At 28.1% G+C, this 107,500-nt stretch overlaps 6 protein-coding genes and 1 non-coding gene across 7 annotated transcripts in view; 6 read left to right on the top strand and 1 right to left on the bottom strand.

Annotated features, from left to right (window-relative positions):
* LOC100208601 (EF-hand domain-containing family member C2) overlaps positions 1–4,860 on the top strand; it is a 31,975-nt gene extending 27,115 nt beyond the window's left edge. Inside the window, exons 10-11 of the mRNA XM_065788164.1 lie at positions 2,339–2,621; positions 4,476–4,860. Coding sequence (XP_065644236.1) covers positions 2,339–2,621; positions 4,476–4,597 — 405 coding nt within the window. The 3' untranslated portion in view covers positions 4,598–4,860. The remainder of the gene's footprint in view (positions 1–2,338; positions 2,622–4,475) is intronic.
* Positions 4,861–16,530: 11,670 nt separating this feature from the next.
* Positions 16,531–35,648, top strand: LOC100213320 (uncharacterized). Its single transcript, XM_065788163.1, has 6 exons — positions 16,531–16,672; positions 19,297–19,339; positions 19,418–19,491; positions 24,153–24,251; positions 29,766–29,967; positions 34,715–35,648. The coding sequence occupies exons 2-6, from the start codon at positions 19,309–19,311 to the stop codon at positions 35,512–35,514; spliced, it is 1,206 nt and encodes a 401-aa protein (XP_065644235.1). The 5' UTR covers positions 16,531–16,672; positions 19,297–19,308; the 3' UTR covers positions 35,515–35,648.
* Positions 35,649–43,112: 7,464 nt separating this feature from the next.
* Positions 43,113–43,589, top strand: LOC136074409 (uncharacterized). Its single transcript, XM_065786724.1, has one exon. It carries the CDS (start codon positions 43,113–43,115, stop codon positions 43,587–43,589), a length of 477 nt encoding a protein of 158 aa, XP_065642796.1.
* A 1,889-nt stretch (positions 43,590–45,478) lies between these two features.
* Positions 45,479–47,128, top strand: LOC136074408 (uncharacterized). Its single transcript, XM_065786723.1, has one exon. It carries the CDS (start codon positions 45,479–45,481, stop codon positions 47,126–47,128), a length of 1,650 nt encoding a protein of 549 aa, XP_065642795.1.
* A 6,866-nt stretch (positions 47,129–53,994) lies between these two features.
* On the top strand, positions 53,995–70,990 carry LOC100212113 (26S proteasome regulatory subunit 6B). The gene is made up of 8 exons (XM_065788162.1): positions 53,995–54,151; positions 56,672–56,865; positions 58,835–59,017; positions 61,354–61,689; positions 65,402–65,478; positions 65,659–65,827; positions 66,874–66,929; positions 70,833–70,990. The coding sequence occupies exons 1-8, from the start codon at positions 54,027–54,029 to the stop codon at positions 70,944–70,946; spliced, it is 1,254 nt and encodes a 417-aa protein (XP_065644234.1). The 5' UTR covers positions 53,995–54,026; the 3' UTR covers positions 70,947–70,990.
* A 9,085-nt stretch (positions 70,991–80,075) lies between these two features.
* Positions 80,076–80,148, bottom strand: trnaf-gaa (transfer RNA phenylalanine (anticodon GAA)). The gene has a single exon. It is a non-coding gene; the product is annotated as a tRNA-Phe (tRNA).
* A 14,429-nt stretch (positions 80,149–94,577) lies between these two features.
* On the top strand, positions 94,578–95,000 carry LOC136074407 (tigger transposable element-derived protein 6-like). The gene has a single exon (XM_065786721.1). The coding sequence runs from the start codon at positions 94,578–94,580 to the stop codon at positions 94,998–95,000; it is 423 nt and encodes a 140-aa protein (XP_065642793.1).
* The last annotated feature ends 12,500 nt before the right edge of the window (positions 95,001–107,500 follow it).

The raw sequence follows: 107,500 nt of genomic DNA, 5'->3' as shown, positions 1-107,500 counted from the left end.
TAAGATCAGTAATTTAATTATTTTTTCCCAATAAAACAAATAAATATTTGCAGTTATGGCAGCAAAAGTTAAACACAGACTGCTTTTCATTTCTTAATGCTGGTAAAACAACATTTATTTTGAGAATCCAGAAACATGTACTGAATCTTATCAAAAAAATTTGAATGCTAAAAATCATGGTGGATTGTGGGAAATATTAATACATGGTTATTTTTATTACAATAAATCACATAAAAGAATACTTGACATAGTAACTTAATCAACTATTTGTTATAAAAAAGAATAATTTTAAAAAAATGTTGTTATTTGTTTATGTTAATAAGAGCTAGGTAAGAACCCTTTCTTACCTAAATGAAAACAATATTGTTATGATTATAATCTAAAATTAACACATGGTAGTTTTATAATTATAATAATCATCAAAATATATATCTATTTAGATATCTATTTCTTACTTTTGTTTTTAATAAAAGAAGAATAAAGAAGCCCACACCTTGCAAGCCAGTGTGGGGTTTCGCATCTTAATTAGTATTAATAACTTCTTCAAATGTAGCAACTTAATTATACATTGTTTGACTTATTCCATAATTATAGATGTAAAAAAATTATATAGAACTTAAAGTTAGAGATTTACTGTGAGAAAACTATTATCTACAACAAAAAGTTTACTGTGAGAAAACTACAATCTACAACAAAAAAATTCATAAAGTTCTAAATTTAGCAACTTAAAATAAAAAGTGTTGTATCCTTAAATTTTGATATTTTTACATTTTTTGGCTTTTTGGAAATCTGAAAATAAAATATATAAACTGACTAATTGTTAGATACTATTCATTATTTGTTAACGATGTTTACCAAGTTATTGTGAAAGGTTTTTTTCTCACTTTGGTTGATCTGATGGTCTTCAAAAAAAGTTTAAATTCAAAAAAGTAAAAGCATAGGTGCAAGTAGTATTAGGTTGATGCATAGTTATTGCATGTTTTTCCAAGTCGGTTTTTATTTATTATTTATATATTTTTTGTTATATATTGTTATATTATTTATTATATAATTGTTATATATTTTATATTTTTATATATTTCAATATTTCAATATTTATTAAAGTCAGTATTTATTATTTAGTATTAATATATAATAATGGCACTAATAAATGTGCAAAAATTAAACAATCTAATAAATATAAAAGTAGTTCCAGGCAGTTATTTTGGTACCTTATTATTTTTAAAGACATGTGGTATAGTAAAATTCCAACATAACTTTTAAAATGGGTATTCCTACTGTCCAAATCTCCAAATTGCTAATGCAGTTTAAGAGCTCTTCAAATGAATTATATATAGACTTTAAGGTAATAACACTATTTGTGTGCATTAAAGCATCTCTTTTAGCAATGATGGCTCATACAGATTCACTTTGTATAGGAATTGATGACATGAAACTATTTTTTTGGTAAACACAGAGTTATCAAGTTGCCAGACTATTTCTTCTGACTATGGTATAAGCGTAAGTGTAAACATCAGTAAGTTTTTTTTTTGCTTAAACTGTTTTGTGTTGTATTTATAATAGTGACAAGATTGAAAATACGCAAAAAAATATCTTCAAAAAAATTAAAATATATTTACTTGTGAGTTTTTTTTCTCTACTATTTTTAATGAAAATCAAATGGTATTCAATCAAAAAGTTTGATATTTATATTTAAAAATATGACTTTTTACTGGTGATTTTTTTAATTTTTAACTTTTTTTTATGTGTTTTTTAAAAAAAAAAAAAAAGCTGAAATGAAATATTCTTTATACCTTTTACTAAGCTATTTAAATATTGTTAAAATGTTGTAATTCAAATTGTTATAATACTTGCATTAGTACTTTTAATAGTTTTTACATTGTTTTAGTTTATATAGTTATATACATTGAATAATTTAACAATTAAATTTTTACCTAAACCCATCATCATTATTTACAAAATGAATTTCACATATATGTTTTTTTGTTAAGAATTTATTTTTTTATTCTATAGATATGTTGCTTATTTTCATTGTTATGTATGACATACCTTGACATGACCTTTACAGGTCCTATTTTGCTAGCTAAGTTACTGATCATTTAATCAATTAACTAATAATTTAATTGTTTTATTAGTCTACGATAAGTTAAATCTTACTGTTCATTTAAATAAAAATACTGATCATTTAAATCTCACCCAAATAAAATGCTTTTAAAAAACTGGGCTGTATAAAGTATTTTTTTTAGTTTGTTTTAGCAAATAAATGGTATCTATATATATTTAAAAAATATGGTATATAATAATTTGATAAGTATTTTTCATTTAAATATTTTCTTAGCCTGAGGAAGAAGCTAGCGATGAGCTAGTTGCATTATTGCAAGAACAACTACGCAAAGTTAATTATGAAAGCTTTTCATTGATGCTAGATGCTTGTTCTTTTCAAGATACCAACAATACAGGCTTTATTTCATCATTTGACCTTCACAATATATGCAAATCATTCAAACTTCCACTAAAAGATGATTTGTTGCAGTGTTTATTACAGAAAGTTGTTTCTCCAGATGATGGAAAAGCTGATTATTGCAAGTTTATTGAATTCTTGAATTGGAAAAACTTACCTGGTATATAATTGTTATTTTTTTTTTTTTTTTTTTTTTTTTTTGTTTTACACCAACTATAGCTTATATAGATGCCATGCTACTCACAAAGAACAGCTAGCAAGTTTTCATGGTTTTCATTAATGCATAGCTATAGTAGTAATTCATACTCTAACTGTGATTTTATTGTAAATAAAAAACTACAAAATATAAGAAACGATGTCTGGTATCTGCCAGATATCGTTCTTATTTCATGAGTTTTCTGTTAGTGCCCATTTTATTTATCAATCTTGGTTAATGCTAAATAAACTGTAATGAATTTATCCACTATCATCAGCTGACAGTGAAAGGCAAAATTAAATATATCTTATATAATATTATATTATGCAGAAATACTTATAATTTTAAAATGAATAATTTTAAATTGAATCATGTCTTTGGGTTTAAATCTCAGAATTTGAACTATTGTATTAATGGCAAAGTTCGAGAGTGCAGTTAAGGCTATGAGATGTCTGAAGGGGGAAAATGCTGAAATACTCAATAAAATATTCAAGAACAATAACTACAATGTTTAACCGTTATCTTGAGACAATCAGTTAAAAATTGAGATCAAAGTGGGTGACCACGAAAAAGCGATGAAAATACACAAAATCAGATATAAGTGATTTTTTAGTCGACTAGCCAAAGACAACAGTAACTGAGCTTTCTGCTAAATTTAATTTATCCAGAGGGACCATTCATAATATTTTACATTCACATATACTTTTTAGGTCGTGTATAATTCAAGTACGCCAGAAATTAGATGAGGAAGACTGAACTTTTTTCTCACGAAAGTCATGAAAAGCTAAATACTGTGGAAGAATACAATCAGCCAGTCCAAAAGTTAACATTTAAATTGTGTCATAGGACCATACTTTTTTGATGAACCATCAACAGCCAAAACTACCTCGATACTATACTTAAAGATTTTTTTTTATCCAGTTTGGTTTAAAAGCGCATTATCTGACGAATCTATTTCCAATTAAAGGGAGCTTCTGCATGCTACACTACTGATGATAGAGCTTGGTTAAATGAGAAGTTCCTAGTAGTAAACGACCAGGGCTATGGCCGGGGCCAGGTTTGATAACACATAGCGGCGACCGGGGATGAGTTTATGATCAGTGCTGCATTAATATTGATAGATCCTATAAAAATGTAATTTTTAATTGAAATTTATGATATGAGTTTTAATTAAAAATAATACTTTTATAGGATCTATCAATATAAATGCAACCCCGGTCATAAATCCGGCCGGGGCTGCATTAAAATTGATAGATCCTATAAAATATTGTTTTTAAATAAAATTTATATCATAAATTTTAATTAAAGATAACATTTTTATAGGATCTATCAATATTTATGCAGCCCTGATCATAAACCTGGCCCTGGTCATGGCTATGTGTTGTCAAACCTAGCCCCGGTCGTTTACTAGTTCCTAGAAAGATGGATTGTCTGACGAGGTCAAATTGAATGGCTTGCTCGATCCCCAGTTATGAAACCAAATTATTATTTATTTTTAAAATAATGATTTTAAATTGATGAAAGTTAATTTTGAATTAAAGTTCAGTCTTAACAAAAATGCTAGAAAAGTTATAGAAACTTGGTTTTTATTTGAAAAACTATTTGACCACTTATTTGCTTGAATCAATATAATCATTTAAAAAAATTATAATAATGTTGCTATGATTAAATTAAAAAGTGCTCAGAAAGATTTTCTGAGCACTTTTTAACCCAATCAACACAACGCGTCGGGCCAATGTTGCAGCTGCGTTGGTCTGACGAGTGTGCTGCTCGGGTAGATTCGATTATTTTTTAATTTTTTTTTTTTTTTTTTTTTAGCTCATATGCAAAATAGCCCTGCCAGCCTCGGATACAGTTTTCCAGCAACAAACCGACGACGTCAGCTTGAAACATTGATTAATGTTCCATATAATCTTATTATGAAAGCTATGAATTCTTAAAAACTAAAAAGTATTGATGGTGTTATAAATTTATAAATTCTTATCTTTTATATTTTTTTATAATTTATTTTTTAAATAATTTTTAGTATTAAATATTTTACAAATTTAAAATGTATAAATCATGAATGAAATTATGAATATTAGTAATTCAACGTTTTTATGTTAGAAAAACCTGATCTGGTTATTTATGCAAAAAACTCATGAAACTCTTAGCTCATGGCTATATATGTGAATTATTAAAAAGAGATTAAATTAAATGAAAAGAGATGTCTGTTGTTTCATTTCAGATTTACATTAGTCTTCAGTCTTAAAAAGCTCGGATATTCATCAGTAACATGTTGGTTTAACCTTTTTTTGATTTGGCTAACCATTTTTGGTTGCAACACATGTTTTAGTTTTCTATTTTTTTCAATAAAACTATTTTTAAAATAAAGCTTGGTTTAAATTTCAACTGAAAATTTTTGCTACGAGCAGAGGGTCACCACTGGTCTCAAGGTCTAATAAAACCAATCTTTATAAAGTTTTATTATAAATCAATGAATTATTATTATTATTAATTAATCAATATTATTAGCTCATATTTTTTCTTAAGAATATTAACTTTACAGGCATATCATTTTAAATCTCTAAATGACGTTTTAAAAATAATAGTCTTTAAAAGCAATTAAAAATATATAGATAATAAAAAGTCTTATTATCTGTTTAAAAGAAAAAAGTACTTTTCGAAACTATTATAACGATGATTTTTTTCAAACTTAAAACAAAAGTTAATTTACTTGTGATAAAGAACGCAGGGTTAAAAAGAATTTTTTTATCTTTTCTTCTACGTATTTATGTGAAGTGCGTAAAGTTGTACAACCTTTGATTAACAAATCTAATTAATCAAGAAAAGCAAATTTTAATTTTTAACTCTTCCACTAAAAATAAAACACCAGTCGTCATCAGCTAAGAAAAAGTTCTATTAAGATTGTCTGACCGAGTATCTCAAAACTTAAAAAAATAGGAAAATATATGGCTTAACACAAAATGTGATATTGGTACAAATAGGATGCATACAAAATTTCGGATTCCCCTTGCGGTTGTCCAGGTTTTTTCCGTAGGAAAACGCTACAAAAATTTTAATTAGTTTAGTTCTGTGCTTTCCTACGCAAAAATGTTGGTCGGAAAGAGGTTGTTCGTATGCTAACTCAATAATATCTTCGTATATAAAAGCATCATATAGCAAGTTATGGCATGATATTAATATAAATTGAAAAAATTATAGTTGTAGCGGTAAAGTATTTGACCACTCGTATACTTTTTATTTTTAATTTATTTTTGTTCCATAATATACATTTTCGTGATTACTTAATAAAGATTCGTTAAGATTGAATATACATATAAATATAAAAAATTTCATGAATAATAAACAAACTTCTGTATAACGAACTGTAAGAAGAACGCGGGAAACTTGCAGAAGACCAGAAGGTCTTATCATCAAGAACCGCTTTACATTGTCATACATGTATATATATACATAAAGAAAAAGAAAAATATTTACAAAATTTTTACGTTAAATTGTTACATTATAATTGTATTAAAATTTAAGATAACAATTATGCAAACATATATCGTTTTTTTTCTCTTAATATTACCACGTTTATTGCTAACGCAATGTTTGAAAAATATATTTAAGTATATTAAAAAATAAGAGTTTATATAAGAAGCTAGCAGTGAACAAATTTAGAAAAAATCAGTAAGTAAATTTTTATAATTTAAAATACTCTTTTTAATAGTTTTTTTAAAGCCATTTAAGCTTTCAAAGTCAATAATATTTTGATTAAGTAATAATAACTTATTCCAGATATGAGGTGCACGATAAGTAATTTTAAATTGCTCAAGCTTAGTTTTGTATGAAGGCTCTAAAAGAGTACTATTTGTGCGCAACAGGTATTTATACTCTGGCTTTTGTTTATAAAGGCTATAGAAAATTGAAGTAGTTTTTTGCATTTTGCTATTATACATAAGACTTAGAACGTTGTATATATTTAGTTCAAACAATGTTAGTAAGATATCTGTTCAAAAAGAAGCTTTGTGTGTTCCTTTTTATTTTTAAAATTAATTACTCGTATAGCATGCTTCTGTTTACGATAAAGAGGCTTTAGTTTGCTTTTATAGTACTACCCCATGCTGTATTACCATAATTTAAATAACTTTGAACAAAGCTATAGTAGATTTGTTTGAGTAGCGGCTTTTTCAATAAACGGCGTGATCGGTATATTATTTCGATACTTTTAGATATTTTACTACTTAAATAGGCGATGTGTTTATTCCAATTTAGATTTTCGTCAATAAAAACACCTAAAAATTTAGTAACATTATCCCTTCTTATTTCTCTATTCTCAATAAATAATTTTGGAAGAGAAGATTCGAGTTCTTTTTTTTTATAAGAAGGATAAAATAAAGAAAACTTTGTTTTACTTGAGTTAATAGAAAGTTTATTTGCCCTAAACCATCCAGAAATTTTTTCTAATTCTTGATTCATTTCTACGCACAGTTCGTTTATAATTTTTCAACTATAATGTTTGCTGATGATAAAAAAGTTGCTATCATCAGCAAACATTATAGTTGAAATTCTTTTTGATGCCCGATAGAGATCGTTAACATAGATTAAAAAAAGAAAAGGCCCAAGTATTGAACCCTGGGGAACACCACGCTTTAATATAGAAGGATTAGAGAGTATATTATCTCCATCGTACCATATCGTCCCCTCAGTATTATCTTGTTCTATGTCGCTAAACTATGGTTTCGAAAAAAAGGCATTTGAATTTTCAAGAGCCCTAAAAATGTTTAAAATAAACTTTGCACCAAATTTTGTTATTATAAAATTGTCAAGGTCAATATATAGTACCCTTATAAACCATTTTTAGAAAATTATTGTGTATTTAGTGTTTAAAAAAATGATTTTTGACTTTTGAGATAGAACAAATTACTGACAAACTTTACAAAATACAAAAATTGTATAATGTTCTATGTCAATTTCTTTGGGTTTTTTTAATTATAGTTTGTCTAAACATGCACAAATGTCTTATTTGATGAATGTTTTGAATATATTTCTTACCAAGGACGGATACAAAGATGGGAGTATCCCCCTCCCCCCCTCCCCCATCTTAAGAATTATCAATCTTCAAAATATTATTGATAGAAATTAAAAAAAAAATAAAAATACAAAATATTATTTTGCAACATTTGAATTTTTGGCAAAAAAAAAGTTAGTTATATACACATTTAATATATTTATTAGTAAACTAATTTATAAGCATTTTTTACGCTCTTCGCGTGCATCTTATTTTGTTCAATATGACTTAGATGCTGAGCCCGTTCACAATCATTTAAAGTACCTTTTGATTTTAAAAAATTTACACTAATTACACCTATCTTTTTTTCTTTGCCGGAAAGAATTATTGAACTTAGTTAGAAAAATGATCAAATGAAACAGTGGTTTTAGCTGAAAAAATCATTTTTTTTTTGTCATATAACCCCCTCCCCCCTAGGACAATGACCTGGATCCACCCCTGTTTTAGACATTATTTGGTTGTGTTCAAGTAAAACATTTTTTTTTTTCATGAAACAATTATATTAAGACATAAAAATAATTAAGAAAAGTACATGGGAGATGCACATGAATTACTAAACACAAAGAGTTGCCATATAATTTCTATCAATCTCAGGCATGTAGGGCATCATTTTTTTAATATCTTCATTCTTTTCTTTTGAAAGCAAGTGGCTTTTTTTGGTCTGAATTGACAGTTTTTGTGCAGTTATGGGATATGCTGTAGATTTCTTTTTTCTTAATGATTGGGCACCTGCAAAAACTGAGGTGAAGCCGTCTGCATGTTTTGTTTTAAATGAAACAGTAAAAGGATGATTGGAATAGTATTTTAATTGCTTTACTTGAACATCTTTCATCTGCAGGATATTGAAAGGTTTCTGTCGCCTAACAGACTTTAGTATTCTGATCAGACCCAGTGGATTGTATATCTCAGTTTTTTTTAATTTTTGGTCAATGCTGCTATGAACCGCATCAACCTCTTGAACACAGCCATGTCCGCTTGCAGAAAACTTTTGAGTGATAGACTCAACATCAGGATGAGCATTTAAAAAATGCTTTATTGCCGTGCTCATAATACTGTTTCTATTTTGCGGAACGCAAGAATCTGACCATAAAATGATGTTCTTAAGTTGTAGATGGGTGGTAAGCACAGATTCTAAAATTCGTAGGATTGCAGATGCCTAATCATTTCCGGCTCTGCCAGATTGGCTTTCAGACCAGATACAACAATAAACATCTTTATCTAAAGAAAGATGTCCTGTCATGTTATAAACAGACAGCTTCCTAAGATAAAAGAAGTTGGATATCTCAGCCTTGGGAACTGTTAAAACATTTTGTAAATCAAAACAGAGAACAGGATGTCCTGACTGTCTGTCTTTTTTGCACTCTTCGCGTGCATCTTCTTTTTGTTCAATATGACTTAGATGCTGAGCCCGTTCACAATCACTTAAAATACCTTCAGCACTTTTGATTTTAAAAATTTCACACTTATCACACCTATCTTTTTTTCTTTGCAATAGTGCGAGTCTATAACCGGAATACTATATATGTGTTTCCTAACGCCATCTCTGACCGCGTCAGGAATTTTTTCGTTTTTGTATGTTTACCTTGTTTTCTTGGGGTAGGCGTGTTTGTATCTGTTTGGAAATGTTTATAAAAATATGAAATTCTTTGTTGGCTTATGTCAAGAGTGTTTAAAAAGAAAGGTTTGCAAACTCTGATGGGAATCCCTGCCAGGTGAAAAAAGTAGGCAAATGAGTATTGCCGCATCGATGAAATTGCAAGTGTTCGTTTAGTTTTTTTCACAATACGTGTTGTATTTTCACTATAAAAGTGTGCTTTGAGGTCATCATTGAGTCCCCAAAATTTGTTAAATAGTAACTCCCGTTGCTCTTGCGGAAAATAAATGTGGCATTTAAATTTACAGTTAGTACAGTCCTTCTCATTATTGATCTCTCTCTTTCTTCTTATCACTTTATTCCTGCTTTTATACTCATGGCCAGCTTGACGCCTTTTTTTATTGACATTGCATTTCCAGCTATCTGGATTTCTGGTTCTTTTACGTCCAACTTTTTTTTTTGTCGAGAGTTGCTCTATTGGCACAACTATTTCTAAATCCATATGTAGTAGCTTATTGTGGAAACTTGAATCGACACTGTAGAAATATAAAGTATAAACTTTAGCTACATTTAAAAACAACATAATATTAAAAAAAAATCAAAAATTAATGACAATTGGAATTTCATAAGCATTGTAATTAGCAGGGTAATATAAGTTATTCTTTTACAGTTAGGAAATAAATAATATAAAGAATTTAGTCTTACTTAAAGACTTTGCACAATATATATATAGTTATTTAAAGGCACAATATATATAGTTATACATATAGTTATATATATATAGTTATACATATAGATTTATAGTTAGTTAACTACTAGTAATGCGTATGAGAGCTAGTCTTAAGTTATTTTAACCCTTTAATGCACGATATTTATATAATAGTTGATAATGCACGATATAATAGTTGACTATTTTATCGTTAAAAGAACATATAATGGAATCCAATTATCGGAAAAATAAAATTTTCCTTTTTATTTTCAAATTTTAAAATTACCATAGTAATAGAAACTACTTACGAGTCGGTATTAAGTAATTCAAAGTCAACTGTTTCTTTTGTAACTAAACCAATAAACATACTTGACGACATTTTGAAAATATCAAAATAAAAAGTCACGTGACTTGCGCTACAACATTGATTTGCAGATTTGGGCATTAGAACATTATAATACTAAAATGTTTTAAAAAAGTGAAATAGAATAAGATAAAACTAACAAAATACGTAAAATTGTAATTAGAACAAAGTCAAATTGAATAAATCTTGACGAAACAGAGAAGGTAACAATTTATTGATAAGTGGAAATAATACATTATACTTTTTTAAACAATAAAAATTGGTTTTTGCAAAAAAAAAAAATTTGTAGATAGAACAAGATAATACTGAGGGGACGATATATTAAGACAGAACCTTGAAGAATACCACCAAGAACATCAGCTTAATCAGAGCTGGTGTTGTTGAATGTAACGCGTTGTTCTCTGTCTACCAAAAAGGACTTAAACCGTTGTAGTAGTTTTCCGAATTTTTATTCCGAATGATTTTAATTTTTGCCTCTTGAGAGGTACAGAATCAAAATATATTACATTAATAGACTCGCGTGATGCTAGGGAAGACAAAATAATATTGAAAGTGTCTATTAGATTGGTAACACGTGATTTATGGTGAAGAAAGTCATGCCGATTTTTAATCGTTAACGCGACTAATGATTTTCTTCTTTACGAGTTTTCTAAAGGTTTTGCGCACAACTATGGGCCAAAGAGAGCGCCAGGTTTATGTCATTTTAATCAAATGAAACCTTTTTTATTTAAGATTATTAATCTTGTTATGAGTATTTATCTTATAACAGTATAAATTAAAATACTGTATAGTAACAATTAGTGCTGTAGTTTGTTTCTTGATTATGTGAATTTTTTCAAGGGATGCCACAAATATTCGGCAACTATTAGGTATTTGGTATCTTCAGCACCAAATTTTACTATTCAGTATTAGACATTCGGTCCTTAATATTCGGCCGAATACCGAATACCAATCATGATTAAAATATTGCTCAATAAATAAAATTAATCACTTAATCTAGTATAATATGTATACTGATACAATCTGTTATCATATAAGATAAATTTTGATTAAAAAAGATAAATTGTGATTAAAGAAAACAAATTGTTCAGCATTTGTTATTAGCAAACGGTTGCACTTTTCCTTGTAAATTATGTTTGCCACCGATAATAGCCTCTCACCACAGACACTGCTACCGGAAGATAATAAATAAGTCTTAGCAAGTTCTGCTTGGTTCTTAAACGGCTTGAATTTGCTGACCATCACTTGTAAGGGTGGTCAGCAAATATAAAACAGTATCCATTTTGATTCGCAGTTGAAATTTTCTGTTTGACATCTTCATTTGTGTATATAATTTCTGTAGCGACTTTCATAAAATATTTCAAAAAACTATTATGTATATCAATGCTTTTATCATTTTCATGGTCACTTCTTTTCTTCCAAAGCTGAGATGATTGATTGCTGGTATTTATGTATGTTAATAATCATCTATATATGATAATCATCTATATTTATCTTTCTCAGAACTTCTAAAAAAAAGTTTTGTTTTTATCTTTGCGTTGTACTTATTTTTAAGAAACTAGTTTTGAAATGTTAAAAAAAGTGGCAACTAGATGTTTGTCGTTTTTATTAAAATTGAATTGCGCTTAAAATTCAGTTTAAAGAGAAAATCTCGTTTTTAACAAACTAGTTGTCTCTATTCCTTTCCTAGAGAGTTTAACAAAATGACACCATGTGAAATTATCTCAGAAATGCAGAAAATATCCGAGCTGGTTAATTTTGTAATCTCCTCAGATGGTTTATGGAGTTTGATACACTATTCTATAAACTCCGATTAAGCAGATGTTAAATGTTTAAAAGAATTATAATTAGTTATGTAGAAAGGGCTTTTATTTTAGTAATCTATGAAATAGTATGTTAAATTCTAGAGTATGTTAACGTCAAGAATTGCTTGGTAATCTGAAAATTTATGTTCTTTACAAACGCTTTTCAGCTTTTCTTGTGCCATACCATTGTGGTTAAAAAAGATAAAGGTTCGTACTGCAGTAGCTATCATGTGTGTTATTTCTGATTGCAACTTTAGCAATGCTTTGAAACGCAAATAAAACAAGTATATCTGCGGCTTAGTTACGGTACGCACTTCATTGGTACAGACGGAAGCTGTTTACTACAAAATATACTTAGTGTCACCGAATATTCTGTATTTGGCAAAATCACTGTTCGTGGCATTTCTAATTTTTGCTCTTGTATTTTGATTTCGGTGGTAAAGGAGTAAGAAGGCATGTTTATGTGGTAGCTTACTGATTATAAAGTTTGACAACTCCGCTGCTTTATATACCATATTTAAAGGGCGAAATTTTTAAACTTAATTCATTACGCTTCATCTTTAATTGGTAGTTTAAATATCTTTTCAGTTTCAGTCAGACTCGGGTTTATAAAAATATTCTACTAATTATCTATTCTAGTTAGTTGGTTTTGTTTCAGATGTGATGTTCTTAACTGTTTTATCGACTTGCTTATCTGAATCTGATAAATCAGCAAGTTCTTTAATCCCAAAAAAAATCGTTTCTTTTTCTTGATTAATTTTAAGTTGTTGTTAAATGGCTAAAACGTTGATAAATGTTAATTTTTTAGCTGATAACTGTTAATTGTTGAGGAAGTTTTTTTTTATATTTTTGGTTGCAACTGTAATCAAGCTAGATTTAATTTTGCTGCTAGTTGAATTAGTTGTTCATAAGATATTTAGATGAGCTTATCTATTATCAGCTTATTTGTCCGTGAAATATATTTAATAAATTGCTGAAATATATATACTAAATGTAATATAGTATGCAATAGTATAGTATAGTATAAGTATAGTATAATGAATAGAATTAGTCCGTATATATATACCAAAGCGTTACTGATCTATTAATGATTAATACAGACCAATAAGCGACTGAATGCTCAGAAAATGATTTCTTTAACTAAATAAAAAGTACAACTAATCATCTTTATTTTCGTCAAATCTTACTATTTTAAAACGTAATGGAGTGAAATATTAAAAGTCTGTTTGTTCCCAAGAATGCTAATCCACTGTTTTGTCTTTTATACTCAGATATTTTAAAGCTTATATATGTTTGCTTTAATAATTTCATAAATCTGGCGCCATTTTGGTTTTCTTTTACGTTTGAACTCTTTTACCAAACGAAAAATCTGTAATTGCGCTCAAAATTTTTTATTTGCACAAAATTTTAAAAAATGCGGAAAACATATAATACGGTCTGACTCATACTAAACACATTACTGAACAATAATATATATATATATATATATATATATATATATATATATATATATATATATATATATATATATATATATATATATATATATATATATATATATATATATATATATACATATATATATGTATATCCTAATTTAAATTTTATTATTTTTAATTTTATTAAATTTTATTAAATTTTTTATTAAATTTTATTCTTTTTAATTTAGTGCTTGTCAAACCAAATGGGTTGGTTGTGGCTACTCATTTTAGATGTTGAAATTCTGTTTTTATTAAGGGTTAATGAGTGTCACAAGAAAAAAAATACACTAATTTGTTTGACTTAACTATCTGTCAATACACGACTTTATTGAAGAACAGGATTTGGAGTTTCAAAGCGAAAAGTTTGAAACGGTAATTTCGTTTATTTATGTTGATTATGGTAAGAGATGGATTCAAAGTAAATTAACCGGTGCAAAGTTTATTAGAAAGAATTCAACTTAGCTTGAAAAGGATGTTAATACCACATTTATGAAGGATAGTAACACTAAACAACTCGGAAGACCTACATCAAAAACAAAGAAAAGTTGCAACTTTGTTAGTTTCAAATTCTTGTGAGTTATTGTTTGCTAAGCTTATACTACTTGTGGCATGCGTTGTCAAAGATTTTTTGTGATTGTAAATGCATGGGAACAATATAACCATACAAATTTTAAAAATTCTGTTGACGCTTGTAAAATCTGCTAATTAGAAAAACTAATTAAGCTAGAATATAATTTTTTTCTTCAGGAAAACAAGTTTATCTAGCTACGTGTAATAACACTAGTTAATCATATTAAACTTAAATAAGTTTTGCTTTTCACGAGCAACGATCTCATAATAAAACACGTGCTAAATAGTGTACATAGCACAAATAAAACATGTGCAACTAATAAAAGTTGGTTGCTGCTAAGCAAGTTTAGGTATCCATAGCAACTAAAATTAAAAATATATTCGCTTTTTTAAAAAGCGCGACATTGTTAGTATTTATGTAAAATTTGGTAAACATAGCACTCGTAAAAATATATGCAAATACCATAATTAGATTTTTGCTATCCGAAATTTAGTATCCATAGCAACAAATTAAAAAATTAACACCTTTATAAGAAGCGCAGACATATTATTACTCATCCTAATTTCAGTCAATATAGCCCTAATATTTAATTAGTTATGAATTTTATTCAGTAAAAGTGAATTCTGGCCCACTGTACATGCTTTGATTATAAACTTACGTTAATTAGGACGAATGCACCATTTTGGTGCCATGGTTACAAATAGCATATTTACTTTTATACATAATGTTTTTTTACATAATATGTTTTATAATATAATAAAACTTAAAAAAAAATTATTTGTTTTATATATTATATAATACAAATAATTTTAAAAAATATTTCGTAGAAATTTTGGTCAAGAGTAATTAGTTAAATGCACTTGAAATTATTCTTATATTACTTCTATTGAACTTTAATTATTTAAATATACTATATATTAGCTTTAATTTTTTAAATTATTTTCGTACACTATTGATACTGTAATGCATTTTTGTGCTTAGTTTAAATTGTCCTGTATTTTTATAGGTTGTTTATTTTATAATGTAAATTTGTACGCTGTTTGCATTGTTTGTTTGTTTGATGTGTTTGTTGTTGTTGTTGTTGTTGTTTTTTGTTTTTGCATTCTTGTGTATTGTTCATTGTGCATTGTAGTAAATAGTTCATATTGTTATATGTTTTAGTGCGTTGTTTGGATTGTTATGTATTTTTTATTTTGTTTAATGTTGCCAACTTAGTTAGCTATTGTGTTTATAAAAACAAGTGACTTATTATTTTTATTATTATTGTTTTTTATTACTATTATTATTGTTTTTATTGTTTAATTATTATTGTAGTTTTTATGTCTATTTCTATAAATACTATTTTTACTATTATCATTACTATTTTATAATCATTATTAATTATATGTATAAAGACCTGTATTTTTGGTGTTTACTTAAAATTAGTAAAATTGCTATTTATAAATATCCATGAAAATATTTTTCAGAATATATGATTGATTGTTTTATATATTTAATTAATTAATAATATAATTAATTATTAGTATATATAACATAATATAACAATAATAGTTCTACTTGTTAAAGCTGACACTTAAAGGAGACCTCGTGAATTTTTGATTATCATAAAAAGTCAGTTAAAAACTGAAGTTAGCTTTAAGTTAATAGAATTTTTAATTGTACTTTATAAAAAACCTTAGAAGTATTTATGTTTTTATATCAATGTTGCAAAAAAGCATCAATAGTTACATATTTTGATGTTAATGTAGAAAACACGTAGATGGTTATGTTTTAAATAACATTATTGTATTAAAATAATAGATTTTATTAAATAATAACGACAGCAAACAAAAAGAAAAATAATTAGCAAAAAAGCACAAACGCAAACAAAAGATAAAACACAAAAACTGCAAAATGAAAGCAAGAACTTCAAAGCAAAAATCCAAACAAAAACTTCCAAAATAAAAAAAATAAAAACAATTTTTTGTTATTTTAGGCAAAAAAAGAAAGGTGTAGAAAAATTGGTAAAATAGAAAAACACAATATATATTATATATATATATATATATATATATATATATATATATATATATATATATATATATTGTGTTTATATATATATATATATATATATATATATATATATATATATATATATATGTATGTATATATATATATATATATATATATATATATATATTTATGTGTGTGTACATATATATATATATATATATATATATATATATATATATATATATATATATATATATATATATATATATATATATTGTGTTTTTCTATTTTACCAATTTTTCATACAGAGGCGATTTTACAGGGGTTGTGTTACAGCCCCCTGAAGAAGATGATTTTCAAGTTATAGTTGGTTTTTTTACGAATTTAGTCTGTTTTCTGGAGAATTGTTTTGCTGATAGATATGGAAGATAATACATAACAATGTAAATATATTATTAGCAAATGTTATTTAATTACGTTTTTTTGGATAATTTTTTAAACCAGTGGTCTCCAACTGTTTGTAGGTATTCTAATGCTGTTGTCATGGTTAAGAAGTATAGGAGCATGTTTTATTTCCTGGTATGTTGAGGCATAGTTAATTTTGAGTGATTATCTCTTTTTGTGTTCATCATACTCTGAATTTTTTGCAAGAGTTTTGGGATGTTACTAATTAAACATGCCATTATGCTCTCTACCATGTTCGGTTGCCCCAGATGCATCCCACTTATCTTTAAAAAAATTTTTTTTGCTTTGCCAATGTATATACCGCCACAAGAGCGTGTGAATTTGTAGACACCGGCATTATTGGGAATCAATTTTGAATTGTTGTTGCATAAGATATTTTTTAACTTAGGTGGTTTAGTAAAAATTATTCTGACATTGTTAGTTTTAAGTTATTCTTAAAAATCAAAAAACAAAAAAACTGAGGCAACTTTGGTTGATTTTGTTATATAAAGATCTAAATCAACTCCCAATTTATTTCTAAATTTATTCTCAATAAAAAAAAAGAGAATAACAATAGATATGATGATTGTAAAGCTAGATAAAATAGAAAACTAAAAAAATTATTACAATATTAAGATGTTTGTGACTAATTCAAAGAAAAGGCTTGAAGAAGAAATTTTGTATACAAATAAAAAGGCACCAAAGTAATAAAAGAAATTTTTCATAGAATAAAAAGTTCTCATTTAATGTCATACCATTAAATAAAAGAACTTTAGATCTAAGTCTAGAAAAATTATTAAAAAATATGAAAAAATATAGGATAAGGTGAAAAACTGAGTTTACTATAAAAGAGTGTTGCCCGGTAAGGGCAAGTTTTAATGCAATTAAAGAATTGAAAAATAATTTAAATAATTATTTATTAAGTATTTTATGGATGACACAACTATGGTTTTGTATTTAAAATCTCTTCTATCTGATGAATTTTTTATGGTAGATATTGTTGTTAGCAGTCAGTATATTTATTTTGACGTTTGTTTTTTGGTTCAAAGTTAAAAGTTTTTTTGGTATTAGTTGGCATAATAATTTTTTTCTTTTATAATAGTTTTCTGTATTATTATTTTGGTTTTTTTTTTTAACTGCATAAAAGGTAGGAATACCATTCTTGACTGCAAAAGTAGGAATACCATTCTTGAAAAAAAAGAGAAGAAATACCATTCTTGACTGCTAAAGTAGGAATACCATTCTTAAAAAAGAAGAAGAAATACCATTCCTGACTGCAAAATTTTTTTATCTGATCCCTCAAGTTATTGTCTGATCAGTCTTCTCTCTATTATTAGTAAGGTTTTTGAGTTTTTGATCAACACATTTCTGATTTTTGCTGACAAATCAACTTTATAATCCTGTCTTGACAAAAAGTCTTCTCTTTTTAATGGCGTAGAACAGGCAGCTGATCTTGAATTTAATCTTACTATAACAGCTTGGAGCTTGCAGTGGCTCTTGAACACTAAAATTGAGTTATTTACTGTAAACAACTATTGTAATACTGTCGACATTTCTATATTAATGAATGGGAACCCTCTCACTTAGTCCTCTTCTTTATTTCTTCTTGGATTATTATTCACTACTGACATCTCATGGAAATCTTATTATTATAAAGTTATTATTATATATGCTAAAGTTGCTTCTCTTTATTGTGCTCATCATTATCTTACTCCTGATTCGTTCTTCTCTACAAATCTCTGCTCCTGTATGGAATACTGTTGTCATATTTGGGGTCGTTTTTCTAATGGTGCTTTTTCTCTTTTAGATAAGGTCCAAAAATGCATTGTAAATATAGTTGGATCTGGTCTATCTGCCAAGCTTGAACCACTATTGCATCATCGTTAGGTTAGATTTCTTTCTCCTTTCTACAACTACTATCATAGAGATAGATAATAGCTATCATCTCTAGCTCAAAGGAGCTATCATCTCCATCAACCAAAACTCATTCTTCCTTGATTCATCAGTCAGCAAAATCACATACTTTTACTGTACCTGTCCCTGCATGCTCTAAAAACTTTTTCTCCTCTAGTTTTTTTTGCCTGCACTTTAAACCTTTATAACTCTTTCCCATCTTCATGTTTTTCTGACTCATACAACCTACAACTTTTTAAGTCTTCTGTCAACTGTCTCTTTAACTCTGTTCTTTGTTTGTAAATTTTATTTAAAAAAACAACATTTTACTGCAAAAAATGAGAAATATTGTTTTTGACTGTAAAAAAGAAGAAAATTTAAACTTCTAATATTAACTATTATTTATCACATGAAAAAATATTTTTCTTATAAAGTTTTTACACAAAATTTGTATATTAATTAAGTCATGTAATATATAAATTTGGCTATAATTATTTTTTTGTTGTTTTTAAGTTATTTTTAATTATTTTAAATTATTATTTTTTTAGTGTGAAATATTTTGAAATTCAGCTGTTGAATCAAAAAATATTTTTTACACTGTTTAGAATGCCATTTTTATTTTGTTCAAAACATTTTATGTTTAAAAAAAGATGTACAGCACCCAAAATTTAAAACTGTAGATAACAAGTCACAGTTTTTCTGTTGTTTTTATGTCTTTAGTTTCTTTTAGAATTTAACTACAATGATCCAATTTCTTACTGATAAACCCTTAGGTATGTTGAATTTTAAAAAATGTTTTTGTATAATGATCTACATCACAAAAAGTCATCCATATTTAATTTTTTTTTTAGAGTACTACAAAAAATCATCCATGATAAATTCAAATGGTTTTTGTGAACAATGTAAATCGAAGCCAAAAAAAGTGGTAGAGTTTTATTTCTTTACAGTTTTTATTCAATGAATTTAATAAGATCTTGGATAGCATGATTATGTTTCCATTTATTTAGTTGTTTATTTAAAATTATTGTTTTACAAATTATTGTATTTAATTTTATTAATTTCAACATTTTAAATCTTAATCATATTACATCTTAAAATAGTTTTGTTTTTTAATAACTCAGTGTAACTAATAATTTTAGTATTACACTTTATTTTGAAACTCTATTAGTTACTTTGAACAGTTGTTTTTGTTTCAAACATTGGCATTGCTATAAATAGAAGAAATATGGTGTTATCAAATAGTTAAAAATGTTAATTAGTTATACTAATGAGTTCTGTGGTTGATAATGAAAAAATAATAGTCCTAATGATTTAATGGTGTTATTAAAAAAATGTTTAAAAATTATGAATACAATCAGAAGTGCTTACATTAGAGGATGAGGATTAATTTATTTGTTTTTATATATTTTTTTAATAAATTTGTTTTAACTGCTCTGTCAAACTTTTTAAAATTTTCAGACTTTTTGTTGAAATTCCGCATTTTGCGTTGCCCAACTTAGATTGTACAAATTTTTTTTCGAATGCTACAATAACTTACAAGAACTTAAAAATAATCAGTAGTAACAATCATGAAATTAATCAGCAGTAACAATCATGAAAATAATCAGAAGTAACAATTATGTAAATAATCAGCAGTAACAATCATATTAATAATCAGCAGTAACAATCATGTAAATAATCAGCAGTAACAATCATGTAAATAATCAGCAGTAACTATCATGTAAATAATCAAGTAACAATTATGTAAATAATAATCAGTAACAATCATGTAAATAATCAGCAGTAACAAGCATGTAAATAATCAGCAGTAACATTCATGTAAATAATCAGCAGTAACAATCATGTAAATAATCAGCAGTAAAAATCATGTAAATAATCAGAAGTAACAATCATGTAAATAATCAGTAATAGACACAACTAGACACAATGTAAATAATCAGCAGTAACAATCATGTAAATAATCAGCAGTAACAATCATATTAATAATCCGCAGTAACAATCATGTAAATAATCAGCAGTAACCATCATGAAAATAATCAGTAATAGACACAACTAGACACAATAGACACAAGAATTTGTTCAAAGGAGCATTTTTATATAATAGTTCAATATTTATCAATATTTAATTATTTGGAAATTATTAGATGTTTATATGTTATGTGGTTGATTTAAATTTTTTTTGTTTTTAATAAAATATTCATGTTAAAAATAAATAAGAACAATGTTGTTTTGAAGAACAAAATCTGTTAAGGGTTAATTAATGACCACACAAGTAGAAATTATAGTGGTTATCCATACAGGTAGAAATTTTAGTGATTGGAATAGAAGATAGAATTTAACTTTGTATAAATATTGAACAATATGATAGAATTCCAAGGTTAGTTGGTCAATACTAATACAAAATATTATTAAAAACTTCCATCCGGATATGAAAACGATATATATATATTTTTTAACATCTTCGCTTTCAACAAGGCTGCAAGCAACCACTATTAGAGTTGGAAATTACTGGAAGAGAAAAGATGAAGATTGTAGAGCAAAATAATGATTGACAGACGACTTTAAAGATTGCAAATGATATGAATTAGGGAAGCAAGATGAAGGAAGCGAATTCCAAAGAACTGATGTTGAGGAAAAAATCTAAAATAATAAGAGTTTATGGAGCATTTAGGAACAGCCACAGAAAAAGGATGAGACTTAATTGAATGAGGAGTAACACGAGAATGAATTTTAGTAGATGGCATAAGAGGCGCTAGCTCTTTAAAGCAGTGCCCATTATAGTATTTGTAGAAAAGAGAAAGAGAAGCAACATTATGACGATGTGATAATGGTTGGAGGCTGGCTGCAAGAGCAGGTCCAACTATGTTTACAATGTGTTTTTGCACTTTGTCTAAAAGAGAAAGGGCATCATTAGAAGATCTGCCCCAGATGTAGCAAAAGTATTCCATACAAGGCCAGATTTGAGATTTATAGAGATAGAGAATAGAATCCAGAGTAAGAAAGTGTTGAACTCAATAAAGAGATGCAACCTTAGCAGATGCTAATTTTGTAATGAATTTGACATATGGTTTCCAAGAAAGATGGGAATTAAGAGCTAATCCTAGAAGATGAAAGGTAGATGTACTGATTGAGTACATTATCGTTAACGGTAATGTACTCATTGAGTGCATTACCATTCATAAATATAGGAAGATCTAAATTATTGTGATAACGATTGACTGAAAAAAATTGAGTTTTATCTGAAATAAAGTTCACCAGCCACTGTGAGCCAGAAGTGAGATCCTTTTCAAGCTCAAATGCTCCCTCCAAGCAGTCAGAGAGTGTTGGCTTCTTATCATGACAAGAATAAATGGTAGTATCATCAGCGAACAATGCCACCTTAGTTGTGAGAATATTTGGAAGATCGTTAATGTAAACTAAAAAGAGTATAGGGCCAAGTATTGAACCTTGAAGAACCCCTGAAGTTACAGAATACGAAGTGTTTTCCATTGAGGACAACTTTTATACTATGATTGGAAAGGAAAGATTCAATAATTTTAAATATGTTACCAGATACACCGTGAGAAGAAAGTTTATGGAGAACACCAGCATGCCAAACTTTATCAAAAGCTTTAGAAATGTCAAAAGTAATGGCCTTAACCTCTCCACCTTTATATAATGCTAAATAAAACCTATTGGTTATTACTATTAGCAAATCAGCTGTAGAGCGAGAAGATCAAAATCCATATTGATAATCAGAAAATAAGTTATTAGATTCAAGATGAGAAATTAAGTGTTTGTTAATTAAAGATTCAAAAACCTTGCTTATGATAGGTAAAAGACTAATAGGACAGTAGTTAGACAAATCAGAATGCTCTCCATAATTTTTGAAGATAGAGACAACAGATGCCGCTTTCCAGCAGGTTGAAAAACAAGACTCTGATAAGCACTTGTTAAATAGTTTTAAAAGTACAATGGCAGCTCTGGAGAACACTTCTGCAAGACTGTAACAGGTATGTTGTCTGGACCACAGGCCGTAGAGACCACAGGTCTGTAGAAGAGTCTAAGCAAGAAATCACTTTAGATACAGAAGCTGGAGTGATGCGAATGTCAAGCAATGGATCAACCTGTTTGACAGCTAAATCAGGTAGAATGCAACTAGTGGAATCAAGAGATGATTGATGATAAGTTCTTAGCAAACAATTCAGCTTTGTCTTTAGGTGAAGTGACAAAGACATGAGAGCCTAATTTTTGTGATGAAATACGAGATGGAAAACCATGGAGAAGAATGAGGCTTGACCTGGAATGTTCAAGATGGAATTAAAGATTCCATGCCAGCCTGAATCCACTCAGTTATGTAAGAAGCACATTTGTCAGCAGGAAGACGAAAGGTTTCTACCCAAAGGCCATCACGAAGAAAATCACAGAAAGAGTCCCAGTCAGGTTTAAGGTAGTTGAAAGAGGTACGATGATAGGGGGATTCAGATGATGAAGAAAAATGAGATAATAGTTTTAGAAAGATCAAACCGTGATCAGAAGCACCTAAGGGTGAATGTGGAGAGACTGAGCACTGACTAGGATCAGAAACAAGACATATGCCGAGTAGAGAAGGTAAATGATTCGGATTGTCTAGAAAGCGAGTTGGAAAGTTGACTATTTGAGTTAAGGATTGAGAAAGGCAAAAGTTGTGGACTTTAATGTCACTGACACTAGAGCAAAGCCATTCAGTGTGATGAGCATTAAAGTCACCAACGACAACAATATTGGCTGATGGATAAAGAGAGAGGGCTTGGTCAATTTGATCAGAAGTAACATCAAAAGAGTAGATAGCATAAAAGAACAGATAGAAGATAAAAATATTTAAGATATTATAAAAAGAAATAATAGCTATTAAGAATGATAAACTCTAAACAGTGACAGGTCACTATGTAAACAGTGACAAGTCACTATGTAAACAGTGACAGGTCACTATGTAAACAGTAACAGGTCACTATGTAAACAGTGACAGGTCACTATATATGTAATTTAAGTTCACTTTAATTTTAATATAAGGTTGTTGTTTTTATTTTAAGCAAAAATAAAAAGATGTTGCGTTTATTGATATATGGATACCAAGATTTATACAAAATGATTCAAATAACTGAGTTCTATTGTTTTCAAAAATTTAGTACTGAAAGTATTAAATTTCCAAAAACAGTTACAAAATAGATTTCATATTGAGTTAACAACATTAATTGTTTTATAAGCAATATAAAATGATAATGCTCTTTTAAACATTATTATTACAAAGTTATGACAGTGTGTCTATTTGTAGAGTTACAAAGTTATGACAGCGTGTCTATTTGTAGAGTTACAAAGTTATGACGGTGAGTCTAACAATTTGTAGAGAATGATTAAGATAGATATTTTAGGTAAAAGGTGTCAACATTTAGAATCTAACAATGTTAGTGTAGTCTTTAAATATTTACAATCACATGACGTAACATTATTATACAAAGTAGACAGACATATTTATTTTGTAACTCTATTATCATATAACTTTTTTTTGCTGAATTTTTTTTTTATATTTGTTATAAAAAGGTTTTAAATAAAATATTCTTGTTAAAGAACTGTTATGAATGCAAAAAAGACTATTGTTCAACATGCTTCAAAAGCAAGCACAGTAAAGGGACTTTGAGAAAACACAATTGGAATGCTTTTGATGAGGTAATTATAACTATAAAAATATTTATATTGTATTTTATAAATATTTATATTTCATTATATGCATGTGTGCTGCAAATGTGCTTCAAAAAAAAAAAAGCCTTAAATGATTTAATTCAAAGTTTGTAAAAGGTTTTGGTATTTAATATTGCTAAGATTATAAATTCATATGTTAATTTAGCAGCTTATTTTTAGTACGAATGTAAAGTATAAGAAAGATTAACATGTTAAAAGTTAAAAAAGTTTTAAAAAGCTTAACATGTTAAAGTTTTAAAAAGGTTAAAAAAGGTTTACATGTATATATAGGTTTAAAAAAGTTAACATGTTCAAAGAATAAAAAAGTAAAATAGGGTTAACATTTTAAATCTTAAAAAAGTTTAAAAAAGTAAAATAGGGTTAACATTTTATATGTTAAAAAAGTAAAATAGGGTTAACTTTTTAAATGTTAAAAAAATTTAAAAAAGTAAAATAGGGTTAACATTTTAAATGTTAAAAAAGTAAAATAGGGTTAACATTTTAAATTTTAAAAAAGTTTAAAAAAGTAAAATAGGGTTAACATTTTATATGTTAAAAAAGTAAAATAGGGTTAACATTTTAAATGTTAAAAAAGTAAAATAGGGTTAACATTTTAAATTTTAAAAAAGTTTAAAAAAGTAAAATAGGGTTAACATTTTATATGTTAAAAAAGTAAAATAGGGTTAACATTTTAAATGGTGAAAAAGTTTTAAAAAGTAAAATAGGGTTAACATTTTAAATGTTAAAAAAGTAAAATAGGGTTAACATTTTAAATGTTAAAAAAGTTTAAAAAAGTAAAATAGGGTTAACATTTTAAATGTTAAAAAAGTAAAATAGGGTTAACATTTTAAATGTTAAAAAAGTTTAAAAAAGTAAAATAGCGTTAACATTTTAAATGTTAAAAAACTTTAAAAAAGTAAAATAGGGTTAACATTTTAAATGTTAAAAAAGGTTAACATGTTAAAAGTTAAAAAAGGTTTAAAAGTTAAACATTTTAAAAGTTGAAAATGATTTAAAAAGGTTAACATTTTGCAAGTTAAAAAAGGTTAAAAAAGATTAACTTGTTAAAAGTTTAAAAAGTGAAAAAAATTTAACAAGTTAAAGGTTAAAAAAGGTTAATGTTTAAAAAATTTTAACACGTTAAAGGTTTAAAAAGGTTATCATGTTAAAAGTTTAAAAAGTTTTAAAAGTTAAACCTTTTTAAGGTTGAAAATGATTTAAAACGGTTAACATTTTGCAAGTTAAAAAAGGTTATCATGTTCAAAGTTTAAAAAGCTAAAAAAGGTTATCATGTTAAAGGTTAAAAATGCTATTGTATATATTACAAAACCACAAATTAGTAATTTTTTAACATATACAATAGCATATATTGCAATAGATTTAATAGTGTATGTTGAAATATATACAATAACATATATTATTTAATACTTTTTTTAACAATTTTTTTGCAGAGTAGTTGATTATCCTGATAGGCTTGTTGAATGATAGGATGGTAGTTAATTATTTTGATAGATTGGAAAGATGGTAGTTAACTATTCTGATAGACTGGTAGGATGGTAGTTAATTATTATGATAGCCTGGTAGGATGGTAGTTAATTATTCTAATAGACTGGTAGGATGGTAGTTAATTATTCTAATAGGCTGCTATGATAATAGTAAACTATTCTGCTAGGATGGTAGGATGGTAGTTAATTTTTTAGGTTGGTGAATCCTAAAAGTATAAAACTATTTATGATATCATTTTTATTTAGAAATTTCTAGATTCTTTTGAATAATTCTAGCAGTTCAATAATATTCTAAAAAACTATTGAAATTTATTGTGAACCAATAGTTTACTTCAAAACAGACAAATTTCAAAATATCATAATCCTGATCACAGAAGCCAAGTCATAATGAAACTACAGCTATTTTCAATTTGTTTTTATGAAACTAAAGCTATTTTCTATTTGTTTTAGTCATAATTTAAGTCTGCTGCTTTTCTATGTTGGACATTATTGTGTATTTTTATGTGGTTTAAATTTATTGGTTTAGTAAATTATACAATAAGTTATAACTGCATATATATGTAGTTACAATTTATTGTATAGTATTATAGTAATGACTTCCATTTTTTAGTTACAAGTTTATAATTTTAACTGGTTATGATTTCAGAATATCAATATGGTAGCATATAAATTATAACCCTTTATTTTTAACTCTATTCAAAATAAAAATATTGTAAAGTTAATAGTTTTTGTTTTAAAAACCTTTTTAATTTTAAATGTTTATTTATTTTCAGAAAGCCATGCAAACAAACATGAAACAACTTTATATTGTAAATTGAATTAAATAACATCATGTTACAACATTTTTGTTTATATTAATTTTTTAATGCTTCTTACATAATTTTGGGATGCTGAATTCAATGGTACCATTGATTTTGCTCTATCATCAAGATTTCTTGAGAAAAAGCACAAAGTTTATTTCAAAGTTTTTGTATATAAAAACTTCAAAAGATACTTTATGCTTTTTCTCAAAAATACTTGATATAGAGCAAAACCAATGGTTTTGCAAAAAACACATATATGTGTAGCAAAAAACACATGTATGTGAAAGGCATTTATGATATTATATATATGCTGATTTTAATTATATTTATGACTTTATTTTCAGTTAAATTATTTATGTAATAATTTAACTGAAAATAAAGTCTAGTGTGTCTAGTAGATCCTGCAAGCTTTGTCCTGACTCATTCTGTTATGTTTATGGTTACTTTATAAGTCCAACAGAAACTAAACATAAAATTGCCAGTGGTACAAAGTTATTTACTGCATATCCTGCCTATTTTGGTATGGCTATGGGAGATCAGGACAAATATTGGGCACCATGCTACAGTTGTGGCAGCTGCAAATCAAATCTGGAAGGATGGTTTTGTGGAATCTGAAAGTCAATGCTCTTTGTAATTCCAAGAATATGGAGAGAACCAATGAATTATCATTAGGACTGTTATTTCTGCATGGTTGATATTTCAAAGTATAAAATTCCGCAGGATAGGCTGGCTCTAGTTTATCCAACTACATTATCTTCTATTAAACCAGTTCCACACAGTGACGAATTGCCTGTTCCTACTCCAACTCAATCCAAAGTAGCAGCTGCATATCATCCTGAAGAAAATACACCAGATGAAATCAGTGATGACTGTGATTTCAGGGAACTGAAAAAAAACTGAACGATTTGCCTCATTTTCTTGATGACAGTTCGAGATTTAAGTCTCACTAAATCAGATGTCAAACTTCTGACATTAGGTTTTAAAGAATGGAATTTATTAAATCCAAGCTGCAAAACATCAAAATACCAAAAGAGACATGAAACAATTGTATGCTTTTATGTAGTATCAGAATCACTGTGTTATTGTCATGATGCTCGTGAACTTTTTGATGAAATTGGTGATGTTCACAATCCTAAAAAGTGGAGATTATTCATTGACAGCTCAAAAAGAAGTCTAAAGGCAGTTTTGCTCCATAACGGGAATCAATTTCCTTTAATTCCAGTAGCTAATTCTGTTCATCTAAAGGAAGACTATAAGATTATGAAATTGTTGCTTGAAAAAATAAACTGCAAAAGTTATAAGTGGGATGTATGTGAAGACTTTTAGAGGCTAGCATTTATTCTTAGTCTACAAGAAGGGTACTCGAAGTATTCTCGTTTTCTTTGTTTATAGGATAGTAGGGCTGTGGATCAGCACTTTATAAGATGGAAGTGGTCAGTAAGGGAACATTTACAGCCTGGTTCAAATAATGTTATAAATCAATCCCTGATACCTCTTGAGAAGATCTTACCTAGGTTCTGTCAAACAATGTGTCAAAGTATTAAACTCAGCTAGTGCAGCATTCCAGCATATTTGGCAGATGTTTCCAAAGGTGTCAGATGCAAATATTTCAGCAGATGTATTTGTTGGTCCACAGAATAAAGTTATGTTGCCTTATAAGGAGATGGAGGATAAAATGTCTGCAGTTGAAAAAGAAGCGTGGATTACATTTAGACATGTTGTTAATAGTTTTTAGGCAACAATTAGAGTGATAACTGAAAAAAGCTTGTGGAAAACTTAGTTGTAAAATACACAGATATAAAATGCAGAACGTCAATAAAAATGCATTACACTTGGAATTTTTCAGACCAAATTTGGGTGAGTGAAGAGCATGGATATTTCATCAGAATATTCTTAAAATGGAGAAAATATACCAGGGCAGATGGGATGCAGATATAATGGGTGACTACATTTGGTGTTTGGTATGCAATGACAACAAACTTCATAAAAGAATACCAGGTTCTACTGTTCACTTTTAGTATTTTATAAAATTGTTAGAGAATGTTACATTACAACATAATGTAACATTATATAATATATGTATGTAAGGGGATGTAGTATTATGTTTGTAACATAACACAACATTTTTAAACTAGTAAATGTTATCATACGAATAATATAAGTAATAAGTTTAACTAATTTTTTTTAATTTATGGTCAAATGTTTGATGCATTAAAAAAAATATCATATTCAGATTCAGCTTGCTTAAATTAATTAGAAAATATCAAAAAAATTTGATAAACAGATAGTTTTTTTTTGTTTTTGTTTTTTATAACATTGTTTAATTAATCTATTTAAACATCTTCACCAGACAATATTTGTAAACTACAAAGTCTTCACAAATAGTAAGCACGTTTTTATAACAGCAATAAATTTGAGATAAACAACAACAAAAATTTGTGTTTGTTTGTATTACTTATTTTATATAAAAAATGTTTGTTTGTATTACTTATTTGTTTACACTTTAATTTTTAGTCATTTGGTATTATTTAAATTTTTACTAACTTTATTTATATTTTATTTTATTTTCATATTTTATTTTTAATAATTTTTTTATTGGTAATGATGTTTATTTTATTACTGCTGCTTATGAGATTTATTTTATTTATACAAGTTGTTTTTTTTATTGTTTTTTTGAAAGACTTCTATAAATAATCAATATACTTTCTCAAAACTTTTTAAATGTGACTATGCTATTTTTTCCAACGTGCTCTTCAATTGCTTTAGTATGGTTTTACTACATATTGCAATTGTTCTGCTATGGTTTTCACATAATGTGTACCAAAACTAATCAAAAAAATAAATAAAATAAATTGCAGGCATTTCTTTAAATATTCATAAATCAGGAGTATTTGTTAATGATTTTGCAAAAAAAATTATTTTTTATTTGTTTATATGTTTTATATGTTATTATTTTTTTATTTGTTTTATATGTTATTATTTTTTATTTGTTTATGTTTTCTAAACAAAAATTATTTTTTTACTTTAGCTATTAATTTAACATTTAATTTTTTTTTTTAATTTTTTTTTTTAATTTTATCCTGTTTTCAATAGAAATTTTACTGTTTTTTTTATTTTTAACTCACATTTACTTTTGTTTTAATTATTTTTTTTTTTTTATAAATTCAGTTTTACAATGGATATTATTTTTTTAGAAATCTTTAAAAATTTCTTGTATTGCAAAAACAAATTCATCATATGTTACAGCTATTGATTCTGATAAATCTAACAGTTATCAAATGGATGTTTCTAATACACCACCTAATTCATTGTTGAATGGGAACTATGATGAAGAATCAAATGCAAAATCTTTTGCTGCAGCAATAAATGAATGGAGACAGTCAAGAGTTTCAAGTGGTAATAAATTATTTTTAGTATATAATAAATTATTTAAATTTTTTATTTGGTTGATTTTCAGGATTATATTTTTAGTACAAATGTTAAACGGATTTTCATCAATTTTTTTACTTCAATAAACTATTGCATTTTTTGTATTTTATTAATAAAATATAAACAATCAAAACTTAATAAATTATATTAGATAATTATTGTCTATTGTCTGTGACTGTTTGCCAACACGTATCCAAAGAATGGATGTCCTTTGAATAGAACTTTTTAGGCTTGGCAGCAAAAGAGTCACTCAGGTATACTTTAAGTTAGGTCTTGCTTTTAAAATCTAGTCAGGTGAATTTGGTGAGTGCGGTAATATCTCCAAGTTAAATTCCAATGATTTTTGCGCCGTTAATTTTGCAACATGTGTTTTTCAACAAGCATTGTCAAGTAAAAAACAAATTTTGTGTTGCTCTGGACAATCAGTTGATAGTTTTTACTTAAACTTTTCTAGTTGACCCCAAAGACTTCTGCAGTGACAGTTGTATTAGTGGGAAGCAATTCTTAAAAAGCAATTTGATGTATGCTCCACCATGCTAAAAGCATTAATTTTTTGGAGTCTTGTTTGGTTTTGGAGTCAATTTTTGCTTTTAAGTACGGCTGATTGATTGGCACTTTCTGATATGATTAATAAAGAGGAACTATTTCTCATAACCTGTAATGAAGTTGCCAAGCCAGCTCATAATATGCTTTTTAGATAGATTATGAGCTGATTATGCTTTTTAGATAAATCATTAGCTGAGTCAAATCATGAGGGACCTAAACACCTTATATAAAGCCATAAACAGGCTGATTTAGGTGATGTGATTTAGTGGTATGACAACACCCAAAAGTTCTGGCCAAATAGTTTGCCTTGGGCTGCTCTCAATCAGCACTTTTAATTGACCAAGATTCAACTCCAGAGGCAACACCAGGCTTGGGTTCAGATTTTAACTCTTACAATACCTCTCAATATACTGTTTGTATTATACTATACCCTCATATTCAAAACCATGTTGACTGAAGATATTGACTGAAGATATACTGTTGTATACTGTTTTAAGTTCTCAACATTGGGGCAGTTATCACAACTATGAAGCATACAGCTACAATTGTCAATGTCACATGCTGTTTTTAATAAAAGTTCTTTATATTCAATATTACCAGGAACTGCATAAGTAATCAACTTTGAATTTTAGTGTATTTGACAGACACATTCTTTCTTACCAGGACTAATCCAAGATATTCGTCACTCTGATAAAAATTCTTGATCCGTGTTCTAAGTGCTTGTGATATCTTATTTCTATTATTTTTTTTACACTCTTCTAAGATACCTTTAGTCGCCTTTAGTTTATGCGCTTTTTTAACAATTGGTTTTGGTACAGAAAAGAATTCTGTTGTTGTTGGATTGTCCAACTTTTTGGTGTTAATGTTAGTAGGATTATTTTTCCATTTCTATTTGATTTGGCAATTTTTTTCTTAATGGCTTCACAAAATTAATCTTGGTCTGTCAATTATTTCAAATATTCATTGTTTATCGAGCAATTAAAAGAAATTTCATTACTAGAAATTCCCAAATAATTTGAAATTAATGCTTGGCAAAAATTTGGTCTGCCTCAAACAGACACTGATTTTAATGGGGAGCAACCCAACATCCTGAATGTTTTATTTGTAATTTCAGAACCAGTTGGAATGTACTGGTTTCATCATCGATGGTATTGTTTTCAGTAGTTTCATCTTTCTTAAAACAAGTTCTATAGAATTTTTGATTTGGGCATAACTTCATTCTTAAAGGGGTTTCTTCATTAATTAGTTGAAGGGTTAAAGCAGTTTCTTCATTAATTGATTGAAGGGTTAAAGCGGTTTATTCTCAGTTAGATCAAATATTACTTACGAAATACCTTAGTTTTATGAACTTTATATAGGTCACAATACCTTTGTGTAGTTTCATAACGTGCAAGGAACATCTTTTCATGATAAAAACATATAGAACTGTCATTTAAAGTTATATCTCATCTTCAAGCAAGCATTTTTTTTTCTTCAATGAAACTTTGAATGACTTTTTCGCCAACCATTTGAGTAAACAGAGTTTTATGAAAATCAAGGTTTAGTAAAACTCCAATATAACATTTTTTGTTACTCATTACTTACTCTTAGTCTTAAGATATTTGTTATTATTTTATCTAAATATAAAAGTATATGTTATTTTATTTATCGAATTTGTATCTGGATCATACATGTTCAATAACTTTAAATAAAGGTTGCAGTATTATAAAATGAAGTAATACTTGGCCACTACTTTTTTAGCCCCACTTAAAAATAATTACTTTTTAATTTACCTTAAGAATTTTTTAATTCAAGAAGAATAATGTAAAAAAAAATTGCATTTAAATTTTGATCTGTTTTAGAGATTTTGGCTATATATATAACAAATTCAAAATAGTCGATTTTGAATTCAAAAATCCTATTTTGATAGAAAATTTAAGTTCAGATCAGCAGATGCAAGACATGCTAAAATTATTTTTTCTGTGTTTCTACTTCTTATATTGAAGATTCTAAATGTTTCAAGTGTTAAATTTACTGTGCATCCAGCCAATTTTCAGTTTTTTAACTGGACCTAATTTAAACGTTTTAAGGCTAGAGGTTTTTTTTAGAGGGATCTAGCTTCTATAATTTTGAATCCGATGTTACAAAACTTATCAGAAATGATTCCTACCACATATTTTCACAAAATGACATCTTTACATTCTCTTGTGTATTCTGCTTTTATTTGCTTTATTAACATTGAAGTTTTTGTTTAAAGTGTTTTTTTTGTAATTTTTTTGTAATTTTGAAGTTTAAATTGGCCAAAAAGAATTATTTTTGTAAAATAAATTTTGACTTTTTTAAAAGTTTTTAAGTATTTAAGATAATAGTTTTTTATTTATATGGATTTAAAAATAAGGCTTTTTTTGAGTAAGACAATAAATTAATTTGTCTTATTCAAGATAATAAATTAATGACTTTTAATTAGGCCTAATGTATGTATGCTAGCTGGGTTAGATGCAGCTAGCTGCTTTAGCAATGATAAAAACATGCTATTACAAATGAAGGTCGACTTTCCCATACAAAAATACTTTTTAGGGGTCGTCCATAAAGTACGTACGCCAAAAATTTTGAAATTTGATACTTTATACTACCCCAAAGCTCTTTGCTTACGCATTTTAAAAATGTCTTCAAGTATAAATGCAAATAGTAATTTAAATAAATTTAAAATTTACCAATGTAAGTGTGTATTTGGGCGAAAGGTTTATGCGGCGGCCATAGTCGACGGAGATCCAGGTTCGATTCTCGGTGAAATCTCGGAAAACTTTTTTTATTTTTTTAACGAATCAAATGTAAATAAACTATACTTAAGGTGGACGTTTTTTTCAGGCACCCCTCTTTAGTAAGTAAAAAACGAGTCTAAGGTGAGATCAGTAATATTGAAAACAAAGGGTAAAACCCAGTGGGAGGGAGCAGCAGCAAATTTTGTGCCCTTTTGCTATTTTAAGAAGCTTTTTATTTTAGCAAAACCTAGCGGTCTTTGAGACGCCATTGACACGTTTTTTTTGGGGTGACTCCGTCCCATCAACCACGGCCCTCAGGTCTTACTCAGGGCCAGTATATAAGGGCGGGCATGTGTGCATGGGCCCCCTCAGGATTTTTTGATGTTTTGATTTTTGATGATAGAACACTTTCACACAACGTGCAAACTTAAGTTCGTTAATATGCCAAATGAGGTGGCCTTGCAAAAAATTTGGATGGCGGAGGCCATCCAAATTTTTTTCCAAATCCAAAAGTTATAGCCATGCAAAATTTACACCCCTCTCATTTTGGGGTTCGGGAGGGTAAGCGTTTTAAGGCTTTTTGTTCACAGGTCTCCGCCATCCCGATATTTTGCAAGGCCTCCTCATTTGGCATAGGTATAAACAAACTTAAGTTATGAGTTTGCACGATGTGTGAAAGTGTCCTATCTGCAACATCAAAAAATTCTGAGGGCGCCCATACATGTGTGTGCATAGAGGAAAACTAGACCCTCTACTTCATATACCATACATCTTTTTATGTTGGCAAACTAGAATCTTTAGTAATGTAACTTTTCTATTGATTAGCTGGTTAATTGTGATAAATTAGAAAATCGAAGTACGTACTTTTAAATTGAACCCTCCCCCCCCCCCTCCCATACCATTTCGTACGCTTTTTGAAGACCCCCCCCCCCTCCCCCCTATGAGCGTACGTACTTTATGGACGACCCCTTAGTAAACTCAATACATTGAATGTGTTCAAAATAAATTTTTATCAAGTTCTTATATTTATGTTTAAACTTGATAAAAAAACGGCACTGCCTTTATTTTACTCAATATTTAAAAAAATAATCATATATACAGCACAAGATTCTCAAAAAATAACTTTAGTCAATCCAAAACCTATTATTCAGCCATTAAATACTCAATTACAAATCGAGGACCTAAATTATGGAATACACTTTTAAATGACGATCTTAAAACACTCTCTTCGTTTAACCAATTTAAAACAAAACTTAGGCAAACTTTTATAAACGACAATGAATTAAATTTCCTCTAAGGCGTTAAATAAGAGTATTCTTATGATTTGATTTATATAATTATGAATATATTTATTAATTTAATCATTTGAAAGGTTTAAAAAAAAAACAATCATAAAAATGTTAAATTATAAAAATATTTATCTTTAGTTACTCGTAAAAGTGTTGCTCAAAAAAGTACTGCTATTGGTACAAGAGACTACATTGATGACTATAACCTACTAGATACATTCATGAATAATATGAAATCTTCAATATCTTATCTTGATAGAATTGCAATCAAAATGGGAATGAGAAACTCAATTCCAAAAATTTATACTCAAAAAATAAGTATCGAAGAAGCAATTGTTGATGAAAAATTAATTACTCCTAAGGAGGGATCATTTATACTATCGTTTGCTTTTCCTTCACAAGATTCTTTATCGTCTATACGTTCTTCACAAGATTCTTTAATGCAAGATGAGTTTGAAATTGATATTAGGTCTTGTGATGAAGAAGACGAAGAAGAAGTTCAAAATAAACCAAAAAATTCGGAAATGAATCAAAACAATTCAGAAATAACTAGCATGGTTGTTGAAGAAGATAATAACCATTGTTTAAAAAATTTTAAATGTGCCAATGTTTTTTTGCCAGCAAAAGATTCCACTCGATTATGGCGTCCTAAACCTATTTATGAAGGGTTGGATAAATATTATTTATTGGGTATGCATGCATTTGATGTTTCTAATGAGTCAAAAATTATAGGTACCTTTGCTAATCAGACTAATAAAATCGGTAAACGCGATTTTTCTAATCAAACCGATATAATCGATACACGCAATTTTTCTAATCAGATTATTAATACGGGTTCAAACTATATTATGACAAGTGAATATGAAAAAAGAAAGTTTAAATTTCATTATGATCAAGAAAAGTTTTGGAATCCTGAATTGTCTAACAATTTACACTAAACATTAGTAAGTTTAGGAGAATAAGTTTTTCTATATAAATCGTGATGGATTGCAGATAAATTATTTGTTTAAATATATATTCATCACTGCAGAGCTTTGCTGTTTAAAGCAGAAATAATACAATATCTTATAAAGTATGTTTTCCTTTATTTATTAATAAATATAAAAACTAAAAATGAATAAGTAATCGTGACGCTCGTGACATTAATTTCACATATTGGCATAATAGTGACCCAAGTTATAATAATAATAGTGACCCAAGTTTTTATATTTGTAGTATAAAAGCCTAATTATCAGATATTGCTTTTTATTTATTGATTATTATTTATATTATTTATATTTTATTAATATAGTATAAAAACCGACCGATCAAAAATATCTGATAACCGTTATCATATATTTCTTATTACTGAGAAAACGATACCTAAAATTATGCTCCAAAAGCAAGAAATATTGCTGTTTAACAATCTTATATATTTTAGTAATGAATTACTGAGTTTTGGCGACATCTTCAAAACAAACTATATTTTAGTCACAGAATTATCTTTCAAATTTAAAAAAATATATTTTTCGTAAATATTTAAGTTTTGTTTTCGATAAATTTTTGTTAAAAAGTTTGTAATTCCAGAAGATAAAAACGTCCTATGGGCTTTTATTGAAATATAACGTGTTATATTGTAACATATACTAAAGAAGTTTATTTTGTTTTATTCATTTGTACTTTAACTTTTTAACTAAACAAAACCATATTGGGAATCTTTGTGAACTTTTTGTTTTTGAACCGTTTGTGAAATTTTTGGTTATTGAATTAATTATTGTTAAACTTAATTTTTGACAAAGAATAAACAATCAAGTTTTGTTAAAATAAAATCTTTTTGCTTAAATTATAAAAAGAAAATTTTGACAGTAACTGGTATTAATTTTTAAAAATGATTTGAAATCCTGCTCTTTATAAATGCGAAATCCAACTAACACCTGATAACCTTTTATTATTATAACCCTTCCCCCTTCCAACCCTCACATGCACATAAGGTTGTCGACGGTTGTCCACCCGTTGGTTACTGTCCGGGCGGTTACCCGTCCCAGGCAGTAACCAATTTTTACTTGGAATATGAAAGAAGATCGTGAAGATTATGTTGTTAAAAATTTTAATAGTTGCGATTTCTTTATCACCATAAGAGTTATTTGAGTTTCTGATTCAGAGATGTATTTATTCTTCACGTTATGCACAATATTTTTCTTTACGTAAGTCGGAACTCCTACTTGTTTATAAGTTTGTCTCCAGGGAAAAAACTCTTTCAAAGTCTGGAAAAAAATATATATATATATATATATACAGTGACCGAAATTTACTTAGCCGCACACAATTTTTATTCGAAATTTTAATTTTTAAGGAAAATTTATTAGGTAAAAAAGAAAATATGATTTTTATTGTATAGCTTAGTTATTAAGTATTTTATTAGTAAAGTATTTATAATAAAAATATATCACATTAAAAATAGAAAAAAAATAATAATAAGGAATCCACTTTTCATATGCGAATTTTCGTTAGACGCACTTTTAAAAATTAAATAATGAAAAGGAAAAAAAAAAATTTTTTTAATTTTAATATTTGGTGGGTCCACCGTGGTTCTTAATCACTTCAAAAATTCTATTTGGCATTGAATTAATGAGCGATTGGAGTGTCATTGGTTGAATTTCTTGCCAACACCTATTGACTTCACCTCGAAGCTCTTGAATGCTGCTAAATTGTCGTCCATTTTCATAAACCTTTCGAGATAAGATTCCCCAAAGGTTCTCAATTGGATTGAGATCTGGACTATATGCAGACCATCTCATCACTTCGATGTTTTTGGATTCAAACCATGCCATAGTTTCTCTTGATTTATGAATGGGTGCATAGTCTTGTTGGAAAATGACTTGATCTTCCAAGTTATTTTCCAAAAAATCGATTAAGACATCTTCTAATAAATCTGTATAATTAATGGATTTCATTTTATTTGATATAAAACATATCGATGTCTTTCCATTGATACAAAATGCTGCCCATGTCATTAATGATCCACCACCAAAATTGCGTGACAAACGAGGTGCATTGTTTTTTCGCAAATCATGCCAGTAATAACTAAAACCATCTGGTCCATCAAGATTAAACTTCTTTCCGTCAGAAAATACGACATATTTCCACTTTTCTCCAAAATCCATATATTTTCTGGCGAATTCAAGTCGTGCTTCTTTGTGTATTTGCTTTAAACATGGTTTTTTTAGTGGTTTTCGCCATTTTATATTATCAGATCTTGACAATATTTGTTGAACACGTCTAGGAGTGATTGTCAAACTTAATTCTGATATGATTTGACTCGCAGTTAACTTTTGTCGTTTTTGTTCCACGTTCCTTTTCGTTATCTTGTAGTTTTTACGTATTTTTTGATTGACGCCATATACTGACCCAAGTTTCAAAAAGTTTCTAATCACCTTTTCAGATCGTCCAATTTTTCGTCCAATTTCTCTATTAGATAACCCGGAATCCTTATATGCTTTAATTAAACCTTTTTCATGGTCATTTAAAAATTTTCCATGTGCCATTTCACTAAAAATATGAAACATTGAATTTTAAATTTATGAAAAATATTTTTATAAGTCAATTATGAAATTACTTACAATTTAAATTGATTTTTTCAACACCAAAACTAAAAATTATATCTCAAATTTAATAAAACAGAACTGCGTCTATACAAATTTCGCACTCAAATAAATCAAATAACTAAATTTTTTTATATAAAGAAATTATAAAAACAATGATATCAATTATCTTTTAATTATCAATTAACAAACAATGGTATAAATATATCACATACAGAAATTTCTTAATAAAACGTTTAATTAAGTCTCTATAATGAAAAATCTGATAAAAATTGTGTGCGGCTAAGAAAATTTCGTTCACTGTATATATATTTTGAAGCTCATTCAAAGAAATCCAAGTTTGAGTTAAGTAAATTTCAAGGTTTTTTTTGTGTCTTTTTAAAAAGATATACATATTGTTCGAAAAAAAAAACGATTTGAAGGAAAAATTTTTTAAGTTCGCTTTAAAAGTTTTTTCTAAACAAATAAAATGTTAAGAAAATAGCGTTCATTCATTCATTGTAACATTCATTCATTGTAACATGTTTGTAAGAGCTAATTATTGTTATTTGTTTTTTATAATTTACTTTTAAAATAGTTGCGATAAAAATATATTAATTTTGTAGAAAAATAAATGGGTAAAATATAAAAAGTGTTGATCGCATTGATAAGAACGTTGTTCTTCATAAAGTATCTTACAAGTTAATATCTGTCAGTACAGATCTGGTTTTAGATTTTACAAATAAATCCAAGAAACACACTTTCACACAAGTACCGAACAAGACACCCATCATATTCAATTTTGCGAAATACAAGTTCAAATTTGCCGACTATTACAGTAAATCCCCGTTAACTCAAACCTCCGAGGGACCAAGGAAAACGGTTTGACTAAACAAATGTTCGACTTAAGCAAATTAAAACAGCTTTTTTTGCTTTCAAGGGACTATAGAAAACAGTTAAAGATAACAAAAGCTCAAGTTAACCGGTGCTTGGCTTACCGGGAATTAACTGTAAATAATTAATTTTAGTTTAGGGTTAGACAAACCCTACGCCCTCCTCTAGCGACGGCCCTAAGACCACCTTATTCAGAGTTATTTTCATCAAGAAATGCTTCATATTTTCTACTTCGTAAAGCGCATGACTTAATGCTGTTTATTGTTTTAACTACAAATGACGTGACATTTTGCACATTCATACTTTTTATTTTTAAACTTTTTTGATGAATAATACAATGCACCTTAATCAATTACAAGTTGTTTTCTGTCATTTTCGGGTCTGGAAACAATACCAATATTTTCTCAAATTATTGAGCTGCCACCATCTGTTGTAATTGAAATTAATGTGCTGTAAGTCAAGTTAAACCTTTTTTACACTTTCTTAATGGGCATCAAATTGTTTTCTCCTGTTGCCTTTCGTAAGACAAACGTAGCTTTTCAGTAACAAGAAAATCTTTATCAATACCATGAGTAAAAATAGCGAATTGAGATATTGATTCATTGATAGTTATTCAAACAATACCAAAATTCTTTTATTTTTTCAGCCGACGTCAAACTTATCAGCAATATAACCTGTTCTTTGTGTAATTGTTTGTCTTGAAAGGGAGATATTTAATTTTTCAATTTTTCAGGGCAAATGTTCTAGACACAATATCAAGAGATTTATTAATAATTTATTAATCATTGAATGGTTTACAATTTTTAGCTAAAAAAAACTCACTTCATAGCTCGCAGCAGCACCATTTTTTGTTTTAGTATTGCCTTTTTTTAAAAATTTTGTTGTCCTTTTAAGAATTTTGTTGTCCTTTTAAAAATTTTGTTTTTCTTTTAACTAATATTTCAATTATTTTGCTTTTTCTTTCAATACCTTTTCTTTTATTTTCGTTCTTTCGTTGACAAACTGATTTTAAGTTTTTGAATGTTTTAAATCATGTCTCCTGAAACTATATTATTTGCAAAATGAAAAAGATTCATTACATACAAAACTTGTACAAAATCAAAAAAAAATTTCGTTTTCTATTCACTGTTAAATCTTTAAATCTTTAAAAGATTTTTCTTTGCTTTGAAGAAGATGCCACTTTTGCTAATTTTCAAATTTCAAATAAAAATTACGAACAAATTTTCAAAATTAAAAGATTTTCTAAAGACTAATTGACTAAAACTATGATAGAAAATTGTAAATATTTTATAAAAAATTTGTAAACTTTACATCTGCAGCATTTTTTACCTCAAGGCATTTTTCAAAACGCCTCGCTATAAAGCGAAAAGCTAAAAAAGCGGCCATAAGTGGAATTTTTTTAATACACCATTTTCATTAATTTTTTTTTACAATTTATTAGAAAAAATATCAAATGATAAGAAAAATATATATTTTGTTTCTCTCATGTCTACTATCCTAGTCAGAGAAACATTTTTTCCTACCTAGTAGAAGGTAAAAAAAGTTCGCTAAAATTCGCAAACTTTTTATACTTTTCTAATTTTTAATTTGTTTACTCATTTAGATGATTTTTTTTCTTCATGTTCCCAAGCTCCAATAACCGTAATATTTTGTAACACATCCTCATTTGAAAATAGTATTAAAATAAAAAAATTGGGAGTTCACATCATGCCTGGAAAAGTGTTTCATCCGTATGTCTTGAATCTTGAATACAGATGTTGTTAACATGATGTGATTATATTATGTTAAATGTTACATGACGTGTAGCGGTTTATAACTAAAGTAGATAATTGTTGTTAATGTTGGACGGCAAGGCAGTGAATGCTATAACAGATATAAACTCAATCTTGCAATGTTTGTTCTTAGTGAAATGAACAAACTGGATATAATTAGAGAAAAAGTTTGCAATAAGCAAGCTATAACTTTAGGATTATCCACACTGCACTGTTGGATTCGAATTTTTGAATTCATTCTACACTTGGGATATAAAATGGATATTAAAATATACCAGTCCCGATCTCCAGAAGATAAATTATCCGTAAAATCTCGAAAAAAAGAAATCAAAAGAAAGTTTAGAGAGGTGTTAAGCTTAGTGGCTGATACTTCTAAGCAGGGATTTGGAAATACTAATACAGAAAACACTGCAAGGAGGGCATTTCTAGCAGCAGAATCTTTCTCTGAAATAACAGAAGTTAGTTTGGACATCATTTTAAGACTAAGAAACATATTGAATGCCATTTGCAGTGGATTCCACCTAAGCTTGGATGCTTTTAAAGCATACTGTTATAAAACTTCAGAGCTGATAGTGGAAACCTATCCTTGGTACATTATGCCACCTACACTTCATAAGGTTCTGGAACATGGATTTTTAATTGCTGAGCATTTGGATCTTCCCATTGGAGCGTATTCGAGGAGGCTCAGGAAGCACAAAATAAGGCCATACGAAATGCAAGACTCATTCACACATACAAAATATCTAGAATTAATGTGATGCAGAACCAATTCCATTATTTACTAAAAAGAAGCGACCCTGTCATCTTTTCAATTGCTTTTAGGAACCCCAAGATATTTTCTGGTCCTAACCTTGATCCTAACGTACAGGACCTCCTCAGAGGAGATGAATAGTTATTTTTTTTCTTAATAAACGTTATCTTTTCAAATTTTTATGTAAAAATTCACTTATCAGTATATATAATCAGGGATTACATATTAATGCATAAGGTAAATATTTTTTTCACTTAGAAAATATTTTCAGAATAATTTCTAGAATCTAAAAATTAAAAAAAATTGCATTGAAAATTCAAGGGAGGAGGGGGAGGGAAGAGAGGGGTAAGGGGAGGGGTCTACAACTTGAAAAGTTTTTAATTATCCACTTTTTAAGTTTGTTTTTGAATCGGAACAATAATATAATAAAACCGTTTATTACTTTACAAAATTTTGAGTTTTTGCCGCTTTTTGACCATTTCGCTTCACTGTGCGCCTTGAGGTAAAAAGAAAAAAAAGTTTGACTTTTTCACAAAATAAGCTAATTTTAATACTTATAAACGTTATTGAATAAATTTTTTCTAAGAGTTAGAATTCATAAAAATAATTAGATTCAAAGAGTGTTTTACAAAGAGTTTCTCTTAATTTTTTTTTAAATTGTGTATTTCTCGAAATACGTAATAAGCATTTTAAGGCGTTTTAAAAAACGGCTGCAGACATGTCCTCGTAAATCAATCACAGCTGGCTTATATTATTAACAAAAGTTTATAAAACTAAAGGGCCGGACAAATGGTCGCGGGCCTTATTTTAGCCACTTCTGGAATAAAACATGTTATAGATTAGGCAATATGATATAATTTAGTAAATAACAAATAACTTCAGCTGTCACTGACATCAGGATAAAAACTGGGTTTATTTTTTTTAATTCTTTTCAGATTTAAGGGTTATACTTTTCAGATTTTCATTTTTAGTAACTTCAGTCATGTAATAACTTTCTATATCTGTTCCTCAATTAATCGACTTAATAACGAAAGATCAGAGCTTAACAGAAGACGCAAAAAGATAAAAATTTTTAAAGGCGAGAGACTTAAAAGAAAACAGAGACTTAAAAGGAATGCGATTATGACTATGATTGCACAGCAAGATGAAGAGTTTGAACATAAGACTCTGCAAACAATAGAAAGATTGTAAAGACTTAAAGAGTTAAATGAGACAAAAAAAAAATGAGAAAAAAAAGGAGTCCCTTAAAATAAAAGGAGCACTGTGAAAATGTTTGACAGATCACAGAAGTGACAGATCACAGAAGTGTAAGTTCCGGTTTCCATTTATATAAAGTTATTCTATAAAAATGAATCAAAAGTATTTATTAAAAAATGTCATATCATTTATAATCAAAATGTCAATAATAAATAAGTCGTACAATTAAAAAGATATAGAAACAGCGTTAACAGATATAAAAATAGTTTAATCAAAAAAGCAAATCAATTCAATATTTCATATCCATAACCTTTAATATATTGCACAAACAACTACAGTTCACGTATAAAATATTATTGTTCATGCCACATGTGATTCCATCAGATTTAGAGAGAGTTAATCTTTATAAAAGTATTGAATCAAAACTGACACTTCCAGTAACTTTTCGCGCAAGGCAGTGTGATACTATAATTGTTCCACAATCTAAAACGTTTTCTTGGAGACTTAGCGTAAAAACATCTCCAGAAAAACCAAGATACATCATTGTTGGATTCCAAACAAATAAGGATGGAAATCAAGAAGTTAATTCTTCCATATTTGATCATTGTGACTTGAAAAATATGTACATTATGCTTAATCAAGAAAAATATCTAGCTGCTGACTATAACTTATCATTTCCAAATCATCAAATTTCAAGAGCCTATAGAGATGCATCTGTATTTAGTAAAAAATGTTATGGAATGAACGATTTGATAACACAAAGCAACATAACTCCTTCAGATATAAAGATTTATACTCACTCTTTGTTTTTGATGTTAGTAGACAATCAGAAAAATTAAAATCCTCAGTAGTAGATGTACAAATTAAAGCAACATTTAATGCAGCTGTTCCAGCAGATACTGAATAAAATAGATTTTTCAGTATCATTAAATCAAATCACACAATTTGAGAAGAACAATACAGATATCAGTGTCAATGTATATGGTTATGAAAATTCAGAAGTTCATATATTGCACGTATCAAAGAATAATGATAGAAAAAATTTAATAGATTTACTATTAATCTCAAATGGAGAAACGAATCATTACTGTTTAAATCTTGATATATAATCTAAACTAGAAACTATAATCACATCTGCTCCATTTAGAACGAGTAATCAAGTTGTATTAGAAACAACAGATTAAGACGAGTTTTATGAAACATCAAAGCAGAAAATTTTAGAATCCTTATCATCTTTTCAACAGTTAGGATCAGGTTGGAGATTTGTTTCTATTGAAAAGATGGATATCAATTTTATTGAGTATAATCCTATTAAAGCTAAATCATATATTCCACTTGATAAAAATTTAGCAACTAAAAAAGCAATAATTAATATAAAGAATGAAGATAATCAATGTTTTAAGTGGTGTATTGCAAGAGCATTAAATCCAACAGATAATCATCCTGAAAGAGTAGATAAAGAGCTTAAAAATCAAGCTGAAAAAATAAACTGGGATATTATAATTGGAAGACCTAGAATACATCCAGTAAAAGATGTTGATGAGAAAAGATCAGTTGGAAGACCTAGAATACATCCAGTAAAAGAAGAGAAAAAAGAAATAGATCCAAAATATGAAAGATTAAGAACAATTAAGAAAAAACCAGTCACTATTAAATTAACAAACATGGAAACAGGAGAAGAAACAGTATATAAATCTTTATATAGCGCAATGCGTGGGACTGGTCATGGATATAGATATCTTGAAATGCGTGATGGGAAGATTGATAATGGTTATAAGATTGAAATATCAAATTCTGAAAAATTAAAAAAAATTAAAATATATTAAAAAAATCTTGATATATAGAAAATGGGAGATAAAAATATGGAGTTTTATAAAATGTATAAGCCTACGTCATGCACTTTGTATTGGAAAAAAGAAGAAATAAATAATAATTTAAAAGATTTAAAAAAATCTTGCTATATAAAAAATGGAAAACATAATTCTTATGGATCCGAAAGACCTACTTCGCATGGGTCTGAAAGACCTACTTGATGAACCGATTCCATACATATCATCAGAAATATTAACTTCTGAACTTTTTGTATATAGAATAACAACTGACCAAAATGAGAGCCAACTTGAAAAACTGCGAACAGTAGAATATTATTGTAGAGTTAGAGGATGGGGGTGTGTATAATATTTTATATGAAATTTATCATATGAAATATTTTAACAAAAATTTTTGAAAAATGATATAAAGAAAATGAAAATTAAAAAAAATTATCTTACTATATGAAAATGGAAAACGATATGAATAGCAAAAATGTAAAAGAATTATAACAAATCGCTAAAGAGCGTCAAATTAAATATTATTATAATATGTGAAAAGATGAACTTATTAATGCATCATCTCAGAGACAAAAACCAGTTACTCGTTCTATTCAAAGACCAGTTCCTGCTCCTCGTCCTATTCAAAGACCAGTTCCTCGTTCTATTTAAAGACCAGTTCCTCGTCCTATTCAAAGACCAGTTCCTCTTCCTATTCAAAGACCAGTTCCTCGTCCTATTCGAAGACCAGTTCCTCGTCCTATTCAAAGACCAGTTCCTCGTCCTATTCAAAGACCAGTTCCTGCTCCTCGTCCAGTATACAAAAAACAAATGAACTTATATTATTACAATCAGCAGTTAAAAATGTGACGAAGCAATTTACAGTTGAAGGAGCAAAAAGGTATGATGCTATATCTTTCATGAATGCTGCTAAAAAAAGTGCAATTAAAATACTAACCGAAAATAGAAAATCAAAGATTTATATAGTTCTCACTTGTGAAATGGGGCGTACTGATATTAAAACAGGAGAAACTATAATCACATCTGCTCCATTTAGAACGAGTAATCAAGTTGTATTAGAAACAGCAGATTTAGACGAGTTTTATGAAACATCAAAGCAGAAAATTTTAGAATCTTTATCATCTTTTCAACAGTTAGGATCAGGTTGGAGATTTGTTTCTATTGAAAAGATGGATATCAATTTTATTGAGTATAATCCTATTAAAGCTAAATCATATATTCCACTTGATAAAAATTTAGCAACTAAAAAAGCAATAATTAATATAAAGAATGAAGATAATCAATGTTTTAAGTGGTGTATTGCAAGAGCATTAAATCCAACAGATAATCATCCTGAAAGAGTAGATAAAGAGCTTAAAAATCAAGCTGAAAAAATAAACTGGGATAAAATAGATTTTTCAGTATCATTAAATCAAATCACACAATTTGAGAAGAACAATACAGATATCAGTGTCAATGTATATGGTTATGAAAATTCAGAAGTTCATATATTGCACGTATCAAAGAATAATGATAGAAAAAATTTAATAGATTTACTATTAATCTCAAATGGAGAAACGAATCATTACTGTTTAATAAAAAATTTAAGCAGATTAATTTCATCACAAACATCAAATAAACGTTGCAAAAAACACTATTGTAGAAATTGTTTGTTAGGATTTAATTCTGAGGAATCATTATCTAATCATAAATCGTATTGTGAAACACATGATTCAGTACGTATCGAACTTCCACCACCAAATTCAACAATGCAATTTACTAATCACAATAAATCAATGAAAGTTCCATTTGTAGTATATGCCGACTTTGAAAGTTTTATAAAACAAATTGACCCTTGTGAACCCAATCCGAATGAATCTTATACTAAACAATATCAGAAACATATTCCAAGTTCATTCTGTTATTATATTAAATGTTTTGATGAAAGTTTTTATCAAAGCAGTCCAGTCACATTTACTGCAAGTAGTGAAACAGATGATGTTGCACAAATTTTTGTTGATAGTTTACAAGAAGATGTTAAGAAAATTTGTGATAGTATTAAATTTCCAAAAAAGATGATATTTACTTCTGAAAACAAGGATGATTTTAATGCAGCAACAGAATGTCACATTTGTGGAGAAGATCTTGAAAAAGATAAAGTACGTGATCACTGTCACATTACTGGAAAATATAGAGGTGCAGCTCATCAAAATTGTAATTTAAATTATAAAATTCCAAAATTCTTTCCAGTACTATTTCACAATTTATCTGGCTATGATTCTCACTTATTTATAAAGAAATTATCAGGAGGGAAATTGAGTTGCATACCAAACAATGAAGAAAAGTATATTAGCTTTTCTAGAGAAATTAAAGTCGATGAGTATATTAAAGAATGTAAGAAATTTGAAGTTAAACGTGAGCTTCGTTTTTTAGATAGTTATAGATTTATGCCTTCTAGTTTAGACGCTTTATCAAAGAATTTAGCAAAAGACCAGTGCAAAAATATCGGAAAAATTATATTTAAGGAAACAATTAGATTTATTATTAAAAAAAGGCGTATATCCATATGATTGGGTAGACTCTGTTGATTAATTTAATGAAACCCAATTACCACCAAAAGAATTATTCTTTTTTTTTAAATTGAACGATGAAGATATAAGTGATGATGAATACTCACATGCACAAACTGTATGGAATGAGTTTCATTGCAAAACATTTAGAGATTATCATGGCTTGTACAACGTTTCAGATGTGCTTTTACTAGCTGACGTCTTTGAAAATTTTAGAGATGTTTGTATGAATTGTTATAAATTAGATCCTGCTTGGTATTATACATCACCAGGATTAGCTTGGGATCCAGCATTGAAGAAAACAAAAGTAAAATTAGAACTGCTGAGCGATTACGATATGATCCTAATGATAAAGAAAGGAATAAGAGGTGGAATTAGCATGATATCCAATAGGTTAGGAGCTTCTAATAATAAGTACATGGGTGATGAGTATGACAAAAGCAAAGAATCAACATTCATACAATATTTAGACGCTAATAATTTATATGGATGGGCAATGAGTAAACCACTTCCAACACATGGTTTTAAATGGATGGACGAAAATGAAATAGAAAACTGGAAATCAATTCCATGTATACTAGAGGTCGATTTAGATTACCCTGAACATCTACATGATGAATATAATGATTATCCACTTGCACCTGAAAAATTAAATATGGATAAAGTTGAAAAATTAGTTCCCAACTTGAATAATAAGAAAAAGTATATAGTACATTATGAAAATCTAAAACTATATGAAAGATTAGGATTAAAGATTACTAAAATTCATAGAGGCATAAAGTTTGAAGAAAGAGCATGGCTCAATGAATACATCGAAATAAATACAAACCTTAGAACTAAAGCAACGAATGATTTTGAAAAAGAGTTTTTTAAACTCATGAACAATTCAGTATTTGGAAAAACAATGGAGAATGTTAAAAACAGAGTTGATATTAGATTAGTAACAGACAGAAATGAAGCTATTAAACTAGCATCAAAACCAAACTTTGAAAGTAGAACAATATTTGATGAAAACTTAATCGCTATACATATGAAAAGAATAAAATTAAAATATGCTAAACCAATTTACTTAGGAATGTGTATATTAGATTTGAGCAAAACTCTAATGTATGAATTTCATTATGATTACATAAAGAAAAAATATGCTGATCGAGCAAAACTATTATTCACGGATACAGATTCTTTAGCATACGAAATTAAAACAGAAGACTTTTATGACGATATTTCTAAAGATATTGAAAACAAATTTGATACAAGTGAATTTGATCCAAAGCACCCAGCAAATAATAATGTAGGATTTAAAGTTGGTCTTAATAAGAAAGTAATAGGAATGTTTAAAGATGAGGCTGGAGGATCACAAATTAAAGAATTTGTAGGACTCAGATCAAAGTTGAATTCTTACAAAGTACACGGAAAAGATAACCAAAAAATGTAAAGGAGTAAAGAAAAATGTTGTTAAAAAGTATATAACACATGAAGATTACAAAGATTGTTTATTAAATAAAAGAGATCATATTAGGAAAATGAATGTAATAAGATCATATTCACATGAAACTTACACAGAAGAGATCAATAAAATAGCATTAAGCGCAGAAGACGATAAAAGAGTTATTTTAGAAGATGGAATACACACATTAGCATATGGACACTACAAACTAAAAGAAAATAAGACAATAGGACAATTAGGAAAAGAGGTAAAGGAGTCCAAGGGGTAGGGGAGCCCAAAAATTATTTTTTGAGAAAAAAATAATTTAAAAGTAAAAATGAGAAATAATTATAAACTTATCAATGTTGAAGGGATAATTTTACCTAATGAACCTTTAACAAATTTTCAATTGTTAGAAGCAGCAAAAAAACTAAAAATAAAAAATTTTAGAGGTGTATTTGTAAGAGATTAATTACCTAAAAATACACAAAAAAAAGAATGTGGTATATTAAATACAAGTACACATGGTTTTCACTGGATTTGCTGGTACAAAGATAGAGATAAAAAATTAAGTTTTGACTCTTATGCACAACCCCCACCTGTCGAAGTTGTTAATTATTTAAAAGACTCTGTTTATTATAATAGTGATAGAGTTCAGTTTGGAAATACTTCATTCTGTGGACATTTGTGTCTCTATGTTTAAAAAAAACTAGATGAAGGATAGGATTTTCAGAATATTATTAATAATCTATGGTAATTTTTTTTTCTTTATATATAAAATGCCTGTTGATAAATTCGGACGTACAACAACTTATTCAACTACAAGTCGAGTAGTTTCAAATGGATTAACAGCATCTCAAGCTGATAGTATGTTTATTAGAAGAGATGGGCAAAATAATGTAACTAGTGATATTGACATGAATACAAACAAATTAATAAATGTAGCAGAACCTACAAATCCAAATGATGCTGCTACAAAGTACTATGTTGACACAATAATACCTAATTCTAGCAGTTTAGAAATAGTACCAAATTCAAGTTTAACATGTATGGGAGTAAAATCCCAGACTCTTAAACCAAATACAGATGGAACAGCAGCTTTTATTCAAAATAGTGGTCCTGGTATTCTCAGAAAACTATGGTTAGAATTTAAAGGAACAAATCCTAATGGAAGTGTATCAAGTAACGTATTTATTAGGATATATACAGATAATACGCTTTGCATAGAAAGTATAGCTTGTGATTTATTATTCGCTCCACTTGGTGGACCAATTTATACTAACTCTTTACAAGGTTGTAATTTGCATTCTAATATTGAATTAGGAGGATACTTTACACTTGATTTACCATTTAAAACTAATCTAAAAATTGAATTAAACAATAAAACTGGAAATCCACTTACATATTCGTTGCAACCTTTTATTACAATAAGTTCAACACAACAAGCAAATATTTCATTAATACCCCCATTTATTTCAGATCTTAAACTATACTCGTCCACATTTAGATATTTGAACACAACTTATGGTAATGAAAATATATTATTGAACACTGCAAGTAATAGAAATGGTGTTTATTTGAAATATATTAGAATGCATGTTATCGGTAAATCTGGAAATTGGTGGGAATCAAGAGTACGCATGTATGACGGAATCGATTCTTCTAAAAACAATGACTCAGTTATTGAACCTTGGACACCCTATAACTATAGTAATTTAATATTTCCTGAATACGAAAATAATAGCAGATGTATATACTGCTCATCTGGTTTAGTAGATTTTTATTTATCTTCATGGAATGGAATTAATACTTCATTTGCTAATAGATCATCTGGACTATTGTATCAATCAAACCCAAAAATTGATTCTACAACTACTATCTCTTTTCATTGAAATTTTGGCAAAAATGACTCCATGCCTAGCGTTACTAATGGTAGAAGATTAGTAGTAACATTAAACTCTGGTGATGAGCAAGTTGGGAAATCTGGAAGTTTTTCTGAGTTAAAAGGAGTCATTTACTATTATGCGTAGCTAAGTTCGAAGACCTGTTTCTTATGGGTCTGAAAGACCTAATGCAAAGTAGATTTCCTTTACACTTAAGTTAGATTTCACCTTATAATTATTATTTCTTTGTTAAAATAATAATTAAATTAATATCATGTCATTCTAGTTAAAGAGATCTCATAATATACATGTTGAAAAATAGTTGAAATGTATCATACTTTCGACTTTTCATACTTGCAACCTCTGCAAAGCATAGTTTTCACTGACAACTTTTTGCTTATTATATTTCTAACAAAATATAACAAAAATATAAAGATCAGCAACTAGTATTAGGGGGGCGTTAAACGTTATAATATCAAAATTTATTTTTTTAACCCCGTCATTTGCAGCACTTGACGGGGTTCAGATCCGCCCCTGCTAATTTAATCAGATTTTAGATTAGAAATTATACAATTATCAACTAATTATTGATAAGTTTATAGTGGTAATTTCTATCATAACCATTCGATACCTTTGATCATACCGTCTTACACTAAGCGAGTTGCTAAGGGCAGGTTAATAGTTCAGACAGATGAGGAGTGGACTTGCAAAACCTGATAATTCACTTTTTTGTCATTTCGAGATAATTGGCAAAAACTGTTTTCAGAATATCTGTTTGTTATGCATGGACTACTAAATTTTAACCACTGAATTTGTGATAAAAATATTGGATTCTGCATGTCCTTAATTATTTTCCTGATGCAAAATTACAGGCTATCCAGTGGTGTGCGCAAGTCAGATTTTTCGAAAAAGTGGATTATCAGGTTTTGCAAGTCCATTCCTCAGATAATTATTCATATCTAAATATATTCAAAAGAATTCAGTGAATTATACTTTTAAATTATGAAAGTAATAGTAAAATTTTTTTAAATGTAATTAGATTAATTTACATTTAGATACACTAGATTAGTTAATAGTTTTTACCATCACTGCAACTCTTTCCTATATCGCCTTTCTGATTTTACTTTTACTTAAATTTCTAATAGACTAAACTATTTCTAGAATTCATATCCTGTGTTTTTTCTACTTGATTATGTTTATCATGGTAGTACGGACGTCTAGGTACACTTCTAACAGTAATAACCCATAATCTTATTAGTTATTTCATCCCACTTAAACGTAGTGGGATAAAATAAACTACCACAGGGCCTTAAAAATAAAATTTAAAATATGATAGATTTAATTAGCAGACTTCTAATCATAGTCAACTTCTTGCTTAGTCGAGCCGGTATCACAATCATGTTTAACATTAACTCTTACTTTCTTAAAGTTAGTTACCTAGCTTTAAATAATAAATAAGGGCGCAGGTGTATTTGAAGGCAGCGGTGCATAAGCTATCTATTCAGTTACATATATGTAATTCTTACGTATTAATCTATATATACTATTTATCAATTTTCAGGGGTTTATGGTTATGAATATACAAGTTCTATCGTTATTATAAAATGACAGATTAGACTTATTGACTTATTTAACGCATATAAAATTATTCCGATTTTTTTGAACAATTAGCAAAAAAGGAGTTAATTCGTATTGGCACCGAACGCTTTAATTTAATTACAATGATTGATTTATATTTAATACACAATCCTCAAAGTTCGAAGAGAAACGGGTATTCGGCTAAGTAGGTACTATAAAAATCTCAAGACTCAACCCATCAGAAGTAAGGTTATGAAAGATTGCTTAGTTTGGAGAGCATGTGAGGAATTAGACTGCAAACGCATTTCGAGCTAATCGTTCTAACTAAGGTGCACTTAGAATAAAGCTATCTTCTATATATATAAAGGGCAATGTGTGTGTGTGTGTTTGTTCTCTATAGAAATCCAAACCGCCGGACCGATCTCGACGAAATTTGGCATAGGGGTAGTCCTCGAGGGGGAGAAGGTTCTTAGCTGGGTCTTGACCCTGTACCCCGACCCCCGGGGTCAAAGGGGCCCAAAAATGGCCCCCGACCCCGGGGTCAGGGGGGACCATTTTTTGTGTACAGATATCAGGTAAGCCAGTTTAAATATTGGCCCGGGCAACGCCGGGTAACTCATGCTAGTCCTAAATAAAAGCAATTATGAAATTTGTATTAAACGCAGAATTTGGAAGTCAATTATAATAAAATAGTTAATACAAAAATCTTAAAACCGAGTTTGAGCGGGGTCAGTAGCTTTTTGCATAACATAGCTAGTGCATGGAAGAAAATGAATCGAATTGCTTAATAAATAACTTTCTATACTAAAAAACCGACTCTGTAGGGTCTTCTAATTGTTACATTAATATAGTCGTAGCATACAAACGCATTTTGAATGAAGCTGTATAACCACTCGCCGCATTAGCATGCAGCTGTATAATCCATTCGCAGTTGATAAAATCGCAGTCACCCCTTGAAACGTAGTTAAGTCTTATTTATAATTTAGTAAAAAGCACAACTTTTCAGCAGTAAAAAATGAAAAGAAAAAATTAATAACTTTGAGTTAAAACGCATACATAACATACCGACCATCAACATTTTAAGTAAAAAAGCGTAGTATAGGGAACAATCAAACTAGGGAACTTACTTAGCACGTTAGGGCATGCGTTATTAAGTTTATTAAGATTAAAATTTGGATTGTAAAATCATTGTCGCAAAATTATCAACAAATTAAAAAATTACCCTAGGGATAACTATTGTTTTATATAGACAGCAAAGAATGACACACGAAATAGTCAAAAAAGCAAAACTTTCTGCGCTGTTTGGCATAAATAAACTTTAAAATCAAGTCAACGCGTACCATAAAGAGCTAATAAAAACAGTTTAACAAATCATGAATAGATCTACCTCAATTTTAGTAAGAAATAAAATACGACAATTTCTAGCTCAGCACTTTATTGCATATCATATGATAACTGGATACATTCCACGATCACTAACAAATTAAAACTGTTCTTTTTCTATAGTTCTATCGAAACCAGTTGAAATTATTGTCACTATAAACTTGGACTGTCTTGTTAACATTTTAAGTAACTTGCAAAATTAACTCCATATCTAGATTATTGCTTTGAACGTGAACAATTGTCTTAATTTTAGTAATAGCGAGAAATTATCTTGAAACCAGTGAACTGCACTTAAGTGTGACAATTTACTTGGATCTTTCTCGCATCTTTCTTCTCTTACGCTTCAATCTTCGCATACGTTTTTTCTTCCACTTGTCTCTCATGCTTGCGATGTTGAAAAGAGCTTGAGTGAAATACACATTTATTATATAGGTCAGTGATCTTCTACGTAGATATTTAAATAATAATTGTTAGTTATATAGTGAAGAGATGTAATTATAACATTAGCGGCGGAGATTGCTGACGCAGCAAATTTCCAAAGATCCTGGATCCTAATTCAGTTCGAGTCTTTTTTTTTTTAAAAACCTGCTGTAATTTGCAGAACGTTAGTAACTTCTGTGCTGCCGTTATGGACGAATTAGGAATCTTGTTACCATCGGCAAAATGCCCATTTAACTCCCCTAAATCATTTTGCATGACATCAAATTTATTAGCTCAAAACGCAGACCTTGACACAGACGATCTTTATATCAAGTTTGTGAAATTTTATTTTCAGCCATATTAATAGTCATGTTTCTTACATTGTTTTCATTGTTGTTACTATTATTATAATTATTGTTGATATTATTATTACTATCGTATGCTTAAGGTTAACATAATTATTTTCGTTGTTTTTGTTGTTGTCGTCGTATAAAAAAATTATATCAATAGGATATTGATATAATTTTTAATTTAGTGTTTACTCTAGATTAGTACGCGCAGTTATATATACTTATATATACTTTATAGTTATATATACTTTACATATTATACTATGTACTTATATATATTAAGTTATATATACATATATATATTTTATATTAGTATGTTAACCATGAGTCTATTTCAGAAATACATATTGATTGAGGGACACTAATTTACTTTTCTACCCCCAATTTTTATTAATGATAATGATGCAGATAAATATTTATATAAAAACGTAGACCTTAAAATCAAAGAAAAGTTCCTAAATTTAATGTGTTAAATAAATATACCAAAAACTATACACCATTTTATATAAACTTATATAATATTTTGTATAATATAAAAATTTGCCATATTTGAAATTTAGAAGTTCTTAAAAAGATTTTTTTTTTAATTGTGCTGTCTGGTTTTTATTACAGTGTATATGTATTCAAAATTTCATTTTCATGAAAGTTCCTGTTTACAGAACTTGAAAAAAAAAAAATAATAATAGTAATTAAATTATTAAAATAATCACTGGGGCTGTTTATACATACTAAATGTATACACAATTGGCTATTTATATATACCATATGTACTTTTTTATTTTTTGTACATACATCGACTGACTTAAACAGATGTGAACCCTAATCTTTTTACTGTGTATGTGCACTCCTTGCTAGTGATTGACCGAAGTTCTATTTCGGTTTTGGCCAAAACTTCAATTTGAATCCATACCGAAATTTTGGTTTCGGTACCTTTTATAAATTCTGTAAAAAGCATAATTTCGGTTGAAAACATACCAAAAACTGAAAAATTTGTAATATTTTAAATTTTGTATCGAATTTAGAAAAGTAGTTATTTTTGAGAATTTTCACAAAATATCTTACTATTTCTCTCAAAAGTTTTAAGCCTATTGTTCACAATTTGCTTAACTTTTTAGTTATTAAATAGTGCAATTCCATCTGCTTCTTCAAAATATCAAAACCATAAATAATCAAGTCATTGCATTGCACTTAATATTTTGACTAATAATTTTAATTTTAATTTAAGTAGCGATGTCAAACTGGCCCTTACTAAAATCACCAAGAGGCTGCTCACCCCTTCAACATCAACTGATGTGGGAAAGTTATTTTCAACAGCTAGAGATATACTGAGCAATGAAAGAAACAGACTATTACCAGAAAACCTCGAAAAAATCTTGTTTTGCTGAAAAAATTTTCCAGTTATTAAATTTGGCTATTAACTTATATCGCCAACTTATGTATTAATCTCAATTTGTGAAACATGTGTAATAGGGTGGCTCTTGAAACAACATTTTTGAAAAAAAACCTGTTCCTACCCCTTTACTTTGTTCTATATAATACTAAAACACTAAGTTTAAAATTTTTTTGAACAAAAAATTATTTTAGGGGTGTCTCAAGAACCTTAAAAATTTGACTGGTCCCTAAAATTTTGAAAAGTTCTTCTAAAGTATTTCAACCTGGTACTCAAAAGAAGCGAAATTATATAAAAACTTCAAAAACAGTAATCACTTTACAAAAAAAGCATGTTTAAAAAAACTATTTTTTTAAAACTTGAAAATAATGACTTTTTATATTTTCTTCCTAAAAACAATAGTTTTTGCATTTATGCATTTATTTAAGAAAAAAGTTATTTTTTTGTAAATTGATTATTATTTTTAAAGTTTTTATATAATTTCGCTTCTTTTGAGTACCAGGTTGACATACTTTATAAGAACTTTTATTTTCAAAATTTTAGGACCTGTCAAATTTTTAAGGGTCTTGAGCTACCCCTAAAATAATTTTTTGTTCAAAAAAATTTGGGTAGGAACAGGTTTTTTTCAAAAATGTTGTTTTAAGAGCCACCCTAATGTGTAATCAATTTTAACATTATATATGCTTAAAAAACAGCAAGTGTAATTATTTTTGACTTGCTGAAAAATCAGTATCGGTTTCAGTAAAATATTTGCCAAAATGTCGGTTTTGTCACCGAACTTGAGTACCCGAAATTTCCGTTTGTTTCAGTTTCTGCTTTTTTTCCTGTTTCGGTCAATCAGTACTCCCTGCATGTTTTTCCTATTTAACTCAGTTGATGTATCTACACTCGTTACATGTTGCTCAACAACCAACAATAAAAATGTGTATAAAACAAGGCAAGATTTTAAAAGATAAACACTTTTGAATGGTCACTCATTTTCAATATATTTAATATTTACATTGATGTATGCAATATGGAAAGCATGAAAAGCTGCTTTAAAATTTTTACATGTACATACATACAGCCAGTTAAAGAATATATAAAAATAGTAAATGTAAAAATCCATTTCAGGTACAAAAAGCTTCAAAAGCAACTTGAATTTCTTGAAGTTCAAGAAGAATACATTAAAGATGAACAAAAAAATCTAAAAAAGGAGTATTTACATGCTCAGGAAGAAGTTAAAAGAATACAATCTGTACCTCTTGTTATTGGGCAATTTCTAGAAGCTATTGATCAAAATACTGGAATTGTAGGTTCAACAACAGGTATGTGAATAAATTCTTTCTATTACATTGAACATTAGAATTTTAATAAATTAAATAAGTAAATGGAATTCATTAGTTATCTAACTTTGACCTTGTTGACAATGTTGACAAGCTCAAACTTCAGAATACCTCTTAATTTATTATTTACTATTTGATAAAAAAAAAAAATACTAATAAAAAAGCCAATAATTGCTTTCTTTATTATTAATTTTTTACTTTTATTTTTTTAATTCCATGTTTAATCGGTTAATCAGATTTCCATAACTCTAATTTATTATTTAAATATGCTTATGGAAGAAATATAATTATTTTTTACAATCAAATGCTCTTCTTGATGTTATGCAGATCAGGACTGAGTTAACTTATTGTGATACTGCCATTAGTAAGATTACCCACCCAATATTTTTCTTATCTTCGTTTTACTTTTACCTACAATTAAGTTTGGGATTTTGTATCAGATTTTTTCTTCTCTTCAGTTATGTGAAGGCATCTTTACTAAAGCTAATTTATCCCTAAGCAATGGTAAAGTTATTTTTCCTATGACCATAAAGCCTTGCCTGCTCTCAAAATTTTGTATTTCCACAATTATTTCATTCCAGTAAGGTTGATAGTTTTAATAATTTTTCAGACTATTTTGAAAAGTTGTAACTATAAGAATATTTCAAGTTTTTAGATGACAAAATCAAATATTGTGTTAGTCACAAATATATTATAGTTTGTTTTTTTTAGTTAAATCTTTAAGCATTAAATTTACTAAAGCATTAGTGTTCTGGAGAGGTACTTAGGGTGTTAGCCAGGAAATTTCATTCAATGTTTTCGCAATATCGGGAATTTAGGGGTTGTATTCGAATAAGAAAGAAAAAAAGGCTGTTTTATTATGACATTTTAATAAAAAAAGACAAGCCATTGCATATTATTACTTGCTTCCTCATATCCCTAACTCTAACTATTAAATTTTTATGTATAAATTTTAATTAACAATTCTATACTAAGACATAACTGATGTCAATTAAAAAATAAAGTTTTTTTTTAAATTTCGAATGATCTTGCATGTTAATGACAACACTTTTTTTCACATTAAAAAAAAAACCATTGTTCTTGACTTAATTCATTACTTGTTGTGCTACAAAACGTTTTCTAAGTTTCTAGCGTAACACCTTAAATCTGAGTCTGATATGATTTTTTTTTCTTTGAACCTTTGGTTATTTTAAACCAATTGCAATTTCCGCATTATACCAGTGCCATTAGGCTGATTAACATCCAGAAACTAAGATTGTGAACATTAATGTAGTAACAAGATTGCTACTTAGTTACAGTTTTACATTGTTTACTTTAATTGTTTGTTCAAACAGCTTACAAATAGAAGAAACACTTACCAATTATATAGACTTAATTTTTTAAGTGTTTTATTTAAATTCTAAATATTATTTAAATTCTAAATAAAATTTAGAATTTAACTAAAACACTTTTTTCGTTGTAATTTTAACTATTTTATTTTGAATTCGAATTAAATGATGTTGCTATCTTAATATTTTTATCCAAAATTTAAATAAATTGTTAGTTTTTTATTTTTTATTTTTTTATTTTTATTTAAACAACTTAATTTAGAATTTAAATACATCATTCGTTTTGCCTTCGCTATTTTTATTATTTTACTTAAAATATAAATGCTGACCTTAACTCAGAGAGGCAGCTGCTAATTGCTGTTTAAAAGTGGAGGCAAGAAAATTTATACATTTATTAACTCTTGTGAATATAAATAATTATATAATTGTATTTTAATTTATATTTTTAAACTTGATTTTATGATAAATTTCAATATTTATTAATAAATATTAATATTATTAATAACATAATTATTATATATTCCTTTACCTCAAATTCTGGAAATTTAGAATAGAAGATTTCTGTTTTTTAAATTTAGTTAACTATATTGTTGTGTAATTAGTTTAAATTTGTTTGTTTTTAGGTTCCAATTATTATGTAAGGATATTAAGTACAATCGATAGAGAGCTGTTAAAACCAAATTCTTCTGTTGCTCTTCACAAGCATTCCAATGCACTTGTTGATATACTTCCACCCGAAGCTGATAGCAGTATTGCTATGTTACAAGCAGATGAAAAACCAGAAGTTTCGTATGCTGATATTGGTGGTAAGGGTTTATGTTCCAGTTTTTAAAATGGTTATTTAAAATATTTTTGTAAAGGCTGCAAATTTTCAATTTTCAGATAATTTTCTAGTTATTAAGGAGACCTTTATTTATGCATATTTATTTATGCATTAAATTGGACCCGAGAAGACCTTTATATGTGCATTAGATTAAAAATGTTTCGACCCCCACCCCACTCTGGCCTTTTTCGTTGAGGTTTGTGTTTCAGAGTTATAGAGTTAAGAGAAAATTGTAACCACAACTAAAGTAGCTTACTTAACTTTAGTTGCATTCATAGCCTTGGGGAGGTGAATTAAAATGAAAAAAATAATATGTTCTTTGGTAAAACCGCAAAGAGGTGGTCACCACAAAAACTGTCACAAAGATAATATTAGTCATAGACATCCATTCCATAACTTTAACTATATATATAAAGCTATCCTTGGCAGTAGTTTTGAGCAGTATATTTTACACATGTCCTACTTGTGTTTTTTCTGATTAGCATTATTGTTGAGACTTTAATAGAACATACAGGTTCAGCACAATGATTATCTTGTCTGCATTTAATTTATTTAAACTAATTTTCTCATCAAGCCATTTACCATCTGTTTGTAAATGTTAATCTTCCTACGTTTTTATTATTGTGTCAAAGAATAACCTCTGAGTGTGAATGATTTTTGGTTTCACAGTATCTTGATTAAAAATGTTAATATCTTTAAAGAGTTTTGCTTGTTAACATTTTTCAATTTAGTCTTCTATGCTATCTAGATTTTTATATTTTCTCTGCCTCTAAAAGAAAACATCTATTATTATATATGTAAAAAATCACATACAAGCATCAAAATATTGTCAATCTGAAAACTGAACTTTCTTGCATAGTTAACTCTAAGAGCTACTAGTTTTAGAAAAACCAAAACTATTGCTACTTGAATTAAAGTTTTTTTTGAAATGTGATTCTTATTAAAATAATTATGTTTACATGAATCACTTTTATAATCTTTTTATTGTTTTTAAATTCAATATTTTTTGACATTTTGTACAAATTTTATGGCCAGGTATCAGATCAAACTGCTTTGCAACACTAACACTGTTTATTCTGATAGATTTTAACAAGTAACAAATCAATTCCATCAAATAATTCCTGAAAGCATTTAATTTTCTTAGTTTGGGTAAATTTTACTTCTTGACAATTTTATTTCATATTTTTCCTAAAATTAATTTAAAACAACAGTAAAGAAAAAAATTGATAGATAAAAATGAAAGTTTTACAAAAAACTTGTCAAGTTTTAGTGCAACTGGGTGAAATAATGTTTTGAATGATATTTGATGTTTGCTTTAATGTTTCTGCTGATAAATAAATTATGACCAGTTTTCCGGCTTTTTTTTAATGTTAATTCATCTCAGTCAAGAAAGCTACTTTAATTGTGGTTACAACCCTCTCTCAACTCTATAACTTCGAAACACAAACCTTGGTGAACATGACCACTGCTGAGAAACAAGATGATTGCTTTACTACCAGGGACATAGTGAGGATCAAACTTGGAATTTCTGGCTTATGAAGGTAACTCTCAAGCACTACACCACTACCCCATTTAACTCTGACAATCAACTTAAGGTATTATAGCGCATTCTGCCCCACTGTGCTACTTCTTGATTTTTGTCATAAAACATTTTACAGGAAAAAAATATCATTTCTGAATTTATTAATGTGACATTTCATAGTCAAAAAATTTTCACATTCTTCAATTTTGCATTCTTTATTTTCCTTTTAAAATAAAAAAAAATCTAAAAGTTAAATTTAAAGTTAAGTATATAGTTAAATCCTTACACGCATTCAAATTTACTACACACATTTTATGTGCATGTTTTTGTTTCTTAATTTTAGCCACTATTTTGATTCCCATTCAGTTAAGCAAATTTTTAAGGTTGGTGCTTTGAAAAGAAAAACTTTCAATAGAACAAAAGTTTCTTATTCAAGGTTTTTAACGAAACTGTTTGTTTGTTTTGATATATATTCTTCTGGACCATAATATTGGGAAAAAGGGCACCCATTGACACAAAAAATACGGCCATTCATATTTTCAAAATTATTTTTTTAAATGGTAATTTGTGTGGTTTTTAAGAGAAAATAATTTAAATAGGAATAATAATGTCAAACTCTGTTTAACACTACTTAGTTATTGAGTTTGATAATATTGTTGTCGATTTTAGTATAATACATTTATTGTTTATTTATAGACACTTATCGTTTAAATGAGTTCTTTACTGTGTTAGAGGATATTATTTTATTTTAAATATTGTTTTTTAATGAAATTGAAATTGAATTTTTTATTTGTTAGGTATGGATATTCAAAAGCAAGAAATGCGTGAAGCTGTTGAGCTGCCTTTAACACATTTTCAACTATATAAACAAATTGGTATTGATCCCCCACGTGGTGTCCTGATGTATGGCCCACCTGGTTGTGGTAAAACAATGTTAGCTAAAGCTGTTGCTCATCATACTACTGCAGCTTTTATAAGAGTTGTAGGATCAGAATTTGTACAAAAGTATCTGGGTGAAGGTCCACGTATGGTTAGAGATGTTTTCAGACTAGCAAAAGAAAATGCACCTGCTATTATTTTCATTGATGAAATTGATGCCATTGCAACTAAAAGGTTTGATGCACAGACAGGAGGTATTTACTTCAGGTATTTTTTAAAAGTTGTATAATAATAAGTTGTATAAGGGGTTTTGCATTCTTTTTATATTTTTCAAGCAAATTTGATAATTATAAGAATAATAAATTACATTCACTTTAAAAGCATAGAAAATAGTGTAAATAGCTTTAAAAAATTATGAAATTTTGCATCATCAAAGTCCTATAAATAGAAATCACTAAACCTATACTTTAGCATATGACATGATATTAATAACAATTATGACATGATAGTAGCATCATGTTTTTATATAACAAAGTAATACTGGATTTAAAATATTTTTGAATAAAAAATATTTTAAATACAATATTTAACACCAGGCAGCTCCTTAAAGAGATCCCAAATGTGCAGAGACAAGTTGTGTTCATTTTTAAAAGAATGTTTGAAAAAAAATTTTAGGGCTGAATTTTTTTTCAGACAAAATAATATATACCATATACCAAGAAAAACTAACTTTGTAGTTTTACTCAAAGCTTGCTGTTTCCATGTTAGCGTGATTTTGTGAAGACTCATACGGGACTTGTTAAAGTGTTACCAGGTTGTGATGAGGTCAAAAATGATCAAAAATTGTGTGACAAATTATAGACGACTCCAAGGATAATAATCATTTAAAAACAAATATAACACAAACATAATTTATAGCAATAGACAAGCTTAAAGTATCTGAAATATTATATTTATATTTTTAATGCGAACTTCACAAAATTTATAAAATAAAATAACTTAAGAAATTCTGTAGTAATTTATGATGAAAAAAAAAACTTATATAATAATAAGTAACTAATTCTGTAGTAATCTATAATAAAGTATAAAAGTTCTATAATTTGATTAAAAAAAAAAAAGAATTTTTAGATTTCTTATTGAAATAATCTTAGAGAATAAAGAGTTTCAGTAGGTGATTTCTTATTGAAATCATCTACTAAAACTCTTTGGAATTAAACGCACTTGAATAAATTATACACATGCTAACATGAAGACAGCAAGCTTTGAGTAAAACAGCAAAGTTAATTTTTTCTTGGTATATGTTTAATATTTTGCTTTACTCAAAAAAGTAAAAGTTTTAAATCATTCTCTTTAATATAAACACAACTTGTCAGATCCCTTTAAAAACGCACCCTAACAGGAAAACAGCAAGCTTTGAGTAAAACTACAAAGTTAGATTTTCTTGTTTTTATTATTTTGTTTTACTCAAAAAATTCAGCCCAAACATTTTTTTTTAAGACTCTCTATAATATGAATAAAACTTGTCTTGGCACTTTGGGATCCCTTTAATATTATCAAAAAAGTCTTTTTATATCATGTCTTCGTGTTGAGTCTCAAACGAAACAAATTTATATAAAAATTTCAAAAGTATGAATTATTTCATAAAAAATATAAAGAAAAAAAAATTATAAAAAATGTTGGTGTTCCCCCTTTTTTTTATTTTTAGTTTCAAAATGTCATTTTCTATTCACTAAAATCTAAATAATAATTTATATATAATATTAGGGATCTGTCTAGTGTTTTAAGGGGCTTAGTACACCCTCTAAAAATATTTTTTATTCAAGAATTTTTTCAATGTATTGTTTTATCATATAAAACAGTCAGTTAAAAAACATCTGTTTAAGGAAAAGTTGTTTTTAGAAACATCCTAATGATTATATGTAGAGACAAAAGATATATATTGATAAATAGGTAAATATAAAATAATGATATATTATTGGGAAATAAACAACTGCACATAAAACTAATGATTTTGATAAACCTTAAATGTAATTAAAGGAAAAAATGTGTAAGGTGAAAAAGTGTAGTTACTAACTTAACTTCTTATAGTTGATTAATTGAAAAAATTTGCAAAACAGTTTTACAGCATCTTGTCAAGAAATCCAAATAATTAAAGATAAAATTTATACTTTGTAAACCTGATACTAAAAAAGTACAACCTTTAAAAAATATTGTTTAATAAAGAGTTATCAAAATTTATGAAGAGTTCACAAGAAAATACCCAGGAAAAAAAAGTAGTATTATATGTACAATGTAATATTAATGCCTAGTATTAGTTCATTTAAAAGATCTTTTTCTAGAGTTTAAGAATTTATATTCTAAACAGACAGTTGGATTTAGCTAACTCTGTAAACTGAGGCCAAAGTAGTGTATCATAGTTGACAGTGGAAGCTACTTGGTTTGTGTATGTTTCTACCATCAAAATGCTAACTTAAACTGTACTGCACTTCTAATAGGGTAGATAAATTCAGAGATGCGGGGTCCCAAATTGACTTTGACTTTATATCTCTATTTTTTTACGGTCTCTGGTGTCAAGAAGCTCTAAACATGTTGGTTGACTTATGAGCTGCTATAAGAAAAAAATTCATGAGATTTGATGATATGGAACTTATTGTTTTGAAGCCTGGAGTCCGGGAATCCTTGCTTCCATTATACCTAAGAACCCTGGGATCAAAAATTGATTGTTCCTCTAACATATAAGTCTTAATTTTTTTTCTTAATTTTATAATTTTTAGAGCTCCTGGATACCAAAACTAGGAAGAAGTATTCGTTTGTGTTTTTCAAATCCAGAGTCTTATTTGGGACTCCACGTCCCTGAATATATTACAAAGATTTTATGAAAGTAAAAAGTTTTATCTGGTACTATTAAAAAAAATTGAACCTACTTAGAAATTATATTTGAAAATGATTTTCATTTTAATGACCAGATCATGTACAAACATTTAACTGTCTCTACTGACCCAGCTGCACTTATTATAGTCCAAACAAGCCTCATTGGCACACTGGTAAAATGCAAGGACAAAGTTCAAAAAAGTTCTCCTAACCCTAACCATATTGCTGCCCCAACTGAGACTCAGTCAATCTAGCAGCACTCCTTTGCGTGTTCTTCGTAATTCAGTAGATGTATGTACTAAAGCCCCCAAATTCTTAACCCTATTTCCGCACTTTATTCTTGCATTTTACCTACAACAAAACTAACTTTTTCAGCACCTAATAATGGATCTGTTCTTCAAAAATATGTCAACTTTGAAGCAAATTTGTATAAAATTATAAACAAAATCACTAAATAAAATTATTATTCTAGATAAAAAATAAAATTTTATCTAAAAATGCACGCTATGAAATTGACAATTATCCTCATTTATATTCAAATTGAAATCTAATCTTAACGTGCTTAATGTGCTAACAGTATTTTTACTGTTAGCACATTAAGCATGTTAAGATTAGATTTCTTTCAGTACAAATTTACTTTCAGTAATTTGTTATAATTGTTATAACTTATAAAACTGCTAGATATTCGTTATTATCAGGGATGGCAGAAGGATTTTTTGATGCCTTAGATATGATAATTTAGGCATTGTGTAAACTTCTAAGTTATATATGTTCAATATATTAAATGGAAACGTTTTACAAAAAATTATGGTGATTGGAGCCTGGGAACAAAAATAGTTTAAAAAGTTAGCTCGAAACACTTAAGGTAGGGAGGATAGTTTTTTCAGGTTTTTTTGGTCTTGGGCTCCAATTGCCACAATTTTTTTTTCCAATTGCAAAACATTTTTATTTGAAATTAATGTGAACATAACTTGATTTGTAGTTTTCATATCTAAAAGTATCATATCTGAAGCATCAAAACATTTTTTTGCATGTAAATAATTGTATTGTAGAACAAATGGAAATTATTTTATCTACTTTATTTTTATATTTTAGCTGATAGAGAAGTTCAAAGAATTTTATTAGAACTTTTAAATCAAATGGATGGTTTTGATCAAAATGTTAATGTCAAGGTAACAGTTTACTATGTTTACATTTTTTTTATTGTTTTTTTTTTAAGCATACAATATGTTTTTTGTTTTTTTTAATGTTTATCTCATGATCTATAAAAGTCTTCTTTTTTTTTAATGTATATGTGTTATGTGATCCATAAAGGTCATTTTAAAATGTAATAGGCGATATTATTATAATAGGTGATTATGGCAACAAATAGAGCTGATACTTTAGATCCTGCACTTTTACGACCTGGTCGATTAGATCGTAAAATTGAATTTCCTATGCCTGATCGTCGTCAGAAAAGACTTATATTTTCAACAATAACTGCAAAAATGAATTTATCTGATGAAGTTGATTTAGAAGATTGTATCTTTTTCTCATTTTTAATTCTTATATAAAGTAGTATGTAATAGGATTATTAAGAACATATTGATGGATCGTAAACATTTTCACTTTTAAACTTAAAACCAAAATTTTTACTTTAAAAGTATCAGTAACAGCAAATAATTATTTAGTTTTTTATATTTGAAAATTTAAAATCAAAAACTCTTAATTTAAAGTTTCATGTTTAATACATAAGTTTACATATATACATTAAGTTACTTGTTTTTTTAACCATTTCAGCGATGGTTTAAAAAAAAAACCTAGCTCTATGATGCTTTAAAAAAAACTATGATATATATCTATGATATCAATATCTTAGCTCTATGATATTATAATTAAAAAAACTAAACTCAAAATACTTTTAAATATTAAGTAAATATCAAGCTACTAGTAGTATTAGTAAAGTCCAGTTTACCATTTGTAAGGTGGCCACTGGTCATGGAAATATCATGAAGTTTTAAATGGTCGTGGAAAAAGTCATAGAACCTTTTGAAATTTTTTTTTTTTTCTAGTTATATTTTTAAGATATTTGGAAAGAAAAGTACTAGTATGTTTAGTTTAAAACTTTTTTCGAATATGATATTACTGCAGTGTAGTTATCAAAATAAGCACATAGCGAGCACTGCGTATTTTGCCCTAGTAATTTATCATGGAAAGTTGTGAAATTGATTTTTTCAATTCGAGTAGCCGCCCTGATTTTTCGGACTCTTTATGTTTAGGTTAAATTAATTTTTAGCTGTTTATAACTCTAATACTAAAAAATATTACAAGTGAAAAAATCATTTTATTATTAGATGCATTACTATAAAGAAATAGATTTTAATAGTAGTTCTATTTTTTGTAGTTTGAAGTATTGTAAATTTGTTGATGTTTTAAATTGAAATATTTTTTTTATATACTAATAAACAACAAAAGTTTAAAAAAGTTTGTACATATGTAAAACATTTAATATACAACATGTGCATAAAAATATATAACATAGTATAAGTGAAGTGTGATAAGTTTTTAAACTTCTTAAATAATTTAAGATATTGCTCGTCCAGACAAAATCTCTGGGGCTGATATCAATGCTATTGTACAGGAGGTAAGATTTCATTTATATTGTTTAATAGATAAATTTTATTTAATGTTTTAAATTTTTGGTTTTAAGTTCTCGTGTTTATACTCTTACCTTCGTTTTTTTATTTAACACATGAGAGTACTAAGCCTGTTGCACATTGAGTCAAAATCCATAAAAAACGGCAAAAAACCCTCCATAAAAAAAGTGTTGCTGGAAATTAATTAATTCAATTATAATGTTTCTAAATACCACTAAAAGTCAATAATTAACTTTTTTGTGAACAATTTTCAAGATTTCACCAATTTATATGCCTTTTTCCGAGACTTATTTATTTTATTTTATTTATCGGAAAACTCGTTCAAAAAAATCTAGCTTTTGTGTCACTCTTTTAAGATTGACATGGGTAAAAACAGTTCAAAATTTAATTTGAAGTCATATGTTTAAGATGTTTGGCAACTACTAACAACATTTTTGACAATAAATTTTGTTTTTAGTTTTTCATTACTGAGATCTCAAAAATGTGTCATTAATTAATTCTTTTAAATTAGTTTAATTATGAGTTTAGTTTAAAAAGTAAACGATTCCACTAGATTCCATGGTAGTTTTAATATTTTCCCATTAATAGGTATATATGAAAGCAAAAAAAATAAAAATCATTTGCCCAAACTTGCCCCAATTAAAATACTTCGGTTTTTTTTTTCGTTTTTAATTAAAACTTGCCGTATAAAGTAGCGAATATTAGTTCATTGCTTTCATTCATTACACAAATTATACATTTAGTTCCTATTAGTAAAAAAACTCATGCTCATGCAGATGGTGCTAATTATCAAACCTCAAAAACCAATATATGCAACGTTTGATAGCATAGTGCATGTTTTAAAATTAAAACTATATATAAACTATATATATGTGTATAAAATAACTTAAAGTAGTTCATTGCTTACATTCAACATGAAAAGAATACATTTAGTTCCTATAATTCAAGAGTTAGGAATTAATCATGATAACTTACTAGAGGGTCTTCTACGTGAGTTTTGTAGACTGGAGGGTCTATACTATGAAAGTATTGAAAAACCTGAAATGATAAATCTAAAGAAAACTCTAATAATATTTAAATGTAAATTCCGATCAAAGTTGCGGAAGTATGCAAGAACCTTCTCTAGACTTTTAGAACACGAGCGAACTTGGTTGAACAAAGATATTACTGTTAACAAAAAAAATGTTGCATCAGGTTCAGGTAGAAAGTGCAAAAACTGGGAAGATTTAGGTGATAGAAGCAGAAGATCTAAGGTATTAATAAATAAATTAAATTCAACCCAGTTAAAAAAATAGTTTACAAGCTTAAATATTAAATATTATCTTGTTTAAGGTTGCCAAATTGGCTGAACATCCTGCTGAAGCATTGGCATTAGCTTCAATAAAAAAAGCCACTAGAGATCCTAGCAAAAAAGACTTTGTTGATCTTGTGAAAAGTGCTACAAACTCTGAAAAAGATAAAATCAAAAGGATAAATTTTCCGATAAAAATGAAAACCGAAGATGCCTTGAGCTTAAAAATTCAGTGTGACCTTTCTGATGGACAGTATCAAATTATTAGAAATTCATCGATAATACATAATGCAGATATTTATCCTTCACTTCATGAAATTAAGAATGAGAGACACAAATGTTATCCTGAGGGTTTAATTGTGACAGAAACATCAGCTTCAACTTCTCTATAGGGTATGTTTAATCATACTCTGACAAGGATATTAACTTTTACGGAATGCCAAGACTCTATGAGAATGTTTGCTGAAATTGGGGGGAGGTTTAAAGGTCTACTTCATTTTAAAGGTGGTTTTGATGGTGCCTCCAGTCAAAGTGTCTATAAACAAAAATGCACTGATACAAATATTGGTGAAGCCCAAGTTAATGAACAAAGTCTTTTCCAGACAGCTGTTGTTCCACTTAAATTAACCATCATGAACAAAAATGTATGGTTAAATAAAAAGCCCTCTAATACACGTTACTGTAGACCCCTCCATCTCCAATATCAAAAAGAAACGGAAGAATTGATAAGAAATGAATATGAACTTTTAAAAGCAGAAATAAATAGACTAGTCAAGTTTGAAGTAAAGTTAGAAGTAGAGGAAGGCAAACCGGATACGACTATCACATTTAAGTTCAAACTAGATTTAACCATGTTTGATGGTAAAGTGGTTAATGCCCTCACTAACACTCTGTCCTCGCAATCATGTAATGTTTGCGGAGCTAAGCCCAGTGAACTTAATAACCCAGCATTGATCAGATCTAAACCAATCAATGAAAAAGCTTTATCTTTGGGTCTTTCTACTCTGCATTGCTGGCTCAGATGTTTTGAATATATTTTACATTTAGGATATAAATTAGACATTAAGAAATACTTTGCCAAATCCCCTGCTGAAAAAGCATTAGTAAAAAGTAAAAAAACGAACATTCAACTGAGGTTTAGAGAAGAGCTAAGTCTTATAGTTGATATGCCCAAACAGAGTTTTGGCAACACTAACGATGGAAACACTGCCAGAAGAGCATTTGAAAATGCTGAATCTTTCGCTGATATAACGGGAGTGGCAGTAGATGTAATTATTAGATTGAGGACAATCCTAATAGCAGTATGCTCCTGTTATGAGTTAAACTCTGAAAGTTTTGGCCAGTATTGCTATGAAACTACAGCTCTTATACTCAAAAAATATTGCTGGTATTTGATTCCCCCAACTGTTCATAAAATGGTGTGCAGATATCTGAGGCATTAGAACTGCCAATTGGTTACTTCTCTGAAGAGTCACAAGAGGCTCTTAATAAAGAAATTCGCAAAGCTAGATTAAACCATACAGCCAAGATATCTAGAATAAATGTTATGAAAAACCAGTACCAATACTTGTTGATTAGAAGTGATCCTGTAATATCAAACACTTGTTTTAAAAAATACAATGTTGAATATGGAAAAACACCTACCCCTGAGGTTTTATCTTTGTTAATGCTGTAATAATGAAATAAAGCCTTTTTATTAGTATTAAATTTTCTTTTTTGTTTTCTTGAAAGAAAAACTAGATAAGATAAATATTTATTTTGTTTTTAATATATTTTAATATTATATAATATTAAAATATTTTTCGAACCAGTTTTTCTTTTTAATTAATAAATGTTTCGGTTTGAGGAATTTAATTTTTTTAAATTAAGTCAGTCATTGTGCGCGTAAAAGTCTCTAACGCGTATACGCGTAAGTAGTACGAGCCTTAGGCACAAGAAATATTTAGATTAAAAAATATATGGTATTTTGGATCAAGGAATTCGATTTTTTTATTTAGGTTATATTTTGCGCGCGTAAAAGACAGTTACACGCGTATGCGCGCGCTTTACGCATCATAGGTACGCGTAAAAATTATTTTCAATGGAAAATTTAAATTTTTTGACCCAAAATACGATAATATTGATGTATCACATAATTATATATGATAGTTATATAATTTTTGCCGTTTTTTCACCTTTCTGACTCACTGTGCGTTGTATTGAGATTTATTGATTCAATTGTTTTAAATTGGTTAAATTTCTATTGATTCAATTGTTTTAAATTGGTTAAGTTGGACTTGCTTTAAATTGGTTCTATCAATTTCATTTCTGTAATTTACTTAATTTTATTTGTACTATTTATAAATATGAATGTAAAACCTTGTCACAAAATTACAGAAGTTTTTAAATGTTTTTAACCAACTTGTCACGAATAATTGAAAATGTATCTAATTAAAAATTATGCTAAGTTAATATTTTTTGTTAATTACCGATCATCTCGATACCAAACCCCCACACAAATTGCAATTTGTAGCGGGGTCTTAAAAAATTTTTGGTAAATTTTTATATTTTCTCCTTTAAATTTATACTTTATTTTGTGTTTGTGCATTTTTATCTGTAGGCTGGAATGCAAGCTGTTCGCGAAAACAGATATGTGGTTTTAGCGAAAGACTTTGAAAAAGGGTATAAAAGCAACATTAAAAAGGACGAACAAGAACACGATTTTTATAAATAGTTTAAAATGATCTGAGTATTTAAAAAAGATTGTAAATAAAATTTCCCAAGTTTTTTTTTTTTTTTTTTCTTTTTGTATTAAATTTAATATAAGTATTTGGTTTTTCAAATTTTCAAATAAGGTTTTTTTTTAGAATGGGTAAATAAAATTATCTTTATTAAATTGCGGGTTTTAGGTGCATTACTTGATTCTAAGAATTTTAGGTTGAAAAAGACATAAGGGTTTGCTTCAGATTCTATTAATATTTATATGTACGAGCCGAAATGTGTTGAAATTAAAATCCTAAGCTTTCCTTCGTAGTTCAAAATTGATTTATTGGTTTGATATCTTTATGGCAACGTGCTAGAGTAGAGTTCTAGAATAACCATATGATTTAAAAACTTTTTGTTATGTAGTTATAGAGGAGTTATACAAGTAGTTATAGAGGAGTTATACAAGTAGTTATAGAGGAGTTATACAAGTAGTTATAGAGGAGTTATACAAGTAGTTATAGAGGAGTTATACAAGTAGTTATAGAGGAGTTATACAAGTAGTTATAGAGGAGTTATACAAGTAGTTATAGAGGAGTTATACAAGTAGTTATAGAGGAGTTATACAAGTAGTTATAGAGGAGTTATACAAGTAGTTATAGAGGAGTTATACAAGTAGTTATAGAGGAGTTATACAAGTAGTTATAGAGGAGTTATACAAGTAGTTATAGAGGAGTTATACAAGTAGTTATAGAGGAGTTATACAAGTAGTTATAGAGGAGTTATACAAGTAGTTATAGAGGAGTTATACAAGTAGTTATAGAGGAGTTATACAAGTAGTTATAGAGGAGTTATACAAGTAGTTATAGAGGAGTTATACAAGTAGTTATAGAGGAGTTATACAAGTAGTTATAGAGGAGTTATACAAGTAGTTATAGAGGAGTTATACAAGTAGTTATAGAGGAGTTATACAAGTAGTTATAGAGGAGTTATACAAGTAGTTATAGAGGAGTTATACAAGTAGTTATAGAGGAGTTATACAAGTAGTTATAGAGGAGTTATACAAGTAGTTATAGAGGAGTTATACAAGTAGTTATAGAGGAGTTATACAAGTAGTTATAGAGGAGTTATACAAGTAGTTATAGAGGAGTTATACAAGTAGTTATAGAGGAGTTATACAAGTAGTTATAGAGGAGTTATACAAGTAGTTATAGAGGAGTTATACAAGTAGTTATAGAGGAGTTATACAAGTAGTTATAGAGGAGTTATACAAGGGTAATTGAATATGATTTAAAAACTTTTTGTTATGTAGTTATAGAGGAGTTATACAAGGGTAATTGAATAGATAGAACAATTTTTAACAAAATAGTAAAATATATTAATCACAATACTTTGCATAATGAAGTTTTTTTATTTAATTGTATAGATGAGACAGCTGTCATTTTATTGCATAATCATATAAAAGTATTTCCACGTGACGCAAATGTTTCTTATTGTCTTATTATATTAAACTGGTAGAGCTGATAAATTTTTTTGGTTTAAAAGGTTCACGAAGTTTACGTTGATTCTAGTAATCAATCAAATAACTTTCCCAAACAGAGTTTTTTTTTTTATTGTGAGCTTGGTAATCTAGGCTATTTAAAATATCATAATCCAATTTTTGAAAATAATACATTTTAACATTTTATATAGTATTCGATTTCAATAATTCTTTCATAACATTTAGTTCATTATAGGAAAATCATTCATCGTGTTCGTTATGTTCATTATGCGATAAATAGCTAAAATTAGAATTATTCATACTCCAGAGTATACTTGGTGTCTCATTAATAATTGCTTTCATCTGTACTTTTTGTAACGACTTTAGTAGAACGCATGACTTTTGGAAAATATTTAGTTTAAGTTAGTTCAAAATTTATATTTAGAATGCTTCCAGGGGATGATGACCTGCCATTTTTTAACAAAAACATGGTTAGCATCAGTATGAACATTAAACTCGAATAAAAAAAATCCGGAATCCGCACCCTAAAAAAGTTTTTTTTTTCAATGTTGGTATTAATAAACTTTAACTTTAAATGATAATAAAAATAAAAACATTTCTATTCTTTGAACGGGTTAAGTAATAAAAAACTATTCAAATAATATTCGGACAGTTTTTATATTTTGTATCTTATAATATAAGATTTTTTTCCAAAAAGGATTTTCATGTCTAATTTTTTTCAATAATGATTTTCATGTTTGATTTTTTCCCAAAAATGATTAATTGGTTATATTATACAATTAATCATTTTTAACCAATTAATCATTTTTGGATAAAAATCAGACATGAAAATAGACTCAGTAAAAACAAGCAAAACCTTTTACTTTAAAAGTCTTTTTCGTATATTATCGCATAGCCTATAGAAGGCAGTGTTTATTTTAGAGTTGCTACAAATAATTAGCGACTATTCGGTACATTTGGCTACTTTTTTTCTATTCGATATTCGGCTGATTAACTATTTCAAAATAATTACTTTAATTTATTATAATTAGTTTAACTTTAATTATTGTTATTGGGAACTATTCAGCCAAATTTCGAATACCTGATTAAACCGGGGGGAAAAAAACATAAAACAGGATTAATGTATAACTATTTTTTTTATTTTTTATTTTAACAAATAATTAGCATATTTGATACTTTAAATCTATAGGTGGTAAGCTATGATAAAAACATTTTGATATTTTGATGGTAGCTTTTCTTATAAATTATACATAATTTCAAAATTAGCCATTCACTGTGTACACTGCCACCGGCAAATAATAAGATATTTTTAGCAAGTTTTGTTCGGAAAATGTTTTGCGTTTGATGACCACTGCTCGTAAAGAGCAGTTTATAGTCTATATCAGATGTCTTTTAAGACATCTGACACAGACTGTGTAAGTTAAATAAAAAAATCATTGTTCTACAGGGCAATGAAGAACTATAGGTAAACCTAGTAAAAAAATACAAAATTCTTAACAAACACAAAGTAAATTTAGATAAAGCTTAAGCGAGCTAAGATCATTTTATTTTTCGCTTGTTGCGCTCTCGTCTCAGTGGAGGGTTTTTAAACATTAGGAGTTTTAATTGAAATAATAAAAATAAAAAAAATTGCTGCCCTTGCTAAACCCTCTGTCGATTTAGCAGCACTTCCTTGTAGCAGCAGGCTATAAGATAGTTGGTGTAGCAATACTCCCTTGTAGAAGCATGCTGTACGATAGTCAGTTTATGTAATAAAGCCAATAAATATTTTTTATGTTTATGTTAAAAAGTCACCACTTTGAGCAAAACTGAAGAAGATACTGAACAAATTTTTTTTTATTTGCGAGAAAAATCCTTTTTTAACAACACTTGCATCTTAAATGGCATACTAAAACATAAAGTTGTATATAAAAACGTTATCAAACATAATAATAAAAAATATCAATAAAAAAACTGCAATATATATAAAAAATTAAAGCAACAAAATCAACATCTAAGCTAGTATCTAAAATATCCCCTACGAGCTTTTTTGCAAGCAGCACATCTTTTTTGCATTGATTTTACAACAATGTTGCAGATTTAGTTTGGAACTCTTCTTTATATGGTATTTAGTTCTTGCTTTAGGCTATATTTGGATCATATTTGCATCTTGACTAGTTTTTTTCTCCTTCCAAGCCCAAATAGATTCGATTGGATTAAAATCTAGTGATCAAGCTGCCCAGGGCAATAAATCTGTTTTATTTTATTTTATCCATGCTTTTACTGTACGAGCAATGTGGACAGGCGTCTAATCTTGTTGAAATTGCCACCATTAGTTTCGATCAATCACAATGTCTACTGATGGAAAAATGCAATTCTCTAGCGTCTTTATGTATGTATATTGGTTTATTCGACCTGTATAATTGTTAAACACTCCTACTCCAATAAAATTAAAGCAATTACTATACTTTTCTGATTTTATATTTTCTAAAAAAAATCTTTGCTTTTTCTATTTTTACTTCAAATTTACTTTCATCACAAAAAATTACTTGCTTCCACTTCTGCAAAGACTACCCAATTATCTCCTTACACCACCTTAATCTTGTGAGCCAATCTCTGGCCGTCAACATAGTTTTTCTAACAGCTGCAAAGTCAACAATTTTTTCCTACGTAAAGTGTTTCTAACTGTGTTTGACCAACAGGCCCGTGTTTAGTTCATCCTGGCCTCCATCTACACTACACTACAACGTTGATATCGTTAAAAAGAACGTTTTCAATTTGAGGAACAGTTGAAGTTGACAGACATTTCTGTCCACTATTAGACCTGTAGCAATTTTTCACCCTTTTTAAATTTGAAAAGGAACTTTCTCTGGTACAATTTGTAACAGCAGCTGAAAGAAACATCCTCAGAACAACGTCGACATATGGGAATATGGATTTAAGATTCTTCGATTGAATAATCAAAAGTAAATCTAGATGATTTGGTTTTCTAGTTGCAGACATATGCAAACATTTATTTGGAAAATTCCTTTGGGTAGATTTTTAAAAGTTCTTAGATGTGCAATGTAATTGCAACAGAATTTATATTTGGAAGACGGAAAAAAAATTCAAAACAAGAGATAAGTAGAGCATAAGCTTGATCAACCTTTAGTTTAGTTTTTGCATCTTAAGCTCAGCTAAAAGTCAATCTATTTTGACATTAACCTTAGCTTCTTATTTTTTTCTCTTCCACTAATGCTTGATGTCTCAACTGACGTCAATCCGTCATGTTAGGTTTTGTAGGAACTTTTTCGTTTCTTCTCAGCAATCCGCCATGTTAGGTTTTGTAGGAACTTTTTCGTTTCTTCAATGCGTTAAAGCAGAATAAAAGGTATCTGTTGAAAAAGCCAAAGAAAGATGCAGCTGCTGCAAAACTAACCAAATTCAAAAAATGGCCGGTGCATAAAAAATATTCAGCTAGTGGGTTTAACTCCTTGATACCGACTTGCAACCCAGTGGTGACCCCAGACATACTGGAGGCATTATTATTAGACTGCCCAAGGCAATCAGTGATGTTGATGTCATGTATCAAAATTTAATTTTGACAAGATTAAACTTATCTTCTGCTCCGTGACCTCTCGTTAGAAGAGTGATAAAAAAAATGTAAAATTGGTTTTCCGTCAACCATAACATACCGAACAACAAAATTTGAAAAAAAGAGTTGATCTACTTGCGAAACGTCTGTGGTTGAATCAACTATAATTGAATAATATTTTGTAGCTTTAAGTTCAATAACTGTAGGAAAGAAGCTTGACAATATAAGAAATGTTATTTCAGACTTGTCAAGTGCTCTTTTTAAGGCAATTTTAAAATATATCAAATAAAAATATAAAAACGTTTTATAACTACCAATTATTTGTAAAAGAGAATCGCCAAGTTCCTGGATAAACTCTTCTTAAATGTTATCTGAAAATAAGCTTTTTGTGCTACTTTACCTTGGTTTACGTGTTTATATGTTTTGCTAAAAAAACGAGTTGAATTCATCTAGTAACTCTAATAAGCCAAGGAAATTTTAATTATGACAATGATCCAATTTTATAATGTGTTCCACAAAATGCTAACCCTCTGATGCGTTATGCGTAAAAAAACTCTTTAGATTTTTGTTGATAAGTTTACATGAATATGTATATATTAATAGACCAATAGATTAAAAAAATAAAAAACCTAAGAATATTAATATACTTAAACTTTGGAAGAAACTTGTTGACAGACACCACCCAACGCAAAACATTTCTCCAATATTCCATTTCACTCTGAAACTGTTAAACGAAATTGCAATCAATCCTGGAACTTGATTTAGCGAAGAAAATTGCAATCAATTTTGAATTTAACAAAAAAATTGCAGTCTATCCTGAACTGCATTAAATAAACGTTTCACTTCAATTAACAAAGATATTGATTGAATTATTTTGCTCACGCTCACTGATTGCTTTATGAACAATTTCCAGTTGCAAAATTCACTTTTCCTTGCTAAAGAATTCTTAGTTTTCCTACTCTTAGCAGAATCTACCAACCGATCGCGTTCTTTTAAAGAGATAACTCTTTTGAGGCACGTAACAAAGTTCTTACATTGTCACAGGTTTCTGAAAAATCTTGATTTCTTGAAAAATCAGCGCACACTGATGGAGTCCAAAGTTGCTGCCTTTTTATTAAAATCTTTATCACGAATCTGATCCATAGCTGTTATACGTGAGGCAATTCATTGCCTCATGTGATAATGCATCACAAAATGTTGTCAACTTTGGCATAGACCCAACAACATTTAGGTTTGCAATTCGTTATAAAGTTGCCTTTTTTTTCTATTGCCATCGCTTTTTTTTAGCCAGATTTATCAATGTTATTATTTGGTCACTTCTACTTTGACTTGATCACTTCTGAATTATTTTTTTTATTCTGAAAGTTCAAATAATTTTTCAGCAGCATTTTCAATTATTTAATTGAATAATTATTTGAATCACTTATAAAGAATTTAAAGACTTTTTTACTTTTTTTGTATTACGCAGCCTGGTTTTTACGTTTGTTTTTTAAACGCTGCGATAAATAATTTGAGTCTTAGAAATTAATGGATTCAAGATTTAAAAAAAAATTAAAAAAAAAAAAAATTGATTTTTTGCTGGTCGGCTTCTCTAAACGCATTGTACCCACAGCGGCTGCCTAGGCTGGACATATTTTTATTTTGATTATATTCTGTCAATGTGGATATAGTTATGAATTTTGTACATCCGAGAAGATTATGAAAGAAGTAGAACTTTTAATACGAAAAAATTTATACGAAGCTTTTATGTGGACATACAGACTTGAAAAGATTCAGTTATCTAATAAATTATTTACCACCAATGACTAAAAACAATTCACTAACATCCACTAAAATTTCTCGTAAAATTGCCACTAAAGTTGAAGCAATTGCAGTAGAAATCATATCAGATGTTGCACTTGAAATTACAAAAACATCCCAACATACTGCTGATGAATCCAATTTAGTAAATACTAGTGTTTCTTGTGATGGTACTTGGCAACGTTGAGATTTTTCCTCACACAATGGTGTATATCTGTGATGACAGGAAAAGTTTTGGATTGTGAAGTATAATCCAAATATTGAATGCAATGTTTTTTGATTGGAAAGAATAAAAACACCCTGATGCATATATAAAGCTAAAACTCGTTTTTGTATTATACTAGCTCATCCACTGGTATGAAGCTGGTTTAAAGATTACTGGTATGAAGACATTTAATTAACTTTGCTGGAGCAAAGTTAATTTTTGAATGCTCAATTGAAAAGTATAAACTTTGCTATACTGAATTTTATTCTTAGCTCCAATTAACTGCTTGCAAAATGCATGCATGGAAAAACTCAGAACGAAAATGATTCTTAATAGGATGATATGGGAACGATACCGAAAACAAAATTTTATTACATTTGGAATTTGCAACATTTGATGTTATTGAAACTTTATTTGAAGAAAAGCATTAGTAATGAATTTTGAAAAACTCAATATGATTCATGGAGAATTTATGATAGATGGCTGCAATAGGGAAAGTTAAATACGTTTATACCAATCACCATATAAAATCAATCTGACGTTAAGTTCCGTTGAAAAACAATCAAGGGCTGTAAAAAGAAAATGTAAAAATGATGAGAAAAAACAAATACACAGATATCTTATATATTATATATACACAGATCTCTTTATGCTGCTGGTAGTTTTGCTCTAATCTTTACAAACATTTGTTGGTTTTTTAATTATTTTTTAAGCGTTGTAAAATGAGATATAGTGATAATAGATAAAGGTGGTTTATTATTATAGATGGTTATCATTATAGGTGGTTTTCATGACAATATAACTGTAATTTTTCGATTTAATTATGTTTAATGATAATATCTTTTATATGATCGACTTTAATTTTGAGAATAAAATTTTAATTCCAAGATAATTTTGAAAGAGGTATGCCACCTTAACATATTTAAAATGACTTTATCTTATAAACTCACTAAATTTTTTGTAAAATAATGTTTCTTGCTTTTTGATATGTTATTAGAGTTTATTTAATTCATAAATAAAAAGTTTCTAAAACTTTTTATTTATGAATTAAAGAGTTGATTAAATTTTCCATTTTAGGAAAAAAGTCAAAAAAGTCAAATGTCATAATTTTGCTGGGACATTTTTTTGAACATTTTCGGCCAATTTTGAGTTGCCCTTGTTATTAATAATAAATTTTAAAATAGCCGCCACCAAACGATTTAAAACTATCGACGTAAAATTCCGCTACTAAACCTATTTAAAACTACCGAACTTCCGTCGCAAAAAAGCCTTTTTAAGAATTGTTGCTAAAATAGCCACTCCTGATGGTATATCAGTGAGGGTGACAAAGTCTTTGTTCGTGAAAGTTTAGTAAAATCAAGTTATAATCTTCCTAAAGCCGAAGAAGATATTATGAGTTAATTCATAATTTTTATAAATAAAATATTTTAAAATATTAGAATTATTATAAGAAAAAATTAAAAAGTGCCGACTCGTTTAAACTAACGAAGCGATGGTTCATTCAGTAGTATTATGCGTAGCCCAATAAAGTCCCTGCGTAGTAAAAATACTTCTATACTAGAAAAACAGAAAAGTATGGAAACATGCATCTTAGTGATATTTATGGATATACTTTTCCATGGTGCTGTTTAATCGTGATTGAGCCATTGCAGTGTGGAGAATGAACAGCATTCCGCTGTTGCTTTAACAGTTTTTATTAAGCTTGTTTTGGAAATAGGGGAAGGAGGGAGGGGTGCTAAATAAGGGGCGGGGAGAGGCTAAAATAATGGGGGCAAACACTAGCTCTCCCCTAATATTTTAGTTAGGGCAGAGGGGGGGGGGGCAGAGAAGGCTATCGCACTCTCCACCCCCCTGTTCCAACACTAGCAATTCTGCATATAAAAACATAGAAAATGCTGTAATGCTGTGTTGATATAGAGGAGTCTATAAAAACATTATTTCTACTTGTGTAAGAGAATTTTCAATTTCATCAGAAATGAACTTAAAACCAATCTTTTATTGTTTAAAATTAACCAATCAAAAATTAACAAGTAAACACAATGTTGTATTGCTAAAGAAAAAAAAGAAAAACAAATTTATACAAAATGTAACTTAAAAATAATGCCGAAACCCGGGATTGAACCAGGGACCTTCAGATCTTCAGTCTGACGCTCTCCCAACTGAGCTATTTCGGCCATAGATGGAAGAATATAGTTAAAAAAGAAATAGTAGCATTTTTGATTTTTAAGAAAGTAGCACTACCAAACAACAAAATTTTTGAAAAATGTATTTTATCTTGTCATCTGTGACGGAATCAGGAAGGAAGGGGGAAGAGGGAGGGGGCATTCTCCCGCCCCCTTCCTAATCAGAATCTAAAAGTCCTAAAGTTTCTTAGAAATGCAGGTCCTTTTTTTTATATAGGAGACGCAAATGTGGTACAAAATAAAAAAATATTTTCACTTTCTCCCCCCCTTTCCTCTTCTCCCCCCCCCTCCCTCCCCCTAAGAAATCCTGGTTCAGTCACTGCTTGTCATTGTGCCTTTTATACAACAAAAAAACATAAAAAAGAGAAGGAATGAGTGATATTTATGATATAGTCAGGTTCTTACCGACAACGGATTTAAAATTTACTTTAAAGATTTCGTTTAAGTTCTTTTAGGATTGTTTCTTTAAAAAATTCCGTTCCTAAATACTGTTTCGATTTCATCTTTTTTTTTTGTTCCAAAATACTATTCCGATTTGATATTATTGCTGATTTTAACCAGAAGAAATAAAGTCTTTCTCTTTTATCTTAATTAAAATGACTTTTTTAGAAAAAAAAATGTGTGTGTAGGGTAGATTAGGGTCATACTAAAAAATTTCTAAGATGTAAGTAGTTGCTTTAGATTTTTTGAATCGACATTACGTGGTAATTATAGGAATCAGTATAACTAGCTTAATTTATATGCAGTAATTAGCGGCTCTTGTCTAATTAAAACGCTATTACACCTTTTGCGTTTTTAAAATAATATCATCATGCATGAATTAATTTGTGGTGCAAAATTTTGATGCTAAAATAATAAAATTCAATTTTTCATAACCAAAAATATGTTTGCTACATGGCTTACTATATAACAGGCCTTGCAAACGCGCGTCTTGCGTAAAAAACTGGAGGCAAGATTAAAAATATTTCTTTGCAGTAATTTACATTTTCAGTTAGGCGATTTTCGCATGAATATAATGTTTGTATGATATATCTACTAAAAGTAACTTATAAAAAGTGAAAAGATGAATTTATTATTCTTTTTTTTTTTAATTTTGTTTATAACTAACATTGTAATATAACTAACGAATAACATTTATAAAAATTTTAAATTAACTTAAATGTATCTAAAACTAATTATGTTTAAACAATTTAGTATATATAGATTTATATATTGCTATAATTTCATATTAGCATTTACCACAAAATTTATTAATGGGTTTTTTAAGTATTAAAAATAAATTTTTGAGAAAAAAGAGATAAAATCTTTAGAGAATAAAAAGTAAATACAAGCTTTTTAGATATTTTACTAAACACTATTTTACAGTTTTTGTTAAAAACATTGCAAAAATTTTACTTTGCGCTGAGTTTTATCAACTTCTGCTTTGGCTCCTTGTGGGAACAAGGTGAATAGAGTCGACAATAATTATTAAATAAAATATTTGCCATTGTTAATACATGATGTCTTTGCATACCTAATGAATAAAATTCTGATAGCATCATAAGGAGGTTACACAGTGATGACCGACAAGTCGCGACGTTAGAATTATTTTGTTCTAAGTCCATATTTTTGCAAACTGAGAAAATCGATGTCAAAGTTTGAGTTTGTTTGCTGCTAAGTTGAAAAAATTATTTGGGAGTTAAAGATTTCCTTTAGATTTATGATTTTTCCGTTGTTTATTTTTAAATAAAAAAAACTTATAAAAATTTCGCTAACGCCCATATTTTCCCACCCACTTTTGGAGATAGAACAAAATAACTTTTGTATTTTGTAAAATACAAAAATGTTATTTTGTTACATCTTATATATTAAATATATTAACTACATTTTCTAACAAAGACATGTTGAAAATCGATGAAATTTTGTTCTAGGTAGTCATTCTTCTTACGCAGTGCTGTTGCACCCCCACGCCCCTAAATTAGGGTTGGTTGGGACCCGGCGAATCTATGGGAACTCTTTTTAAAGTAAAAGGAGTTTTTTTTTTTTTAAATACCTAAAAATGGAATTTTTGAAAATTTATTTTGGGAGGGGCTCTGACCCACTAGCTATTGCACTGTTCTTACAAGTTTGTTTGATACCTGTTCGCGCCGGCTCTGAACAAGACTAAGACATCTAATTTAAAACAGAACACTTCGCTACATAATAAAAAAAGGTAATATATAGCGTATAGGAAAGGGATGAAAAATATTTATCAAAGAAATAGCTTTTTTAAAATTTTCTATCAATTATTTAAGTCTTACAGATATTTAAGTCTTACACAACAATTAAACTAATCTAATTACAAACAACATGCAAGATGAACTTGATTTTATTTTTCGTATACCTGTGATTCTATTACAAGAATTTAAGTATTTATTAAAAACTATTATAAATAATAAGCTAAATAAGAAATTTTATCAAGATTTCTAAATAATAATAATTATTATATGTTTTATATATCAATACTAAATAAATAACAGAGAAAGTCATATATAAAATCACTTTATTAATGCTTTGTAAAATGCAATATCAACAGCAGGCATGTATGAATACATGGAAATGATATCATTGGCTTTTTTAGCAGATAAAGACTGATAAGGAGCACGTAAGCAAGCTGCCATTGGTATATTTGTCTTTAATGGTATGGTAAAAATGTTTGATGCTGCTCGCTTGACAAACTTATTAATACGAGCTTGTGAATAATTGTCTGAAAATGAGGTTTTAAAAAAAACATGGTATGGCAGTCCATTTTGATAAACAAGATTTTTAACTCTTGTATAAGGCACTAACTTATAACTTGAAAAACCAGCAACAACTGAAAAATTCTCAGCAAATTCTGAAAAATTTACGGTTTACATTTTTAATAGCTCTTTCTAGTCCAAGCGGACTAAATATTTCTGCAACAGAGAAAGATTTTTCAATTTGACTATGAAAGTCATCACATTCTTGAATGCTGGAGTGACCTGGCTCGCAGAACTTTTGCTCAATGACTTTAATTTGTGGGTATCGTATAATAAATTCACATAAAGCTGCTGACATGAAACTATTGCGGTTTTGTGGTACACATGAATCGAACCAAAGTAGAAACTTATTTACGTCAAGGTCATCCATGATTTTCAGAAGCAGACATGTTACAGCACTGGCAAGATTATTTCCTCCACGACCAGCCATAGCTTCATGCCAAAGGATGCAATAATCTTTCTTGTTAAGCGAACAATGATCAGTTAATTATAATTTAAAAGTTTCCGTTTGTAATAAAAGTTTCCAACATTAGCCCGAGGCAAACTTAAAACATTTTCAAGATCAATACAAACAACTGCAGTTTTAGGATCAGCATTTTGACGATCTTTATCACGTTCAGTTTTGGTATCATTCCTTGATGTTATGTGCTTATTATAACTATCTGTCTGCTCATTGCTTGCATTATAAATGTTGCAATATTCATAGCATGTGTCACATAAATCTTTCTTTGGTTTTTGAAATTCTATGTTGAACTCGTGATTGAAGATATAACGATACATATGTTCTTTTACTGGTATATAGTCATTTTCATCACAATATATTTTAAAAAGATCATACAGTTTACCTATATTGAGTGATCCTTCCATATACTCTTTAAATGTCTTTTTCCTGCAATAATGGGCCTCAATTCTTGGGAAAAGATTTATATGGTCTCGTACAACTTTTTTAGAATCTTCCGGTAAGCTTTTTTTTAGATGTCTTCCAAATTTTGATTGCATTGGCGTTCCAGTAGTTAAGCATTTATCAAATTTGTGAAAGTAAAATATTTTTGGCTACTAATATTCAATGTTGAAAGATAGTAGGATTTACAAACTCTATATTGTGTATTAGAAACAAAGAAGCTATAATAATAAGACATTTTTCTTCTCGAATTTTCACCAGCAGCTGCCCGACAGCGTTTTTTCTCTAGTTTTTCGGTAGTTTTTGAATAAAAATGTTTTTTACCGTCATCATCTAAGGTTCAAAAGTTATCAAATATAACTTGACGCTCGATCTCAGTTATATTAGTAGAGCATTTGAACTTACAATTTCTGCAACTTTTTAGCGTTGCGATAGATCTTTCAGGCACTTGTTTACCTTTTGAATTTTTATAAGCTTTACCCGACTGACGTTGCATTTTTCTTATATTTTGTTTCCAATTACTCGTATCAGCTTTACGTTTTCTAGATATTCTACCATGGGGTGACCAACGATAAGGTGTAATACCAAGCGACTCTAAAGATTAAAAAACTCCATTACCTTTTTTACTTGATTATCTAGGATGCATAAATAATAAATTATTTTGTTTTTTATGCATTCTGGATAATTAAAATAAAAAAGTGAAAAAATACCTTCGTTTTGATTTAGAGTATGTTCCATTTTTTGGTCAATATTTTTAGTTGCTATTTTGAAAATTACAATAACAACAAAATTATTCCGTACAAATATGTAATTGTAAATATATGATTGGTTGATCGGAGTTAAAATAAGATAACATTTTCAAATTTGCTTATTTAGGAGATAAAACAATGCAATATGGCATGCAACACCGTATTAAGAGTTTTATATGTTTTCAATATAAATAAAATAGAAAAACATAGCGCAAAACTATTCAAAACTATAAAAACTCGATTTTTTCAAAAAGTGAAGATAGAACAAGATAATTCTAACGTCGCGAAGTGTCATTATATACTTCATAAAAAAGAATGTAACAGTAAGTTGCCCATTGACAGACTTTGTCACCAGAAATTGTTAAACCTCCTCGATTTATGTCCTTTACAAAATTTTTATACGTTTCATAGAAATAAAAGGTGTCATCTGGATTTTCATCTTCACGAATAATGTACCCAGCAATATAAACTAATGACATTTTAATATCAACAGTCAATGAATAACACAGAGCAGGTAAATTGTCAATTAAGTTGCAAATACCCTCGCTTGGTAAAAATTTACATTTTGGACAAGAGTGATCTGAACCTAGATTGGCTAACACATCTGAACTTTTGTCAAACTTTAATAGCAACTTTGTACGGTATATAGTTACTTTTTCAAGAACTTGTTGAACGGAAATAAAATAAGTTCCTTCTGAGCCTTGTCTTAATTTTCCAAAGAGCTTTTCTAATGGATCTGTTGTAAAGTTGCCTATTAATACATACTGATGAGTTGTATCTAAAAGATATTTTGACAACTGAACCAAACCATAAAAGGTCTGAGCTAAACGTTTAGCAGTGTCTCTTGTTAGTAATTTGACTCTTTTTCCTGTTTCTTTTTTTTTCATTTGTATTGCAAAATCACTCACTGCAGAAAGTTTGCTTAAATTGTCATCATTAGCAGAAGCAATAACAGTTCGATTAAAATCTTTCAAACGAATGTCTGCATATGGACTGTGAACATTACAAATTTTCCGAAATTCAACGACTTTAGAGATGAAAATAATCGCCCCTTTATTTTCATGCAGGTCTGGATGACTTTTTAATGCTGACAATGTTTCATTGCAAAACACTTGCAGACAAGTGATAATTTTTTGTCTTTCAATTGGCTTTGGATAAACAGAAACTTCTGTTAATTTAGACATTTTAACACCGTGCTATTTTTTTTTCTCCATCAATATAAAATTCAAGTTCTTGAGTTTTTTCTGTGATCCAGTTATTACGTACACTTTTTAATAAATGAACATAATCAAATAAAAGAAAAATATTGTCTTTAGTACATGCTTCTTTTTTTTTCAAAAAAGTCATAAAACTTCTGATTGACTCTGTTACCATCACAGACAATAGCAACAACATTGTCCCCATTATTTTTAATTGCATCAAGAATCAGGGTTGTCTGTCCAAAAAGAAACTCAGCATCAAGTTCTCTGACTGGCAACATTTTGTAAAGAAATTTTGGTCCATTAAACAATGTTACAACCAAAAAGCTCAGTACTGTGTTTGCTAACAGATGAGGTTTGTTAACTGATTTACCAAATACTATGCCACCATGATACTGCAACATTGGTTTAACATAAACCTCATCAAGAAGTAAAATGCGTGTTTTTTGTCTATCATCTCTAAGATTAGAGAAAATATGTCTGATATAAGTGGTATCATCTAAAGACTTACATTTAGATGTAAATCTTCCTAAAGTACGTAAACCTGGAAGTTCAAAATCTTCTTTGATGTGATTGTAGGCTGATCGTAAAAGAGAAAAATACTCAAATGCTCGCACAATTGTTTCAATTGGATACTCTTTTTCCCCAATACATGTTTTATTCATTGACAAAATTTGTTGATATACAACTTCTTTTTTGGGTGTTATTTCACAACAATTTAAAAATCTTAATGCTTCTTGGATATGAGAAAATTTGTTCATAATATAAACTCGGTTAGATGATAAAGTCATAACACTAATTTTAACTCCACAATGAAATGCTTCAAAAGTGAGATCTTTATAATATAAAGATCTCACTTTTGAAGCATTAGATTTCTTCTTTGCATATATAAATTATATATGCAAAGAAAAAATCTAGAAATAGCACTTTCCTTTAAAAAGTCTGAAGACTGAATATATTATATATCATTGCATAAATAATTAATAATAGCAAAATTAAATTGATTAGTTTTTAACTTTTCATATAAAACATTAATACTTTCTATTTTTTCTTGTGAATTAAATATTGCTGACTCGTCCTCTTCTTACCAGCTTGGCTTTATACAATCAAATACTGACGGAGCATCACTAGGTCTCAGGTTTCCATAATCAGTAACAGTTGAATAATTTTTTGGCCAATGTCTTTCACATACTACGGTGTTATTAGTATCAGGAACATTATCTCTTGTTCGTTGGATTGTTATAATACATAACAATCCAACGAAAACGTTGGATTGTTATGTATTATAACAATCCAACGTTTTCGTTCTTCAATGTTTCTTGGAAGTCTAAATGTTTTAACTCTATTCTGAGGATTATAATTGCCATTGCAATTTGTTACACAACATCGACGAACCATTTTTTAATTACTAAATTAAATCCTTTGCTTAATCCTTCACCTCTCAACTAACTTTTTTTTTTAATTTGGAAGTTATTTAAAATAATTACGGGTGTTTTGTTATTGTAAATTTTATGCAAATATTAAATTTATGCATATATATATATATATATATATATATATATATATATATATATATATATATATATATATATATATATATATTCAACTTAAAATAATTTTATTAAACAAAATTTTAAATGAAAATATATTTTTTTTTATTTACAGCTTCTTCTATTGTATTCAATGGAGCAAAAGAAACCTCGGTTAATGGAATATTATTTGATTTTCTAAAATACGTTTCATTTCAATAAGGTGATGGAAAAGAGAAGAAATTTGTTTAGATTTTATTCAATTATATGTAGAATATATTCAATTATTTGTAGATCTTATTCAATTATATGTAAATATATGTAATATTTAAATATATTTTTCAATAAAACAACTTTTATCTCTTGCTTTAATAATACTATTTTATTTAAACTAAACTGAAAAAGTTCTAAATAGTCTAAGTATTGACTATAAGTAGATTTAATATCCGTAATATACCTTAATAATGTAATAGAGAAGTGCAACAGCACTATTGGTCATGCATACTACGTTTTGATGGTGATCTCAGTTTTTATCAACGGTTTCTGTGATAACAAAACGTTTTTTAACAGCCGGTTTAACGTTGATAAATCAACGTTAAAAAAACTGTCATTCTTAACGTTGTTTCAACGTAAATTCAACGTTTTTTTAACGTTATTGTAACGTTTTTTTGCGTCGAATCAACGTTGATATAACGTTTGAACCTAACGTTGATTTAACGTTGTTAAATCAACGTTGAAAAAAGCTTTCATTCTAAACGTTAAACCAACGTAAATTCAACGTTAGGTTTCAACGTAAGTTCAACGTTATTTCAACGTTATTTGCCGGCTGGGCCAATTTCAGGGTGTGAGGTCCGGTTCTTCGAACAGGATCCCCATTAGAGAGGCCCCCCCCCAAAAAAAAATTATAAATAATTAATTTCGGAACTTCTCAAGCACGTTGCTGCGACAGGATTATTGCACACTGCACAGTTCCTTTATCAGTTTCCCAATCAATTGATATGCGGTAGTGGTGTAGTGGTAGAGCGCTTGTTTATTAGCGAGAGGTTCCGAGTTCGAAACCAGTTGAGCGCGGTATGGTAGAACCACGTCCCTGGTAGAACCACGCTCAATTGATTTCACCGCGCAGAGGCCTGGTTTGTCAAGGTTCGTGTTTCGGAGTTATAGAGTTGAGAGAGGCTTATACCACAAATAAGTAGCCTCCTCACATGACATCGCAAATGGCGGTTGTGTTTATTTAACGGTGAAAAGGTAAAAAGAGAAAAGGAAAAACGAAATAAAAAATGTTAAAGGACAAAAAAGATAAATTAAAAATAAAGTAAAATAACAAAAGTATCTAAAGGTATAAACGAGCTAAAAAATTAAAGAAAAATAAAACAAGAAAATGAATAAAAAAGTAAAACAAACTAAAAGATTTAACAAAATAAAATAAAAACAATTAATTAAAAACGAAGAAACAAGTTAAAAGAAAAATTTACTATTAAGAAATAATTAGATAATTATTACATAATATTTAGATAGATAATTATTAGATAATAGATTAGATAATTAAGAAATAATTATCTCTTGGTATTATAACAATCCAACGTTTTCGTTCTTCAATGTTTCATGGAAGTCTAAATGTTTTAACTCTGTTCTGAGGATTATAATTGCCATTGCAATTTGTTACACAACATCGACGAACCATTTTTTAAATACTAAATTAAATCCTTTGCTTAATCCTTCACCTCTCAACTAGGCCTGTAAATCGAGCCGAACGAGCCAAGCTTGCCAGGGCTCGGCTTGGCTCGTTTACATATTATGAGTGTTCAGGCTCGGCTCAAGCTCGTTTCGAACATGAGATTCTTTGTTCGAGCTCGGCTCGTTAAGGATTATTATTGTTTGGGCTCGGCTCGTTTAACATGTTGCTCGAGCTCGACCGGTTTAAAACTCGAAATAATTATTGTAACCTGTTAGTTTAAAGCTCGTTTAGTAAAAAAAAATTGTTCGTTAAAGGCTCGTCTGTAAATAATTTTTATTATATATTAGTATATATAATATCACAATTTTATTTATTACTAATATATTATTATAATATAAATAAACTAATATATATATATATATATATATATATATATATATATATATATATATATATATATTTATATATATATATATATAAATATATATATATACATATATATATATATATATATAAATATATATATATATACATACATATATATATGTATATATATATATATATATATATATATATATATATATATATATATATATATATATATATATATATATATATATATATATATATATATATATATATATATATATATAAAGGCTCGTCTGTAAATAATTTTTATTATATGTTAGTATATATAATATCACATTTTTATTTATTACATATATATTATTATAATATAAATAAACTAATATATATATATATATATATATATATATATATATATATATATATATATATATATATATATATATATATATATATATATATATATATATATATATACATATATATATATATATATATATATATATATATATATATATATATATATATATATATATATATATATATATATATATATATATATATATATATATATATATAACGTCTGTTCACAAAAAATCCGGAATGAAAAATTGTTCTTAATTGAATACAAAATTAATCGATTTTTGACAAAAATTTTAACTAAAATGAGTGACTGGACATTGTTAACTATTTTATAACCGAAAGTGGTCCTAAATCAGCGGCTTTTCGAACTTTAGTTTTGACTGAATCCATTAGGTTGAAAAAGTAGTCTGGATCAAACTCTTTCAACTTTAATCGAATTCTATTCTTAAGGTGGTCAAGATTTTTCGCAGTAAGTCCATTTCCATAAACTTTTGCTTTTAAATGTGCCCAAAAATTTACAATTGGCCTTAACTGCGGTACATTTGGGGGGTTATCTTTAGCGTCGACAAAGTTAATACCTAAAGTGTTGTAAGTTTCTAATGTGTGTTTTGCATAATGACATCTCGCTCCGTCAGGCCAAAATAAAATTTTCATGTTTTGATGCTTGGAATTTATAAATGGAAGAAGTCTTTTTGTAACACATTCTTTAGAATAAGTTTTTGCATCCAGTGCACAGTTTTTTACAGCAAAATAAGGCGATGAATGACCAAAACGACTGATTGCAATCCAAACGAGAACTTTCTCGTCAAACTTTTTTTTGAAGTTGAATTTAATGTTAGGATCAGTTTGAGAACTATCCTTTGTATAGTAGCCAGAGTTTTGTGAACAATTTGCACCATTTACACAGAAATAAGATTCATCGTCCATGATGATTTCAAACTCATTTGATGGCTTGAAAAAAGTTTTCGAAAGTTTTAATAAGTTTTTCTTTTGTTTAATTTCTTGCTTTTCTGTTGTTTTAGGTGCATTTTTTCTTTTGGTATACTTTAGTCCATGCATACTTAATAATCTATTTACGTATGAAACGCTTATCTTATATTTTAGTGCCAATTTTCTTTGCGAAATCCCGATTCTCTCTTCTGCTCTTTCAATCATGGACTCTCTCATTTCTGGTGTAATTTTAAAAGGTTTTCTGCCGCAACCGGTTTTTCTATTTATTGGCAAATTATTTTCAGACCTTTTAATAATGTCATAAATTGTAGATTTAGCGATTCCCATTTTCTTAAAATGATCCATTGTAAATTTCTTTCCACTGTTTATGTTTTGTTTATAAAAATTTCCAATCACATTTCTAACATCGTTCTCTTTTAGATGCTTCATGTTTATTTGAATTAATTATTTAAACTCAATTTTGCCACAAAATGAAACTGTTGTTGTTGACCGATTAAATTTAAAACTTTCGATTCAAAAATTCGAAATATAATAAAATTGAAAAAAAAACGAATATATATATATATATGTATATATATATACATATATATATATATATATATATATATATATATATATATATATATATATATATATATATATATGTATATATATATATATACATATATATATATATATATATACATATATATATATATATATATATATATATATATATATAATATATATATATATATATATATTTGTGTATATATATATAGACATATATATATATATATATATATACTATATATATATATATATATATATATATATATATATATATATATATATATATATATATATATATATATATATATATATATATATATATATATATATGTATATATATTTGAGCTTTAATCGAGCCTATATGAACGAGCCTAATTTTTTGTTCAAGCTCGGCTCGTTTACGATTCGAGCCGAACATGAACGAGCTCTTGTCGAGCCGATCACCGAGCCGTTCACGAACACGAGCCCGGATTTACAGCCCTACTCTCAACTAACTTTGTTTTTTAATTTGGAAGTTAGTTAAAATGATTACGGGTGTTTGCAAATATTAAACTTATGCATATATATAAATTCAACTTAAATTAATTTTACTTAAAAAAATTTTTAATGAAAATTATTTTGTTAATTTTATTCTTACAAAAAAAACCACCCCCGTATTTATTTTGTAAAACTGCTTGTTAGTTTTTCAAATATAAAACTATCTTGCCTCCAGTTTTTTACGCAAGCCGCGCGTTGGCAAGGCCTGTTATATAGTAAGCCATGGTTTGCTAGAAATCCGTTCTATTTTTTTTTTGAAAACAATGTATAGAAACATTTAGTTTTGATCATGCTCAAACTACTCAGTAATTTCTATTGAAATTACCCCTTTGTTCAAAGTCCTAACTGCATTGGTCTTAATTGCTTTTTGAATAAAAACAAAACATAGTAAAAACTTTTAATATTTTAACAATACTAAATATCTTACTCTAATTTAAATTCAAAAAATTTGAATTTTTATTGTTCAAAGGTTTGAGTTAATAAAATTGAAAAAAAAACGAACTAATTTTTTTTTTTTTTTTAATTTGCCGTCTGGTGATAGTGAGCTTTTTTAATTCTCCTCTTAAGATTTGAAAGTTTGACTCCAAATATCTCAACAGGTTTTCTTTCAGATAAAGTTTTTGTCAAAACATTCTCAACTGTTCCGATCCTATTATTGGGATCCCAATCACCTTACTGCTGTTACTTTACGTTGTCTCATAATCGTTCTGAAATGAATAAAACTTGCTTTTAACCATATTATAAAAAAAAATTATCAGTGCTATTATATATATATATATATATATATATATATATATATATATATATATATATATATATATATATATATATATATATATATATATATATATATATATATATATATATATATATATATATATAAAATATATAACATAGACAAAACTCTACATTTTATAAAAATTTAAATGTAGAATGATTTGTATATGATGATCGACAAACTTTAGTGATTTAAATAGAACAAGTAATTTGCAATATTTAAATATTGCAATTTATACAATTGCAATCAAACCAAGAATAAATATTTATATTTGGTTTTATTACTTTATTTTTTATATTATTGTAGAAGCTACTGATAACTTGATATACAAGATATTTTTTATTACAAAAAACCTAGACATTTGATTAAGTCTCATTACATTCGTAATGTTTCTCGATGTTTTTTAAAATTTTTCATACTCAAGTTTTTTACTTATCCTTACTTCTAATTTGTAATAATTATCCTTCATTCAATCTGAGAAGATAAATAATAACAAATTAAATAATTTAATATATTGTAATAATATTACAACATATCAAATTATTCAAATAATGAAATAAACTACAAATTAAACTTATTATCTAGGTATGTAAATAAGTAGTGTGCTAAAGTCTTTGTTAACCAAAGTTAATTAGTTATTTTAATTTATTTCCTAGTTCACACTTCCATTATTTGTTTAGATTTTGTATTTTATTTGTATTATATAATTAGATTAAATTTTGGATTTTGTTTTAGTAAGTAACATACTGAAGCGCGATAAACACTCTTACAGAAAAATGAACCGGTCCATTCAGTACAATCAATGGTGGCTCATCTAGTACACTAATCAAAATGCACATGTTACCCATATAATTAAAGCAATCAGTAAATCATATAACCTTCATTTTAATGTTATGCAAAGTAAAAAATATTTATCTATAACATTATTATTAATCATAGTTAACTTTACCTTAAGAATTTAGTGTTAAGTGAAATAAATTGCAAAGATAAAAAATTACTTTTGTGTTAAAAAAAATACAAAATACTAAAGAGACTTTGAGTATATAAAATGCATATGCAATGAAAAAAAAGCAATTCACCGCTTGTTAAGTTCTTATTTTTTAAATGGTCCATTCAGTACAAGGTCCATTCAGTGCCACTCTCCCCTATTATGAGCACCTTAGGGGAAAATTGGAATATTTTCAAAAATAAATATGCTGGATCCAAAATTTTTGCGAATAAACAATTTTTAGGGATCACTACTCATGATCCACTTAGATATTTTGGCACCCAAAATTTTTCAGGTTTAAATAGAGGTTTTAAAAAATTAGCGAAAGTGCTTATATTGCTGAGACTACTTGGTAATATGAGCACTTTAAATTAGCTCAAAAAAACAACATTAAGTTAAAAAACAACCTGACAATTTGAACTAATTTGCGGAATATAATGATTCGTTATTAACAAAACTTTTCATTAAATGATCAAATTTTAAACTACTTTTTATTGAAATACTATTTTGATTTACGCAAATTAAAAAAAAAAAAAAAATTAGTTCGTTTTTTTTTCAATTTTATTAACTCAAACCTTTGAACAATAAAAATTCAAATTTTTTGAATTTAAATTAGAGTAAGATATTTAGTATTGTTAAAATATTAAAAGTTTTTACTTTTAATATTTTAACAATACTGGAGGCAAGATAGTTTTATATTTGAAAAACTAACAAGCAGTTTTACAAAATAAATACGAGGGTGGTTTTTTTTGTAAGAATAATAATTATAAAACATTAATAAACAATTATTATAAAATTAACAAAATAATTTTCATTAAAAATTTTTTTAAATAAAATTAATTTAAGTTGAATTTATATATATGCATAAGTTTAATATTTGCATAAAATTTACCAAACACCCGTAATCATTTTAAACTCTCAAACTTGAGAAGAAATTACCGCATTCCCGTCTAGGTTCTGCTAAACCTTGGGAAACAAATAAACATGCTGGTGTAGATTGGTTTAGAGCTTTTTTAGGCCTTCATCTAGAACTGGTTATAAGAAAACCAGAAGCAACATCCATTGGTCGAATGTCAGCATTCAACAAACATGTCAAAATATTTTATAATAATCTGCGTAAAGTTTTGGCTAAATACAAGTTTTCACCGAATGATATATGGAATGTTGATGAGACTGGTGTTACTGCTGTACAAGTGCCAGCGCACGTTTTAGCAAAGAGAGGAGAGCGGAATGTTGCATCTGTTACAAGTGCAGAACAAGGTATCTTGGTAACAATGTGCAATGCAGTAAATGCAAGTAGATTATTGATATCACCATTTTACATTTTTCCATGTGATCATTTTAAAGATTATTTTCTGCAAAACTCATTTCCTGGTTCTGTTGATACTGCCAACAAATCTGGGTGGATGGTGGAATCAACGTTTATGGAGTGGTTTAATCATTTTATAAAAAGTGCTCGATCATCTAAGGCAAACCCTATTGATACTAGATAATCATGAGACACATATGTCGATTAACTTCATTGACTTAGCATCAGATAATGGTGTAATTGTTTTGACAATCCCACCCCATACATCACACAAACTGCAACCACTAGATATAGCAGTTTATGGACCATTCAAACGTCATTATAATTGTGAAATTGATAGTTGGTTGGTATCACATCCAGAAAAAACTCAATTCTCAATCTATGACATTGCAGAAGTTTCTTGAAAGGGTTGGGCAAAAGTATCGATGTCAGTTAACATTAGTGGTTTTTCAGCATCTGGTATTTCAACCTGATCAATGGAAGGGTTAGGATTTTTTTTCTCAGGTTACAAACAGACCCAATCCTGAAAGACTCAACATTATTCCAGTTTCAATAGAAATTGATAAACCTAATTCTGAAGCACTCAACATCAATCCAGTTTCAGTAGAAATTAACAGACTTAATCATGAAGCAATCAACATCAATCCAGTTTCAGTAGAAATAAACAAATCCAATCCTGAAACACTTAAAATCAATACAGTTTTAATAGAAATAAATAGAAATGTTAAAGTCAACAAAAATATAAGCAATACCCTAAAAGTATACCCCCTTATCTTTCTGCAAAAGCTCGTTTAGAAAAATCCAAAGGTGCTCGTAAAAAGCTCTCCTCTTTGATTCTAACTGATACTCCAAATAAAGAAGCTCTTTGAAATTAACAATTTCAGCGAAATTTAAAAAAACAAAACCATTCTGAAAAACAAAAAGATGTACAAGTAAACGTCAAAGGAAGCCAAGAAGGAAATCAAATAACTCTACATCTCTGAAGTTTCTATTAAAGACATATAATAATGATGAGACTGATGATATTCGTGTTGAAAGAAGTGACAATGGTGTAAAAGACTGTTTAAATATCTGTGAAGGTATTATATTAAATAATGATTTGTGTGCTATATGTGAAGAAATAGGTTAAGACAACGAAGTGTGGTACCGTTGCAGACAGTGTGCAAGCTGAGCACATAAAGCTTACACAAGTGCAGATAATGCCAGCCAATATGTTTGTGATTATTGTACTTTGACTATCTGATTGGTCTAAAATTGTATTAAGTAATTCAACTTATTTTAATTTTTTAGTCAGAAATATCAATTATGTCTCAACATATTGTTTTCTTGTTTTTAAGCTCCATTTATCACCCTAATTACTTTGCATAGTGTAACTTATTATTCATTAAATAAAACAACTAAACTGCTAGTTCATTTAGTGCAAGGGCAGTAAATGGACCACTAAATAGTTTGGTATGAGTCACATTTAAAGTATATTTTAACTATGTTCTGTTTGTGCACTGGCTTACAACTTCCAAAATAGTATACAATATACAAGGATAGTTAGTTAAAATATCAATCTTTCCTTCTAAATTAATTTATCTACCATAGTTTTAATAATATAGATATTTAATTTATTTATAAAAAAAGGCTTGTTTTGTGGTCCATTCAGTACAAGGGCCGGTCCATTCAGTACAATCAAAAGTACTGAATGGACCACTAAACAATTTGGTGCGGGTCACATTTATCGCACATTTTAACCATGTTTTGTTAGCGCAATGGTTTACAACCTTTAAGGATAGTTCGTAAAGATATAAATCTTGTCTTTTGATTTAATATATTCGCCATAGTTATTGACAATATGAGGAAATATCGAGTTTATAAAAAAGGCGAATTTTGTGGTCTATTCAGCACCACTCTCATATTTTGAATGTAGACTCATACATGATGTCTACATTCAAAATATATATTTTGAATGTAGACATCATGTATGAGAGTATGTAAATTATTATTTTATAAACATCAGTAAATGAGGAGTGGACTTGCAAAACCTGATAATTCACTTTTTTGTCATTTTGAGATAATTGGCAAAAACTAGATATTGGTAAATCCTAATCTGCAGAATCAGATTTAAAACGAATATAAATTTTTTTTTTATCTGGTTTTGCATGTCAAAAGGTTTTTACTCGGTTTTGCTCAGGATATATGGTTTAGCTTAATTTTAAGACTATACTTTTATTATTAAAAATAATGTGTTGTTTAAGAAAACATCCAAAGATTACTGTAATAAAAAATCATGAAACTTTGTTACAAACATCATTTAGCAATGTTATAATTGATTTAAAAAAAAATTTTAAACAAAAAACAAAACAAAACAATGAAAATAAAAAAAATTTAAACAAAATCTTTTTAAACAAATAAACAGTTTTTAAAAATTTAACTTGTCATAATCTTGTTTGAAATTTTAACAAAAATCAAACTCTAAGACCAATGTCTTCTTCATCGCAGTCACAGTCCTCATCAACGGCAGCGTTTTCATCTTGTATTGTAGCGGTTGATGTCAATATTGAATAGACTTCAGTTCCCGGAAAGTTTTTCCAATCAGGACTATACACAACTGTAAGCAAATGATGAATGTCTTTGAGCTTCGGTGCACTGATTGGACGCATTCCTGATATTACTGATGGATTGAATGTGTGAGTTTTTCCACGTTTAAGAAGTTGTATTGGTTTTCCTAAATCACTCTTGTAGTTCACTTCTGACTGAACAGTGACATAAACTTTTCCTTTTTTGTGAAATGTTTTTGCAAAATGATGCGTTTAAGTTCTTGAAATCCGTTCAATGTTTTATATGTCGAAGTACAAGATTTTTTCCAGTCTTTCACTAACCATTCCCGATTAACAGTGTTCACTGTATTGCAATGTTTCAAGAAAATGTCATGGAAACCGCTCGGTTCTAAAATGTCAGTGTTGATTTTAAGATCCTTTTCTATGCGACAAAACAATCTGTCGCATGGTAGAAATGAGTGTCCCCTTACAGGAAATATTAGCTCAACTTTAGTCACATGTTGTGGCGAATTAAACAGCCATGATTGTATCATTCCTAACATGATATTGTTTTTATTTTGACCTCCACAGCCATCACTAAGTCGAATAGTATCAACAGCTTCATTAAAAGTTAAGGATTTAGATAACTTAGTTGTTAAGTAGTGGAAAACGGCACTTGCTATTTCATTTGATCCTCTTCCCGACTGAGACTCTAACCAAGTGTATGAGTGATTGGAATTGTTATTCAAATCACGTAAACCGAAATTTTACAAACTTAATTGCCTGGAGTAGTAGGCTTCTTGCACAGTAACTCAAGGAAGCGATTGGACTTGTTGCAAGTCATAAGCAAGTGTGTAGACATTATTTTTGGTTTCTTTTAGAATACTATAAAAAGCTTTTGCTCTTAGTTTGTGTACTCTTAGCTTAACAATAAGATTGACTTTCTCGTTTCCTTTAACATTTTTAAGGAGATTTTTGAGATTGTCACATGTTGTGCATGTATCTGAAGCTGGTGTTTTGAATGATTTATTGAATTCTCCAACAAAGACTCGGTAAAACATTTTGTAAGATATAGACAGATCCCTCTGCTGCTGCTGACCTAGTGATTTTTTGAAAATCTTGTACACATTATTAATACTTTTTAGTTGAGTTGGCAGATACAGTCTTACGCTTTTGTTTCTCCCATAATGGCTCTTTGTTGCTCGCAGACTTATAATAAAGTTTCTTATCGCTTCTTTTTTTTTAACATTTTTTATTCCAACTCTGTTTCCACCTCGATTCTCCTTAGCTGGCTCGCCTGATGTGTAGTGGCGGGATATTATTCCGGACAATCGACTTGTTTACACCGGATGTACAGCTTTTAAAAAAAGTTGTTACAGACACGAATTTTGGACTGCTCCTTTGAAAGTTCTGTTCTTGGTCTTGACATTGTTAGTTTGTTTTGATTTTTCAGATCGTGTATGCAGAAGAATAATGTTATCTTGTGTAAATTTTTCACAAGACTTGAATATTTTCTGACGAAAATTCCAAACATCGTTGACGTCAATTTCTTCGCACTTCTAAAGTGTAATAATTTGGTTTGGGTGTATTAAAAAAACCCTAACTACAATATTTTTGGTAAGGTAAAAGTACAATATTAAAGGCCCTATCTACATTAAATTTTTTGGTTACATAATATCATTGCTATCTATATATTTGTACGACATCTGATCAAGAGAGAACAAATTACCAGTTGACTCAACTGGTAATTCTTTGTTTTTTCTTGATCAGATGTTGTACAAAATCATAGATAGCACTGATATTTTAGAAATAATAATAAAAATGTTTCTCATTAAAAACAGAAAGAACGACCTATGTACAATGGGCTTTTCATCATGCAGATAGGGCTTTTTATGCAGATAGGCCTTTTCATTAAACAGATAGGGCTTTTTATGCAGATAGGGCTTTTTATGCAGATAGGGCTTTTTATGCAGATAGGGCTTTTCATGCAAATAGGGTTTTGTTTGTTTTGATATCGTTTTTTGTAGATAGGGTGTTAGCAATTCGCCCCATTTAACAAACATTTATAGGTGTAGAGCCTCCAATTTTATGGAGCAGATGGATGATGTCATGACGAGCATTTCTGAATAAAAAAGTCGTTTTTGAGATTAGCAAGTTAGGGCCTTCTTATTTTGGAGGACAGAGTACTTTGGTAACTAACTAATTGTTAGGCGGCATTGGCTCCCAGATGTATCAGACCGAATGGGAATTGGATGGGGATGGTCTGCCATAAACCATGTTAAAACATTATGCATGTGCATGCAAAAATAAGGTAATATGTCATGCGATTCTGCATAAACAACTTAACATACTAAAACATTAATAGCCTACCTTTGTTTCTTAACAATGCTCCGTCGAGACCCTCGTGCAACACGTTTTCGTGTACCTCTGTTGGCTTCCCCAACGAGAACGTCAAATTCCGCATTATTAATAATATTGATATTTGGTACAACGTCCGCCATCTTTGCAACTGCTTGTCATCTGCTAAAACTGCTTTCTGATTGGCTGAACTATTTATCTGGTTTTGCATGGAACATAAAAAATAAATTATCAGGTTTTGCATGGACTACTTAATTTTAACCACTAAATTTGTGATAGAAATATTGGATTCTGCATGTCTTGAATTATTTTCCTGATGCAAAATTACAAGAGCTATCCAGTGGTGTGCGCAAGTCAGATTTTATGAAAAAGTGAATTATCAGGTTTTGCAAGTCCATTCCTCAAATACGAATTCCTGTCGATACTAATTTTTTTTTTTTTAAATAAATTTAGTATCAAGAGGAATTCGAATTTATTGATGTTTATAAAATAGTAATAATATTATATATATATATATATATATATATATATATATATATATATATATATATATATATATATATATATATATATATATACACATATATATATATATATATATATATATATATATTATATATATATATATATATATATATATATATATATATATATATACACATGTAAATTATGTCAGTATATTTTACAAATAGAGTGCTCAATGTTCTTAAAGAACAGAGCAATAATAAATTAGTAAAAAACACTTATCCATTTTTTTTTTAACTTGAAGTTTCACCATTGCTGGATCATCAGGAAGAGTTGGATAAAGTTAGATAAGTGTTTTTTACTAATTTATATATATATATATATATATATATATATATATATATATATATATATATATATATATATATATATATATAGGTGATGAAATTTATAAATAAGATATAGTTATAAAAGTAATGAAATTTATAAATAAGATATAATTATAAAAGATCTGGTCTTATTTTTTATATTTTTACAACTATTATAATATGTTTAAGAATTTTATACTATACTACTTATACTTTTATTTTATAAAACTATATATAAAGTTATAATGTTATAAAAAACATTTTATAAAAAAATTGTTTGTGCACTATTCTTGTTTATGTTTCGATAATTAAAAAAAATTAAATGATCAAGCTTTTTGCAGTGGAAATTTTATAGTAACGATTTCAATCAAATATTTTCAAATTTAATTTCATTAGCAGAAAATAAAAGTTTACACTAAGATTAAGTCAAAGATTACTAGTAAAATTAATAAACTCATAAAAATATATTTTGGATCACTGTTTTTTCTGGTTTATGCATTATCAAAAATCTTTCTTGAATACCGTCTACCCTTTGTTCATCACGCACCTGTTTGTGCAACATCATCTTCTACATTCGTATCATGATCGTCTGATCACGTAACCTGATTTGTAACCGCAAAAAACTAGGGTAAAATAGTTAGCATTTGAAATGTACATTCATAAATCAAAACTGGAATTACACAGAACAACTTTACATATAGAGGATTTTCTGAATGGAAGTCTCCGAAATTTCCTGTACCATCCATGTTTATTTTTGACATTAAAAATTAGTAACGTCGCGACATAACGTATGCAGTGGTTTTTACCAGCTCTGTTCCACCAATTCCCAGTGGGCACAGGACCTAAATAAGACGTCTTTTGAACGTTCAAAAGACGTCCGAAACGTTTAAAAGACGTCTTTTTTACGCTCCATTGGGTTTTCTTTAGCAATTGTAACTAAATTAAACTAAAATGCATTTAAAATAAAAAAATAAATATTTAGTTATTAAACTTCTTAATTATTGCAAAGATGAAAAACTGTTTACAAAACTTACGACAAAAGTTCTTGCAACAGGACTTTCATAACGAGAGATCAGCAAATCATATTTTTTAACTGTGTCAATGTCGCCATCAATAATTTCTAAAACATCAGAGTCCATTGATTTGTTGGCATTTAAGAAGGTAGATTGTCGTGATAAGAACTTTCTAACTTTTTAACACTCGTTTATTATTTATTTATTAGTCGTTTTGCTTTCAGTCGTTGTGAGGAAGTGAATCTTGAAAACGCATTTAAGTCTAATTTAATTATTTAGCCAATAAATTACGATTTTTTAATAAGGTTTTTATTTCGTTTTAATTATGCTTCTTTAAACCGCGTGACTTAAGCTGTTATGTGAGTTTTATGACCAATAGCTATATTACTATATTATAATATAATTATCGTTTATTAAACGTCGATCAAACGTTTAGAATAACGACTTATATTAGTCAATATTGTAAACGTTTGATCGACATTTACAAAACGGTTATATAAAAGATTTAAAGCGTAAATTTTAAATCTATAAATGTTTACGTTTAATTAAGGTCGATTAAAGGTTTACAATATTGACTATTGTAAGTCGATATTCTAAAAGTTAGATCAACGTTTAGTAAACGTATATATAAAAAAGTTTGAAGTATACATTTCAAATCAACCGTCGATTTTTAGTCAATAATAGGTCGCTAAACGTTTTATCCATTTTTCGACTGATTTCGACTAAATATTGACCAATTTTGAACCAATCTGTGTTTACTGGGATAAGTCTACACGGGCGTATATATAAAATATAGTCTAGTAAATCAAAAATCCATATTATTTGTTGTCGTAAAAATTCAAGGGGTATGCTAAGTACAGTTGTGCAGCTAAGTACAAAGCTTCCTAAGTACAGTTTGTTCAACAAAAAGAGAAATTGGCATGATTTCCTGATTGATTAGTCAACTTCATCCAGCAATTACAAGTTTGTAGCCTCCGTTAACTCGTAATAGTTCTGTTATACAATTTTGAAGCGATAAGAAGACTTTATTAAGTGAACCATGTTCCATTTTCACGAGAAAACTATTTTGAATTTTCGTTTATTTCCTTTTAATTTATGTTTAGCAAATCAGAACAGTATTTTTTAAGAAAATTTTTCAAAAAAACAACTTTTTTTAAAAGGAATGATGTGCAGTAGTAAATTGTAATATCGATATAAAAATATTTATTACATTAAAAAATTAAAAATGTTTATTACATGGCCGACGACACGGGTTTCGAAGTGGAGGGGCATAATCGTTTATTTCTAAAAAAAAATTCTCTAGATCTAGAATTTACTTTACAAAAAAAGAGTGTAAAGGAGGGGGGGGGGCACGTGCCCCCAGGCCCTCCGGCGTTGTAGACCCTCTGAATCACTATACATTATACACTTAGCTGTTTATGATTTACTATATAAAAAGTAAAATAAGGTATTGATGATGACCAAGATAAAAACAATGACGCTGACGTCGAAGAATACGGACAAGTTGATTTAACAAATTTAGAAAATATAGAAGAAAGTATAAAAAGTGTTTGTATAATTTTTAAATTTTTTAAAAACAAGTTCGAAATAATATTTTGCAAGAATAGATCAAAATAGTTTTAGGAAATGAACTTTAGCTAGTGTTAGACGTAAGAACTCGTTGGAACTCATTGCTCGAAATAATATCTAGATTTTTAAAATTATTTGATACCATTAAAGAAGTTCTTCAAGATATTTGGAAGACTTTGGAAGTGTACATTTAATAGAAAAAACTAATATTGAATTATTTCATGAATTAGACAAAACGCTAAAGCCTAAAAAATTAACTGTTCAAGCTCTTCGCAGAGACGATGCCAATCTTGCAACAGTCCGATTAGCAATTGATTTTATGTTAAGAAAATTAGAAGAATTCAATTATATACAAAAAACTATTATATTCTAATAGTCTTTTGGATATAATTGTATGTAATATATTATTTAAAACTATAATGTTGAAAATACAAACATTTACTACAGATTTACAAAAGAGATTATTTCATGAGGATGAAGAACAGCAAAGTACACATTATGAACTGGGACATTCAAGTGAAAATAGCGAAAATACTACAGGAGAAATTATTCGCATTAACACCGGTATATAGAAGCATTAACACCAGTATATAAAATGTGAAAAGGGAATTAGTTTCATTTTGACATTCTTTATACTGAATTCTATCATCTATTTCAATATTAGACCAATTAAAAACTTTTTTTCCAAAAAAAAAAGTAATTTCTACTGATGCGCAGCTATGCGTAGCTCAGCTGAGCTACGCATAGCTGCGTATAGCTAAGAGACAGATGGGTGCATAATTTTGTTTTTCTCTGTTTCATTATGGTGATAATGAAACAGAGAAAAACAAAGTTATAATTTACACTAATAAATTATAGTTTACACTAATAATATTATTCATATTCTCTCTTCCCTCACAACTGTTTCAAGAGTATCTTACTTTTGCTGACTGTTTTCTGGAACTTTCTACTTACCCTTTAAAATACACTTGAACTACTTCATTTTCATCAACCAATCATTTTGCACTTTTATCTACCAATTGATTTGCACTTTTATTTACCAACCGCATATACATCTGTTGAAATTTGACTCAAAGAGCATATTCTCTATTGTTTCTGCTTTTCACCGTGTTACCGCAACATGCGTCATAGAGCATCGTGATACACTTTTACATGCGTTTTAATTATCTGCTCATTCGCGTTGCACAAACAGTCCACTTTAGTATCACAAATTTCAAAACTTTTTGCAATCAAGATATGGTAAGTTGCATGTTCACTTTTTATTTTTATTTTTATTAATTTGTTTTTTTAATCTTTATTAGTTAATATAAGTACAAAATAAGTATTCAGCACTTACTGGGCTGTTTGGTATAATTTTTTAGATTTAGATCCTTAAGACTACCTCCTGCGCAATAAGTTCTACTAACTTTCTTAAAAGTATATCAGCACGTATCTTTTTAAAAGGGAGAGAGTTAGGATGTTTGGCTTTACAGTAGTATGCCCTATCAAATGTTGCAACATAAGAAGGCTTTGACGACGTAGAAGTGGGTTTTACTTGCTTGTTTTGAGGATGATATCCCGACGGGGGTTTCTAGGAATGAGCATTAAAACATTCGAAACGTCATATACCAGAGTATTGAATCCTTATAAGGGTCAATACTATATCCATTTCCTGATGAGAATCTGGTATAATACTACATAATTTTATATTTTAATTTACGCTGATATATTTTTATACTCTTTCTTTAAGTAAATATGCGCACACTCCCCTATTATAAATAATGTATGTTTTTGATGTTTTTTGATGTTTTTTGAGGTACATCTGCTTTAATGTAGTGCTTTATGTTTAATAAATTAAGCTATTTTGTTATATTGTGTTAATTGGTTTATCACATTGTGGTTACCATAACGATGGCAATTATTAACAGTTGTTTTGTTTTTTGTAAAAAAAAATTTTTAAGCAGTAAAGAAATACATACAAATAAAGTATTTTAGATATAAAGTAATCGTAAATTTTGGACTTATCCTAGGGGGTCTTATAGTTTTAATTGGGTGTTTAATATTTTTCGTCTGAGGCTGACGAGGTCGTGTTGCTTGGTGGTACACGGATTTATTCTGTTTATCGCTGTCTATGAATATTAACTAAATGTAAAACAAATATTTTTGCTATAAAGCTGCATATTTTTATAACACAAATTTACTAAAACGATCGACTGAACGGTTAAGCTGTAATTATATCTGACATTTAAATTTGTTTTATTTATTTATAGAACGAGTATTTCCGTTCGAAGGCATTACTTAAAAGAATTAGACATAAATATAAAACAATAATAATTTTAAAACAAATATTTCCATTTAAAGAGTATTAATTAAGATGAGGATAAGTTCACATAAATTTAAATTATATATAATAATAAAGGGTATATTAAAATATAACCTAAGTATAAAACGAAAAATTCTACTAAAATGGTTTACAGGTTTAGAAAACGAATTACTCCACTAAAACGGCATAGACCGTAAATCGAATAGCTTCATTTATACGGTATAAATTACAATTAATTATAAACTAAATATTAACAAATGTTTTCCCTGAAGGATATACATTATAATTTAATATAAATTGAGAGAGTTTTACTACCATAAAATAAACAAATATAAACAAAGTATAATTTCTTAACAAAGTATTGATTTTCAATAAAACGGTATAAACAAAATTTAGATATAAACTATATATACATTGAAAATCTGCGCTAAAATGATATACATTTTATATAGCGATATAAATATGAGTGACTAGAATTTCCCCCTCTTCACTGAATGCTTCTATACTGGGCGCCTGTCTTACTTATCTGATCATTGTCTAACTAACACTAACTCCAAGAAATTTATAGCTTCCTTCTCACTCACATTTTAACAGCTGCATGTGTTCCTTAAAGTAACCGGGTTCTTTTGGGGGTTCAGATTGAAAAAAAAAAAAAAAAAAAGTACCAAATTGTTAAAAACAGACGAAAATCAGTCCTGCCCATGCCTACCACTAAATTGTAAGCTTCTAACTGGACTTTTGTCCTTTTTGATAATTACTTGTTTATTACTTACTCTAAAATAGTCTTTTTTGCATTTTCCCTTAGGATTTGACGGCCTGATGTGTTCCAAATAGTGACTAGACTTTTGCTCTAGTTGCGAACAATATTTGACAAACAATTCATGTTGGTACATCGTCGTACGACAAAGGGAAGACAAACTAAAAATGAAAAAAAGAACATAACTATTTTAAAAATTATAAAAAAATTAAAATTATTTAAATTAAAAAGTGTTAATTAATACTATAAATAGTTAAACTCATACTTTGCTTTGTTCTAAAGTAAAACCAAATTAACAGACATTAACACTGCTTGACACTGAATTCTGTCAAGTTTTCTGCTAGCCGAGCAACATTTCTAGCATTTCAACAATTATTAATTTCATCCTGCCTAGATCTATTTTTTTTCATTTGACTACTATTTTCAAGTTGCCTGCAAGTAGGCTCAACGAAGTTATTAATGTAAATGCAAAAGCATTTACATTAATAACTTCGTTGAGCCTAATACTATCTATTTCAATTTAACTATTACCATTAAACATATTACCAGTAATCTTACTATTACTATAACTGAATAAATGAATGTAAAAGAATCTTACAAATTGTGATCTTTTCTAATCAAAGACTTTACTTAAACTTTGAAAACATGGAAACAACATAATATAAACATATATACGAACTATTAAACACAATATATTTATTTAAATTTATGAAACATATATAAACACCTCTTATAACATTTATATACACAATAGATACATTTTATACTACTTTAAAAATACATTTAGAAAACAATTATATAACACATATTACCACATACATATATTTATCAAAAACGTTTTAATTTTGAACATAATATAAACAAATATGCAAACTATAAACATATATAAATTGAATTGCGTGAACAAAAAATTTAAAAATAACATTAAAAAATCTAAAAAGATTCATATTAATTTATATATAAAGACATATATCTCGTAATAAAATATATCATATTTAATTTAAGTCAAATACTTATTGAATAAAGAACAAAAAAACAGATAAAAGAACTGCAATCCTAATAACAAAATTTAACGTTTAGCAACAATTAAAATGTCAGTGTTGGCTCAAAATTTTAACTTATTTTTCTAAATTTTCTAAAACAGAACAAAAAAAGATAATAGCATAACAGAAATGTCAATAAAATAATAATCAACATAAGCAAGGTATGAAATGATAGGATTTAAAATATATTTGAACTATATTAATTTAGGACTTCATTAAACTAAATTAATAAATTTAAAAGTAGTAATAAATATTTTTATGATAAAGTTTTAGTAACTCTTTTA

The sequence above is a fragment of the Hydra vulgaris genome, chromosome 01, assembly GCF_038396675.1.
Source record: "Hydra vulgaris chromosome 01, alternate assembly HydraT2T_AEP".
NCBI classification, from domain to species: Eukaryota; Metazoa; Cnidaria; class Hydrozoa; order Anthoathecata; family Hydridae; genus Hydra; species Hydra vulgaris.
The sequence above is the reverse complement of the archived record's forward strand: the minus strand, read 5'-3'. Positions and strand labels throughout refer to the sequence as shown.

What these genes read in the sequence shown, in the direction of transcription:
- LOC136074409 (XM_065786724.1), top strand. Translation starts at nt 43,113, where the DNA reads ATGCCACATGTGATTCCATCAGATTTAGAGAGAGTTAATCTTTATAAA.
- LOC100213320 (XM_065788163.1), top strand. Translation starts at nt 19,309, where the DNA reads ATGATCCAATTTCTTACTGATAAACCCTTAG. An exon ending in TCTTACTGATAAACCCTTAG is followed by an intron (nt 19,340 to 19,417) that starts GTATGTTGAATT and finishes TTTTTTTTTTAG; the next exon opens with AGTACTACAAAAAATCATCC. An exon ending in ATTGGAATGCTTTTGATGAG is followed by an intron (nt 24,252 to 29,765) that starts GTAATTATAACT and finishes TTATTTTTTTAG; the next exon opens with AAATCTTTAAAAATTTCTTG.
- LOC100212113 (XM_065788162.1), top strand. Translation starts at nt 54,027, where the DNA reads ATGGACGAATTAGGAATCTTGTTACCATCGGCAAAATGCCCATTTAAC. An exon ending in GTTTGATGCACAGACAGGAG is followed by an intron (nt 61,690 to 65,401) that starts GTATTTACTTCA and finishes TTTATATTTTAG; the next exon opens with CTGATAGAGAAGTTCAAAGA. An exon ending in ATCAAAATGTTAATGTCAAG is followed by an intron (nt 65,479 to 65,658) that starts GTAACAGTTTAC and finishes TTATTATAATAG; the next exon opens with GTGATTATGGCAACAAATAG.
- LOC136074408 (XM_065786723.1), top strand. Translation starts at nt 45,479, where the DNA reads ATGAATGCTGCTAAAAAAAGTGCAATTAAAATACTAACCGAAAATAGA.
- LOC136074407 (XM_065786721.1), top strand. Translation starts at nt 94,578, where the DNA reads ATGTCAGCATTCAACAAACATGTCAAAATATTTTATAATAATCTGCGT.